Source organism: Amborella trichopoda, chromosome 6 (genome assembly GCF_054954075.1).
Source record: "Amborella trichopoda isolate Santa Cruz 75 chromosome 6, AtrichopodaSantaCruz75HAP2 v2.0, whole genome shotgun sequence".
NCBI classification, from domain to species: domain Eukaryota; kingdom Viridiplantae; phylum Streptophyta; class Magnoliopsida; order Amborellales; family Amborellaceae; genus Amborella; species Amborella trichopoda.
Window position 1 is genome coordinate 13945473 of NC_142341.1, and position 144179 is coordinate 14089651.

A 144179-nucleotide genomic window follows, 5' to 3' on the forward strand; every position below is an offset into this window, starting at 1 on the left:
AGGGTCCAGGTCTATTGCCACCTTTAGTTTTTTAAAAAAATCATAATGCACTACCCCATTTTTTCTCGAAAATCCAAAAAAACATTTATAACAATTGTTAGTATTTTTAAAAGTTTTTTTAAGGTCACTTCGCTAATGATATGGGCAATCCGATTCAATAGATCATTTTTTTTAGGGAAAATATTACCTTACTCCCTATTTTTAACTTCCATGTCTCATAAAACATAAGAGTTGAAAATATTACTTGTAAGCAAAAGGTCTCAATATTTTCTATCTTACAACCCCTTAGACCATAATTTATGACCCAAACAAACACTAAAAAGTCACCCTATCTAAACTTAATCTCTCTCTAAAACTCTATCCCTCTCTCATATCACCATCTCTCTCTCTCAAAACTCCATTTCTCTCTCTAAAACCCTATTGGAGAGAGAGATGAAGTTTGGGGTTTAGAGAGAGAAATGGAGTTTTGAGAGAGAGAGAGATGGTGATATGAGAGAGGGATAGAGTTTTAGAGAGAGATCAAGTTTAGATAGGGCGACTTTTTAGTGTTTGTTTGGGTCATAAATTATGGTCTAAGGGGTTGTAAGATAGAAAAGATGGAGACTTTTTGCTTACAATTAATATTTTTAATTATTAGATCTCATGAAATATGGAAGTTAAAAATAGGAAGTAAAGAAATATTTTCCCCTTTTTTTTAAAAAAATCTTGATAGAAAGTATGCATGGCACTTTCTCCACTATTTTCCATCCCATACATTCGCAATAAAATTGCATGACTACAGCTTTCTCATGTCACCCCATACTCAACTGTGAGGATAAACTATTTCTTCTCTCTTGATATTTTTTTTTGGATAAATATCAATTTATAGTCATGTCAAAATGCAACTTTTGTACACATCCTATTCAAAGTTCAAACAATTATATAACATATTTAGTCGAAAAAGGATACAATGAGACCATTTATCTTTGGCACAAATTGATCACGATTAATTATGACCATTGGATGTGAAATTAGATGGCTGCGTTTATTCTATTTACCACACTCAAACTTCATTGTAAATTTTCTTGAACTTTGTAACACACCCAAGCTAAGTTGTACATAATTGTGACCACTTTATATAAAATGTAAATAGTCTCATTGTATACAAGTCTTTTTTGAAAGACGGACTCGTGTGATCTAGCCAGTAGTATATAATAATTACTTTTCTTTCTTTTTCAATTCTTTTTATATTCTTCATGGCATAGATCACTCACAAGTAGTCCTTTTACAATATAATAACTTCAAATAAAATAAAATAAAACAAAACAATAGGATCTCAAGAACTTGAAGCCATTCAAACCTCATTTTGCATTAACAAAAGAAAAGACAAAACTATGCTAGGAAATAAAAGACACAACAACTATAATACGAAAGAAGTAAAAGAGGGTTCTGGATATTACTTCAGCCGGGCTTCTTACACCCCACACTGAGTCACTACCTTCTGATAGTGTGGGATCTAATAGTTAACCTTTGATCTCAACTTGGAAAGCAAGATTGAACAAGCCACACCAACAGAACATGAACCCCTATTATCACAAAACTCAAACCCTAGATAAATCTCATTAGAAACTTAGTTAGAGAGATGCTTCTTTTTTCTACTACAACCCTATAGTCAAACCCTAATGAGAGATGAGAGATCATAGGAGAGAGACCATGAGAGAGATAACAACTCTCAATAACCTAAACCCCTTAGGTTCTTTCACAATGTAGAAGAGAAAGAGAGATCTCAAGGATGAGAGAGTGGGGCGTGTTCCCTTTGGGCTATCACGAGAGAGCGAAGAGAGAGAAACTTTTTTAAAAGAGAGTGATATTCTATGTGGGGCATACCCATTTTGGTAGGTTAAGAGAGATAGATAGAGAAAAATATAAGGTGTAAAGATTTTGGGTAGAGACAATCCATTTTTAATAATGCTTAATCAAGATTAGAGTTTCTTAGGATTTTCCTTAGCTTGTCGCTCATATAAGATTGAATATGCACCATTAATCTTGGGTGACTTGTGGGGTGAGAGATTTGAGTTCTCAATTCCATAAACGGGCAATCAACATCCTATGAAAGGTGCCAGACCATTATTCCCCATTTCCCAAACCATTTTCCTATCAATTAATTCAAATAAGAAATTAATATATTATAATGTTATTATTTTTTATTTTATGCATAAGCCTTCCTATACATACTAAAATATCATTCAGAATTTCCTCAAGGCTCAAGCTTACTTCAAACAATACAAACTTCTCTCTCAAGCTTAAAACTTGATCTCCACAAAATAGAAAGTTTCTTTAGGTGGACCGAGCTACCTATTGGGGCACGTAATGGGCCCCACCCAATATGAAATGGTGAGCTCAAAAGATCTATTAGGTCTCCCATGCAATTATATTATTTTTATATTTTTAGAAAAACACAAAATCATTATTTAAATATTTAAATCATTATAAAATCAATATATTTGTTTTTATAAATTTAAACTTGATAAAAAATATTCAGCGAATTAGAAAAATTCAAATAGCAATTCTAAAAATAATATATTATTAAAATAAACAAAATAAAAAAACTTTGATGGGAAAATGATCCATATGGTTTATGAATAAATATGCATGGGGTACTCCATGTCTAACTACGAATTAGGAACCACACATGCTTTCTCAAACCAATCCAGTATTGCCCATGATCCACAGTCCATACAGAGGATCATTAGAAGGTCACAAAAGTCTAGCTAATGGGCAAGGAGCCGCAGTCCCAATATATGGATTTCAGGTCTTCCCCTAGAGACAAAACCAAAGTCATCATGACCTGATGCAATCCATAGCTCAATGGTGCACATGATGTATCTTTCGCACATGCACACACTTCACCTTGAAAGGTGGTTTGCTTTCCCGAAAACGGCTATCAATGTGCATGCCATGTGATGGTACAAATGATGAGGCTTTGACCTTTTTTCTGAAGGCCTCCATCACATACAAGGGTCACGCAATCCCTCGGCTCTCATCCGAGCATACTCCGACCTCATCAAGGGCTAACCCACTATATTCTCATCGGTTATATCTTTATGCCCAGGTACCTTAGGTTTTTTCCAGCCAGATTGACCTAGCACATCAAATACAGTCCAGTATTAGCAAACATCATTTGCTTAGTATGGTCTACGTGGGACCACACTTCCACTGAATTCATGTTCCATTATATATTTTCATTTTACAAGCACTCATAATGTTTTTAATGGCCATACTCACCCAACACGTTTTAGTCAATGTATCATAACCACCTCATTTTTCTAACCATTTTTGACAACGGTGGGATTAAAAGAGGGACAGGTAGAGAGAGAATGAGAGAGGGCCGATAAAGAGAAAAAGAGAGAGAGAGAGAGAGAGAGAGAGAGGGTGGGTAGAGAGAGAGAGTGTGAGAGAGGTGAATGACTTTTTAATGTTAAGTTTTTTTATTTTTTGTGGGAGTAAATACAAGAAGAAACAATGTTTGGATCTAGGATGTGATACTTAAAATATTAATAGAATATCTACAAAGATCAATTTGGGGGGAAGGGGGTTGCGGTTCTGTAATTTTCTTAAGAAAAAAGTTTATATAGAGCGAAAACTCTAAACAAACAAATTAGAGCCTACCTCAAAAATTCACTAGAAGTTGTTTGATTTCCAAATATCCTTAATTTGTCATCTCGATATCAATATGCATGGACATAAGAAAAAAAAATAGATTTCAAGTTTTAGAAATAATTCATCTCGTAATGCATTTACGGTCCGTCAATTTTCAAGATTTTCAAGTTTCTATGGATCTGCTCGATCTATGCTATTTTTTAAGCTTTAAATTTTATAATTAAAGATGAAAATACATTTTAATGCTATTACAAAAATTTCAAAGTATTGAAGCCACATTTTTCAACACTATTTGAAGGTGTGCTTTATTTTGATTGTTTACTGCCTCGGCTCTATACAAACTGCGCTATTTTCCTAAATATTTTCTAAACGATATTTTCCTGTGGAGGAACAAAAAAAGATGGCGGATTAGTAATAGTGGATAAACTATGGCCCTTACAAGAAACACAAATAAAAAAGAGCATTTGGGATGAATATTCAACGTTGAGCCCCTGATTTCCCTTGCGTAAGTTTCCAGGTTCTTCATACATTAATAAGTTGTATTATTTCACACTCATACACATTGAGTAAAGTCAAAGACTAGAAATCTGAGAAGATTTCAGCATAATTTGGATTGCTCTTGGAGCAAAACCTTAGTGGGGTTTGTAAGAACCAAAATTTTGGGGATATGAGTACTTAGCTTAGGGACCAACCCAAAGGAAAAAGGCTTCAATCTGCACTCCCCAGCTATTTCTAATTTTTTTTTTTTTTTAAAAAAAAACTTCAAGATACTCTAATTTTTTGTGTAAATACTAGAGAGGCATGTGTTGTGTGCTCCATGTCTCGAATCAACATTTTATGAAGGGAATTAATGGAAATTTTGCTCCGAGAGTATACCCGTACATTACCTTCTGGTGAAAATATTTTTGTGAATTTATTTTCACATGAAAGAACTAACCTACATGATTAGGTGGGAGTGTTCTTTCACACCAATTGGTAATAAATTGACGTGTGAAAATGTGTTGAGATTAATTGGTATAAAAAAGCTCCTATATCTAATCACGTGAGAGAGTTCTTTCACATGAAAATACTTCATGTGAAAATATTTTTACATATACCAAAAGGCCTTAGAATAAAATAAACTTGAAGAGATAATATACTCCTTAAGCAGCAATTATACACTAAGGGAACATACCTCAAATCATATGCATCATTTGATTCCAACACTTTAAAATCATATTTATCAATCTCATGATCAATACAAAAAAAAGAAGAAGATAAAATCATATTTATCAATCTCATGATCAATACAAAAAAAAGAAGATAAAATCATATTTATCAATCTCATGATCAATACAAAAAAGAAGAAGATGTGGAGCCAGAAAATGCCGCAAATGAATGTCCCTGTCGAAATTGACTTCAAGGCACCATTTGATTCTAGCAAATTGCAATTTGGACCTACTGCAAGATTTCTCACCACCAATTAGACCTCAAGAGAGGTTTGAATAGCAAATTTGAATTGACTCTCAACTAGAATTAGGCTCCCAAATTAAATATTATATAAAGGGTGTGGTTTGTAACTTTGTATAAGACTGATGCCTTAAACAATCAAAGTAAGACGCATCGTCAAATAGTGTTGAAATACGTTGTTTCAATGCCGAAAATCTTTGTGACGGCCTCAAAATTTATTTTTATCTCTAATTATAAAATTTAAAGCTTCAAAATTAATGTAGATTGAGTAGATCTATAATCACCACCACCGCTGTCTAGCCTCCACCACCACAATCACCATACCACCGCCACCACCACTTTGCTACTGCCATTGCACCACTACCACCATCGCCTACTTGCCACCAACGCCACCTAGTCACCACCACCACAATGACCATACCACACGCCATTCTGCCACCACCACCATCACCACTCTGCTACCACCCCTACCCACCACCACAACAACCTCTCCTCTACTACCACAACTCCACCATTGTCTACTTGCTAGGCTACCACCACTTCCACTACGCTTCACCGCCCTCACCACCCTGCCACCACTACCAGCACTCTACTGCCATCACTCCACCACTGTCTATTAACCGCCCTGACCTTGCTTCGTCACCAGTCTATCAGCTTCACTACAGCCACCAACACCGTCACATAGCCACAATGACCATTGCCCTACTATATTGATACCATCTCACCATCACTATCCCCGCCACCAACCATACTGTACAATAACAATTTATGGCTCAAATTATAACAATCAAACATCTGTTTAGAGTAAATAACTCTTTACCATATTGTCATTTGGTTAACTACAATTTAGAAAAGAAAAAAAAAATATTATTTGACAAAATTTTGCTATCATATGACCATCCATTGATGGATAATCATACTAGAGTTTTTAAGAGATCAAAAAATCATTATTTCTAAAAGTCATTTGCAAGGTAAGTCAAAGTCCTTTAGCAAAATTTCAAATAAAAAATTCCCCTAACTCGGTGTTTGAGGCTTGGAACTAGTGCTCCATGAAGACGACGCTATAGGGGGGTTCAAATAAGATAAATGCATCAGAGAGAGAGAGTAACAAAGAATCTCACTGAGGAAAAAAATCTTACGGAGTAATAATTGAGACGCATATTTTACTCATTTTACAAAGAGAAGTATCACATCGTTCACAAAACGAGCATGATATTTTAACAATACATAAGAGAGATGCAAGCATCTCTTAAGGAATGAATCATTCCTTCCTCAAAGCAAAACAAAACATCTCTATCAAATATGGGTGTGGTTTGTAACTTGTATAAGTTCACAACTTGAAACAATCCAATTAAGGCGCACCACCAAAAGCTCATCGAAAGATGTCATTTTGTTGTTTGAAATTTTAATGATAACCTGAAAAATGAAAGAAGGATTCGTGTGATTTAGTTGGAGTAGATAATAATTTTTTCCTTTTTTTTTTCAAAATTCTTTTTATTTTTTTCACCGTCTAGATCACTCACAAGTAGTCTTTTTATAATATAATAATTTTAAAAGAAAAAAAAAAAGAATAAAATAGGATCTCAAGAACTTGAAGTCATTCAAAAGCATTTCTTTCAATAACAAAGAAAAGATACAACCTATACTTACGAATAAAAGACATAATAAATAAAGATGTAAGAAATAAAAGAGGGTGCCAAAGATTACCTCAATTGGACTGCTTACACCCCACGCCGAGTCTCTTCCTTCCAATGGTACTCGGGATCTTAGATCTGTTTCTTGATTTCTGCTTCTTATAGTGAAACTCAATCAATGTACATTGATCTCGTTCTAGAACCACCCACCTAAAGCCTCAATACTTTAGAGTTTAGACTAATTCAAGTCCTTTGGCTTGATGCGTATGAGAGATATAAATTAAAGAGAGAAAGAAAAAAGTTATTAGCTACAGGATGATCCCTTAGCTACCCAAATAATCACAAGCCAATCTAGTTTCTTTAGAATCCACAAGCGAGAGAGAGGATAATCTAGTCTAGACGTGCCACCCAATATAGAGAGATAAAGGGTTAGGTTGGGGTGTGGCCCCGAAGGCTAGCTAGGATTTGAGATAGAGAGAGGTAGGCTTTGTGGGGCGTGCCCCTTAGGTTAGTTTGAGAGAGAGATATCTTATCTTAGGGTGGGGCGTGCCCCTTAGAGAGATCTTAATCTTCGATAGATAAAAGGTGTAGAGATTATGGGAGAGAAATGATCATTTTTATAGATTTTCATGCATTAAGGTTTGCTATAAATTGTAGGAGCAAATCTTGACCGTTGATCTAAAGAGACTTGTGGGGTGAGAGACGTGAATCATCCATTCCTTAGATCCACCATCACGATACTAAGGAATGTGCTAAAATCTTATTATCCCCTACCTAAACCTATTCTCATCAAATAAATTAAATAAGAAAAATATTTCTTTACTTTCTCTAATAGTAAAATTCATTCTTTATTTATCAATCAAGCCTTCTTGATTCTCAAGATTTTCTAAAACCACATAATTCATTCCTTTATTTCAACTTCATTTCTCTCCACAAAAAGAAAGCCAACTAGCATGAGTTCCCTCTCACAATATTTTAGCAAGTGGGCTACTCTACATGGGTGGGGCGCGCCACCCATTGTGGCCTCTTGTGGGCCCCACCCAATCCAACAAAGTTATTAAATGTGCCCTCATGTGTAATGGTATGTCCCACATGTTTTTAAAAATAATAAATTTTGAGATTTTAGGATATAAATTGTTTTAATTTATTTAAGACTTTGGAAAATGAATTTCTCTTGATTTATAAATCCAAATGACAAAATTAAAAAATCAAAAAATTCAAATAAACATTCTAAAAATCAAATAAGATAAAATTAATTAAATTAAATTAATTTTGATAGGAATCAGATCCGGTCCACACTAGCTTTCTCAAATTGACCGAGTAATTCCCATGACCTATAGTCCACTGTAGGTGCTCATGATTAGACCGTCAAAGTCAATCAATTGGCTATGGGACATAATCCCAGGTTTCCCTTTAAAACAGATCATGATGCGCTAGACCATGATGCAATCATGACTCTATAATGCATAAGGGTAATATCTCGCACATGTACACGCTCACCCTAAATGATAGATTACTCTATGTACGACTATTTATATACATGCCGTGTGATGATACGATGATGAGGTTTTAGTGCTGTCTCTATAGACTATTCATCACACACAAGGGTCACACAGTCCCTCGGCTCTCATCTAAGCATATGTTAACCTCATCAAGAGCTAACCCACTAAACCCTCATCAATTATATCTCTAAACACCTTGGGTTTTTTCAACTTGGCTGGTCAAGTACGTCGAGTCTAGTCCGAGTATCGACAAATTACATTTGCCAAGTATAGTCGACAAGAGGACTACATTCCCACTGAGTTTATGTTTTACTATATACAATGTTCATACAAGCTCTCATAAGGTATTTAAAGCCTACATAAACCCAACATCTCCTACTTAGCATTTAGAGGCCTTACAATATCTCTTTTTTACATTCTCATCCCCCTAATTATAATCTTTCTCTCAAGCATTTTTCACGTTTTATCTCTTATTGCATTAATCATGGCTTTCGTCATCAATCCCTTCACATAAGAATTTATGGAGGCAGCTCCTCTTTCTTATTGTTGCTTGTATCTCATCCAAAACGTGGTCGTAGTCCATCTTTTATATCGCATCATGAATCATAAACCTGTTGTCGCAGAAGATCATCACGTGCCCTCATCACATAGGGTTGTATCTTCATGGGCTCAAAAGAGTTCTTCAATCAAGATACTCCCTTCTGTAGCCATACAACTAGTGCCACACATTCAGGTTCCATGGGTGAACAACATTATAGTCTATTGTTCCAACTGGCTTGTCAGACATTAGCAAGTGCTCCCAATAAAATATTTAGTTTTTCTCGATCTTTCATGATAAAGTACTTATATATCTGAATATCTAAGCAGCTAAAAAGAATCTTGGGGCTATCCCACTTAATTATTGCACATATAACACATACATTCTTGGCATTCTTATGCATATATCATGTAGTATAACAAGTCTTTATGCAATAAGTATTTAATGCCCGTTGGTTTCATAATATGCAAAACTATTCTGAACAAAGGTTCAACTACACTAGTCTTCTTGGTAGTAAATCCATATAGACCAAGTTATCTAATCAACACAACATGTGCCAACGAATCTTGACAAAATGACTTTCCTACAACATTCCCTAGGGTTCAAGGTATCCGGTAATTGATGATTCTAAATAACTAGAAATATGGGTTAATGCATATGGTATTTAAAAACTAATGTATGAATAAATGACAATTTCCTCTCAAGTTTATAAATACCTTCAAGACTCAATGTTTTTCTCTTTAATAAGAAAAAAAGACTATTTACTTAGTATATCTACATTCACAAGCAATAGTTAGATAATAGTATGGTAGTTTAAAATGATTTTCCATAAAGACTTAGTGGACATTACAAGACTATGGAGTTTTCTCAAAACTATATTCATAGACTTAGGTGTTTCTCAAATCATCCAATTTAATTTTAAGATACATGCTTAGTCGTCAAAAATCATTTTACTGCATTTACCTTTAATTACCTACCTAGACATGTTTACCGCCACATAACAAATCATAAAAATCATGTTATAATTTTATCCAAAATAAAACATGACTAAAGAATGGTTATCAAAACTTGAAAAAATACTTCTTTTTGGCAAATATCCATAATTTATTAAGAGATCATCATCACATGTAGCATCATCATATTACTGGACATTATTGGGAGGATGGTCACTAAGACCGAGTTCCATCAAAATGCTCCCTTCGTGCGTACATATTTGAATGAGCCATACCCATCTTTCATGTTTCATACTTAGGCGTTGATCAAATAACATCTTCATGTGTATCACTATCTTAAGTAATTCATAGTCAAACACAAGGAAGCACAAAAACGCAGGGAATCCACGAACTGACTGTTTCAAATTTTTTAGCACCTATCACCTAGTGTCCATACACTCCATACATGTAAAAAAACAAATAGCCAAAATGTAACCAAAGAAGTATATCAAATATAAAATAAAAGGTTACTGAATCATCTTTCCCTATATAACCTTGCCATATAAACTGAGATAGATTTCATACCTCAAAACTATGTAGTATGGTACCTGGGCTTTCTTGATTCTTTGTTTTTTCTTATTGATCAGCTTTTGTGATTTGGAAGAGCACGCAATTGATGGAGAATTTATTGGTCATCTGTTTCACATGTCACAAAGTATTCATCTCTTTGGTGCTTGGAATCTCTCTTTCTCACACCATAAAGAAATACACTTCTTTAACCTATCATTCCAAATGTCACAAATTCGATTCTCCCATTGATATTTAGAGTTTCTATGCTACCATTAAGTCTCTCTATATATCCTTTCATTTTTAAGAAACTAAGATGCTTTCATAGTTATTGTGCTTCTTCTTTCTACTATTCCCAGATCGAACACTCTTCACATAGAGTGTCACATCTCGTCAACTCTGTATTATATATCTCTCAAGTATTACTATTATAAACCATACTCAGGACACACTATAAAAATTTTAAAAGAACCCTAAAAAGATCTCTATTATGAGGAATCTAAAAATGTATTTTAACATGCCACATCTTTTACTTTACTGCAGAATAGAACATGAATAACCCATGATAAAAATATGATATCTTTCAACTCATAAAGAGTTTATCTCTGAATACTTTTGAGTATTAAAATACACTTAAAAATGTAATATATTTTTTAGTTCCATCCCTAAATTACACCATTTAGTGAGTCTATGATTTAGTGACATTCTCGTCACAATACAATTTTCTAAACAGAAAATCGCACCTGTCAATGAAATATTTGTTTCTCTCAATTAACAAAGGATTTCTTCCTAAAATATTTTATGTTGAAAACTAGACTCAAAACCAAAGCATAAAATAATAGTGTGAATCCCAAATAATACTTTTATTCAGATTAATAAATAAGCGACATTCACATCACAAACTAATCATATTGCAGAATTCCAGGATGAACACTATCTAGTGAAATTATCTTTTCTCTCTACCCTCATGAAGCTTTCTTTTCAAACCAATTTTGTTTGAAAGTCGACACAAAATGGTAACACCTATGTTTTCACAAGCCTTATATCACTATGTTAAGTAGGCTTGATAAATATAGCTATTCATGTCTCAATGAAGAATATACCAAACTGCTGAAAATTCAAGATGATCTCTCTTCAATCAATAATTTTTATTCCTCTCTTCCCATAGAGATTTCTCTCTCAAATAAATTTTATTAAAAACTAGACGCATGATGCAATTCAAAAAACTTAGTGTCAACCATAAAACATTATGTTAAGAATAAAAATAAAATCATGACTTCCAAGTCATTAAGATAACTTTCGTTATAGAAAATAACACTTATGCACCCTTCAATAAATTGACCATATCATTCAAACCACATGATTTTTCTTAATGAAACTATTTTTGTTTGAAAGTGGACTCAATTTTATGGGATATAATCAAATTTCAGCTAAAAATAACTAATTGATGGGAAACGTCACGGAACTTAAGGGATAGTTCCTGGAATTTGCAGGGCCAAAACTAACACCCTTCAATTATGAGTCCATAACTTTCAATTCCCCTAGGATCTTTTACTAAAATTTTGCAAGTAGATCATACTCTAAAAAATAAAAAATATCATTGAAGTATTCAATAGAAAAATACTTTATTATCTTATTCATATTACTGCTCCAAAATGGCGCAGAATACCCATTTTGTAGCGTGCCTTTTCGATGTTCGAATATTCCTATAATTATTCCGGAGGTGTATCACTTGACCACAAAAGGTGCAGACAGCCATATCTTATTTCTATGAAAGATCCTGGCTCAAATTAAGAGAAAAGTCCACTAATAGCAACAAGTATTAATAACTTTGATGCCAATGAAAGAAGGAGTTGTGTGATCTAGCTGGGGTATATAAAGATATTTTTTCTTTTTCAATTCTTTTTATTTTTTTGACGGTCCTAGATCACTCACAAGTAGTCCTTTTATAATATAATAATTTCAAATAAAATAATACAATAGGATCTCAAGGACTTGAAGTTAGTCAAAAACATTTCTTTTAATAACTAAGGAAAGACATAACCTATGCTTGAGAATAAAAGACATAGTAAATAAATATGCAAGAAACAAAATAGGGTGCCGAAGATTACCTCAATTGGGCTTCTTACACCCCACGCCGAGTCTCTTCCTTCTGATGGTGCTCGTGATATTTGATCTATCTTATGATTTCTCATTCTTATGGTAAAACTTAATCAATACACATTGATCTCGATCTAGAGCCACCCACCTAAAGCCTCAATCCTTTAGACTAATTCAAGTCCTTTGGCTTGATGCTTATGAGAGATAGAAATTAAAGAGAGAAGGGAGAAAGCTATTAGCTAAGGGATGATCCTTTTGCTACCCAAATAATCACAAATCAATCTAGCTTCTTTATAATCCACAAGAGAGATAGAGAGAGATTAATCTAGTCTAGACATGCCACCCAATATAGAGAGATATTGGGTTACGTTGGAGTGTAGCCCCTTAGGCTAGCAAGGATTTGAGATAGAGAGAGGTAAGCTAGGTGGGGCGTGCCCCTTAATTTGTGAGACAATCAAAGTCAATCAATTGGCTATGGGACATAATCCCAGTCTGTAGATTTCAGGTTCTCCCCTAGAAACAAATCATGATCCGCTAAACCATGATGCAATCATGACTCTATGGTGCATAGGGGTAATATCTCACACATGTGCACACTTCACCTAAATGGTGGTTTACTATCTCAGTACGACTATCTATGTATATGTCGTGTGATGATACAACGATGACGTTTTAGTGTTGTCTCTATATACTATTCATCACATACAAAGGTCACACAATCCCTCAGCTCTCATCCAGGCATACGCCAACCTCATTAAGGGCTAACCCACTAAACCCTCATCGGTTATATCTCTATGCCCAGGTACCTTGGGCTTTTCTAACTTGGTTGGCCTAGCATGTCATGCCTAGTCCGAGTATTGGTAAATTGCATTTGTCAAGTATGCTTGGTCCACAAGAGGACTACACTCCCACTGAGTTTATGTTTCACCATATACAATGCTCATACAATCTCTCATAATGCCTTTAAAGGCCACATAAACCTAACAAAGAACTAGTTCACATCCAATTATGAAATTTAAAACTTAAACAATAGTACAGTTTGAGCAGATCTAGAAACATATAGAAATCTTGAGAATGGATAATCTAGACAATGTATTACAATATGCACTATTTTTTGTACTTTGAAATCTCTTTTTTTCCCTACATTCATGCATCTCTAGGTCGAGATGATCAAATAGAGGGCTCTTTTCACCATTAAAACAACAATTTTTTGATGGATTTTTTAGGTGTGCTTTTTTTCTACATTTTAAGGTTGCAATCTTATATAAATTTTTTCCATCAAATACTTGTCCACTACATAAGATACCTTATGCATAGGCTCATCACTTATCTCATTCTAAGTGATTTTATCCACTCCTTCTACATAAGATACCTCATGTATAGGCTCGTCGCTTATCTCATTCTAAGTGATTTTATTCACTCCTTGTGGCTTTTGTGCATCATGGCCCTTGAAAAGGTTTTAGAAAAGGAGAAGATTTGAAAGACTAAGGGACTCTTGTAAAACTTGGCTCTGATACCATTTGAAAGTATATAGAAACCACTTCTCTTGACTTGAACTGCAATGTAGTTGAGAACAAGCCAATACAACTTAAATTTTTTATAATTACAACTAAAAAATACAAATTATAGCAAGGTCATTGTTATAACAGTTGTGAGGTATTGACTTCCAAATACACTCAATTGAGAAGATACAACTCAAGTGGGGTCCCTTGCATATCAACAAAACAAGTTACAAAAGGAGATCATCAAACTACACATGTATAGTATGCATTTTCTAAATCAGCACTACTCAAACTTGCATAACACAATTGTATATCAGTGAACTCATAAACTCATTATAACATGATATCCATTATATTAACATGCATACGCTCAAATGTAAAATGCAACATAATCATGGAAAGCCAATTGGAGCTCTTGAATGCCCAGTTTACGGCCTTGGGTCTTAACTATGTGCCAATGAGTGAGATGTGATGGAATATCACAAAATTGGGTTAATTCATCATCTTAATAAAGTATCTACTAAAACACACTTCAAATATAGAAAGATTTGTAGAGATTCAAAGATCCAAAACAAGTGGGAAGTTCATGGGAGAGATTTAGCTCTTTAAACAAAAAGCCAGTTCAATTGAGTTCACAAAAAGAAAAAAAAAAAGGGAAAAAAAAGAGCATAGTCTCTTCTTATAAAATAAACATTTTAAGAGGTCAAAAAGATGATCTACGTGACTATATAAACATGAAAAACTCAGAGAAATATTAGCAACAAATACACAAAAAAATAAAAGAGAAAGCTAATAGAAAAACTATGTCAAAATGTGCATAGATGAAGCCTTAAACTACATTGATCAAGATAGATTAATGATAATTCAAGGAAACAAAGATCTAATCATCAAAAGAGGAAGAAATGTTGTAATTGAGAATTTATAGCAAGGATGAACTAAACAAATCAATAGAAATTGAAAGACGTTACTCAATTCTTGAAGATTTGAAGGCTAGATCATTTATGACTTGAATTTTGAGCTTTGGATCACCATTAATGGAGTGGTATGAGACATTCAATGGAGCTGTTCTCTCACCCCCAACGTGTAAATGCATTTAGAGAGAGAAAGAAAGAAGAGGAAGCACTTGGGCATATGCAACACAAAAGGAGAGAGGAGAGAGAGGGTTGTGTCACTTTTGGAGGGAGTTTTTAAAAATGAACTCATGTAAAGTGAAAAAGAAGCTCAAGGGGGTATTTATAGCTTCTTCACCCTCGAGTGTAGAGATGTTTCTAGATGAATGAATCTTGGCCATCAATGTCATCTACTAAATTCTACAAATAGATGCATGATCCTAGCCTACCATCCACCATCATGCCATCAAGATGTGTTGCATGGATTTAAACACATTTATATACCTTTATAGTAATTTGACAAATGTTCTAGCAAAAAGGAAAACTAAAAAATTCCGCCCATATATGGTAATTTGACTTATGGGTGTGGGACCCCCCAAGTCCATGTGTGGATACTTATTTGCCATTTGGGTGTCTCGTGTGGGTCTTGTGGGTCCTAGGGGATTGTCCTTATTTGTCATTGTATTCAAACAATTTTGGAAAAAAATATTCTTGCCCAGAAAAATCTAAATCTTTTTCATAATTTTAAAAAATCTTTTTAATGATTTTCCATCAAAATAAATTATCTCGAAATTAATTAAAAAATATTTACAAGGAAAATTATGATATATGGAGTCGAATTACAAAACGAAGTACTCCACTCTTCTAAACCCAGAATCTAAAGCCATCTTCATGAATAACTCAACAGACTCATAACCCACATTGTATAATCAGGGGCGCATGATCTTAGCTTATCAAAGTCAAACCGATGTATGACTCTGAATCTCCAAGTATAAGTTGAATTCAACGCACCACCTAGAATATATGCACACGCATTGTCTGGGCATTCATCTCTTGGTACATGTGCATATCCATCCAATGGTTCTCTGGAAGAGTGGCTTCCTATGCAGTGTGACTATATATGCATGCTATGAGAAAATTTTATGAGTCAAGGATTTATGCCAATGTCCTCTATTGACCCTAACTATCTCGTACAAGGCTTTTAGTAATCAAGCTCATACATAAATAGTATAGCACTGCCCCATCACTCAGTCATGAGGCACAAACGTAACAACTTACCCTAACTAAGAGGTAACACCCTCTATCCTTTCGATACTTCCCTTATATAAATGCTCCTAATGACTTAAATCAGGATTCCATGACTCTTGGTCCCAATGTTCTTAGAATTATATATGTTCGCTTGGTTGTAACACATTATTCTCATAGTCTCACATCTTAAAGATGGGTATCTTAGATTGATTAAAGAACTTATTAATCCATGAAGCTTCCTTAACCTCTATGCAACATACAATGAGTTCGGACGCCATAGTTGATAATGCAACTAAAATTTTGTTTCTTAGACAACCATGAGATGGCACCACTACCATACATGAAAAGAGATCTTTAAGATCATCTGGATCTCCTTGGAAATCCACATATATTCTCATGCCTCTCTATCTTTTTGTTCTTATACAAACTTTTATACACATGAACGTGTCTATATGAACAATCATGCTCAGGTTCACAAACCCACTAATTCTCATGTAAACATGCATATGCTCATGACATGCCCATGCCAAATTCTTATATAAATGTTCTCACAAATTCTCATACAGCTATCCATTCTCATAATCGTATTCTCTTATACTCATGCATTGTACTCATACCTTCCTTAGTCATAAACTAGTAGTAAAACAAGACATTGTCGAGACTTAAGATGTAGGATTTATGCTTGGATTTTTCAGCTATGAGACACCGGTTCTTAGAGATGTGCAAGTTACTTATAAATCAATTCCTTTAACTTCTCATTAATAACATACTCGGTTTTGATTGGAAGTAGATATTATCATAGACCGATTATATTAGTCCTACCCCACAATCAAAGAGTTTCAACCAATAGGAAACTGTGCAACCAAGCATATTTAAGGTTTCGAACATCTAGGACAAAACCTCATGAAATGTAGGACTTAATAATATTCAATCGTAAGATGTAGGATTTATGCTTGGATTTTTCACCTATGAGACATTGATTCTTTGCACTGTACAATTTACTTATAATTCAATTCCTTTAATTTCTCATGAATAACATACTCACTTTCCATGAGAAGTAGATGTCATCATATACCGATTATAAGTCTTACCCCATAATCAAAGAAGTTCGCTCAATAGGAAACCAAGAAATCAAGCATATTTAAGGTTTGGAACATCTAGGACAAAAACCTCGTGGAATGTAGTACTTAATAATATTCAATCGATTTTTCTTATATGTCATCTTTGGCAATTCAATTAAAATAACCAATTATATCATTTGCCCAAGGTATATTCTATAGGCTGTCACTACCATTATGACAAGTCCACGATATGAGGAATTCTTATATCACATAGTTATATCATCATCCACACATAAATATGCAGCCCTATATAAGGTCTCTCATCCCAATTTAAACATTCTCAAATAATTCATGAATGCAATCCACTGAAGGGCCTACTAGCTCCCTTTCAAGAGACCGGTAGAGGCTACCTAGTGGATCACCAATGTGGAAGTAAACAATAACAAATCAATAAAGGCACGAGAAATGTATACGTCTGAGGCTTCTATGCATATGTCCCTATTATCAACCATTGAAAATTAAGATTATAACATAGGAGTGCCTAACAACTTTCATAAGGGGCATTTCTTCAAGCGACTCATGTTTTTCAATATGACACAATATCAAAGTCACAAATACTTATAGTGTAGCAGAAAAAAAAAAAGGCTCAAGTGTTTTATGAAAAGTTCAACTTCAAAGAAGAGGCCAAAAACTCCCTTGGTTTCTATCACAAATTCTTATCATATAATGCCTTTTCTAAAACACTCTTATTTGAAATTGGTTGAGATAAATTTTTCTAAATTCAAGACAAAGTTTTCCCTCTTCAAAATAGTTTTACAATTTAACTCATCATAAATGCTCCCACTCAAATAAACAAGATTGTTGCTCTTAAATCTTTTGAAAATAATTTGGAAATACAATATTTTTTAATCCATCTTTGCCAAGGAAGCCTCTTCGAGTATACAACCATAATAACAATGATGTGGAATGTATCTTAACATCGCCCTTGTTGAAAAACAACATAATGAGAGAAATAAATTCATGAGGGCAAAATCGTTTCCTGTGATTTCCCATATTCAATTGTGCTCATACATTTGAGATTAAGAGGGCTTTATTTAGAAAAACAAAATTTTCAAAATACCAATCCTGTTTGCGTTGGTCTCAATTATCTCAAATCCATTTGGTATAATTGTTGACTATTCTTCAAATAGAAAAACCACACAACTTTTATAGACATTTTTTTTTTCATGGATAAAACTCTTTTCATGACCAATGAGCCTTATGTGCCATACATCACCACAATCCCCAAATAAATCTCACGCATATAAATACATAGTGTCAGGACCTTAGCATCACCAAATAACCACAATATGAGAACACAATCTTTGACTTCATTATCTTGGCATCTTGAAAAGCACAAAAGGATAAGACATGAGGCACGAATTGACATGAGGACTAGTCAATCACACGACGCAAACAACACATTATGAATCCATCTCATAAACTCTCATGTCACAAATAGACCATAAAGAATAATCATTCCACATTCCACATAATATTCACATAATTCACATGGCTCACACGTATGTTATTCACTTGAATTTGTCATATTCAATGCTTTAGTACTTGAATCAAAGACCTAGAATCAAGACATGCGTGGCTTGTGTCATCATCTCATACAACGAGTACTACAAAAGTTCTTGAATATCACAGTATGGGTATATTGACTTTTTTAAGTTTATAGCTTATGTGACTAGTCATTGCTTTCCAGGTAATAATCAACATATAGCATGCCAAGATAATCTACCAAGCAATAACCATAAGAAGTCATGAATTCAAGTTTGTTTCCCTTAAAACAATGAATCCTTAAAATAGTAGAGTCATGCATAGTTAAGGTAAGAAAGTATATCTTGCGATCTTTTAAATTATATCTTGCGATCTTTTAGTGATTGAACTGTGGAGTGCCAAGCCTTTGCTCTTGATCCATGATTTCCTTTCAGATTTTCTTTCTTTGTTCATAACTATGTTCATGATCCAATCCATTCTTATGTGTATTTGGCCTTGTTGAGAACGTCATCGAACACTTTCCGGATATAAACCGGATCTTGACCAAAAATCAAATTTCAAGTATCAAGCCTTGCACTCATGATCCAGTGGGGTTTATTCAACCCTCCCACTGATCTAATACATTTTATGAAGCCTTAAAATTTCTAACAACTGATGCTCTGCAGTTGGATTACACTAGAGTGTGTGATACTCATATCTTACTTACACTTAAAATGTTGCTTATGCAGTTTTTGTGGTTTTTCGGGTTGAGCACCATTTAATCTTAGGGCCATAACTTTAAATCTATTAAATATTTACTATGATACTTCTTCTTAATTAAAATATACTCAAAATGGGATAAATTACATTCAAGGTTAAATACAAAATTCTCAATCAAAAGGAGACAAACATCTTGTGTCTCAGAGGATCAAATTTTACATTATGTAGCAAAACATACAAGTTGAGATATATCTGATTAAATGATCATATCTTTTAAAATATGAGGAATTTTACCATGAACCTCTTTTTATATGAAACTAGACACAATTCCACGAAATGATAATTTGGCCCTAACTCAAGATCAGATGTGTTGATAGCTCAAAACCTCCACACACAAAAGTATAAAATTCATATACAAATATTTCACACACCATTAAGTTATCAATAACTCTCAAATTATGTATTATTGAACATGAGACATTTTCCATATGAAGCGACATTCAAAAACATAAAATATCACAGAAGATCATAATATTATATAAAAGAAATAAGCTATTATTACCATGTTAAAAATAGTGACCAAATCTGGCAATTTTCAATCATGATCTTTATGTCATTAGAACTATCATCCCTTAAAACCTTGGCAAATTAACTTTGGCCCCCATGATTAAATAGACACGGAGTCTCTTCAGAGAAACCTGAGACTCTTCACATGGTATCACAGCTAGATTCATCTTAGCCATATCCATTCCTCGTCTCTAAATCATTGTCGCCGATTTTCAAGACAAGTCTGTTGCTCACCCATTCGGTGCAACTTCTGTCGAGTCGTGTTTCAACTCTCGGATCTGTTTTTCTATCGAGTCATTTTCAACTCTTTGATATGTTTTTCTTTCTAGAATTTTTTCAACTCTCTGATATGTTTTTCTTTCTAGAAGTTTTTCAACTCTCTGATGTGTTTTTCTTTCTAGAATTTTTCTTAGTAATTTCTCAGATCCACTGTCTCTCTAGGATTGTCCGACTGAGTTGTAAGAGATAAGTGGCGTATATTCTTTTGTCTCCAACTCAAAGCTCAACATATTATTGAAGATTGCATTGTCCTACTGCCAATTGTGTTACAGAGGCATTGCTATTCTATTTGTTGTTGCGAGGTTCAAGGACATTTTTGTTCTGTTGTTGCGATCAAGGTGCGGTGGCTTTACATGCTTTGATTTAACAGGCAGTTGCTGATTATGTTGTACCATATGCTCAAGTAGTCCCTTGCAACATGCCCTTCTATGGATTTTTCTACCCCTGCTTGTGATTTGTCTTCAGGTCTTCTCTTCATGCGACCACTTGGCCTCCATTGCCATCCCCTCTCTCTGTCTCCATCGAATGCCCGATTGCCATTCCCATAAAACCTATTCTCATTCCTTGGATAACAATTTCCATTTCCAAAACCCTTCTCGTCAACACAACCTTCACCTCCAAAACCCTGATTTTCATCACCAAAACCCTTATTTTAATCAAAAAGTGGGTTTCTTTGAAAAAGGCATATATCTTAAAGGAAAGGTATTGGTGGTCACAATTGTTTCTTGGTGATTCACTATGTTCATTTGGTCTTGCAATTGTTGGTGGTCTCTATTGTTTCTTGCTTGACCCAATGAAAAGTCTGAAGATCAACTTTTTTGCCCTTCTAAAGATCAACCTTTTTGAAAAATCAGCCATTCACTAAGTCCCAATTAGATCTGTTAGAAAACCCCTCTAAAAATTTGTAAAAAAAGAGAGTAGATTTTCTGAGTTCATCTTCGTGTTGTTTGATCGAGTTTATTATCATGTTACTCGATCATATCTATTCTGGTCTGCGAGCTGCTGAATCCATCTCGGATCCACACCGAGTTTTGTTGGCTCTTGCAATTGTCATTTTGTTATCTCAGTTGTCTTGACTATTTTGTTTCTCTCAGTTGTCTCGACTACTTTGTCTGGAATTTCTATCTGATTAATTGAGCCTACTATGATATGGCCCTGAGTTCCTGAGACCATCTATTCATGAGGCTTGTAGATCCACTACTGCTTTCTCTGCTTGTTGATCAAGCAATTTGAGTATGGCAACCATTACATTTAATGGTCATGTTGTACACCCAAAGATCCAACTGTTCGTTTTCAGAATTAATGTTCAACCTCCAGCTGCTCTCTCTCATAGCCTCTTTAGTTTGAGGGGGAGTGTGAAAGGAAAGTATATATCGTTGTTAGGTTACTATGGAAAGTATATATTGTAATCTGTATATATGGTAAGGATAGATACAATATCTTATATTTATGGTAAATCTGGGTATAGTATAGGAAGTTGTGAGTATAGTTTAGGTGCTGTGATTGATTTCTATATTTTCTCATTTGTAACTTGTTTATAAATGACAATTTTGTATATTCATATTATAAATAGACACGGAGTCTCTTCAAAGAAACCTGAGACTCTTTACATTATGCATTTCCTAAATCACAATTTAGGTTAAATTTGAAAGATTAAGGGACTCTCTTAGAGCTTGGATCTGATACCACTTGAAACTGTATAGAAACTAATTTTCTTGACTTGAAGTACAATATAGTAGAAAACAAGCTAATACAACTTGAACATTTTACAATACACTTGCAATTATAACTCGAAAATACAAATTACAGCAAGGACACTATTATAACAATGGGCTACTAATTTCTAAATACACTCAATTGATAGGATACAACTCAAGTGGGGTCCCTTGCATATCAATAAAACAAGTTACAGAAAGAGATCATTAAACTACACATGTATAATATGCATTTTCAAGATCAAGACTACTCAAACTTGCACAAAAAAATTGTGTATCAATGAATATCCATTATATTAACATATATATACTCAAGTGTGAAATGCAACATGACTATGGGAAGCCAATCAGCGCTCTCGGGTGTCTGGTTTACAACATTGGGTCTTAGCTATGTGCCAATAAGTGACATGTGATGACCTATCACAAAATCGAGTTAATTCAACATCTTAAGAAAGTGGAAGCCAAGCATCTATTGATATCAGTGTTTGCAAAATCGAACTAGAACAATAAACCGGACATGGGCTGGAAGCAATTTAAAAGGCCTAACCGGTAAACCTAGCGATTCAACCGCTCTAATCGGCGCGATCAAAAAAGTATTGAAAAGAAATAAAAGAAATACAAGAAAATTTACTAAAATATAAAAAGCATATAAAGAATGATTAAAACAAAACACATTCAAATGAAGTTGAAAATTAATGAAAAAAATGGATTTTAACCCGTTTTATATTTTCCAAGTGCTATTTTACAATAATGCAAAGAATATTAAAAAAATACATTACAAATCAAATTCTTTATTTTTAAAAATTTATATATATTTTTTAATTTTCTTTTTTAAAATACCGGTTGATCACCCTAACCGCCCAAAATCGGAACCGACCAGTGACCGATTTCGATCTAACAGGACAATTAGTGGTTGGATCGGGCGACTTTGTGAATAATGAATAATACACACTTCAAATATGGAAGGATTAAAGATATTCAAAGATCCAAAACAAGTGAGAAATTCGTGGGAGAGATCCAGCTCTTTAAACACAAAACGGTTTAATTGAGTTCACAATTTGGCTCATAAAAAAAGGCATAGTCTCTTCTTATTAAATCAATAATTTAATAGGTCAAGAAGATGATCTAAATGACTGACATGAACATGAATTACTCATAGAAATTTCAACCAAAAAATACTCCAAAAACTCTAAGGTGAAAGCTTATGGAAAAACTATGTCAAAATGTGCATGAATAAAGCCTTAAACTACATGGATCAAGAGAGATTAATGATGATTCAAGGAAGCAAATATCTAATCATCAGAAGGGGAAGAAATATTGATGTAATTGAGAATTTATAGCAAAGATTAACTAAACAAATCAATGGAAATTGAAAGACCTTACTCAATTCTTGAAGGCTAGATTATATATGGCTTGAATTTTGAGCTTTAGATCACCATTAATGGAGTGGTATGAGACCTTCAATAGAGCTCTTCTCTCACCCCAACATATAGGAGCATTTAGAGAGAGAAAGAAAGAAGAAGAAGAGCTTGGTCGTGCATAACACAAAAGGAGAGAGGAGAGAGAGGGGTGTGCCACTTTTGGAGGGAGTTTGTAAAAATAAACTTACGTGAAGTGAAAAAGAGGCTCAATGGGGTACTTATGGCTTCTTAATCCTCAAGTGTAATGATACTTCTAGATGAATGAAACTTGGCTCTTCATATCATCTACAAAGGGCTATAAAGAGAGGCATGATCCATGCCCACCATCATCTATCATGCCATCAAGATGTGTGGTATCAATTTAAAATTTTTTATACTCCTTTAATTCATTCAAATTTCCCTGGTTATTAAAATTCCCATACTTTTTATATTTAATAAAACTAAAACTAAGATGGAGTGCATACTCTTATGGTAATTTGAAAAAAATTCTAGCAAAAGAGGAATATCAAAAGTTCCATCCATTTAATAAGAGCATGTGAGGCTAATGAAATCATGACATATAAGCTAGGTGGTTAATTGCACATTTGCCATTATTCCATTAAGGTTAGGCTTATAATTATAAACCCTATACCCCTTCTAGAGTCATCTACACATGTGCACAAACCACTTGCTTTAGCAATTAAACATGTGCTAACATTAATCTTTTACAAAAAATAATATTTCACAAAATTGGCATAATATAATGCCCTTAAGTATAATGAATAACATTACAAAGGACATGGGGGTCATCATGAGGGGGTGACGTTACCCCCCACGTCATTTCCACATGGGGAGGTAGGACCTCCCAATCCCATGCATGGATAACCATTGGTTATTTGGGTGTCCCGTGTGGGTGGCCGGGGGTTGTCTTTATTTGTTATTTTATTCAAAAAAATTTGAAAAATTGATTTTTTTTCCTAAAAAAATTCTCATAAATCCACAAAAATCATTTTAATTATTTCCCATCAAAATAAATTATTTTATTGTTGATTAAAAATATTTACAAGGAAAATAAGATTTTTGGAGTCAAATTACAAAACAGAGCGATCCACTCAGCTAGACCTGAAATCCAAAGCCACATTCTGATAATGACCCAATAAATTTTGACCAACTGTATATAATCAAGGGCTTATGATCGTAGCCTATCAAAGTCAAACCAATTTACGACTATGAATCCGAACGCATAAGTAGATTTCAAGTGCCCTTAGAAGACATGCACACAAATGTTGGGGGGGTTCCTCTCTAGGAGCTTGTGCATAGCTTTATCCAGTGGATCCTTAGAAGAGCAGTTTCCCATGAATTGCGACTGTATATGCACATGTTATAAGAAAGTTATGTGAATCAGGTATTTAGGCCAATATCCTCTATTGTCCCTAACCATCTTGTATAGGGCTTTTAGTTATCAAGCTCATACATAAATCGTATTTCTATGGCCCATCACTCGGTCATGAGGCACAAGAATTAACTTTATTTAGATTAATATAGTTATTTCTCGTTCTCTTTTGATTTCAATGTGATCCGGAACCAGTGCTACTGATGGTCTATATAAAATTTGATCTGTCTATGAGGTTGGATTATCTTTAGACTGGAATTTGTTAGGACTCCATATCTTGTTAACTTAGTTTATAGCAAATTAGAGTCTGATGTATTATCACATCAACGAAGCTTTAGCTGTAAACAGTTTGGCACCCACTGGGGGCTGTTGAGCTGTCAAACAATAGAATCCTCTCTCAAAAGCCCATGGAGTAGAATCCAAGTTCCAGAGAGCAAGAAGAATCAAGAAGCATCCTGGCGCACTCAGATCTTGCGAACGTTGAAAAGTCATCTGCGATGTGAAGTGTTATTACGAAAGTCTAATGGTCTGTGCTGCAGTCAATAGAGGACCTAAAAACCCTTCCAAGGCCCATCTCTCGCCATTAGTGCTCCCTGTTTTGCATCAGTTCCTCATTAGTTCATGATTTCATGCTTTATTTATTTGATCTCATTTGCCTTGTAATTTAGATTTTTGTTTACGATTCATTTTCCTAACACCTTTCATCTCTTTTTGGGTGCGAAATTTTCTAGCTTTATCCCATTGATTTCTATCCACCGCTGGTCGCTCATTTTCACACCGATTGTACATAACTATTGCTTTGCCCAAAAAAACATTTCAAAATTTTAGAACCCCCAAAACTGAAGTTAAAGTTGCAAGGGGTACTCAGCTCTTAGAAGACAGGGTGGTTGGGACCTGAGCAGCCTTAAGATAAGCACCCTATGTAATCCTCAACCCTAAGAGCACTCCACAATAGTAAGACCGATGCTCTCTCTTAAACAATATGCTTGGATTTACGTGGGTGTTTGTGAACATAACCACATTTCAGACATCAGCTAGATTTAAGCAAATGGCAGCCACAACAGGCTTTAGGACTTCTCTTTTTTTTACATGGGCTAAGCTCTTAAATCATATTTTGAGACACACTAATTGAAAAAAATACCAACACTATGAAGTGGATACAAATACTAGAGCAAAATTCCAAGCCGAAAAATAAGGCAAAATGGACACCTTCAATAAGCTACTAGCTAAAAACCAAGCTAAGTAAATAAGTTACAATCTTTTTACATAACAATTACAACCATTTCTAGCCTTGTATAATCACGGTAAATAAACTCAAATACCAACCTCATATGGGGCAATTACATATAAAGTAAGACTAGCTTATAAATTACACTTTCATAGCACAAATTACATAAACTATGTCTCAAAGCTTAAATACATCATGCAACTATTCTAAACAAAATTCTAAAGAATAAAATAAACAAAACAAGGAATTAGAATTCCAAATTAAAATAGGGAACCCATGTTTCGAACCCCTTGTGTCAGGGCCACGCAGTCGGGCCCTATAAGGACTTAATTTTGTCCCTTCGGATTGTACAAAAGTGGTTCAATCTTACAAGAGTGTCTAATCAAAATACGAAAAAATTACACACCTTATAATCACTTCTTAAAATCTAAACACACTGTCATTATCATCCAAAACAGAATGCAAAAGGTTTGAATCGAATCGGATAAAGAACAATAGAGTTATGGTCAAACAACACACGGTGGTCCCTCAAAACAGTATTGTATGGAAAGATTATGAACCCCCACAGTTAAAACAGTGATGAAAACGTTTTGAAAATGGAGTGACACTTTGAGACTAAATGATTTGATGGGTTTGAGCAAAGTAATTAATGGATACTATGCATGATGATTCTCATGCCTATAGGCTATAACTCATGAAGGACCACACTATGAATAAGCGTGATGAAAAAGATGATCAAATGGGGATTCGAAAATCAATGAAACTTTTCTAAATTCAAAACTCCAGCAACTATAGATGCTAAATATGTGATCTTATGAGAAAAAAAAATTCAATTGAGTTTACCTTGATAAATGCACACTATGAACTTAAGCATAAGAAACGAGGACCACCATCAAGATCGCCATTAATGGAACTCTAAAAGCTCTCTCTCTTCAATTTTCTCTCACAAAACCTTAGAAGAAGGAGGGGAGCAAAAATTTTCCAAAATGATTTAAGAGTTGAGATAGTTAGGGTTTGAGATATCATGATGTGCTTTTATAACATGGGTGTAACTCTGGATTCAATCAACACCCTTGATGCACTAATCCAAAGGCACATGAGAGGCTAATGTACCTAGCCACCCATCCCCGTCCAACCATTAGGATGAAGGGATGGGATTTCACACTATTATCACTCACCCTAACCCTAAGTTATGCCACTTTACCATTTTGTCCTTGGCCCATGTTTTTGTTTCAATTGTATCCAATATGGCCTTATAAAAATACCCTTAGTTTTTTTAATAATGTATTAGAGTAGATAACCACAAAGGCTAAAAGGCAAAGAAGTAATTAACAAGGCTCGCACATGTGGAGATATTCTTCTTTATCAAAGCTAATCGTTTTGTAGATCTAAAATTTCAAACCAATCAATTTAAAGATAATGTCTCATTCACACATGTGTGTGAAGATATTTTTCAACTCAAATTTAAACATACATTTTCTCTTTAATATCAAATAAATAAATTAATTAAAACTCACACATGCCATGCATGACCCATGTGTTAGTTAATTAATACATATGATATAAAGGGGGGCCTTAATTTATAACATTATATAACAATATATAACAAGACACCATAATACGACCCCTTTTAAAACAAGCAACCAAATGCTAATCTAGTCCCCCTCCTAGGGGATCAGTGCCTAGCTGAGCGGCGATCCTAGAGTGAGGTGTGAGGTGCCATGTGACAGCCCTATGGCCACTGGGACTCCACACGATACTATCAGGTCAGGACTAAAGTGAAATTTGAACTAAACAATATGAAAACCCTTATTTTTTTTAGCAAATAAAATTTCCAAAATTCTCTAAAATTCACAATAAATATTTAAATTATTTTTGAGTAATTATTAGATTTTTCTCATCATTATGAAATCAGACAAAAGGTATAGTAAGATCTCAAGCTAATAACTATAAGTATCAGAGTACTTTATAGGGCTAGTCCCAAATGATGTTCTGCCGAGTCTCAGATCGACCCAGTAGACCTCCACAGTCTAAAGCAGTGTCACATAATTGGCCATGTCAAAGTCGTTGAGCCAGAACTTCCGATCATTCGGCTCTCAATGGATTACAGGTGTACCCCTGTGGGACATGATCCAACTCAATTACAAGGGTCCTCTCAAAGCACATGTGCACTTGTTTTTCCAAACTCAGATAATGCATTTGGAAGAGTGGCTTCCTGTACGAAATAAAAATGCACATGCCATGCAATGGTCTCGTGTCAGGATACGGACTTATGTCCCATAAGTCTTGGCCATTCCATACAAGGCGAATACTCAATAAGTACTCGGATTCTATTTTTTTCATTTGGATTCTCCAAGCCCTAGTCGATTGCAGCTAAACATGATACTAACCTATAAAATCCTGAGTAGGAGGTGACCCTCACACCTCCTTGAGAAATTACGTTCTCAACACGTGGACTCTCGATACCTCATACGTACTTTGGGTAAAAGAATCTGGGTTCCATTTTGCAAGACGCCAAGATTTCAATCTCTCAATCGCTCCCACTGAATGAGAGACTACTGGAATTTAGGCCTTGATAGACCATATTTCCAACACAGTAGAACTTGCTTACATGTTTATCAATTTATGTTATAGAAAAATAATAAACCATTTCCCATGCCCAAAATATTCACACAATAAGATATACCACAACAAGATTAACATGCCCATGACATATATCTCAAATTTAGAAGAGCTTGTCTTTCTACAACAAGAACAATAATTGAACTTGAACATAAAAGAAATATGACCCCATTAAGATTACATCAAGCACCCCTACTATATAAAGTTTGTTTTTAGCCAAGTACCCATGTTAAGCCTTTACCATATAGACATATGGGCAAAAAAATTTAAACCGTTCGTGATTATCATTAACTAGGCTACAAATATGTCTCATAGTTGAGTCTCATCTCGTGACGATCTTGACTTCGAGTTCACTGCCTCTTCCAGACCTAGCAATAAGTCAACCACCCCTAGCCACCCAAAAGGGGCATATGCTAGTGTCTCTTGGACCAACCCAAAACTGGTCCAGTTCTAGTGTGGCGGGTTCATAAGGGAACCACTAGCCAAGGTGTATGTGTCGTTAAGACCACCCTCAACAACCATGGCATCAGACCTGGAGTCGTCCTCCAACAACTAGGGATTAACGCTTAGTCTAGGCATAGAAATCATGGTGAGAACGAGGTCCATGGCTAATCAAATAAATAGTCACACAATTCAAACATCCCCAACCCCAAGAACTAAGAGGTTTAGGGGTAGATAAATTATGAACCACAATGGTATAGGTATAGATCTAGTACCCTTAGTCATATTCTTAGCCACCACAGAAGAACGGGAGTGAACCAGCTTATTAGGGGGGGTCAGGTCAAGGTACAACCCAACCCCAAGATAGCCCTTTGCATGCATTAGCTAGTCAAGGGTATAACCTACAGCCTACAGCACAAGGTCATACCTAAACTTAGCCTAGAGATTTAGGTCACCGCACATGACAATCAAACACTGTAGTAAGTCAGCCAACACCTATTGAACAACAATTCCAACTACCCAATTGCATATCCCACCTGTTGAGGCACCCTTACTCTAGTCCATGACCCGACCCACCAATCACAAGCCTAGTCACCCAACCTAACTTCTGCAATAGGTTTTTTAGAATATGGAGATTGTTTGGGGGTATTTTGACACAAATAAAATATCACCAGGCGCAAGAAGTGGCAATGTATTTCCAAATAAATTTCCTGCACAATGACTCTTAGAATAACCAAAGAATCACTGGAAGTGGCCACAATAGGTAAAAAGGAGCATCATGATAAATAAAAATATGAAATTTCCCTTTGATATGATGAAATACAGCTCCTTGCAAAAAACGAGAATGATCTAAATCCAACTGTACCTGAAACAACAATTAGATGGTCCAAGACGAGGCACTGTCCAAATCTAGTCAAACTGGCCCAAAATGATAATCTAACCATTAAATATTTAATCCAAGGCACTCTAAGTCTACTCTCCAAAAACCAGGCCATTCCAAGGCCAAGTGACCAAGAAATTGTCTGGCGAAGGTCAACCGTCCATTTCACAATATTGATCTAAGGCCAATTTACAAAACTTCCTCAAGATATAAAATAATAAATGGCCAAAGAACTTTATGGAAAGAATTTATTAGTATAAAAATTCTATGGACCAGATTTGAGCCCAATTATACATATGATGAAAGAGAAATGGCCTCTCGAACTTCTTAAACCACAGGTAGAGTCCACCTAAATTGTTCCAACTTTACAAAACGAACCCAATAAATAAATAGCCAATGAGCTTCAAATTTTTATGTGATGAAGATCATGAATTGGTAGAAATTTCAACCAAATTGGATATCTAGAAGTGACTTTTTACCACCACTTTTAATGCATCGCAAGGGAAACATGCAAAAAAGAGGAAGAGACCATACTATACCTGTGGTTCATCATCTTCATTGGAATTATAGTAAGCAACATAATTTTTTTAAAAAACTCAGGGAGCATATCTCCCAATTCGTACCACCCAATAAGCTCAAATTTTAGTATATCGTTCCTTGCAACATGAGCTTTTCATTGATATATGGGTCGATAGCTTCCTTCACTCAAATCAAAGTCAAATTGAGTCAAAAAGTTTGAGATTTGCTATAAGTGGTGTGTATAAGTACCCGTGACCTCCACTCATTCTCGGAGACATATCTCACGATCCATATGGCATTTTGAGCAAAAAATTTGCGGAAAGCTTCTTAACTCAGAGATGAACATATCCATATGTGGAAATCCATGATCCAAGTCCGATTAAAGGGGTGAATCCTAGTGAAAAATTGCCTAAATTTATGAGACTGTAATTTCCAAAAATAGAAATAAATAAAAGACCAATATCTCTCCAATCCTTCATCATATTGAGCTAAACTTTTCACTAAACATTGGTCTCGGAATCCTCCATAAGAATCTATTGGTTGATCGTCAAATAACAGTCGAATTCGAGCATAATGACAAGACATAGAAATGAGTATGCAATTTTTATCCGAAATGGACAACCAAACCTCAAAGTTAGCAAAACTTGGCAAATTGAAGACTGTTTTCGCTCAAATTTATTGCAAATTGATCATGATTGGTTGCTCTATAATTTTATAGAAGCAATTTGGGTCAAAATAATAGAAAATGGTCTGATTTGATGGGTTTTGATGGTAGATGAAGTAGAAAGCTTCATCAAGGGCAAATTATGAAAATTTTCGAAGTTTAGATGCCATTTTTGGTAATTTTCTGCCCTAGCTCAAAATTATTTTTAGTAATCCACCCCCTTTGAGCCATATTTTTTATTTTTCACTAATTTTCAATTTTCCACCTATGTTTACCTTGTAGAAACAAAAAACAATCCACGAAAATTAGAAAGAAGAAACAAACACAAAAGAAAGAGACAATCAACCACAACGCAATGATATACATGGTTCGACAATGTGCCTACATCCACGAGATATGAGAACTTCTTTACTGGCAATAGAGAATTAGGGTTACAAAAGCTCTTGTTCTCACGCCTCTTTGATTACAAATCAATCTGCGTTTTTCCCTTAACCTTGATGAACCCCCAATTGTAACAATATATAATGCTTTCTTGTCGGGCTCGGCGTGACGATTTATTTGATACCAACTTCGAGCCGTGGATCGTATTTTTAGTCCATGATCATGCGACTCGAAATTTATATAGATCTTGAAAACTTTTGATCGATAGTGTGCTTGTTCCTTGATGTTCTTCCTTGGTTTCTTCGTTGAATTGCACTAAGCATGCCGCCACGATCACGTTGCAACAAACGCAGCTCGATTTTGTGTTCGGACGAAGATTTCATCGTCTTAGGTTTTTGGACGAAATTTGGAAATCCGTCGACCAGAATCTGCAGCAAATTTGACGCCTTCATGTGCCGAGTCCAACCGTTCATCATACGGGGTTCGAACCAGTCATAGCCTCGGACCTTACTACATAATGCAATTGTTTTCGCGTTGATCGGGTACACGAGCGTCGTGATATGGTCGCTCGAGCGAGGCATGTCGCTGCTGAATTTTTTGCAACTATATTCACGAATCACCAACGTCTCTCTAGTTTTTCTCCTTGCTCGAGTATTGTCACGAGTCATGCCACATATCAAAATGCTCGTCTTGACAAGACGAACATGCCCACCACATTTGAGTACAATCTAACTCCAGACGAGTGAGATACAGGTCTTCAAAGTTGTTTCTCGAGATTGTGCACATCAGTCTCCTTTAATGGAGATTGGTGTAGGGAAGCCGCATGAGGATAGCATACGGTCTACCCCTTTTTAATGTTTTACGTATAACTTTGTCCTGGAACGTCCATTTCAGCCGAAACTTGACCCCTAGGGGTTTTTTATCATGCCGAATCTAATCATGGTAGTCCCACAACTGTTTAATGCATCAAAAATAGAGTTCTAGTTGCGGGGTCAGTTTTAGGGTGCTAGAGACTGATTTTTTTTTGAAATTATTTCTTTGTTTGCGCTGCATTAAACATGTCGGATTGCGATGAAACTTGACAAGTTGTCTTTTGGAGTGCTTAGGAAGATTCTGACTTGTTCTGAGGCAATTCTGAGACTATCAGGAATTCCACTGTATACTGAGGCATTATTGACCGGCTTCTCTTTTGGCGGGCAGGGTACCTCAGTTTATTAAGGTGATTGGCTTTGAATATAACCCCTACCCACTACTAGTAGTTTCAACAAGCAGGATACCTCTCTTCTTTGTCCGAGGCATCCCCTGAGGGCTCAATCCGGTTGTTGCATACTAGGTTCAAGATTTGACTGACTGGCATTCTTGGGGAATCTTCAGCATCTTGAAGTGTGTTAGCGACCTTGTGGGAATATTGCTCTTCTTCATGAGACTTGTCTTGCCTTCTTGGCTAGTTTTTTATCCTTTGAGTCCTTTTTGCGAATGGAATAAAGCTGTCAAAATTTCCATGAAGCTCGTATTTTTTAGTCTTAGTATTATGACACCAGGAATTTTCTCTTTGAATGTGGGTTGAAGCTGCCTATAGAGGCAAACGGTGCAACAACTTGTTTATTATTCCAAACGCCCTTTGCGGGTTTTCACTTGGACTTGGGAAGTGGTGCCATAGAGACAATTTTCACCAACTTCCTTTTATTCGAGGCTCTTTTACTCGTGACTTTCGGCCAAGTCCACCCTTATTTTCCTTTTTTACTCACAGTGCCCTTTGTGGTTTTCACCGTGCCTGGTTTTTTATTTTCACGAAACACTTTTACTTATTGTTTCGTGACCATGTCCGTTCGTCATTTTTACTCGTGGCATTCCCTTATCCAAGTATACATCATGCCCTTTTTTTTTTTTTTTGGTGAAGGCGTTTTTATGGTTATGCCTTCAGGACCTGTGCGAAGCCTTTTATCGTAATGCGACCAGGACGTGCACTATAGTTTTTACGCCATACAGCTGGACCATAGCGGTGATGGATGATAGTCTGTGGTGGCCATGGAGTGAGTATGGTGGTGGTTTGACTCACTTTGGGGAGATGACACGAGGCTACCTATGAAAGATGGATGATGTATGAATGGTGGGTGAAAGTAGTGACCCACTAGCAGATGGCGAGTATGGGTGGCGGGATGGCTCGTCGTTTTGTGAGCATGGGTGAGACTCACTGGGGAATGATGAATAGTAATGAAGGGATTCACCGAGGAATTATGAAGGTGGTGTGCACACGCAGACAGGTCGGTTAGGGAAGACGTGTGTGAAAATGCACGTAGAGGGCATGTGTGGGGGCGTGTTTTAAGAACATGCCTCTTGGACATGTGCGAAGCAGTTTATCGTCATGCGGTCAAGACGTGGACTATGATTTAAGGTAATATAGCTTGGATCGTGGCTATACAGTTTAGAGTCATGCAACTAGGACCCTGCAGTTTTGGGTCGTGCAACTAGGACCCTGCAGTTTTGGGTCGTGCAACTAGACCTCTACTATAGTTTAAGGTCATATAGTTTAGACCATAGTGCTAAGCAGTTTAATGTCATATGACCAGGACGTGCATTATAGTTTACGGTCATATAGCTTGGGCCGTGGCTGTGCAGTTTAAAGTCATGTAGTTGCGATCATGCAATTTAAGGTCGTGTAACTAGACCTCCACTACAGTTTAAAGTCGTATAGTTTGGACAATGGATGTGCAGTTTAGGGTCACACAACACGGATCAGGGCTGTGCAGTTTAAGGTCATGCAGCACGGACCTTTGTGTTGGTCGCAATGTAGGTGAAGCTCCATGGGGAATAGATCTGTAGATTGTAATTTGACTCCCTGGGGATAAAGTAGTGTAGGCCATACACAAGTAGAGGGCTTAGATGGAGATGGTGGCCCTATGAGGAGTGGCTAACAGAAGCGGACTTCGTTGGGGATTAGGGTGTGAATGCGAATCCCAGGGGATGAAAAGTGAGACTCCATGGAGAATAGGTTTATAGAAGGTAATCTGACTCCTTTGGGGATAAGATAGCAACGGAATAAGGACCTGGTGCGAAACAGACCCACTGGGGTTGAAGGGGTAAGAATGTTCCTAACTCCACTGGGGATAATGGGCTGAAATATGGGTGTAACTCCTACGATGATGAGGGACAGTGGCCCTCTCCTGACTCCATTGGGGATGACAACAGCCTGGGTGCAACTCCACTCGAGAGCATGAGGGACAGTGGCCCGCTCGTAACTCCATTGGGGATGACAAGTCACGGCCTGGGTGCAACTTCATTAGGGATAGTGATAGGACACACAGTGGTGACCAAGTTCTAGCACGTGAGGAGCTATAACATGCACGACACTAGCATATGAGGAGCATAACACACACGCTGGTGGACTTGAATGGTAGTAGCATTGACACGTGCAACGCTTAGCACAGATTAAGGTAACATATGTGGCACTAACATTCACAGTAGCAACACACACAGCGGTAGATTTGAGAACACAGTCGGCGCTGGGCATAGACGGTGCTAATTCTTGAGAACACAGTCGGTGCTGGGTCATTGAAAACACAGCAGGTGCTGGGTCATTGAGAACATAGCCGGTGCTGGGCTTTGGAGACCACAGCCGACGCTAGGTCATTGAAAACACAGTCGGTGCTGGGCCATTGAGAACACAGCCGGCGCTGGGCCATTGAGAACACAGCTGGTGCTGGGTCATTGAGAACACAGCTGGCGCTGGGTACGGGTTAGTGTTCGGGCCTTGGGCCCAAGCTCGACTCGGTCTTGGTCTATGTTGCTTGAGTTTTCATGGGTGGTGGTAAACTTTCATTTGGACCTCGGGTCAGAGCCCGACTCGATCCGGCCCATCATCATTTGGTCTTTAAGGACCTAGTTGACATTCCTGGTTTGTGAGGGGTACTTTAGGGAAGCTTTGCCTATATAAATGGGGTATACCCCATTTTTACTGTTTCTACAGAAGATTAAAAATGGTTAAGGCAAATTGTTTAACAGTGAGAGAGAGCTTCCGGCAAGAACTCCGATGAGCACATAGAGCTTTACAAGAAGTTCAGCGAGCAACGAGAAATTTTGGTTGAGAAGAGAAAACACCGGTAGGCAGGCATAAGGGCCTTCACGACGGTCGTCATTGACGGAGTTGAGGGAAACAGGGAGTTCATCGAGGGTTTATAGAGATTCCAATAGTGGTTTTTGAGTACCAAGGAAGGGGAAAAAGGGTGGAAGTTACAGTAGAGGGCTGCCTAGGAACTTTTATCGGTTTCTGGTAGTTTTCCGGCGGTGTACAAGAAGCGGAAAGGTCTCCCAATGGGTTTCCAATGGGAGAGGCGAGTTTTCGGTGGGAATTGATAGGTCGCAGAAGAGTGACCAGTCGCTTGGAGACGAAGGGTCGCTGGGAGGTGAACAGTCGTGGGGAGCTGAAAGGTCATTGGGAGGTGAACAATCGCGGGAAACTGAAAGGTCATCAGGAGGGGAACAGTCGTGGGGAAACGAAAGGTCACCGGCAGCAAAACGGTCACGAGAAGGTGAAGAGTCGCGGGGAAACGAAAGGTTACCAGCAGTGAATGTTCACCAAAAGGTGAAGAGTCATGATGGCGAGGGGTCTTGAGGACACAGCCAGCATTAGCCTTTGCGAAACGCAGCTAGCGTTAGTCTTTAAGAAACGCAGCCAGCGCTGGGTCTCAGAAACACAGCCGACGTTAGCCTTTAGGAAATGCAGCCTCAGCTAATCCGTTGGCTTAAAACATGGTCTCCTCATTTTCTTAAAACATTGCACATGGTCTTATTGAAAGCCTCAGCTAATCCGTTGGCTCGAGGGTGGTACATAGTTTAGTACTTCCACTCGAAACCGAACTAGTTAACCAAGCGATCGATGTGATGACTTTTGAACTGAGGACCGTTGTCAGATATAATCCAGTCAAGCACTCCAAACCGATATATGATGTGATGTCTCACAAAGTTAGCCACCATGATCCCAGGAACTTGCTTAAGGGGGACCGTTTCAGCCCACTTGGAGAAATAATTTGTTGCAGCTAGAATAAAGACATGACCCATTACCAAAGGAGGGCCAATAGGCCCTACATTGTCCATACCTCATTATGAGAAGAGTCATGATGCCATTGTAGGGTGTAGGGGCTATGGAGGCTGATGAACAAGGCTTGAGTGTATTTGGCACACCTAGCACTTCTTAGCGTAGTTTAAGGAAACAACAATCATCGAAGGCCAATAGTACTCCAATCTACGTATTTTTTCATAGAGCTTAGGGCCAGACTGGTCTAGTCCACAGATGCCTGAGTGCACTTCTTCCAGCCCCTTATTTGCTTCTTGTGTGTCCACACATCTAAGAAGAATATCGTCAAAAGACCGTCTGAAGAGAGCCTCTCCTTAAAAAAGGGTGTACTTGGTAGACATTTGATGCACATTGTTGCGCTCTACATGATCTTCAGGAAGTCTACCATGTTTTATAAAATTAATGATGGGCTCTCTCCAATCTTCTACCTGCTCAATTTCTGCACATATTGGGTCGAAGAACTCTGGTTCCTGCTTTTGAATCTTAGCTCCTTGATTCCGTGCCATTTCTTGTTCAGTTTTAATAACTTCTTTAACTGATAAAAGTGCTCTAAATGGATAAGGTGGATACTCAGGGAAGAGATTCCTCTCATCATCCACGTCTACCTCAGCTCTCAGTTCAATATGTCTCCACTCTGCCACCCAGACAGGTGTAGGCCCTGGTGAGGACAATTGAATCGTAACCGTAAGTTTTGCGAGTGCATCAGCCACCTGGGAATGTGACTAAAGGATACATCCTCAAACTGAGCCATATATGATTTTGCAGTATCGTGATAGGGCTTGAGAGTGTCTTTTCTTACGTCATATATCCCATTAAGCTGCCGAATAACCAACTCAGAGTCGTCATAGATCTTGAGCTACTCCAAGTCTAAATCGAAGGCTATTTCTAACCCAATTACGAGGGCCTGATATTCCGCCTTGTTATGGGAATCAGCTTCTGTGAGAGAGAAAGAAAGAGGCAGTACTCTTGCTTTCGGAGTCATGAATATCACTCTGGTGCCTCCACGATCAGATTGGAAGGCTCCGTCAAAGTACATCTCCCATGCATGAGCAAGTTCTACACATAATATTTCTTCATCATGGAGGTCACTTGATAAAGGAGATTCTGCCGGTGCGGTGTGTGCTTCGAGAAAATCAACCAAAGCTTGGCCCTTGATGGCCTTTTGTGGGACATATGTGATGTCGAATTCCATAAGCAATAATGCCCACTTAGCAAGATGTCTCGATAAGCATGGGCGTGTCGTGAGAAACTTTACAGTATATGCTTTTGATATAAGTTTGAGTTCATGACCGAGCAAGTAGTGGCGCAGTTTTTGTGCTGCGAAGATTAAGGCCAAACACATCTTCTCATTAGGGGGATAATTCTCGGCCCCTTGCATCCTGCGGCTGAAATAGTATAGTATGGTCTCTTTCCCTTCATCATTGTTCTGCGCTAATAATGCCCCAAGTGACTCATCTAAAGCGCTCACATACATGATGAGAGGTTTTCCCAACACCGGGGTAGAGAGCACTAGAGGGTTGAGTAAATAATGCTTGATGTCATCAAGGGCTGCCTGACATGCTTCATTCCAGATGAATGACATATCTTTCTTCAATAGGTGAGTGAAAGGCTTACAGTGATCTGAGAGGTTTGAGATGAACCTGCGGATATAGGCCAGCTGCCCTTGGATGGATTGCAGCTCACGTAATGTAGTTGGTGGCAGAATTTCCTGGATCACCTTGATCTTGATTGGCTCAACTTCCAACCCTCGGTGTCTAACAATGAACCCCAAGAACTTTCCTGAACATACGCCAAAAGCGCATTTCAGCGGGTTCATTTTGAGCTAATGAAGGCATAACCTCTCAAACACCTTTTCAAGGCCTCTCATATGAGCATCTTTCTCTTCGGATTTCACGACTAAGTCATCTAATTAACATTCCACCTCTTTGTGCATCATGTCTTTGAAGATGGTCGTCATTGCTCTCTGATATGTAACACCAGCATTCTTCAATCCAAAAGGCATCATTGTATAGCGGAAGACCCCTTTTGGAGTCAAGAATGCGGTGCTTCCTCATCTTTTGGTGCCATCCGTATCTGATTATACCCGGAGTATCCATCCATGAATGAGAAGATCGGGTAGTGAGCTGTGGAATCAATGAGGATCTCCATGAATGGCAACGGGAAGTCATCCTTGGGGCAAGCGGTATTCAGGTCATGGAAGTTGATGCAGACCCTAATTTGGTTGTTTTTCTTCTTGACTAGAGCAACATTTGCCAGCCACTTAGGATACTTAAGTTTGTAAATGAAACCGGCTTGCCTGAGCTTGGTCACTTCAGCATCTATCTGCATTTCGAGATCAAGTCTGAACCTCTTTGATTTCTGCTTGACGGGCTTGACAGAGGTATTGATGCCGAGACGGTGAAGCGCGACTTGATGATTTAAACCAGACATCTCATGGTAATGCCAGGCAAAGACATCTTGGTTTGCTCGCAAGAAGGTAGTAAAGTTCTCTTTCTCTTCTAACGACATATTTGTAGAGATGAAAGTGAGTCTGGGATCGGCTTCATTTCCTATATTTATCTCTTCGAGCTCATCAGCTATAGCTTGACCGCCTACTTCCCATTCTTCTGGGGCTTCTAGCAACTCCTCATCATTGGCTTCAGAGGTCTTCTCATTAACCTCAAGTGCAGAGACCCATGATCCTGACATCTCCGCTTCCAATAGAGCTCCAGTGTAGGTCATGATTTCTGCTCCTTTCTAAAACTGAGGAACATAAAGATCAACCTCAAACATGGACTGCATATCAGGCTGCAAGAGTTTAATTTGAAAGTTATAGGGAAGTTGATATTCTGCGATTGTGGGGCCAGAGGCACCCTCATATGAATCGCACGGTCTTTGCATGGGTGTCTGCAGTTTTTGCCCCATGCTAGCTGATACTTCATAGACCTGTACCACGTGGCAAGCTTCTTGAGAATAGAAGCTTTGCACTCTTGATTCCTTAGCTTCTGCTCAAAGTCGGGCTCAGGAGGCCATTGGGGTTTCTTCGGCTTTGACTTCTTGTGCTTCGTTGTAGGAAAAGATAAATCTGACCTGGCTCGAGCCACCAAGGCGTCAGCAACTATTAAGAATCCATCTGTCTGGGCTAGCGTCTTTTTCAACTGCCTCCGGTGCGTTCTGCTTACATTGGTTCCTTCAAGTTCTCTAGAAGTCTAGACATTTCAAGGTTGTACCAGCAGGATACATTGAAGAGGAGGGGGAAGAATAAGAAGAAGAAGAGGAAAAAAGGTTAGTAGGTGAGGGACTTTTAAGGTCATTCCCCTCATCGGACCAATCTGGGCAGCTTTTTGCATCAGCACCAGAGTTGGACATGTGCAAGGAGTCTTTTAGGTCTTTCCCCTGTTTAGACCGTTGGGGAGTGCATTTAACGTCATCACCCTTATTGGACGCGTTATAAGTAGAAGATGGCTCGAGGACATCCTCTTGATGGGGTGAGGAAGATTTTGTCATTCCTGCAAGGTTGGCAATGGGGGAAGAGGCCGAAGAAATTCCTGCTCTACTGACGATTGAGTAGTCTTGTTTTTCCGGCATGTAGCCCTTGGCGCCCGTCTTCTCCTGGTTTTCATAAGAAGTGCTTGATTCATCTAGCTAGGTTTATGAACAGCCCTAGCTTGACGAACTGCTAGTGATGGTACGGGCACCAATGGTTCTCAGTTCCCTGAGCAAGGCGTCGGGGCCGCCTTGCCGGTTTTAGTGTGATGGTGCCTTCTTGAAGCATCATAACGAACAAGGCACGAAGGAGATCGAACGCCTTGTCTTCCTCTTGGACTGTCACTATGTGGGAAGTTTCTGCTGCCCCCAATGCCTTCTTTAGCTCTTCGAGCTTTATTTGACCCTTTTGGATCAGGGCTTCGATGATGTCTTTTAACGTGTAGCAATCCTCTGTGGGGTGGTTTATCCTCTGATGATAAGCACAGTGATCTACGTAGGTATCGACTCCAACTTGATTAGGGAATTTGGTCTCTGGCAGCTCGATCATGTTCTATTTGAGTAATAATCGGAGTTGCAGGGGCATATTCCCTTTCAAAAGGGTAGACTTTATTCTCATGCTTGGTCCAATAAACATCTCGATTAAGGTTCGCAGGTGGGGGTACCCGGTTGTATGACTATTGTTGTTTACTTGCTTGAAGCGCTTTTGCTATGTTTACCCCTTTGGAGAGGACCAAAGTTTGGGAGGGACATTGACAGTGATGGCTGCATTGATCACTCCTTTCTGTTGGTTGCCCGGGTATTGGTCTAAGAGCTACCATTGCCCCATTTGTTTCCTGAGCTTGCAGATTGTTGTCGTGACCCACCATGGTGGCGTGATAGGCTTTATATGCGAACCGACTTAGAAATCAACTCTAACATGGAGGTTGGATTGGAGGCCTCAACATGTAGAGCAATCTCAGGTCGCATGTTTCGTACATAGGTTTGAACTGCTTCCTTCCCATGCATAGGATTAGGATTAGGATGGCGAGCAGCCATGTCTCTCCTTCTTGCTATGAATTGATCGATGGATTCATCAGGCTCCTGGGTCAAAGTGAGACGCTTGATAGTTTGGACCTCTCTCTCGACTCCATAAAAGCGTTGGTAGAACAATTTCTCCATTTCCTCCCAAGTATGTACTGATTTTGGGGGAAGCCTAGCATACCACTGAAAACCAAGCCATCAAGGGTTTCAACAAACTGACAGAGAAGGAGTCTCCCATCAATCGTTGTCTCTCGACATGCCACTTAGAAATGGGTGATATGCTGGTGTGGGGAGGTTGTACCATCGAACAGGGGAAACTTCCTTTTCTTGTAGTCTGAGGGAAATGGAACCTGATCAATGTAGGAAGGATATGGCTTTTAGTTAAGCGTTGCTCCTTACATACCCGAGATCTGTCTGCTCTTTAAGCTATGGGTCACCATAGCATCAATGTCTGCCTGTGAGACGGGGTGCGGAACAGAATTGTCATGTGAGGCAGGAGGGGGAGGCTGCCTTGGAGGTACATAATCACAGTGATGGGAGTTAACCTCGTGGTTAGTTGAGTGTCGCACGGTTTCCATGCAGTCAATCTTCTCCATCATTGCACGCTCCATGTCGTCGAACCTATTCGTGCACTCTTCCTGAGAGTCACCAGGTTTGTTTACAACCATTATATTGACTGTTTTTCTAGGATGGTCAGCCTGAGGTGCGTTTGAGGGCTTCCGAGCTTGGCGAGTCATACGTGGTAGATCGGTCAGCAAGGGCTGAGAATGCCTCGATTGGACTCGAGTCTTGTATGCCGATCGAGTGAGGACTTGTTCTTGACGATCTTGGGACCGTGGCTGCTAAGTGGTTGGGTCATCTTCTATGACACTAACCATAGTGCAGGATTCACGGACTTCTTCTTTAGGCTTTGTCATCTGAAGAGGGTAGAAGGGGTTCAGGTGAAGAGGGTCGGCAATGCTGGGTGCCCCGACTATCTTGGTCGGTTCCCTGGTTAGAATTCGTAGACCCCTATCGTGTTTAGCTTTGAGGTTTTGATGAACCTCATATCAGAGCTACGATCGGGACTACGGCCGGTCGACCCTTCTTGGGCAAGAAAGAGTCCTTTCCATCAGGTGAAGCAAGACATGTGCGCCAGGAACTGAGGTCATCTTGGGCAGGGGAGGATGAAGGACTTGATCTCCCATCAGGTCTTTGCCCTGAGCTCTCTTATGGGCTCCAGAGGCATGACTGAGATGACGGGGCTGGTTCAAGATGGTACTCTTGGGGAAGGCCTTCGAGTACCAGGGCTAGAGGTGCGTGTCCAAAGGAGGAGGGGTAGGCAGGAGAAGGTTTGATTCATGACGGCGCCTGAGTGGAGAGAGGGGAGGTCTGTGACGATGACGCATGTGCGCCTCTTGAAGAAGGATCACGAGTGACCTTGGGGTCAGCCTGAGCTCGAACAAGTAGTCTGGCCTTAGGAGGCCGAGAACTGCGAGCAGGTGTCTGTAAGAGGACAGGTGGAAACCTGCCCCTTACAGGGTGCGATAGTGTGTGCTGAGTAGGAGGATGAGGGGGTCGTTTTCTGTGTACTCAGGTTGACTCAGCAACGGCATTGCCCCGAGTGGTGGGATACACATGCATACCATGTACAGGACCTGGCCGTAGGAGGTTTGATCCTGGACGCTGACTCGAGGTAACATAAGGGTTGCCCCGAGGTGTGGCTCGAGTGGATGACCCACGAGCCTTAGGGTGTGTGCGAGAGGTGGAGGCCCCAGGGTCTCCACCTCGATGTGTCGAGCCTTTAGGCAAAGTGACTCTTGGTGGTGCAAGAATGTAGGGGGGCAGCCTTGTGACGACCCACAGAAGCAACAACAACTTCCTTGGCTTTTGCAAAAAGGGATTGGGCAGCCTTCCAGTGTACCTCGATAATACAATGAACAAGTGACTTACCGGTGATATGGTGCATGTTGTGAGTGGTAGCAAATGTGCTACCAATGCATGGTGCCTTAGTGGAAGTCCCACCAAAGCTAAGATGGGGAGTAATAGACTTTTAAATCCTTTCTCACGCTTATCCAGGTCAAGACCTGAGAGCTAAACACCAGGTCTTTGCTCAGAAGGAAGGTTGGGAATGAAGTTCAAGGAACTTGTTCATGGGGGAAGCTCACAATGCGGGGATCATAAAATTTGTGATTTGGATAAATGGGTTAGAGAACCTAGAAGCCATGTGGTGTGTGAAAACAAAAAAAAACAAAGGAGAAACTAGCCAAACAAGGCCGATCCTACGAAGGGGTAGTAAGTCCTCAGTGGAGTCGCCAAGCTGGTTAGGTGCTTTGATCTCGCCCTACAAGTCGGGATGACCTAGTGGCACGTGTCTTAGGTTTCAGGGGAACCCGAGACTTGAGATCGCTCTCTCGGGAACTTTGTTAGGAAACAAGGGCAGGTATACCAAATATTGAGAGAGGAATTTAAGGTGGGTCTGGGACTTACTCAGGCTGGCTCGCGTGGGCGCCCTCTTAGATCATGAAGAAAGTCTCCCCAGTCCTTCAACTGGATCAAAATCGCCTCCCTTGGTCTGTACTCTCTTGTTTCTGCAATCACACACATATAGTTAATTTTACAAGACAAGTGGGCCAAAGGGACCCCACCTTGTCTTTGAGCGACACGGGCATGCACATCCAATAAGAAGAAAGGGTAAGAGGATAGATGAAAGAAGAAGAAAGAGATAGAATAGAGGAATGGGGAAGATAGGAATTTGACTAGTGGCTAGACCAACAAGTGATTGACCCAGCGTGGTAGCAAGGCAAGCACAATAACTAGACCGGCTCAACGACAATACTACTAGACGACAGAATGATCACCAGCCAGCCTGCACGATGGCTACCCTATCGTGACAGTAAAGCGGGCACAATAACTAAGATTGACACATCGGTAATACTGCTAAACGACAAGACTCCCATGGCAGTGTTTGACTTAGCCTCTCTTATTTAAATGAGAGGGAAAGAAGAAAGAAGAGAGAGAAAGAGAGGCGTGCACAGTACTACCGATGTCATACATGTGAGAAGAAGAAAGGAAAGAGAGAGAGGAAAAGAATAAAAGAGGAGCAGTAAGAAAGAAGAGAAAAGAGGGAAGATGAAAGAAGGAAGAGAAGGAAGAAGAAGAAAGAAATAGAGAAGAGAGAAGGGGAATATGGACGGTAATGAGGTCCTGCCATCCATGACAGAGGAGCAAGGAGAGAGAGAAAATATGGATGGCGATGAGCTTCTGTCGTCCATGACAGAGGAGAGAGAAAAGAAAAAAAACATGGACATCGATGATCTTCTGCCGTCTATGATTGAGGATTGAGAACAGAGAGAAAACATGGACGACGATGAGCTTTCGACGTCCATGATAGAGGAGAGAGAAATGAAAGAAAACATGGATGTCGATGAGCTTCTGCCGTCCATGATAGAGGAATAAGAAGAGAGAGAAAATATGGACAGCGATGAGCTTCTGTCATTCATGGCAGAGGAACAAGAAGAGAGATAAAACATGGACGACGATGAGCTTTTGCCGTCCATGATAGAGGAGAGAGAAGAGAGAGAAAATATGGACAACGATGAGCTTCTGCTCTCCATGACAGATGAAGGAGAAGAGAGAGAAAATATGGACGACAATGAGCTTCTGTCGTCCATGATATGGGAGAGAGAAGAGAGAGAAAACATGGACAACGATGAGCTTCTATCGTCCATGACAGAGGAGAGAGAAGAGAGAAAAAATATGGAAGACGATGAGCTTCTGCTATCCATAACAGATGAATGAGAAGCGAGAGAAAACATGGACGGCGATGAGCTTCCACCATCCATGACAGAGGAATGAGAAGAGAGAGAAAGTACGGACGACGATGAGCTTCCGCCATCCATGATAGAAGAGTGAGAAGAGAGAGAAAATATAGGCAGTGATGAGCTTCCGCTATCCATGACAGAGGAGTAAGAAGAGGGGAACTTTGACAGAGGCCCGGCCCGCTACTCGGGTTAAGGCCCGGCTCACTGTTTATATTCCAAAGAGAGAACATCATGCCCGACGATAGGCTCTGCCATGCATGAATGGAGAAGAAAGAGAAGAGAACAGGAAGAAAAGAGAAAAAAAGAAGGAAAGTGAATAAAGAAGATCGGGAAAGAGAGAGTAAAAAGGAAGAGATAGATGAGAGGAGAGAGAAAGACAAAGAAGAGAGGAGGAGAGAGAAAGAGATAGATGAGAGAAGAGAGAAAGAGAAGAGAGGAGGAGAGAGATATAGATAAATGAGAGGAGAGAGAAAGAGAGATGAGAGGAGAGAGAAAGAGAGATGAGAGGAGAGAGAAAGAGAGATGAAAGGAGAGAGAAAGTTACCTTCACCAAAGAATACTAGACCTTCTCTTCTCTCTCCTCTCTCTCTCTCCATGATGCACCCACAATCCCAATGTAAAATTCTCAAATCTTATTCATGAAATTGAAGAATAAGGGAAGCCCTTTACAATTAGGTTTTACATGTACTAATAGAATTGGGCCCAAACATAGGCGTACATCAAAAAATATTTAAATTGATGATAATTACAATTTAATTGAAAATAAATTTTAAAAATGGGTGAAAAATGATTGTTTGCCCCTGCCCAACAATGCATGAAATTTCAAAACAATCCTTGTTGCTGCCCTAGAACTTATGTGATCTTCCATGGATGATTCGGGGTTGCTTTGAAGCCCGTTTGGCCGAAAGATGATTGCTTGATGCCCGTTTGGCCGAAAGATGATTGCTTTCTTGTCAAGCTCGGCATGACGATCGATTTGATATCAACTTTGAGCCATGAATAGAGGTTTTAGGCCACGATCATGCGACTCGAAATTTTTATAGATCTTGAAAACTTTTAATCGATAATGTGCTTGTTTCTTGTTTTTTTTCCCTTGGTTTCTTTGTTGAATTGTACTGAGCACGCTGTCACGATCACATTGCAACAAATGCAGCTCAATTTCGTGTCCGAACGAAGATTTCATCGTCTTGGGTTTTTTGCCAGAATCTACAACAACTTTGATGCCTTGTGTGCCGAATCCAACCGTTCATCATACTAGCCTCGGACCTTACGTACATAATGCAGTTAGCTTCGCGTAGATCGTGTATGCGAGCACCGTAATATGACCGCTCAAGCGAGGTGTGTCGCTGCTGAATTTTCTGCAACTATCTTCACGAATCGCCAACTTCTCTCTAGTTTTTCTCCCTGCTCAGGTTTCATCACAAGTCGTGCCACATATCAAACTCTCGTCTTGACAAGACGAACACACTCACAAAATTTCAGCATAATCCGACTCAAGGAGAGTGAGATACAGGTCTTCAAAGTTGCTGCCCAAGACTGTGCACACCAGTCTCCTTTAATGGAGATTTGTGTAGGGAGGCCGCACGGGGATAGCGTGTGGCCTACCCCCTTTTAATGTTTTACCCATAACTTTGTCCTGGAACATTCGTTTAAGCCGAAACTTGACCCATAAAGGTTTTTGACCGTACCAGATCTAATGGCAGTGGTCCTATAGCTATTTGACATACCAAAAATAGAGTTCTAGTTACAGGGTCAGTTTTAGGGTGCTAGAGGCTGATTTTTTTCTGAAACTGTTTCTTTGTCTGCGCTGCCTTAGACATGTCAGATTGCGATGAAACTTGGCAGGTGGCCTTTTAGACTGCTTATGAAGATTCTGACTCATTCTGAGGAAATTCTGAGACTGTCATGAATTCCATTGTATGTCGAAGGTTTATTGACCCGGCTTCTCTTTTTATTCCGCATCGGGGCCTCAAGGTGATGAAAATGTGTTCAAATAGAGCTGAAGGCTCGTTCCAAGTTCATCCTTGATCCAGTCCGGGGCCACACCTAGTCTGATCATTAAAACTCTATAGGTTCAAGTTCTGGCTTATACCTGACCTAACCCATGTCTGAACTAGGTTCACACCCAGATCCAAATCTAGGCCCCCTTTTGGTCCGAGCCAAGGGCTCGTGCCTAGTTCAACCTTGTTACATTTCGGGTCCACTCCCAATCTGATCTTCAAAACCCTCTAGGTCCAAGCCTAGTCGCACCTAGCTCAGTTCAGGTCCGAACCAGGTTCACATCCAGGTCTGAACCTAGACCTACTCTTGGTCCGAGCCGAGACTCGTACCCATTTAGTCTAGATCTTAGTCTAGGTCTTAGCATAGGTCTTAACTTAGAATTACTTCTAAAGCTAGATTAGGCTAACCCTAGTTCAGGGTCCAAACCGAAACCCACCGAGTCTAACAAGTTTCATCCAGTCTAGTCCTAGCTTATGTTTTAGTTAGGGTTTTGCTCCTAGAGTCAGGCTAGGTTTTCCCTAAGTCATCGAGTCTAGCTCTTACCTAAGTCTATATTCTAGAACCCTGTCAGAAGCAATCACCATGTTAGTCACTAAAGGCGACTATGATGATCGCTCCACGACGGACAACCTGCCCAAACCTAGGAACCAGTAGGCCACGATCCCTTGGGATTATCGACAGAACTCAAGTCAATCCATTATCCAATGCCCAGGTCTTCAATTAAAGGCAGAGTCCCAAGGGTCCACTTTTAATCCTGAGACTGTGTGGTCCGAAAAGCTAGTTCAGCCCGAAAGACTCTGAATAGTCAAGGGGTTCTGCTTGGGGTCGTCTTGTTAGGGATCTTAGGCAACCAAAGTAGGAGTCGAGTGAAGGAAGATGTTCATGTAGTATCAAATGCCAATTCCCATAATTCAAACCAAGATAACCCTGAGGCACAATGACCTCAAAACCAAGACCCACCTAGGTCTAAGGGATCCAACCTAACCTCGAGCCACCATAGTAGAGCTCATGATGTCCTGAACACTGTACGAAGCAGAGGTGTCAATCTAGACCGACCCTTAGGCGAGATAGGAGTCCAAGCTGCCGTTAAAAGTCTAATTGACCTAGGTTATACTGTTCATGCCCCAGCTTACGGGTCGATCCCAAACCAACTCAGTGGCATAGGTCAACCTCTAGCACAACCGAGTCAGTCGATTCTTCAACGGTCCCTATACTTTATCCAGTTCAACAAACCGTGCAATTTTTGCAACCGGTGGCGACACCTATGGGTCACTACGTGCCTCAGGCACAGATATATCAAACCACTTTGGTGACTGCGGCTCATCAATCTCATGCTCATGCTGACCAACGTGTACCCCAAGTCTCGATTCATCAGTCTACGCTTAGGAACCCACCGATCGGTGGGCCTACTGTCGTGCCAAATACTCAACACGAAGGCACCATAAAAGTGATGCACGATATGCTTGTAAGAATGGGCATGTATGAAATTCTACCCCTGAAGGCCTATATTCATTAGACCCTTGGAGGCATGGATGACCTTCCCTTGGGATTTGTCACCCAAGAATTTATAAACAAGTTTAATGAGAAGAGCGATCCAGACACTCACGTCAACGCGTACCTCCCCTCCGTTCGAGCTTTGTGAGACAGGTCTAACCAGCTGAAGGCCACATTTTCGCAAACATTGACCTGCGAGGCCTTGAATTGGCATCGAAGAACAATGTCCGCTCGACCACATCACTCCAAACGAAATGTTCAACCTATTCGTCTCTCACTACCGCAGGTCGACACCAAGACCTCTCTCCCTGGGCTTGCTCAGTGCAACGAAACAGAACCTAGGAGAATCCTTCGAGGATTTCATCGATTGATTCCGTAAGGAGGCATTGCGGGTCATAGAATATCCACTTACAAACCCAGCAAAAATCTCCATAGTCTTAGAGAATGCTGCTCCTGAATACAGAACCTTATTAAGCTAAGGTCTTATCCCCCACTCCTTCGACTCCATGATTGAGCGAGTGGCGTGATATGAAAGGGCTAGAGGGACACCCCTCAGCACTAGGCCTGACAATAAACCAATAAGAACTCCCCAAAATAAGAATAAAAATAATAACAAGGGGAATGCTTCAGGTCAAGTTAATGAGATTGTCATTAACGGACCGACTCAAGGTTCAGCTGGTCAACGTAACAATCAAAACCAAAACCTAAGGGGTCTGCCTAGACCCAACGCTCAAAATAATAATCAAAGGCCAAAGGATAATTTCACCCCTCTCAAAGACCCATTAGAAAAAGTGCTGGAATTACTCCTGGCTAGAAACATGGTTTATCTCCCACCACCATCTGAACCACCATTTCAAGTCACGTATAAGAGCAAGTGGTGCAAATGGCATCAAAACCATGCTCATGATACTCACAACTGCTTGTTTATGAAACGGGGATTCAAAGGTTAATCAATAGGAGGATATCACTATCGCACCTATAAATCAACCTGTTGAGGAACCTAATCAAAAGATGGGTATCTTCACAAATCCTCTCCCTAAAAATATGGACACAACGACCAAAAAGCCGGGAGCTCAAGACAACTCAAAAGAAAACGTCATCATTCACATCATTGAGAGTGGAGATGAAGAAGATGATCCCAGCCAATTCATATTTGCTTGTGATCATCACTTTCAACAGTCCGAAGAAGATCTTTTAAGCCTTCTAAGAGGAAACCCTTCATCTCTGAGCCTCGATAACCTTCCCAAATGGGACCAATATGGAGAAGATGATACGCTAGAAATCGATATGGTCAAAATCAATGAAAAAGCGTCATCTCCCAAACAAGGGACCAACACCTCGAAACCTCCCATTACTCTTGATAGGGCTGACCTATCGAGCTTCAGGCTGGCGAGGTTAATTCCTTGACCCGAAGAGGCCAAGTGTTCAAACCATTCAATTGATGGTCGATACTCTTGATAAAAGAATGAGAAACACCTCAAAAGCCAGACAACCAGCAGGGGTCGCAGATCACGAACTGAATAAAGAAATTCAAGGATCCGCAACCACCTACAATCTACCTGCTCATCTCGGGTCAATTCAAGCTCAAATCTTCATTTTGGAGCTGCTTGCAAATTCACCAGCACACAGAGCCCAGATAAAAAAAAGTCCTTGTCAAGGCATACATCTCGAGCAACATACTGCCAGATGAGTTGTGCGGAATGATCAACCAACTGATGGCACCAATGTTGATCGTGTTCACGGACGATGACATCCCAACCAGCTTGAACCGCTTTCATGTCCAACCACTGCACATCACCATTTTCATGCAAGGATATGAGATATGGAGAGTGCTTGTTGATAATGGGGCATCCTTAAACATATGCCCTATGAAAACAGTGAAGCAAATAGGCAAAAGCCCGGATGACTTCGAGCCAAGTCAACGAACTAGCGCTGGATACGATGGGATCAAGAGACAAGCTGAAGGCATACTACCTCTCACACTCAAGATCGGCCCTATCGTCCAAGTGATAAAGTTTATGTCTTGGACTTGAAACCTTCATTCAACATCCTGTTAGGCAGACCATGTGTAACAATCCTAAACTTTTGAAAAAAAAAAAAAAGAAAAAAAAAAAGAAGAAGAAAATAAACTTTTAATACATGATGATTCGTTTGAACATGATGGTCCTTAGGGACCATCTCTACTTTTCAAAGCTTTTCATTTAAAAGCTTCTTTGCTTCTTTGCGCTTGCCACGTCCACTAAAGGACGTGGGCTTTAGTCGTTTAAAGCGTAACCCAACGCTCACACCTGTAACGTATAAAAGAATAAAATAATATATTAGTAGAATTTAAATTCAGAGAGATGAGGACTCCTACCTTAGAAAACTTATGAGATTTTTCTCTCTGGTCGAAACATAGTGAACTCCTCTCTCTAGCCGAATTTTTATCGGAAGCTCCTTCTCAAGTATTTGTGGGTAAGTGACATCGTCTTCTTGAAAAATAGTCTATTTTTAATAAATAGTGATATTTTTGTCTAGGATCTTTATTTTATCAGTTTTATGTGTAAGTGACCTCATTGTCTCGAAAAATAATCCATTCTTTTTAAAAATAAAATGAAATAATTATTTCTGCTTATTATCATGAATTTTAGGTGCGATAAATTTTATACGCACACGACCTCATTATCTTGAAAAATAATCTTTTTAATAAACATTGTGATATTTTATCTATGTTAGAAATTTTGAATGCTGTAAATTAGAAAAATAAATTTATTTATTTTTCTTGTCTATTGTTAGAAATAAATGTGATAATTCTGCTTTTAGTAAAATTGTGATATTTCTTTCTACTGTTTTGAATATTTAGACATTGTAAAATTCATGTGCAAATGACTGCCTTATTATTTAAAAATTGACATTTTTGCAATTGATTATAGTATTGTTGTGAAATGTTTATTTGTGAATTGATATTCCATAAATTGTGATAATTCCGTATTCTTGAATTTTTATAAGAGTTTTTTTTTCTATACATATTAAATTGGCAATTATGCTAGAATGCCTTTACAAATTGCTACCTTTCTAAATTTGAGCCCAAAATATTTGATTGGTTATTTTTGAAATATTATAGAGAGTGACTGTTATTAATGGTTTAAGTGAAATTCATATTAATGGTTTCAGTGATATGTTGAGTACATGATATTGCTGCTTTCGAATGTTTAAAGAGATTTAAAAATAATTTAAGTATGCAAGTGGACTCATCCGGTTCGCCGGTGAGGTATAAGTGGACCTATCCGGGACGCCGGTAGGGATTAAGTGGACTCATCCGGTACGCCGGTGAGGTATAAGTGGACCTGCAGGGATTAAGTGGACCTATCTGGGACGCCGATAGGGATTAAGTGGACCTATCAGGACGCTGATGGGGTATATAGGTGACCTACTTGGGACGCCAGTAGGGTATTTTGTGAAATCATTTATGTTAAATGGTATTTACGCATTTAATCTTTTGGATTATGTTTAATTGTGTATTCCTGAAAGTAAAATTGTTCTCCATAAATGTTCTTTCTCTTATTGTTTTTAATAAGACATCCATTTTTTAAAATATTGATATCTTTCAATCATGATTATTTTTAGGATTATAATGATCACTTACTGAGTAGCCAAACTCATCAAACTATGGTAAACATTTTTTCAGGATAATTGCGGATTCATTTTGAGTGATAGTCAAGATCAACGTTGGAAGATACTGTTGTTGTACTAGCTTTCTTTATTTACTTTGTAAGACCTCGCCACTGTAAATTTGTCCTATCAATAGATGTATATATGTTTTGTCTGTCACATCTCAGGAATAACAGTACTGTAAATTCTTGGGGTGTGACAATTATGGTATCAGAGCAATAGGTTTAAGATTTTTAGGAAATTTAAAAATATTTTTCAATAATCAGGTACACAAATTTAGAGGACTAATTTTCTTTAAGGGGGGAAGAATGTAACAATCCTAAACTTTTGAAAAAAAAAAAAAAAAAAAAGAAAAAAAAAAGAAGAAGAAAATAAACTTTTAATACATGATGATTCGTTTGAACATGATGGTCCTTAGGGACCATCTTTACTTTTCAAAGCTTTTCGTTTAAAAGCTTCTTTGCTTCTTTGCGCTTGCCACGTCCACTAAAGGACGTGGGCTTTAGTCGTTTAAAGCGTAACCTAACGCTCACACCTGTAACGTAATAAAAGAAAGAAGAAGAAAATAAACTTTTAATACATGATGATTCGTTTGAACATGATGGTCCTTAGGGACCATCTCTACTTTTCAAAGCTTTTCGTTTAAAAGCTTCTTTGCTTCTTTGTGCTTGCCACGTCCACTAAAGGAGACGTGGGCTTTAGTCGTTTAAAGCGTAACCTAACGCTCACACCTGTAACGTAATAAAAGAATAAAATAATATATTAGTAGAATTTAAATTCAGAGAGATGAGGACTCCTACCTTAGAAAACTTATGAGATTTTTCTCTCTGGTCGAAACACAGTGAACTCCTCTCTCTAGCCGAATTTTTATCGGAAGCTCCTTCTCAAGTATTTGTGGGTAAGTGACATCGTCTTCCTGAAAAATAGTCTATTTTTAATAAATAGTGATATTTCCGTCCAGGATCTTTGTTTTATAAGTTTTGTGTGTAAGTGACATCGTCTTCCTGAAAAATAGTCTGTTTTTAATATTATTTTATAAGTTTTGTGTGTAAGTGACATCGTCTTCCTGAAAAATAGTCTATTTTTAATAAATAGTGATATTTCCGTCCAGGATCTTTATTTTATAAGTTTGTGTGTAAGTGACATCGTCTTCTTGAAAAATAGTCTGTTTTTAATATTTTTTATAAGTTTTGTGTGTAAATGACATCGTCTTCCTGAAAAATAGTCTATTTTTAATAAATAGTGATATTTCCATCCAGGATCTTTATTTTATAAGTTTTGTGTGTAAGTGACATCGTCTTCCTAAAAAATAGTCTATTTTTAATAAATAATGATATTTCCGTCCAGGATCTTTATTTTATAAGTTTTGTGTGTAAGTGACATCGTCTTCCTGAAAAATAGTCTGTTTTTAATATTATTTTATAAGTTTTCTGTGTAAGTGACCTCGTCTTCCTGAAAAATAGTCTATTTTTAATAAATAGTGATATTTCCGTCCAGGATCTTTATTTTATAAGTTTTGTGTGTAAGTGACATCGTCTTCCTGAAAAATAGTCTATTTTTAATAAATAGTGATATTTCCGTCCAGGATCTTTATTTTATAAGTTTTGTGTGTAAGTGACATCGTCTTCCTGAAAAATAGTTTGTTTTTAATATTATTTTATAAGTTTTGTGTGTAAGTGACATCGTCTTCCTGAAAAATAGTCTATTTTTAATATTATTTTATAAGTTTTGTGTGTAAGTGACCTCATTGTCTCGAAAAATAATCCATTCTTTTTAAAAATAAAATGAAATAATTATTTCTGCTTATTATCATGAATTTTAGGCACGATAAATTTTATGCGCACGTGACCTCATTATCTTGAAAAATAATCTTTTTAATAAAAATTATGATATTTTATCTATGTTAGAAATTTTGAATGCTGTAAATTAGAAAAATAAATTTATTTATTTTTCTTGTCTATTGTTAGAAATGAATGTGATAATTCTGCTTTTAGTAAAATTGTGATATTTCTTTCTACTGTTTTGAATATTTAGACATTGTAAAATTCATGTGCAAATGACTGCCTTATTATTTAAAAATTGACATTTTTGTAATTGATTATATTATTGTTGTGAAATGTTTATTTGTGAATTGATATTCCATAAATTGTGATAATTCCGTATTCTTGAATTTTTATAAGAGTTTTTTTTTCTATACATATTAAATTGGCAATTATGCTAGAATGCCTTTACAAACTGCTACCTTTCTAAATTTGAGCCCAAAATATTTGATTGGTTATTTTTGAAATATTATAGAGAGTGACTGTTATTAATGGTTTAAGTGAAATTCATATTAATGGTTTCAGTGATATGTTGAGTACATGATATTGCTGCTTTCGAATGTTTAAAGAGATTTAAAAATAATTTAAGTATGCAAGTGGACTCATCCGGTTCGCCGGTGAGGTATAAGTGGACCTATCCGGGACGCCGGTAGGGATTAAGTGGACTCATCCGGTACGCCGGTGAGGTATAAGTGGACCTGCAGGGATTAAGTGGACCTATCTGGGACGCCGATAGGGATTAAGTGGACCTATCAGGACGCTGATGGGGTATATAGGTGACCTACTTGGGACGCCAGTAGGGTATTTTGTGAAATCATTTATGTTAAATGGTATTTACGCATTTAATCTTTTGGATTATGTTTAATTGTGTATTCCTGAAAGTAAAATTGTTCTCCATAAATGTTCTTTCTCTTATTGTTTTTAATAAGACATCCATTTTTTAAAATATTGATATCTTTCAATCATGATTATTTTTAGGATTATAATGATCACTTACTGAGTAGCCAAACTCATCAAACTATGGTAAACATTTTTTCAGGATAATTGCGGATTCATTTTGAGTGATAGTCAAGATCAACGTTGGAAGATACTGTTGTTGTACTAGCTTTCTTTATTTACTTTGTAAGACCTCGCCACTGTAAATTTGTCCTATCAATAGATGTATATATGTTTTGTCTGTCACATCTCAGGAATAACAGTACTGTAAATTCTTGGGGTGTGACACCATGGTTGCATGAAAACCTCGTGGTCGCCTCTAGCCTCCATCAATGCCTCAAATTTTTGACTAAAAACTGTGTCGCAAAGGTAAGTGTTGAACCACCTTCTTTGCTCAATCCTAATATACATAACAAGAAGCTAGCCATAGGGGTTGAGCTCAGAGAAATCCCACTCGCTTCCTTCGAGCAAGCCGATTGTGCCACTTTACGCCTAGAGGCCGACGACCCTGTTCCTCAAATCTTGCAAACTTTTGCATCAATAGATGACATTATCCAATGTCAACATCAATACGGCTTCGGGTCCCTCGAGGCTTAGCATATGTTCTTCTCCCAAGGCTTCCAACTAGGCCAAGGCTTGGGCAAGGCGTAATAGAGGCAATCTCTGAATCACCGCAGGCCAAAACTAAAAACGGGGATTGAAGAGAACTCGGGTGTTCTCTCACCTTATTGCAAAGCCGGATGAAGCTTTAATGCCATCCGGGCATTGTATATGGAGGCATTCAAAGCCTCGATCCTCTCAATGCATGTCCTTTAAAACGGCCAAATGTGATCCTTGATTCCCCAACAGTCAAGAATTCTTCTTCCACACCTCAACACACATAAGAACTAGGGATTAAAGACCTTTTTGCTTACCTGGATGTTAAGGTATGCACAATCGGCTTTAACACAACCAAGCGTGCTCATCCACTGATATAAACGCAGGAATGAAATTGATCGATCATTCCTCTATCTCGAGAATTGCTGAAAGCATACCAGTGGCACCTTCCAGTCTCGGTGCCAAAAAACGGATCGACGTCGGGTGGCCATCTAACCACCCTACACGTTCAATCCCCAACATTTCTCTTGCGAGTTTTATAAGGAACACCTCTTGTGTTATTTCAAAATCCATTGAAAATTCAAAACATGATAAAATTGATAATAATGAAAAAGAATTTTCAAAACGGTGAATACTCAAGATAGCCCAATAACGGTGTACAATACCCAAGACGATGAATTGGACGACCACAACGAAGATCAAGAGAGCCAAGAGTCTGAAGAAATCCCTCAACCTGAGTAACTCACTTCCCATGTTGAGCAATTCAATAAGAGGTTCAATGGTGACCCAACGCCTATCATCGAAGAGACGATCGACGTAAACGTAGGAACTAAGAAGGACCCAAGGTTAACCAAGATTGGAACCTCCCTATCTACTGAGGAGCGGGAAAATATGATTTTCTTTCTCAAAGAATATCGCGATGTCTTTGCCTGGTCATACGATGATATATCAGGGTTAGATTCCACATTGGTGGAACATCATCTAATATTCAACGAAGGAGCAAAGCCTGTAAGGCAGAAACTCCAATGTCAAAAGACTCACCTTGAGCTCAGAATTAAGGAAGAAATCAATAAACTGCTCAAGGCAAATTTCATTACCCCCATTGATTACTCAGAATGGTTGGCCAACATAGTGGTCTTACCCAAGAAAGATGGGAAGATTCAAATGTGTGTCAACTACAGAGATCTCAACAAGGCCTATCCAAAAGACAATTTCCCCGTTACCAAATATAGATGCCTTGGTCGACAACACTGCAAAGCACGAGATGTTGTCATTCATGGATGACCTCTTAAATTACAACCCAATCCTCATGGCAGAAGAAGACCAAACCAAGACATCATTCATAACGCAATGGGGAACCTACTGCTACCGTGTCATGCCCTTTGGCAAAAAATGCAGGGGCAACTTATCAACGGGCAATGACTAGCATCTTCCACGACTTAATGCATACCATCATGGAAGACTATGTCGACGACATTTTGGTCAAGTTGAAGGCCAGGTCTGATTATCTCACCAACCTGAGAACCATTTTCGAAAGACTCTGGAAACATCAACTCAAACTCAATTCATAAAAATGTGCCTTTGGGGTTGAATCCGACAAATTACTAGGCTTTATAGTAAGCCAAAGGGGCATTGAGGTGGACCTGTCCAAACTATGAGCCATCACTGAAATGCCCCCTCCCCAGAACATCAGAGAAATCTGTGGGCTTTAAGGTCGCATACAAGTTATAAGGCATTTTATTTCATAACTGGCAGACAAGTGCACGTCGTTCAACATGCTCCTTAAGAAGGATACCCCATTCATATGGGATAATGATTGCTAAGAAGCCTTCGATCAAATTAAGGAGTACCTCACCAAACCTCCCATCCTTAGTCCTCCAAGTCTAGATAAACGCATGTTCATATACATATCTGTGAAAGACAAGACCATGGGGGCAATGTTAAGATAATACGACGACCATGGAAAAGAACAAACAATATACTACATCAGCAAAACTATGATGGACTACGAGACAAGATACATGGATGTGGAGAAACACTACTTGACAGTTGTGTGGGCCATGCAGAAATTAAGACACTAAGTCTTATCTCATACAGTTACGCTCATATAAAAAATAGACCCACTGAAGTACCTATTAGAGAGACCAGTCCTTAACGGACGTTTGGCGAAGTAGAGAATGTTATTGAGCAAGTTTGAGATCGAATATGTCACTCAAAATTTGATCAAAGGACAAGTCATTGCTGACTACTTAGCTGAACACGCATTGCCAGTTAACACTCCCGTCAACACGGATCTCCCTGATGAGAAACTCTTCATAATTGAGGACTCAATTTGAAAGCTATACTTCGACGATGTAAGGAATGAATATGGGTCAGGTGTAGGTATCATACTATGCTCACTCGAGAAGATTTTAATGCAAACAACCATCAGATTGAATTTCCCATGTACCAACAACATTATTGAATATGAAGCCTTGATAGCCCAGTTAGAGAACGCCATGGGAATGAAAATCCAGCAAATACAAGTGATTGGTGATTCCTTGCTCGTCATAAACCAAGTTCAAGGCATTTGGAAGGTGAAAGAAGAAAAGCTCAAGCCCTATCAAGAAAAGGTGGAAAATATGATCCCATATTTCAAGAAAATCACCTTTCAGCACGTAACTAGGGAAAATAATCGGTTCACTGATACCCTTGTGGCCCTTGCTTTAATGGTTGATATTCCTTCAGAAATCACCACACTGCCATTCTACATCAGGAACAAACATGACCCTTCCCCACCATGTATCGAAAAAGAATATAGCAAGAAAATGAGAACGATGGGGAAGTGTCTCTCATAGCTTCCTATGCGCTACTTAAGGCAAAACTATGGTTCCAAGATATTCTATCCCTGTTGAAAGATGAGTTATAGCCGAAGGAGCCACCAAAAAAGATAAAGAAGCCCTTCGAAGGTTTTCTACGATATTCTTAGTAAGAGGTGATCTTCTGTTCAAGAAATCGTTCAATGGCATCATTCTATAGTGTCTCGATCGGCCAGAAATCGACCAAGTACTGACAGAATTATACAATGAAGGAGGTCATTCTTGGGCAACCACCTTAGCTCAAAAAATCAGGCGCCAAGGCTATTACTGGACCACCATGGCCGAAGATTGTTGGAAATTTGTTAAGAGGAGTCCCAAATGTTAACTTTATGAAGACCTCATCCATGCATCGCCCGTGACACTCGACTCAACACCTCCCGTATGGCCCTTTCCCATGTGGGGTCTTGATATCATCAGAATGATATTACCAAAAGCCTCAAATGGCAACCGTTTTATATTAACGGCTACAGAATACTTCACCAAATGGGTAGAGGACATATCATTTGTTAAAATTGAAGGACAACTTGTTGCCCGTTTCATAAAGAACAACATTATATTCATATTCGGTGTTCCTGAGTCAATCATTACTGACAATGGATCAAACTTCAAACATGAAAAGGTCACCAAGGTGTGCAAAAAGTTTGGGATAACATAAAAATTCTCCACACCCTACTACCCTCAAGGAAACGGACAAGCAGAGGCCACGTACAAAGGACTTCTCAGGGTTATAGACAGAATAATAAAAGGTGGCAGTGATTGGCATGAAAAGCTAAATGACGCGCTATGGGCTTACTAGACAACCGAGAAGACTCCTACTTGCATGACCCCATACTCATTGGTGTATGGTATGGAAGTAGTACTACCCATTGAAGTTGAGTTACCGTCTCTCCGAGTGCTTATTCACAAAAATTCAAATGAAGAACAAAAGATCGAAGCACGAATCATTACCCTCGTTACTTTGGATGAAAGACGACTACGAGCAACACAAAATATCGTTGCTTACCAGTGTAGAATCGAGAGGGCATACCAAAGAAAAGTTGTTCCTAGACAATTCAGAGAAGGGGACATGGTACTCAAAAAAATCTTCCACACTCCTACAAATTCACACCCTTTAGGCAAGTTCAAACCTAATTGGGAGGGGCCATTTGTGGTTACTCGAGTACACACAGGCAATTCTTATAAGATAAAAAATAAGGAGGGGAACGAATTCAACAACCTCATTAATGCGATGTGTCTCAGAAAATGCTACCCATAACGGGCTCAAAAGCATAGCAAAGACCTGAAAATGCATCACAAAGAAACACAAAAGAAAAAAAATGGACGTGGTGAAAACTTGAAAAGGTATCACGATTTAAAAAAAAAAAAAGAATAAAAAACCTCCAAGAAAGAGCTTCCGTTTCAAAACTTCAAGTACAGACAAGTACATACGAGTTACAATAGTATTGCACAAGCAAAACACTCAAGTACAAACAAGTATTTGCAAGTTCCAAACCCTGAGGACGAAGACTCCTCCTAAACCCTGCATGTTCCCAACATAACCAATTCAGAAAGATGTAGGAGGGTGATATGAATGGAAAACCGAAATGACTTCGACGAACCCTGAAAGAATGTCGAGACTTCTCCAATGTGGAAGCCCGGTAAGAATCCAGGGAACTCTTCATGGATCCGAGAGGCACAGGATGAAAGCTCCAAAGGTAAAAAGACAACTTCGAGACTTTTGAGTTCTCACAATCCCACAAAAAAATCCTTTCATCATCTTCGAGTAAAACATAATAAAGAAAATGACCATCAAAGGGGCCACAGGTGGCAAAACTGTAAGGCCCATCCCTTTTGAAAATGCTTTTTCAATTTGATCATTAAAACCGTCAATTTTCAAAAACCCGTTTAGAAAGGACTTCCTCCATTGATATGGCGTCGTTCTCGAAGCCAACTTCCTATGCCTGTTATGAAGGCTTGAAACTAGTTAGGCACTCTATGGTTGTATGAATATAATTATCAACTACCATATATCGGAGATGGGTGAACCTCGCCAATAATGATATTGGCTAGTCTGGGAGCATTTTTCTCTCGACTGGATCCCCTGAGGCAAGCTCATCCTTGTATGTGTGTATGATGACCAAATAGCCAAAACTAGGGGCTGAGTTTGTAAAAATTCATTTTGAAAAGTGTGTACAAAGAAAGCGTCCCGCTTTACGTCGACGAATCAATTGCATACGTACAAGTTAAACAAGAACCCATTAATAGGGGCAATAAAAAAGGAAGATTTTCAAACTCCCCATAACAGGGGTAAGTTGAACAAGGACCCCCTAATAGGGGCAATAAAAAAAATCAATAATAAAAAAAAAATTATATATATATATATATATATATATATATATATATATATATATAATAGAGGGGGTTTCACGATCCCATAAGACCAATCAAAATGGGAAACAAAATTTTGGGTATCTCAAAACTCTGATTTTATTCATCCATTGAAATGGGCTTATTACAGGCGTTCACGCCCTCAAACTTGGCCCTATGACCGAAATTTCTATTGTTCCAATAGACTTCAATAAAAAGAAAAAAGTATTGAAAATGAGAATGATCACAAGATAAACTTATTCATGCCAAGAAAAGATAAAGAAAATAAAAACACTTTGGCTATTCAATCTTCGGCTTCGGATCAACATCCTTCTCCTTGGGTTTTGCCACGAAGGCCGCCCATCGAGCCAATTCAACTTCAGCATCTTCCAAACATATCAGACACATTGTCATTGGATTTGACTCGCTTATTTGATGAAGAGGCATCATCTTCTCGAGAAAGCACGGAATCATGTCCAAGAGCAAAAGGTTCGCCACGAAGTCTCGAAGATTTGGAGCATATTGGAAGAGGGCAGGCACGTTCCCATCAAGTATCATAGTTGGAACTGTTCGTGGGCTTGTCTTGCTTGACCTACCCCTCACTAGAAGAAGACTTCTTTCCCTTCCACGACAAACCCACCTTGACCAGAAGGGTTGAAGAGTGTCCTCGAAGCGGAAAGATAGGGTGACGATCGATCGCTTCCCTAGGAGAAGTATAATGTTGAATATGGTGAAACTAGCGAAGTATCCTTTGAGGGAAATACCCCTCCGTGAAGTACTATCCCACCAGAATAAGGCATGAATACCCCATAGCAGGCAGAAACATGGGCACATTCTCAAGACCCCTAATCATCCAATCAAAAGACGACAACTCATCCAAAACCCGGTGATAATAATTGGAGTCCCGAGGTCGGGTCGTATCACTAACATATGCAAAATCCAAAGCAGCAGACACGGCTATTGTGGATCAAGGAGGACGGACAATGGTGACGTGTTCATAAGCCAAAATCTGTAGAAAACAAAAGCCAAAATCACCCCAACAGGTCACAGAAAAGAAGCCCAGGACCTTGGAGCCATCCGGGGCAAATTGACCAGGGCGACACCACTGACACTAGTGGTGTCACCCGACCTGTGTGGGCGACACCACCAGTGTTGCCCAACTCAGACCCTCCCGATTCAGTCCGAGCCCTTTTCAGTAAATTCTCGTGGCAAAAATATGGGATCTATGGGCCAAAACCATAAGGAAAATTGAGTTGCAGGGGCAAAATAAAATAAAATTGAGTTCAAGAATATACCTGCAAAATCAGGACACTACCCTCGATGAATCAGTCGCCTCGCATGACCATATCATGAAGACCCCAATAAATGCTCGCCAACATGGCTGAAACAATGGTATAACACGCTCTTTCCCAGAAGGCATGGGCTAAAGGAACAAGGGAACTACGAACCATCTTACGACAGCTCGAAAAAAGAACGGATCCCAATAGCACAAAAAGGAAAATACGGATCTGTTCGGTGGCCCAAGACCGCTCTCTATTCTGGACCAGCAACTCCATATCGACCCACTAACCGTGTGAAGAGTAGGCAACCCACAGTAGTCGCGCACCCAAGATGGAATGATCGTCGGTGGCAGTAGAAGGTTTATTTGCAATCTCGGTCAAACTCATGCCAGAAACCTTGGCAATTTCCTCCAAAGTTGGTGTTGTCAATAAGATGTTTGTTTGATAGTTGAACCTCTTAGCAAGAGCCTCAAGAAGTGGAAAGTTCACATGGCAAGAGGCCATGTTCAAGACGTCTATCATCGAAATTGAAGCAAAAAAGGCCATGAGCTTGGGTCATCGCCGAGCAGAAAAAAACCAATTCCTAAACCAAGGCTCGATGACAGGAAAGTCATTGACGCGTCGAGGAACTTCACCCGATCAAAGGCCCTACAAGATATAGGAGGGTAGACCTTCAGGGAAGTGCCTAACTCTATGAAAAAGAGGGGAAGCCTCCTCTTCTCCTCCATTATCAGCCTACTCAGAAACCTTACCCTTGCCCTTGGAAATAACATTGTCATTCTTAGGAGCCATAAAAGCCTAAGGGTGAAAGTAAGAAAAACCAATAAGATCAAAGAAAAGATGATGAAGAAGGAAGAAGATGAAGATGAGAAGAAGAAAGAAGAGATTGAAAGATGAGAGAAGAATGGGAAGGAGGTGGATTTTATAGAAAATAAAAAATCCGGCCCAAAACTCACCCTGCAAGCTTCCCACTTCGACCAACAGAATATTTAGATAACCCTAAGACCTTCTAAAATGATAAACTTCAATTTTGGAGGTCGGTGGTCTGAGTGACACACCTGGCCCATCCTATGAGGGCAACACTGCTCGTGTCGCCCAAATCTTTTTGCAAAACGCCTTGTTTTTTACATTCCCCCATCTTTCACATAAAAAAATAAAATAAAAAATATTTTTCAATTCCTCATAGGTGTGTCGCCCAGCTTGTGAGGGCGACACCACACGTGTCGCCCAAATTAGTTTTTACAAAAACTCTTTTTTTCAATCCCTAGCAAAACGTTTCCAAATAAATTTTTTTTTTTTTTTTTGAGGGGGGGGGGGGGGAATCAAGTTTGGTTCTATCATGAGTTTTTATGAATTTTTTTCAAACATTTTAATTAATTTTCAAAACATTTTCAAACGCTTCTTGGTGGCACGAGCCTAAACTACTAACCAATCTTAAAATAAAAAAAAAACTTTTCAAAAAAATTCAAAAAAGAAAACGCTCTCGGTGGCATGAGCCTAAACTGCCAACCAACTTTTCAGAAAAAAAAAATAAAACGCTCTGTGGTGGCATGAGCCTAAACTTCTAACCAAAAAAATGTCAAACTCGTGCTATGTAAAAGAGTCAAGACAAGAAAAACGTCTGACTCGTGCGATGTAAAAGAGCCGATATCCCATATGATGCAAAAGGTTGGGTGTATCAAGTTCAACATCAAACTCGTGCGACGTAAAAGAGTCGAGACTATTATTTCATCTATCCCCATATGACAATAAAGATTGGGTGTATCCAGTTCAACATCAAACTCGTGCGATGTAAAAGAGCTGAGGTAGGTAACGTCTAGCCCCGTATGACATGAAAGGTCGAGTGTATTTCGTCTAACCCTGTATGATGTAAAAGGTCGGGTGTATTCTGTTTATCCCCGTATGACGTAAAAGGGTCGGGTGTATTCTGTCTATCCCCGTAAGACATAAAAGGGTCTCGTGTATTACGTCTAACACAATATGACGTAAAAGGGTCAGGTGTATGGAACTGCTTAGAGGGCTCTATGGTTGCAAGAGTTAAAACTGCTAACCAACCTTGTTTTTTGAAATATCTTTCTCTTTTCAAAATTTTCACTATATGGCTCGTGTTTTCAAAAACTTTAATTTCTTTGTTAAAATCATAACTTGTCCTTGCTTTGGGTTATATTTTAAATTTCCCCCTTGTTTTCAAAATTTCTAAAATACTTTTAAAAACAAAGGAGCTTGGACACCCGTATATGTTGATTACCGCGTTGCCACGATCATCGCGTTGCTGCCTCGTCTCTCTCTTCGGAATCGACCAGACAAGTCTCTTCCTATAGAAAGCCTTTTCCTATAGACAGCCTTAGGAAACCCTAAGAAAATCAAAGAAGATGCCAAGATTAAAAAAATTCAAACTGTGAAACCCCTGAAGTTTAGTGGCATGGCTAGAAAATCCAACTCAAGTTTCAAGCTTGTATAAGTCATCAACATCTCATGCGGAAAACCCTAGAAGAAAAAATGCCCTAGGTAGGTGAGCTCGGTGAGCGCATTCTTAAAGAGATTAGTTGGTATGCCTTCTAACCCTGTGACCTTAGGAAAAAATTTAAAATGTCTGCATTATCTTTGACATTCACTTGCCCCTCGAAGGACAGGGAATGCCAAAGTGTCTACTTCTTTGCCACTCACATGTCCCTCGAAGGACAATGAGTGCCAACGAGGGGACTTTAAATTTGGCAAATTCTATGATTTCTTGAATCCTTAGGACCACATTGACCTAATAAACCCAAAATCCATGGTTCACACAACCTACCATGTGACCTAGAACCAATCTGCCTACTCAGAACCCTGTAGAAACCCTGTTTTTACCTAGAATTCTGCAGATGTCATGTTATACCAAAAAACTCAATAAAAATACTAAAAAAAAAAATTTGTTTTGACCCAAATTTTCTTTGAAAGCTTCACAAGAGGCTGAGAAACACACTTGAAGTGACATTTTAATTTGGACAACATTTGAATTGGGCCAGCCTAGATTGGGTGACATGAGTGGTGTCGCCCAGACTTGGGCGACACCACTGGTGTCGCGCAACCTCTTTTGCCCCAAATTGGAAATTTTACCTAAGGAGTGGATTTCTTACCTTTTTTTGACGATTTTTGCCATTTTTATTTGGGCGATACTAGGCGTGTCGCTTGGGTGACACCATTGATGTCACCCAGATCCAAATCCCCAAAAAGGAATTTTTGGCTGGAGGATCTGTTGTTATGGAAAACTGTCCTTCCCAACAAATCCTTGACCCTTATAAAATCTATTTTTCCTAGCCATTTGAGAGAGGAAGATTGAAACCCAAAAAAAAAGATGTAAACCCTAGAGAGACCTCTTGAGACTTCCTCAGAGAGAAAAACCCTAACCCGAACCCTAAGCCTGAAAACCTTAGATCTCTAGGGCACAACAACCCTAGTCTTAAACCATACTTAGGGCACAATAACCTTTTGAAACCAGAGATCTACTGCTCAACATCCAAATCAAAGAGGCAAAGAGGATGCTGGTTTTGATACGGGCGAGCCCTCGAAGGTTTGGGAGTCCCGGGCCATCCGGCTCGGTTTGGTATTGTTTCCTTCCCTTTTCTTTCTACTTCTTTTACAATTTTGATTTATTTTGATTAGTTTGCTTTGAACTTGTGTTTTCAATATCTTGGATCATGCTGGCTCTACCACAGATCTAAGAGTAGATCTGCTCGTTTTCGGGCAGATCTGGCCTCAGATCTGAATTCAATTTGTCCCACCTTCCAGATCACATTCTTTTTCATCAGTTTAAGGTGTCAAGATCCGAGAGATCTTCATCAGAAGATCTGTCCAATTTTCATCGTAAACATGCATATTGAACTTTAAGTTTTTCTTGTCCTTCTACTGGACAATCCTTCCTAAACAACTTTACTCCCTTTTCAACAAGAGTAGACAACGGCTTATAATTTTCCATTTTAAGTCTTTTGAGAATAGAGTCAAGACATCTCTCTTAGCTCAAGCATAATGTTTTTTATTTTCTATCTCTAGTTTATTTTTATGCCTAGGACATAAGATGCTTCTCCCATATCCTTCTTCTCAAATCGAGAAGAAAGTAATGACTTAGTCTTATCAACCATTTCTAAGTCATTTCCAGTCATTAGGATATAATATATATATAATGAGAGTATTGTTAATTTATTCCCACTTTTCAAGGCATACATATCATGGCCCAATCTATTTACTTCATGTCTCATCTGTAGTTGCATAGGTAGGTCTTTTAAAGTTAGAGATTTTGCATTCAACCTAAATGCAATTGTTACCATCCTCCATGAAGGTGGAAGGCTATTTAAGATTGTGGAAACTGGCATGCGCTCAGGTACTTCATTCCCAACAATGGCCAAGTCCTTAGCCATAACAAGAATTTTGCTTATATGTTCCACTACATTATTACCGTCCTTCATCTTAAATGAGTTATATTCCTCTAATAGCAATTGGATGTGTGTTTTAGAGGTTGAGTCATATTTAGTTTTTATTGCCTCCAGTACACTTTATAATGTTTCATGATGCTCAAAAACCTTAATAAGGTCATCTTCTAAAATTTTTTCTAGCTTTTTATTTTTTTATTCAGTTGGTTTATCACCAACCACTGGTGGATATTCTCTTAGTACATATATTATTCTATCTTGGATGAGGAGATATTCCATCTTTCTCTTCCACATGCCAAAATTGTTTCCATTCAATTTTTCAACTTTAGAAAGTTCAACCATTACAGCTCTACATGCCATTTGCTAAGTTATATGTGAGCAACCTAATACTTTCTAAGTTCTAAAGAAGCTAAATAAACCACCAAAGTATTTGTTATATGGTCAATGCATGTACAGAGAGAGCTGCAAATATTTCATAAATAATATCAATTATTAAGTGATGCCTTAAAATTTTTTCGATGAAATAGGCAAGCTTCCAAATGCTACAATTATCAAAGATAATATAAATTCCCGTTTTATTTTATTTATTTGGGGTGCATGCGCAATATCATTGGTGTGTGAGCCCTTATAATAAAAGAGCAAAGATCAAGTATGTGATTAGACAAATCAATTTCTTTATCACACCAAGACAGTAAGTGCATTTAAATATCAACAATACTAAAAATGAGCAAAATAAATCTTCTATCTTTTTTTTTTTTAATATAAATATCAGCAATATATAAGACAACAAAAAATATATTCAGAGATGCGATATATGCTCAGAGTGATTGTATCTCTATAACAGATAATCCACCAAAAGTTAATTACTTTCGCAAATTGAAAGATACGGCTGCTATTCATCGTTTTATATCTTTCTGTAATTATAAGCAATCTCTTAAATTAAGATATATATGCTATTAATATAATATATATATCCAATATTTTGTTACCAACTAGGCTAGTAGAAACAAAAAAAATATTAACAGACGAAACCAGAGTAACCTGTTAAAAAAAAATGATGGAAACAAGAACCTAAGGGTTTTTTTGGCGCATGAATTATAGACACAGTGCAAAGGTTGGACCAATAGAAACAGTTGTCAATTTTCAAATTGCAACTCTCAAGCCAAGGGGCATGCCCAAGTAAACTTTCTCTCAAATCAAGGGGCACACCCAAGTAAACTCTCTCTCTAACCAAGGAGCACGTCCAAGTAATATCTCTCAAGCCAATGAGCATGCCCAAGTAATCTCTCTCTCAGGCCAAGTAAGCCAAGGGGCACGCCTAAGTAATCTTTCTCTCAAGCCAAGGGGCACACCTAAGTAATCTTTCTTTCAAGCCAAGGGGCACGTGATAGGCACACAATAGACCACTTGGGGATGTTACGAGGCTAGCGTACTGATGATGTAATGTGGTGGACCTACTTTTAGATAAACACACATCAAGGTTAAAAAAAACTTATATAAAAGTTTTTCTCAGAGACTTGATTTGTGGCCTTGATAGGATAAGTTTTAGCAACAAGCAAAGAAAACAAACTATACAAATAAAAACAAGGATATTATCGATCAAGAAAGAAACCTTATCGTGAGCATGGATGGTCATGAATTTTGGATTCATATCTTCCTATTTAATTTTACATTTATTAACTAGAAAATAAAATTAAATATCAAAGGTCAAATAAGGAACCTGATCGCTCTGATACCAGTATTAGTCAAAATAGATGGCGCAAATGGAATCAAACTCGAGATCAGAGAGGAGTCCCGTAAGGCTGGTGATAGCAGAGCTCGAATTTTTTATCCCTTCACTTTTTAGAGAGAGAGAAGAAATATACGCAATTATTGGTCAAAAAAAAAGAAGAAGAATTGTACGCAATTGTACACCTTTTCTTTGTTGTTCACATCCACTCTCTGGCTTTCCATTTTATAGGGAGAAGAAGGGGTAACCATTGTATTTCTCCAACGAGTTTTTGAGAAAAACGAGGGGTTCCCTGATCTTCAACGAGTCTATGAGAAAAACGGGGGTTCCCTGATCTCCAACGGGTCTTTGAGAAAAACGAGGGATTCCCTAATCTCAGGGATATCCAACGTTCATTTGGATGTTGGACCATATGACCGTTGAATATATTGGAATTCCACAAATGTAGGCTTAGACACGTAAGGCCTCATAGCCATATGGGTCAACATTTACTCCATGGGCGAACCAGCCCATTTTATAGGATAGTTTAGGACAAACATATCTTGGTTGTCAAGAATACCTTGTAGCCTTGTTTTTAAACAAGATTTGTTAGACGGCGAGAATGTTCTGACACTTAAAGAGTATCAGACTGGACTCGATTTTAAATTATTTTTACAGGACAAGGCCGGCACGACATTTGAAATGCTAGTCCAACCACCTCGTTTTTTAACTTTTTACAAAGGACATGGCCAATCTGGCACTGCATGTACCAGACCGGTCTCAATTGCAAATAGAAGCCAATTAGACCCTCCATGTGATGGACCTTCTTTTAATGTAAAACTGAAACCGGCCCAATACATGGAGTGCAAGTCCAACTTCAATTATATACCACAAGCCACTTCGCCACTCCATGTGCCAAACCAGCTTCTAAGGTAAAATAGACCATATTTAATTATACCAATGAAGTTATAAGGCATTCTTGATGAATCTAAATTACCCTAAATTCTTTCTCAGCCAACGGCCGCATAAAAATGTAAATTTGTTACTAGTGTGATTTAGAAAAGTGCTGGGTCCTATGCCTAAAACGTATGGCACATTGGGTCTACTTAATTTTCCCTTGTTCTAATTTAAAAAGGCCGAGATGGAAACATCTCGACAACTAAAAGGACATATATAAAGGCAAAAGCATCCAATGCACAAGAAGCATATACACCTAGAGGGGAACTAATAAGATTGACCCTAAACACCTAAGAGAAAAGGGCCCCTATTTGCTTCGGATGAAGAAAAGGAATAATATTTTGAGATTGACCTGAATGCTCATTTAGAGGCCCTCATTTGCTCAATGGGACAAAAAGGGGGGGGGGGGGGGGGGGGCAAAATAACCTGGATCGAGAAATAAAGAGCCACAATATTTGCTTGAAGAAACCCTATAAATGAAGGTAAAAGTGGGGGTGGCAATGGATCTGACCAGGCCCGACAAGAAGACCCGACCTCAGGTATGGGTTCAAATTTTAGACTTGATTACTATTTGGGTTTGGGTCTAGTCGGACCTGACTCATACCAGTAGTCACAGTGGTATATGATGGCAATCATGTGCGCATGTGTTCATATTGTCTCAATATTGACAATATTTATAGTAGGGCTAGACTGCATTTCTACATATACGGTCCAGAAAGTGCAAAGCATCCATCTTAAAGATAGATGCAAGTAGGTGCTCCATCTAAAAACAATAAAAAACTAACAGTCCAAATGTTTTTTTATTAGAATTATTATTTTTAATTTCTAAATTTATTTATTTTTCATATTCAAAATTGGGTCTTTATAGTATTATTGGCAAAAAAAAAATAAAAAGAAAAAAAAGCTCACAAGAGTTATAGTCATAGGGTGACGAACCCGATGGGTAGACCCAAAATCCAAAAGGTGGACCCAAAGCCCAGTGGGTCTAAGTATGGGTCCAAATTTTAGAGTTGAATGTTTTTTGGGCCCGGGTCCGACCAGATTCGACCCTTTGCCACCCCTTGAAAGTTCCACCATTAGACGAAATGGGATAGAATGGGCTTTATCATATGCACATAGGGCAAGGACGCGAGCGGTATTAACCCTTATGCATACGGCAAGGACGGGAGCGGTATTAACCCTACGTGAAACTTGAAACGAATGTTTGCACTTTTCCCAGATAAATAGGGCAAAGCTTTATCGTTGCGTGTAGTTTCATTACGCGGGCTCTCCTCTCTCTCTCTCTGTCTGTCTCCGATTTAGGGCTCTGATAAGGGTAAAAGCCCAATGCAAAAGCTTCATGGATCGAGTAGAATTGGAGTCTAGGGTTTTCTGAACATTGAAAACACACAGGAAAAAACCCTAGCTGTGCCTATTGTTTGAGGAAACCATGGCTCGAAGAAGAAGAAGCTAGGGTTTTGAAGCCCTGGCCATAAGCAAAACCCTAGAGGAGCCAGTCCCTTTAGTTGCAGGTTTCATGGCGCGTCAAGAGAACTCCTTTGCCCTTTTGGGGGATGATGAGGGCGATGATATGATGGCTCTTGTTGCTAATGCAGCTGCTAAGACAGCGGCCATTGATAAGAAGCAGCTGGAGCAGAATCAATCGGCGGTTTCACCTGCTAAGTTTCCTTCGAAGCCCCTTTCTCCTGCTAAACCTGGTAAACTAGATCCTCTCTATCAAGAAATTCATGGATTCTCCAGCAGTCCTGTTTCCAATTGCTTCGTTTCCCTGATTCTTTCTGGTTTGGCATGTACTTTGAGATGTCATGGTTTCTCAATGTCCTAGTTTTGGTTGTGTTGTGAGTTTGCTGAATTTTAAGAAATTGGGTTTCCTGTTAAAGCTTTAGGGTTTTGGATTAGGTGGATGTGCATATTATGCAGTGCTGTCTTTTTTTGAGGAAATATTATGTAGTGCGGTAATTGTTATGGAAACGAAGATTTCATATTGCATTAAGTATTCTTGATGTGGTTTTTACTATTCTCAGTCGTTTTTGTGGGCAGCTAATGTTCTTCATTTCTGTGATTTTTTCTGGATTGGCATGTACTTTAAGATTTCACGGTGTATCAATGCCCTTGTTTTGGTTATGTTGTGGGTGAATTTTGAGAAATAGGGTTTTCTGTGGAAGTTTAGGGCTTTGGATTATCTAGAAGTGCATATTATGCAGTGCTGTTGTTATTATGGAAACAGAGATTTCATATTGCATTAAGTGTTCTTATTGTGGTTCTTACCAGTCTCAGTCATTTTTATGGGCAGATAATGTTGTTCTCGTTGAAGTTTTGGTCAATTTATATTGATCAAAGTGGTTTCCTAGGGTGTTTGGTTGAATAGTATCTTTGGGTAAATTAACAGGTATATTATTGATTAAATTGAAGGTGTCATAATAGTGGAGATTCTCTGTTTCCATAATTGTTTTGGTGTACTTATTGTTATTTTTTGTTGTTTATGTTATTGCTGAAGTGTTGTTTGTTTTATATTGATCAGAAGGGATATATTGTGTTGTACTATTCCATAATTAGGATTTGTTGAATATCTTAATTTTGTTGTTTCCAAGGCAATGTATACCATAGTCTAATGGACAGTATGTAATAATCTGAAGGGGCCCCATCATCAGGTTCAGATAACAGATGGTGGATCTTAACTTTACCTGAGTATGTAGAGTGGCCCTACTACAGGCAATTTCAACTGTCCATCTTTAATAATGTATGCAGATTGCTCTACTGGCATGCTATAGACCAATCTCACTCTTTGGGAATCTAGACACTGTTTTGTTGAATTGTTTTTTTTCTTTACTTCTTATAAATTTAGTCCCTTTGTTCCTGGAAAATGTTTCTCTTGTACTATTTCTTATTTGTTAGTTTCTCTTAATCTTAATTAATTTTTTTAAGAATTGCTATTTGTGTATTTGGTTTTTTTCCTCTTGCCCAAAGTTTTGTTTGGAAAAGTAAATGCATTTGTTTGCTTGTAGTGCTTTCATGTGACCTGCGATAACATGAGCCCCAATGTATTTTTTAATGGTTTGTGTATCTTAATGGTGTTCCTCGTTAATTTTATGTCAGTGAAAACTGATAGAGGAAGAGGGAGAGATGGCTGGGGCCGCGGAAGGGGTGCTCAATTTGGCAATGATGTATCCACCAATGGTTGGGGAGACGATAGTAATAATGATAGCAATAACACAAATGATGATGGGTTTGTGAGCAGAGGGCGAGGGCGAATGAATGGCTTCCAGAAGGGTCCAGGTGTTGATTTTGAAAGGCACACATCTGAGGATGGTGGGCGTGGTCGGGGTCGCGGCCGTGGTCGTGGTCGCGGCCGTGGCCGTGGTCGTGGATTTGGTGAAGATCGGGGTTTTGGTAGTGAGGGCAGTGGTTGTGGAGGTGGTGAAAATAAGGGTTTTGGTGACGAAAATCAGGGTTCTGGAGGTGAAGGTTGGGTTGATGAAAAGGGTTTTGGAAATGGGAATCGTTATCCAAGGAATGAGAATACGTCTCATGGGAATGGCAATCGGGCATTTGGTGTTGGGGAGAGGGGATACAGTGGGGAAAGACGGGGGTTTAGAGGGGGAGACGGTCGTCGTTATGGTGAAGGAGGAGGTGACGGGGGCGAACATGGCAAGGATGAGGGATGGAACTCCAGTGAGCAGAAGGAAGAACAGGCTGATGTCAAAGAACAGCCTCTGATTAGTAACTCAGATGGTGGGGGTTGGTAAGCTCTGTTTGAACTCTTCCATGTATTTTGAATTGAATCTTTACTTGATAATTGGTTTCTTCCATCTTTTGAATTGAACTTTTGTGTGCTTTAATTAATGCATGCTGGTATGAAAATTAAAATATTGATTGTGGTTAAAGTGTATGACGTTAAGTGGATGCTATGATACATTGATTTGTTTGTTTGGCTGTTTACTTCATTGGTGATTCACTTCGTTGGTTTTGGCTGTTTACTTCATTGGTGATTCACTTTGTTGGTTTTGGCTGTTTACATCATTGGTGATTCACTTTGTTGGTTTTGTAAGCTATGTAAATTTATATGTAGATGAACATGACGGATCATATTCTTATGGATTTATTTCTTTATCTGTTGAACTACCTGTGAAAAGATAAGAGATTGCAAGATATTTAGACAAATCCAATCTCGATAAGAAAACTGTTATGTATTTAGGGAACTACTACATTTTAGAATGCATGCATGCCTTCACTCATTTATTATTTGCTATTTCTAGCCAATTATGCTCTATATGACTTTGACATGAATATCGCTATCTTATGTTAATACCTAATAAGTGTAGCTCCTTGATATGTCCATATAGAACATGCATTTGTTGTATAGAATTTTGCATTAATAATTATAAAAATAAAATAAAATAGAGGATTAAAGATAGTACTGAAAAACACAAACTTCAAGAAAAATATGAAGGATTATTTGTGCCAAAATTTGTGATATGTTAGTGATATTGCAAATGCATTTTATGTTAATTTGTTCTTATTGTTTCAAGTGATGGTAAAATAGTTTTCAAGGTGTGAATATCTAGTCCTAGGTTTTCCTATATTCACTCTTTAATATACATGAGGTCGAAAAAGGGAGGGAAAGTTCTTTGGTTTTTGGGAGCTTCATTTTAGAGAATAAAAATTTAATGTCGGATATAAGGTTATTGCTGGAAGGATGATATGCATGTAATAAATAAGTGATGTTAGGTTGGTTTTGTTGGACTTGATCTCTAGATGACTTTAGGGCCCCCATGCATAAGAAGCACCTTGTGGAACATTGGGTCATGCTCGAAATTCTTCAGATTGACAAGTTTCCTAGTAATTTATTATGAGCCGGGATTGAGTATTCCTTGCATCGAGAATTTTTGAGCTGGATGTAAGTTCTTTGGTCGATTTCTTGTTTGTTAATGGCTTTCTATAAGGTCTTAGATAGAAGAGTAGTTGGCACTTGGAGCTTCATCCAGCTATTTGATGTTCTTATTTTGGTTTTTCATTATTTGAAATGAGCAGGATTGGGAGTGTGAAGGGAACCACAATGGATGTAGGGAGCATTGTCATTTATAAGAGTTAAAATGAAAGTGGCTAGGAAATGAGGTTTGGTATGTAACAATGATGATTGATGATGGAAACAGCTTCTAGAAGTCAGCTATTCACCCAATTATCCTTTTGGGATGATTCAATGCTCCCCTCAAAGATTCAATGTTATTCCTCATTGTTAGGGGTTAGACAAATGATATTTTTTTTTTCAAAATTCATCAATTTTTTAATTTCGTGAAACTTTGATGCCTTCCATATGAGGCATTTCATAAAATCCTATTGAAGAACTATAAGAATAGACCATTGCTTCACAAATTGAAGTGAGTGCTTTGAATTTTGTTGTTACCAATCAAGAATGAGAAAAGAAAGATGTAGTGATGAATTGAGCGGGAGTAGGAGTGGGCAGCCAGGTGAACGAAGCAGGTTTAGGATAGTATTTGGAGGATAAGTTAATCAGTGGCTAAGACACATAGTTTGGGATGTCAGAATGATGGCGTTACAGTTATACACACTTAGTTTGAGATGTCAGAATGATGGCTTTATAGTTATACGCACACACTTTATTGGCCTAAGGAATAGTATAAGCCCGATGGCTTAGATGCAAATTCCTTTGTGTGAATTATAGTTTTTATATACATATGTGTGTATGTGTGTTGTGCGAGTGTCTGTTTATAATAGAAAAAAGATGAGGTACACTCACTTGCGTACCTATCTCATCTTATAAGGCCCTAATTGAAAGTTGCGTTGCTGGATGTCCCATATGTATTTTTTATTTTTTTTATTCAAGGATTAAAAAAGTGGCTCCCCTAATGCCTAGACGTTAGCTGCCCAGGCACTGTAGAGGCTATAGACAGCCTCGCCTTGTCCTGAGCAGGCCTTCCTGGGCGCCAACCTAGGTGGGCCCTCAGTCCTAGGCTGGTGCATAGGAATTGCCATAAAAATGGCGGAAGAAAACCTCTTTGTGTGGGGAATTTGGGTCATTTTAACCCATGAAAAGCAGGAAAGGGGCGTTCTAATCCCCCCAAATTAAAAATGCTCTTCAAATGCCCTAGAAACACCCAAGATCCATCGATTTTACATCGTTTTTTCAAATCAAGAAAAATTTGAAAAGTTTTTAGGATCATTCGACACCTTACCATATCTTATTGGATTCATATTTAGGTTTCATGTGTATTAGAAGACTTTTGGGGTGATTTTGAAATGTGAATCATTGATATGAAGAATTGAAGGTCTCCTCTTTCTTTTTCTTTTTTGTTATTGCATCATTTTCTGGTGGTTATTTGGTGTTATTGGAGACTTGGAGTCGATGAGTATGACTATATGAAGTATGGACTCTGGCGTATGGTGTCATCATCATCAAAGCCTTGTCCCAACTATTTGGAGAACTCTGGATTATGTTGTATGGACATTAAATCAGTAATACACTATGGACTTGTTTATGTTTTTCACTATTTCAATTATTCAAAGAGTCAAAATTTTGAGTGATTTGAATGTGATTAAACATTCATGTGCATATATTTATATAAAAAGGTTAATACATTAAATGAGAAAATATACATATTTGACACATGTATTTTCGTATATGTGTGTTTGGACAACACATATATGCATATATGTGTATATTTGACGTCTCAGGATGCTCGAGGTTTTGAGCGGCCACGTTGGTGGGTGCTTTAGACACCCCCCACCCCCCTGTCGGCCGCTTAACCTTATTTTTTTACGAATTGTTTTTGTATGAAATTTGGGGCTGCCCTCAAAGCAAGTTGCACTCGTTAAACAAAAAAATTCAAAAAACAAATGATAAAGATAATACCCTGAAAAATTTCAGGGTATTTTGGTCCCTATTATATGAAACGTTTTTTTTTTTTAAATTTTTCTCGGGTGAATGTTGCTTTTAATGTATCAAAAAGCGCTAGGCAAGTCCTAGGCAGCCTTGGGGGTCTAGGGCACCTAGCGCCTAGGCGCCCGCCCAGTTGAAGTCGAGAAGAGAATTTTGATAATCCATATCGTTAAAACAGTAAACTGTAAAACCATACAAGTGTAGGATATAAAAGTCAACACTCAACACAACATAAATATACAGAAATTGAGAAAATATACAGTCTAACAAAAGTCAACACTTATGACTCAACACAACAGTCAGCAGACTCAATACTCAGCAGTTCTGGGTGGTTGCCCAGTTGAAAAAAAAGTAAAAATCCCAATAAACCATATTCCAAGTTGAAAAAAAGGAAAGAAAAGATAGAAGTCGAGAAGAGAATTTTGATAATCCATATTGTTAAAACAGTAAACTATAAAACTGTACAAGTGTAGGATATAAAAGTCAAAACTCAACGCAACAAAAATATACAGAAATTTAGAAAATATACAGCCTAACAAAAGTCAACACTCATGACTCAACACAATAGTCAACAGACTCAACATTCAACACTCAGCAGTCAGCACCAAGAGGCAAGAGTCTTCAGTCATCTTCGTCATCACCCTCAGAAGGACTATCAATAGGGCAAGCCTTATTACATGCATCAGAGTCGAGGCCATCATCATCCGAGTCATCTCCCTCTTCAATATAATGCTTGTCCTCCTCTGTTTCTTCTGAATCTGCATTTTTCTTCTCCTCATCTTCTACCTTCCTCTTACTAGTATGTGCAGTCTGTGCAAATGAGGCCCTAGGAGTCTTGGCTACTCTACTTTTTTTTTTGCCCTTTTTTGAAATCAAATATTGTATAATTTCCTCCTTGGTAGCCTCAGGAACATTTTTACACGGGGCAACATCCCCCGTCATACCGGCAAGGTGTTTTTTAAATCGGTAAATGCCCCCATTAGTATCCTTTCCACAATAATTATATTTAATACGATTTTTATCACTTGGAATCGGGTTATAACGATACTTCCAATCCGGATCACCACTCCGATAGAAACTAGAGAAGATACTTCTATAGAACAACGCTTATTTTCATCCTTTTTTGGTTCTTCAAAATTCAGAAGATGTCTAATCTCATCTCGAATTGCTTCAGGAACCTTTGTACAAGAAGCAACATTACCTCTAACACTAGCATGGTGTTTTTTGAATCGGCTAATGCCCCCATTGGTATCTTTTTAACAAAATTTACACCTTATGCAATTTTTATCATTTGGTTTTGGGTTGCACTCATACTTCCAATTCGGATCACTTTTTTAGGAGTAGCAGAAATAGATCTATGACAAGGATTTTGTTCTTGTTTTTGTTTTCCACAACTTAAAAATTGCTTAATCTCCTCCTTAACAGCTTCAGGAACATTTTTATAAGGGGCAACATCCCCTTTAATATCGGGAAGATGTTTCTTAAACCGGTTTATGCCTCCTTTTGTATCTTTTTCACAAAAATTGCATCTAATGCGATTTTTGTTATTTGGATTCGGGTGGTATCTATATTTCCAACCCGGATATCCACTCCGACTAACTCCTGAAGAAGACATCTCAAAATAAAACAAACAATCTAAAAAATGCACTTATTTTGGTTGCTTGAACACCAAACTTTGAGAAACACTTCGATGATTCGATCTAATGAAATGTAGTTTCTTGGAGGTTTTTGTTACTCTAAAAGGGGTTCTGGTGGGTTTAGGGTTCAAATGAACCTAAAAGCCATCATTCTTAACTTTTATATCTTTGAAAAGAATGAAAAAAAAAAAGAAAAAAGTTTTCCCCCTTTGGGAGTGCCGCAGGCCCCGCTCAGGGCTAGGCCCTGGGCAGCTGCTTAGGCAGATTCCGTACCGTCTAGGCGGCCACCCAGGGACCATCGCCCAGTTTAGCTGCCTAGGCCTAAGAGATGCGCCTAGGCCTTATGGACAACCTAGGCGTTGGGCGGTCTGCTTTTTAAATCATTGGTTGCTTTGATTTATGTGCGCCCCACATTTCCTTAAAAATAGTTTTTAGAAAAAGGGAAAGTGTATAGTGAGATCATTTATCTTTGATACAAGGTGGTCACAATTGATCTTGAGCATTGGATGTGAAATTGGATAGCTCCATTTATTTCATTGACTTAACTCAAAGTTCAAAAGAAAATTTCTCGAACTCCGTGACACATCCAAGCTATCAGATTTCACATCGGATGGCTATAAGTAATTGTGACATCCTTATACCAAAGGTAAATGGTCTCATTGTATACAATCCCTTATAAAAAGTTACGAGTAACAAACAAAATCATTTTGTGGCCATTCGTTTTGCTAGGATTAAAGCAGGGTTGTGGGCATGTCTTGTTTCGTCAGCCTTTCGATGTATAAGAGTGATCCCCTGAGCTACGAATTAATATAGGCCTGATGGCCTAGATTCAATTTCCAAGATACGGATAATCAACATGTATATGCATTGTTTCATTTTTTTTTTTAATCCTTACGACTTGGAAAAAAAAAAAAACAACCCCCCTTAAAATTTAAAAGTAAAAAATAAAAAATGCCCCTCCACAAGGGGCATTTTTCTTTGTGCGAGTGGCAAGGGACCCCCGCCCAATGGCCTTGCCTAGGTTTGGGTGATGCGCCCAGGCCCTCTGGCCCTCCTAGGTGCTAGGCAGGCCGTTTTTGAATCACTAAATTTATCCATAAACCATTATAGTCTTCTGATGGTGCTCATGAAACCTAGGGACCTATCTTCAATTTATCAACATACATTGATACGCACAAACATGCATCAACTGTAGAATAGTGAGATAGTGGCTATAACCATGTTTATGATTGTGATGTTTGTTTAATCATATATCAATTGAAAAAGGAAAAGTCTATCGTGTGTCGAGGGACTCGCGAGCAGTGTTTTAAAATGCGGCCGCATCATGCGGGATGCGCTCGCATTCCAATAAGAAACAGGCGCATATGCGCTTTTGACAGATGCGGCCGCATATGCGTAGCATCAGGGCGCATCGTAATTGCATCCCGCATAAGCCGCATCGCACCGCATCCCACTGCTACTGTGTCCGCCAAATTTTTTTTCTTTTTTGCCCCTCAGGGAGGGGCAAAATGGTCTTTTTTACCATCCAAATGTTAGGGAAACTGTTTGGGGGGGCATAAGGGGCCCTAAATGAAGATTTTCAGCCACTTTGTAGCTGTTTTGCATCAAATCGAGGTAAAATTTTTTTTTAGCGGAATTGGTTTTTTCATAGAAATCTTCAATTTGGCGGTTGTTTGATACTTGGACGTCAGAGTCGGTAAATTTTTTTACCTTCTTGTACATATTACTATTATACCTATTTTTGGGGCAATGTCTTCTTCCCAATCTTCTAGTAATAAGGATCCGGCTTGGAAATATGCTAAACTAAAAAATCCCAAAGATAGAAATTGTGTGATATGCTTGCTCTGTGGAAATACTTATATGGGTGGATAACTGGATACAAAATCTCCGACAACTAATAGTTTTGAAGTTAAATCATTAAACTAAAATACTTACAATCACATATATCATCTTCAGATTTTTTTTCAATGCATGAACTTATTTTTTTTTAGATTTTTTAGAAATTTTTTACATTTATTGACCGCATCATCGCGATGCACCCTCATCTGGGCCGCATCGAGCCGCATCGGCCCCCCACCGCATTAGGGCCGCATCCCGCATTTTAAAACACTTCTCACGAGTCTGCTTAGGTTGGCCATGGATTTAGGATGTAAACACATTTCAAGTCACCGGAAATATTGTCCCACCATCGATCCATATTTTTGCAACTCCAAAAATGGTGCAAATATAATGATCTGTGAAGTAAAATGATTTGTGCAAAAAATAAAATAAAATAAATAAGAATTTTTAAATTTAAAAGTTTATTATTTTTCCGTATTCATGATCTCCATTGTTGAGATTATGGACCTTGAAATTTTGGATCCAAAATCCATCTCTAAGAAGGATTGTGGAGGGGAGACATTCAATCGGCTACGTCGGCTAAGTCGCTAACACACCAAAACCTTAGCCATTACCCAAAAGAAAAAAAAAACTTTACTCTTACATCTAATAACTATGGATCATAATCCTATGTTAAATGGATCGAGATCCTATGCCAAATGGGATTGAGTTCCCATATAATCAGGAGCAAGCTCCCAAGGAGGTTCAGCTACAGGAATGCATTTGAGCAGGAGCTTTGGGCGCCTTTTGTAACTATGGACTTGTTTCGCAAATGGCGGACTTATTTTCCCCTTTATTTGTGTGAATTCTTTTTATTGCTTAGATGAGATATACGCGCATGATTATTCAAAACAGAAAAAAAGAGATCTGCGCGTGCATGCAAAATTTAATGTCCAAAATACCCGTCTCCCTCCAAGTGGCTTATGCTACTATATAATCATGTGGGCATATGTAGTCATTTCCCTACGTACACATACTCATACATATAGATATGGATATAATGAATTGTTTGAGGACACTAACTTGACTATTAGTGTATAGAGATGTATTCATGCGTGTAGCACTCCAGTCTTAAAAGCCGATTAGGCAGGAGATGTCCGTATGATATGTCTAGACTTCAGTTTTAAAAGTTTGATATGGTTAGACATGTTTTTATGATTATAATAAAATATTATCATCATTATTATTATTTTGAAAATGGTGACGAACATTATGTTTTTAGTTCATATAATATAATGTCGAGCTATGATTTCATGCAACTGATGTATAGTAATATGATACAACCACCTTAAAAACCATCTTTGAAATATACACTCTTTTTATTCTAATGAACAATTACAAAAAAGTAAAAATTGAAAACACAGCCTAGAAAGTATTTTTTATGCCCAATTAGCATAGGCCGTTCATTTTGGTGAGATGCTTAGATCTAGGCCTTATATCTAGGGTTCAAATTGAACTTTGTTTTTTGGGGGGATTGATTATTGAGATGAAGAGAAAGTGTGTGCAAAATTTGCGATCATACAAATACCTCCAACATGGTTTTCGAGAAGTGTCGTTGCATTATACTATGATACAACCGTTGCATTGCATTAGATCATTGGTCTATAATGTCTCTTTCTATTGTACTTAAGAAGGGTGCTGGGAGGTGTTAGAGGATCGTATGCCAAACTAGCTCCAGTTGGAACCTTTCAATATTCCCCTTCCACATTTTTTAGTTGTTTTTGATAGAGCCAAGAGTCCTCAAGTGTCGATATAGATTGTAGTGTCAATATATGTTGATGTGCATTACTAACCAAAAGTTAAAGTGCTGTAGCAACACTCGTCGGTAAATGAATAGAGGATTGTTGTGATTTTGGCTGTCTAATTGTTGTGCTCAAATGCATAACCAGTGTTCGAAAATTCGGCCGCCACATTGCCTAGGTGAAAAATTTCAAAAAAATGCCTAGGCGCTGTCTGGGCGGTGGAATTACGTGGCCTGTCTCCGGCCGCCCTCCTAGGCGCCACGTAGTGATAGTTTATGGAAGGGCGAAAAAACCCTCGACAAAGGTCAAAAAAATGTCATCCCCCACCTTAAAGGGGGGAAAAGGGTTTTGGGGGGTGTTCTAAACCCCCAAAACAAAAGCCGTGGCTTTTAGGGTGAGAAAAACTCCTCAAAAAACTACTCTTTTGTGATTTATCGAAAGATCGAGAAAGTTTTTATACTTGCGATTTCTTCCCAAAACAAATGCAATAGTTCGTTGGTGGATTTAGAGCTTCTTGTAGTTGATTTTGAGGACTTTTGGCTACCTAATAGACGAAGTTTGCACCTACATCGATTTGATTTTGATATTTTTAAAGTATTATCATATTTGAAAGAGGGTTTTGATTTTATTTTGCTACAAGATATTATGTTGTGAATCATGTGTTTTGTCTTTTACTTTTTTTTTTTCTTTTACGATATATTTACGTGTTTGGTTGATGACTTGATGTATTTGTTTTTTGATTTTGCCTTGTTGATTTTGTGTATCGTTTCTAGTCTATACTTCTAGTTTCCTACAATGATATTTGGGATTTCAAGCATTTTAAGGTCTTACAAGTTACAATCTCATTGAGACTTGTATTCGTAAGGCGCCCGAATCCACAGTTTTGAACATTGTGCATAACAACAATATAATCACTCAAAGAAATGGTTGATTTGAAGTTCCTGTTTGTGCTTGGCCTACTGATCAAAAAGAAAAATGTGAAATTGTCAAAGGATAATGTCGTTTCCAATGCAATAAAAACAGCAGTTGGAGAAAATCTGGTTTCATTGCCATATAGGGAACGCTTTAGTGGGTTAACTCCTATCAATGATGTTTTATGCTGCTCTACAAGGGTCGAGACTAAAAACTGGTTGCTCTTAGAAGCTATAATACCGTAGTAGAGCCCAAGGGTGTCATTTGATGAAAAGTCTTAGGTAGAGACCAAAAAAAAGTCATAATGCGGTTCTTGATGGCTATGAATTTTGAGACAGCACTGTAATACTCTACTTTTTCATTAAGTATACAGTCTTTGGGAAAGTAGTGAGTTTCAATGGGATTCCATGTTATCCTCTCATTGAAGATGGATCAGCTGAATCTCCTTTTCGACTTGTCATGAGGTATTAGTTTATGTGACGAGATATTCTTGAGACTTTGGCAGTAGGCTTTCTGCAAGGAAGTTGGTTTGTTGTGAAAGATGTATAATTGTATCAAACATTGGGGTGGCTGTTTCTCCAAGGTAGAGTCTTGAAGTTCAAGGATAAAGTATTAATGGCTGCATGCATCAGCACAAACTGAAGGGGGCTAATGTATTTAATTTATCTGATGCCTCATCTTCTTATGGTCTTTCTATTGTATTTTAAAACTTCTCCAGGCTGTCTTATGAATACATTTAGGTTTCCTTAATCTTGGATTTTATACGCTTTGGGTTTCTTTGAGACTGGAACCCATCTTGTCAAAGAGCATCGTAATATGGGTTTTGGAAAATATTTCAGATGCCTTTTGACCTATATTGGATCTTCATGGATTGCAAATCAAAAGAGATCCATGGACCCTCTCGAAGTATTTCTGTTGAAGGAGTCAAGCTATTTGCTCCAAAATTTTTTTTTCTTGATAATTTAGTTCCTCTGATCTTCACTGAGGAAGACATGTAATATTTACTTGTTTTGCGGACCAGTTAATACCTCCCTTGATATCAAGCTTTTGTTGTTTAAGGAGCCAGAGGGCATGACGGCTTTGTACAACTTCTGAACATCAAATTACTACTTAGCCTTACATGATGCAGTGATTTCATGCATTTGAATGTCAATTAATAAGTAAATGAACTAGATCTTTGGCTTTCTCTAGCTATTGAATTAATTCCTTTGCGTGTGAAGCTAATAGAGCAGCTTTGTTATCTACTAGCATTGTACACATGTTCCGCACGTGACTTGAATTCTTTTAAGGTACATTAGAATATTATTAATAAGATATAGATTTGTATTTTAATTTTAAATAAAGTACTGCTTAGAGTAGTGTAATGCGTTATGTTTGTAGTGGTGTTGTGTTGCCAGCTTACTTGTGTGTTGACTTTATATGTCAATGCTAAGTGGCTATAGAGAAGATACCTAGTGAAAAGCAATACTGAAAATTTTCTAGGGTAAGAACATGTAAGAATAACGCATGTAAAGGTATAAATAATTGATTAAGATTCAAAGTTAACATTCAATTAATATTAATCTGAAGTAAACTACTATTTAGAACAATGTAACACATCTTTTTTGTAGTGGCGCTATGTTGTGCTAGCCGCTCAACTTGTGTTAAATTACTTTAAAGAAGTATTAATCTTAAGTAAACTATTGTCTAGAGCAATTAAATGCGTCATTTTAGTGGTGCTAATATGTTGTACTACTGACGTAGTAGAAAATTACCTGCAGCCACAATTGGCAAATTCAGCTGCGTTTTAGAGAGAAATAAAAACCAAGAGTGAAATTGGCAAGAAGAAGGAACAAATGTGTGGATCCGAGTCCTTCGCTAGGGGCCACAAGCACTTTACAAAAAGCTTTCTTTACTCCATGAAAATTAAAAATCCATCTTACAATATCATATGTCCCCTTTTTAAAATATTTTACTCTACCTAACTTGCTAAAAGATAAAGACTCAATTATGAAAGATAAGTTTACCTTCTGTCTCTTTTGGATACACGTCCCCCTTTATCAATAGCATCTAAGACCTCTTAAAAGTTCTCTTCTAGAGATAATCTTCTAAATCATATTAAAGATAAACATTTACTCCACGTATCTTTGTACAAGATGGGCTTTAACTAATAGACTCCCTATTAATATATTTCTGATGTTAAAAATGCCTTAAATATTTTTTCTCTCAAAAAAAAAAAAACAAATGGACTTCCTATTTCATGAGAATCCTTTCCAAAAACTACCCAACTCAACAAAATATAAAATGGCCTTATCTTTCCTAAAATATTCAAACTCTACTATTTAAAAAAGACATGCTAAAAAGATTAAAGATTTGCTAAATAAATAAATAAAATGATAAATTATTTAAGTAACGATAAATAAAAATTTCTAGATTTATAAAAAAAAGATAACCTAAAGAAACGCAAATGACAAGTTTTCTTATAAAAAATTAAATTGCAACCTTAATTCCTCAAATAAATAATATTCGTAAAATTGACTTCAATAAAAAAAAATAAAAATTCTACCCACATCTCTAAAAATGAAATTACAAAAAACAAAACTAAAATTTTGTAGCAACCAAATATTGATCCGCATCATTCTCCCTTGGTTGGAGATAATTCGATCTCGAGTTTTAAAATGCGCTAAGATGAAATTTTTGTTATTCTCGCATCTTACTTCAAACCTAAATATTGTAAACACGATTTTGAGATTTGTGGGTTACTACACTAATTGAAACATAACGACTGTGTATTGAAAATGATAAGCCCTCGAGGAAAAGGTTGTTGTATGTCGATTTTTCAGCCACATAAACTTATTGAAATTGCTCAAACTTAATCTTACGACACACCATGTATGCATTTTTGAGATGAGCACTAGATTGAATGGTCAAACCAATTTCACTTATCGATGCGCCTTTGATTCCATCTTTTTCTTCGTCAAGTATCTCGATATACTCAATCTCCTCAATTTTCAAGTCAACATCTTGATTCTTCATCTCTTCATTGATGAGAAAATTAGATATCCTTGCTGCCTCAAGGACAACTTATATCCTTTCATCATGCTCTTCATCAAATATAGGATTTTCATCGAAGAAAAGATCACTTTGGAATGATATTTCCAATTGAAGATCCAAACCTATTGATTTTTCATCAAACTTAACTAGATCACTCGACTATGAGGCTCCCGACGTCGAGCGTTCGCTTGGAACGGGTTCTCGACAGCCGCTTCCAACTCACTACCATCATCATAGTGTGTCGGGGGGAATTTATCGCCAAGCGTTGGGTCATCGCCTCTACTTGCATTCTTTATCAAATTTTTGATCTCTATATATTTCGGTGGTCATGCTCTCGCTGGATGGACTCATTCTTGATACCCAGCCATAGACCATATCTACGAGCCATGATACCTATCGACGAACACCACGATCCACAAGAATGGATTGATGCTCTGATACTACCTGATGCAATAGAAAATTATCGGCAGTCGCAACCGGCAAATTCAGCTATGTTTTAGAGGGAGAAATACAAATTGAGAAGGAAATCAACGAGAAGAAGGAACGAATGTGCAGATCTGCGTCTTTCGTTACGGGCCGACAAACACGAGAGAAGAAAAAACACCATAAGAAAGGCCTCTCTTTCTACAAAAAGCTTTATTTATTTCATAAAATTAATCCATCTTAGAATATCAGATGTCTCTTTTTTAAAATGTCCAACTCTACTTAACTTGATAAAAGATAAAGACCCAATTATGAAATATAAGCTTATCTCATATCTCTTTAGGATACACGTCCCCTTTATCAATAGCATCTAAGATCTCAAAGATAAGCATTTACACCTCTTATTTTGTATGAGATAATCTTGAAATAACCTGCTCTCTATTCCAAGAGAAACCTTCCAAACCCTATGAAAGATAATCTTCTATTCTACATATAATCTTCTAAACCCTATTAAAGATAAGCATTTACACCTCTTATCTTTGTATAAGATAATCTTGAAAATCTTCTAAACCCTATGAAAGATAAGTATTTACACCTCTTATCGTTGTATGAGATAATCTTGAACTAATAGGCTCTCTATTCCAAGAGAAACCTTCCAAAAAAAAACCCAACTCGATAAAAATATAAAACAGCCTTATCTTCCCTAAAATTTCAAATTCTATTATCTAAAAAAGACATACTAAAAAGATTAAAGTTATGCTAAAGAAATAAATAAAATGATAAACTATTTAACTAAAGATAACTAATTTTTTTCTAGTTTCTTAAAAAAAATAAAAGATACCCTAAAAAAAACGAAAGACAAGTTTTCCTTAAAAAAAAAATTGCAACCTTACATCTTGAAAGGATCGACTGTGGAAGCTTCGCTGACAATGCCTTGTTTCTTGTAGAGGTGTTTCTAATAGTAGCTTGCCATACACACAACCATAAGTCTTTTATCTTTTTATATAAAAAAAAAACCCTTATATCCTAAAATAAATAATATTCTTAAAATTAACTTCAATAAAAAAATAAAAAGTCTACTTTCATCTCTAAAAATAAAATTGCAAAAAAAAATTTAAAATTTTGTAGCAACCAGATCTTGATCTCCGTCATTTGGTATAGATGGATTAATTTTTATGAAATAAAGAAAGTTTTTTGTAGAGAGAGGCCCCTCTTGTGGTGTTTTTTCTTCTTTTGTGCGTATGGGCTAGTAGCGAGGGGCTCGGATCCGCAAGTATGTCCCTTCTTATTACTGATTTCCTTCTCGATTTTTATTTCTAGCTAAAACATGGTTGAATTTGCCAGTTGTGGCTGCCAGTAGTTTTTACTGTGTCAGGTGGTAATTAGAGTGTCAGTCGATTCTTGTGGAGCGTGGCGTTCGTCGATGGACGTCATGACTCGTAGATATGGTTTATGGCCAAGTACTGGGAATGAGCCGATCCAGCAAGAGCGGTACCTTCTAGATATATAGATATCAAAAATTTGAGAGCGTAAGTAGAGGAGTTGACCCAGTGCTTGGCGCAAAATTCGGTCCTGACACACTATGATGATGGTAGTGAGTCGAAAGCTGCTTTCAAGAACTCGTTCCATGCGCATGCTTTGCGTCGGGAACTTCATGTTTTAGTTAAGTTTGATGAAGAACTAGTAGGTTTGGATCTGCAGTTGGAATTATGATACCAAAGTGATATTTTCTTGGATGAAGGCCTTATGTTTGATGAAGAGCAAGGTGAAAGGAGAGGAGTTGCCCTTGAGGCAGCAAGGATATCTAATTTTCTCATCATTGAAGAGATGGAGAATCAAGATGTTGACTTGAACCTAGAGGCGATCGAGCATATGGACATACTTAACTAAAAAAAAGATGGACTCAAAGGTAAATCGATAAGTGAAATTTGTTCGATCATTGAATATTAGTATTCATCTCAAAGAAGCATATGTGGTGTGTCCTAAGATTAAATTTGTGCAATTTCAACAAGTTTATGTGGCTGAAAAATCGACATACAACGATCTTTTTCTCGAGGGCTTATCTTTTTAAATGTACCATCGTTATGTTTTAATTAATGCAATAACCCACATGTCTCAAGATCATGTTTACGATATTCGGGTTGAAGGATGTGAGACTAATGCAAATTTCATCATAGCGGATTTTAAAACTTGAGGTCGAGTTTTCTCCAACCAGGGGATAATGATGCAGATCAAGATCAGGTTAGAAAATTTTAATTTTGTTTTTTGTAATTTTATTTTTAGAGATGTGAGAAGACTCTTTTTTTTTGTTTTTATTGAGGTTAATTTTAGGAATTTTATTTAAGGTTGCAATTTTGTTTTTTTTTGGGAAGCTTGTCTTTTGTTTTTTTTAATGTAGCTTTTATTGTTTTTAGAAAACTAGAAAATTTGTAGTTATATTTAGTTCAATAGTATTTATTTAGCAAATCTTTAATCTTTTTAGTATGTCTTTTTTAGATAAGAGGCTTTTGATATTTTTAGGAAAAATAAGGCCGTTTTATATTTTTGTTGAGTTAGGTTATTTTTGGAAGGGCTTCTCTTGGAATAGCGAGTCTGTTAGTTCAAGGTTACTTTGTACAAAGATAAGTGGTGTAAATGCTTATCTTTAATAGGGTTTAAAGGGTTGTCTTTAGAACATAACTTTAAGAGATCTTGGATGCTATTGATAAAGGGGGACATGTATCCTCTAGAGACAGGGGGTATGCTTATTTTTCATAATTAAGTCTTTATCTTTTGCAAGTTAGGTAGAGTCGGACATTTTAAAAAGGGGACGTTTGATATTGTAGAATAAAACTTTTTATGGACTGAAGAAACTTTCTATAGAAAGAGAGAGGCCCATGTTATGGGTGTTTTTTCTTCTCTGGTGCTTGTGGGGTTGGATGCGCACGTTCATTCCTTCTTATCGCTGATTTATTTTTCGGTTTTTTTCTCTCTATAATGCAGCTGAATTTGTAATATATGGTGGCCAGTAATTTTCTACTGCGTAAGGAACAAAATTGCAACCTTAAATCCTAAAATAAATAATATCCCTAAACCGCAATAAAAAAATAAAAAGTCTACCCACAACTCTAAAAATAAAATTACAAAAATCAAAATTAAAATTTTGTAGCAACGAGATTTTGATATGTGTCATCTACCCACTCAACTTTTTTACGAAATTAACGTAAATGTAGAGCTTATTTAAGTTGGACATATTGATTTATTATAAAAGTCTATTGAGCTTTTATATGATTCATATTTTGTTTTTAATTAATTTTATAGGAATGAAATGTGTCATTTTTGTGTTGGCACTATGTTGTGCTGTCCGTTTAACTTATGTCAAATTTATTTCAAAGAATTCAGCATGAATGTAGAATTTATTCAAAAATAGATATACTGTTTCATTATAGATTTTAAAGGGGTATGTGCATTACACCCTAACGTAGGGGCCTTATGCTTTAATTGCGTAGAAGATTAGAAGTTTTTAATTGTGGTCTTGGTTTTGTTTTTTAAGTCATTTTGATTTATTAATCAACTTTTTAAGAGTTTGTTCTAATTATAACTTCTAAAAGCAAATTTTAAAGAAATATACATTCTATTGTTTTAAAGAAATTTTGTTTTAAGTAATTTGGCTGCTCATCCAAAGATTGTTGGTGAGTTTTTTAGTAATCTTGAGTGAACTTCTGCTTAGAACAATGCAATGCATCGCTTTTGTGGCGGCACTATGTTGTGTTACATACTCTACTTATGTAAAATTGATTTTAAAGAAGTTAAAATAAATGTAAAATTGATTTTAAAGAAGTTAAAATAAATGTAAAATTGATTTGAAGTTTTTGATAATGTAGAATTTATTTAAAGTTTTTGAGAATGAGAATTTATTGGAAGTTGATATATTTTTTTACTACAGAGTTTCATTGAGCATGTGTTTGAATTGCCTAGAAGTTAAATAATGGAAGTTCTTTATTGTGGTTATGCTGGATTAAATTGTAGGTTTGACTTCAATTAATTTTACATTAGTGCAATGTATCATTTATGTGGAAGCACTATGTTGTGCTACCCCCCTCGACCTGTGCCAATTTATTTTAAAAAAGTTAACATGAATGTAGAAATCTGCTTTAAAAAATCATGATTTTAATCTTCTAATTTAAGAAATATTTTTTCCCTACTTAATAGCATTTCATAGTTCTCAAATTTAAGGATCTATCAATCGATAGGTATCTTAAAGAAAGAAGTTGAAATTTTAGTTTTATAAAGTTATGCAGAGGATTTTTAGTTGAGGGATCATGTACACGAGGAGATACATAACCTACTGACATTTGTAATGACGTTATTATTATTTTTTTGAGAAAAGTTAACTGTATTCCATTAAAAGAGTTTATACAAAAGTATTAAAATCGAGGTCCCTTTTCAGTGGGACTCCTCATAAAAAGGTTGTCCGTCAACCCTATGCAAAATTGGTTAAAAGGACAGCCCTTGATGCTACAAGATATACAATGATATTACAAAAGAATAGGCTTATAAAATTGCCCCTTTGTACAAAAACCTCTATGATATACGTCAAAGTTAGGTGGCCGAGAATTGCTGTTCCTTTATCCCTCTGTGATTTGGATCAAAGGTGACCCATAAAATCTTCAGTGTGAGCTCTGGCCCCGTCCTTTGCTAGAAGATCAGCCAAGTCGTTTGACGTCCTCAATTTATGCGTCCAAGAGACATCCATATCCCTGCAAATATCAGCAATCTCATAAAAAATGGGAGCAAGATACCAAGGAGGGTAGGAACCCCCCTGATGCCCAGGAAATGATGTTACTAGTGTACCCTTATACATGGGCTTACATATGGGCTTATGATATTATTATTATTTAAGTTATATATCTTATAAAGTCTTCTACATATATATTGTAAACTTAGGTGATATATACACCTATTTATTTGATCACCAAAGTGCCAAGTCAATAAAAGAAAAGTGAGTGATCTTATGTATACAATTACAAAGTTTATTTTATATTTATCATTTGAAATTTGGTTATTAATTAAATTTGAAATCATTTTCATAAGAAATTTTTAGTTTTTAAAAGAAATATTTAAAATTTATATAAAAGTATAATTTACTTAGTATAGATTAAAATTTATTATAAAACCCATGTTTATTTTAGAGAAGTTCACTTAAGAAAGTTAGTAGTTGGTAAAATATGTTTTCAAAATTATAATAACTTCTTGTATTTTGAAATAAATATTGGCAATTAAAAAGAAGCAACCAGCTGTGTGCTAGCAACCCTAATTCATCATATTGCATAATTATACATTTAAATTCACTTTGTTTATTAATGAAGATTTTAAGTTTTGATATTCCAAAATTGCTCATAAAGTGAAATTATTTTATATTTTAAATATTTAAAATTTAACCTATATTACGGAAATAATATGCAAAGTAAAGTTACAACATGTTTGTTTTATATAAAAATGAATTTTATTGTAGTGAATTTTCATTGAAGAAATTATAAATCAGTGGAATACTTTGTTTCAAATAATTAAACATTTTATTGGCTTTCCTTGTAAATAAGGATAATTAAGAAATTTTACCTTTTGTATATATTTGTAACTTTTTAAACAAATATTAGGAAACATTATAAATGTAAACTTACTAAATTGGATATGATTTTTTATTTTATAAGACGAACTATTTTTTATTAGATACTCAAGGACTCAATTGTCTTTTTCTTTAATGCTGGCCATTTTGTCAAAATTTAAAGTAATTATTGTTTCTTTTGCCATGTCACATGGCAATAAATGCTATACTCTTTTGGTTTTGGGAAATTTATATAACATGCTATTGTGGAAGCGTACTATACAACTACTTGATCAAAATCGTTAAATATTTTTGAAAAATGAAATTTTGTTATTATCTGAAAATTCTATATCTTTTTTTTCAATCGAAACATAATATACCTGAGGGAACACAAATAGTTGTATGTGGACTTTGATTATGTAATAGATACCATCATGTGAAATTTATGTAAGTAGTGTCCCTTACACAAGTGAGGATTGGAAGTGTGAGGCTCCACAATGACTCTGAAACTTAAGAGATTTAGATCACTGACCAGATGCTGAAATGGCTTCAGTGATTGTTTGTCCGATGGAATATCTGATATGTCATGTTTACTCTATTTATGTACGCTCTCAATGTCTTATTTTTTTTATTATTGTTTTGAATCCTTTGATATTGCGCTCCATATCTTGTTTGCCTTCTGGAGCCTGGAGGTTGTTTTTGGTCAAAACCATTATCTAGAATGTATGTTGTGTTTCTTGCAGGGATGTTCCTGAGAACACTGAAGAACCTAAGGATGGGGAGCCTCAGCAGATGAAGCCTGAGGAAGACGTTACAAAAGAAGCTGTTGCCAGGAATGTGGCAAAAGAAGAGGATAAAGTAAGCGAGATTTGTAGATTTTATAAAATGAGAGACTTGTTTTTTGGTGTATTAAATCTACTTAACTGATAGTAGAGGAGTTCTTTATAATTGATTCTTGCTTGTTTGATTTTGATGTGTTAAATCCACAAACTTTTATTGGAAAAGTTCTTTATAATTGACCTTACTTGTTTGATAATGCTTGTAGGAGATGACCCTTGAAGAGTATGAGAAGCTACGCACTGAAAAGAGGAAAGCCCTAGAAGCTCTGAAAAATGAAGAGAGAAAAGTTACTATCGATAAGGATTTCGAGCAGATGCAACTTGTGGAAAAAAAAAAGGACGAGAGCATCAACAAGACGGTTGGTAAACAGTTTCATGATTCGAACTCCCCCACTCCTTCTATCTCTCCCACTCTGTCACCAGCGCTGCTGTCTAGTTGACCTTTAACTCCCTTCTATTCTCTGATTATTTTCAGAAATCTGAAAAGGACAAGCTCAAGAAGAAGGATAGCTTTGACAAGGAAGACAAAGTTCGTAAGGTAGAGTTGATTACTTGTTAGCTGTTTTAATTTTTTTCAGATGCAAGTTAAGCACCTTACACTGAGAAGAATAAGTTTTAATTATGATTTGGGAATTCATTGCAATTATATTGCTTTTCAGTTTTCACAATGACCAGCACTACCTGTACGCTTATATTAATTGCAAGGAGGCTCACCATCTATTAGAGTCCAACAGAAATCAATTTCAAAACGAAAAATTGAACTTAATATTAACCAGAATATTACTGTAGTGAATTAAACCAAAACCCAATTGCAACTTTAAATTGCTTGCTAATGTCAGAATCGAGATATGTTGAGGGAAGTCTTGGCAATGTCGTTAACCTGGTTATGGAGAACTCTTTTCTTTTGGTTGCTGTTGGTGGAAAATGCTTACATCCATCTCAATTGTGAATTCCTATAATACCGATTAGGAAGAGCGACCAGCATAATAGGTGAATGGAGGATGTCTTGGTTTGTTTTCTCTATTTTCGTAAACAATGTGTCAGTAGGTTTCTTCAATAGTTCGGAGGGCCTGATGCAAGGTGATCCATGTACACTTTTTGTTTGACATTGTTTCTGGTATTCTCGAGTCATTTAATTGGTTAGTTGGTTTGATGGGAACTATGTGGGCTATGGTGATCTCTTAGTGGATTCTGTGATCTGAACTTGGGTCAGGTTTCACAATTTAGGATGATCTTGAGTAGTGTTTCAAAAAGCGCTAGGTAGGTCTTGGACGGCTTGGGGGTTCAGGCCGCCAAGCGCCTAGGCGGTCACCCAGAACCTGGGTGGCCCAGTTGAATCCAAAAAGGATTCTACAATTTAAACGGTTTTATATATTGTATAAAAAATAAAAATTAGGTATTTGGAGCACATCATAATTCAAATTATACTACACATTAGCATTTATCGCACAGTCCATAAGCATAACCATAAGTTGCTAACTCCATATCCAATTAAAATTTAAAATTTACCAACTAACCAAATTACCTAACCAAACTATTAAACTAGTGGAACTACAAATCCACTATCCACAATACGCCAGTATAAAACATCAAAAATTAAATCTCATATCAATGGGTGATGTTTCAATCAATTTTTTTTAATTTTGAGAAACCTTTCGATACTAAAGAATTCATCAAAAACTAGTTTTTTTGGGGTCTTTCTCTCTCTAAAATGGGCTCCAATAAGTTTTAGGTTTCAAATAAACCTAAACCCCCTAGTTTTGGGTCCAGTTTGGCCACCTAGACTTGGGTGATGCGCCCAGGCCTTCTGGCGCCTAGGCGTTGGGCGGTCCGCTTTTTGAATCACTGATCTTGAGAATTTAGATTGATCTTGAGGTGATGCTGTGTAAGTGGGCTAATAATTAATTTTTCAAGTGTGTTGCTCTTGGCATTGGCTGTGGAGACTTTAGAGTCACTGTGCTTGCAAGTAGGATTAATTGAGCTTTGGACTCCATTGTGCATTGGCAAACCTAGTAAGTCTTTGGAGCCTGGTGGTCGAGAAGTTTCATGTGGGTTAGCATTGTTAAAAAAATTATTTTAGACTCCGATGTGGCTGGGGACTCAGCCTGGTGGCTGTATCCGGAGCTAATTCATATTGAGTCCCTAGTTGAGTATCAGTAAGACCTAGTCAAGTGATAGAGGTAGAGCTGACTTGACTCATGTGAGTTCCGAATTGCCTCAGCAAGTTATAAGCACTGTGCAAGGCCAATGCCTCTACCAGTTGGGAGGACCACTCACCAGTCCTACTCTTTTTAATGTTTTCGTGTATTATATGTTCCTCTTCATATTCCGATAAGTTCACCTATGAAATTGATAGATGGACCCATGTGGAGAGATGGTGCTGTAATTATGGATTCGACTTGGTCATATGGGAAGATTTTGGCAAGCTCAAGGAGTACGGTTGTTTGGGCATGAGGTGATTAGGGTTGATGAAAATGGTCTTGCACAGAGAAGAGCCCATACCCCTTTGATTAGAGTCTTATGGGGGTGAAGAGATGAATACATGGGGTATCAAGTGCCACAAAGGCACCATGGGACACTGAGACCTAGAGAGAGATTTGCTTTTGTAGGAGTAGATTTGAAGAGACAGATTCTGTTGTGGAGAGGAGATGGCAGTAGAGTTAGTATCTGAACAGATGTTCGATGTGGGAAGAGGTTATATATTGTTGACCTCCTTATTTGACATTGTTTGCATATGTCCAAAATATAGGAATTCTTTATAAAATTGTTTCTAAGGCATTTTATCTCATCCTAATCAGTGGCGGATCTATTAGGTCATTTATATTCGGATTGATTGCCTGTAAGAGATTATTTTCTTCTAGCTTTGCTCGCAGACCATTTTCTTGAGCATTTTATTGAAGGAACAAAATGTTTTAGGTGATTCTGTTGCTTGCTTGAGATTGAGAGAATTGCATTGGGGATGTCTTGATTATACGGTCGTCAAATGCGAGGAGCTCTTCGACTTTGAAGTGGAGGTTGACCTGGTTAATGAGTGTAAACTGGTGGCTTCTAGCCCTTGAGGCTTTTCTAAGATCAACTTTAGTAATTCTGGCCCTGGGTGTTGCAACGGACAGCGCGTTGTCTGTAGTGGGTTTCGTGTGTTTTTTGATCGCCACGGACATGCTAAGTCTGTGGAGGTCTTTAATCTCCGCTGTCCAAAAAAAAGGGATGGCACCGAGCCTATGAGCAAAAACACTGTTCTCTCGTAGGTAGGTGTTGCGTAGTGGCTTCCATAGATATACATATGTATGTATGTATGTATGTATGTATGTATGTATGTCTACTACACACACATTTCTCCTAGGAAATCAGAAAACCAAAAGTTCACCTGTAAGTAAATAGCCTTTATCTGCCCCTTGGAATCCTTTTGTTTTTGTTTGTTTTTTGGTTGTGGGTTGGGGAGAAGTGGGGAGTTTTGGTTGGGTTTGCTGTTCACTCCTTTCTAGGAGCCATCATACAGTCCATATGAATGGTGGATGCCTTATGAAGGATGTGTTTATGTAATATGTGCACGCATGGTTCCTATTTAAATGCCGAATTGGAAGTAAATAATATCTAATTGAAACCCTACAGTACCCAAACTAATAATCGTCTTTTCGATAGATAGGTAATTTATTAGTTGGATTAAATGAACACGTTCTTTCTAAAAGCCAATAGTAGTAACAAGAATTAACAGTAGAACACTTGGTTTGTGCAGTCCGTGAGTATCAACGAGTTTTTGAAGCCAGCTGATGGGGAGACATTCAACACCTTTCGAGGGCGTGGGCGAGGGCGAGGGCGTGGTCGTGGGCGTGGCCGAGGTGGAGCTGATCGTGGGGGATACGGTGGAGGCGATCGTGGGGGATACGGTGGAGGCGATCGTGGGGGATACAGTGGAGGCGATCGTGGGGGATACGGTGGAGGCTCTGCGAGGTACTCAGATGAAGTTGTTGCCCCCCGCATTGAAGACCCTGGTGAGTTCCCAGTCTTGGGTGGCCAGTGAGAGATTATTTAACTTGAACCTTACAGGTTCTCTTACTGGAGTCTCGTTTTCTATTTTTGGTGGGATTTTGAAGGGTATCTTCGCTAGGTTTTGTAATGTCTTTAAGATGTACTTGACCTGCATTAGAAGTTCCGTTTCTTATATGATTGTAGTTGCCTTTAGAGGTGGTAGCACTGAGAAGTGGTGTCAGACTCAGATTTCTTCCCTTTTTTTGTTGATATTTTGGTAGTTTTCGTTTTTGTGTCCAACAGAGTTGGTGCAAGATATATCCGTTGCTTGTTCTGTCTTTGTCATTATTTTTGGGAGTGGTTTGTAGTTTCACATATATGTTAGTGTCGTACTTTGTAGAGCTGATATATTTGATAAGCGGATGAGCTTTGAAGCTATGGCCTGTAATGTTTGTGTGTGAGATTATTTTGCTTTCTGGTAGGGATAGGGAGATGGTTATTGTGTGTGTGTGAGAGAGAGAGGTGCTTGTTTTTATCGAGAATCTATGTTAAATATGCCTGAATCCTAAACACTATGGTTTTCGGGTGCCATGGCATTTAAATGGAGAAAATCATTCTTCTGCCTGCATCGAACCGCCTTCCCCTACTGTGGGGAGGCTTTTGTTTGCTTTCCCCTACCATGGGAGGCTTTTATTTGCTTTCCCCTGCTATAGAGGCTTTTGTTTGCTTTCCCCTAATATGGCCCATAGCCTAAAAAAGCTCATGAAAATATTTACAGCTTTGGACAACGGTTTTCAGGCCTTCTAGAGGCTTTTGTTTCGCCATCTAATCCTTAGCTCATGAAAATATTTACAGCTTTGGACAACGGTTTTCTTTGGAGAGAGAGGGCAGTCTTTTTTGGGAACTCAAATTTTAAAAATCTGGTGATAACGAAGTTTGGACTTCGCTATTTTGGGAGTGCAAGATGTAACTAATGAAGAACTAAAATTTTAATTTTATTTTCTTAAACTAATCATCTAGTGATTCTCTAGTGTACATCGGAGAAAACAATTCCTTACTAGCTCTTTTAGCCAGAGAAAGTTAATTTGCAATGTGTGCTTGGACGTAATTTTCGTAATAATTTATTTGAATGGCACAAGGAAAGTTTTCTGTATAAGCAGGTGCATGAGTCTATGTTATTTTTCAATAGGATTAATAGTTGAAATGGGTGGAGGTTTGTATAAGTTTGACGCCATAATCAATCAAAATAAGGTGCACTTCTGAGAGATATTTCAGTGCTGGAGATCCATGTGATGGTATGAAAATCTCTCTAATCATGAAATTTAAAGCTTCGAAAATAGTCGAGCCAGATTTACTGTTACTCGAAAATCTTAAAAATGGACATTTTAGATAATATGTTACAATTATGTTTTTGAAATCTACATATCTCGTGATCAAGATGATCAAATGGACGTTTATGGTTATCAGAACATACCTTTCCAGTGCGTTTGAGGTGCGCCACACCTCTATATTATAGCACCTTAAAAACTTTTCCTTGAAAGTATCTTCAACCACCATAATGTATTATTCCTTAGATTCATGAATTTGCTACTCTATAATTAAAGTTCATATGGACCAAGGATAAAAATAGATGATCCAATTTAAAGAAATTCTAAATAAATTATTTATAGGGTTAAAAATTAGTTGTTTTGGTTGAAAATATAAGTGTGAAATTAGGATAAAATGTTCATTTCCAAGATAGAATTTAGAAGGGGACACAATACAATAAATGTACTCGAGTCTGACGGATCAAAACCCTATCCTTTTAAATATGGGTGCGGTTTGTATGAGGTTGAGGCTCTAAACAATCAATGTAAGGCAAAATCTTTGTGATGGCCGTAAATTTTTATTTTCATATCTAATATAATATTTAAAGCCTAAAAAATAGTGTTGATCAAGTTGATTTATAAATATTTGAAAATATTAAAAATTGACGGCCCAGATAATGCATTCCAAGATGCAGTATTTCCCAAAATTGAAATATATATTTTTCACATCTAAACATCTCGAGGTCGAGATGATTGATTTGAGATTTTTCCGACATCGAAACAAATAATACATTGCTAAGTCCCAATCCTAAGTCCTTGGGCTGGGATGAGACTATCTAAGAGCTTCACCGCCTTAGCAATGTATTATTTGTTTCGATGTCTAGGCTTTAGGGAAAAAGTAATACTCCCAATCCTAAGTCCCTGGGCTGGGTTGGTATAGATAATGTGATATAAAATACACAATGTCTATTTTCAAGCATGATCCACAACATCTATGTCAGTAGAACTTCAAGGCCTAAACCTAGTTTCCCAAAGTATTTCCTTTATTTGTCATTGAGAACTACCATGATTTCTCTTAATAGAAATCTTCAATTCTAAATTAGTATAATATTAATAGTGATCATATAAATATTGCTAAAAATAATAATTATAATATTGCAATGAATATTATAATAATTTACAAAATAATTAGAATCATAATTCAATATTTTGGAAGCTGACACTCAAATAAGTAATTCAGGGATTATATATTACAATAACAAAACTATAATCAAAATTTTCTAATACAATAGTTATTTTTATGTGCACATTATGGCAATAATATGAATTATGTATTATTAATATATTTATCTTACTGTTACTAAATATACTTATAATTATATATGGGAAAAGTTTATATAGAGCCGAGGGTCTAAACAATCAAATTGGAGCCTACCACAAAAATTTCGCTAAAAGAGGTTGTTTTGATGCCCAAATATCCTCAAATTGATTATCTTGACATCAAGATGTATGGATATAGAAAAAAATGGATTTCAAAATTTGAAAATAATGTATTTTGTAATGTATTTTTGGAACGTCAAGTTTTAATATTTTCAAGTTTTCATAGATCTGTCGATCTACACTATTTTTGAAGCTTTAAACTTTATAAATAAAGATGAAAATATGTTTTAAGGCTATCATAAAAATTTTCAATATTGAAACCACATTTCTCGACATGATTTAAAAGCAGGCTCTAATTTGATTGTTTAGAGCCTAGGCTCTATACAAACTGTACCTTTTATATATTCTTGATTTTGTTATATAAATAAAGGAGAGATATACTTCTATTTGTCTGATTTTGATTGAGCACAACAGCATGCATCTGGGCTTAGCACCTACCTTTTTCTATTTTGAGATATATCACAGCGCAATCCTTAAATATTTCCATTATTTATGATTTATGAAATTTAAGAAAAAATCTTACTTTACTATCAAAATCAAGAAATGATTCGGTATATAGAAATTCTATGCTTGAGTCCCTCTTTTTTACAAAGTATAATGTATTTTAATTTAATTTAATTTTTTAGACATTGGATGAAGCTTGAGTTTGGGGAATTTGATACTTCTCAGCATCTCACATATGTAAAAAATATCAAAAAAAATTTTAAAATAAATAAAATGACCAAAATAGTTCTAATTTTTAAAATTTTAATTTAATTTGTACTTTTTAATATTTTTACCAGATTGTTACAAGAATAATTACGAATGCCCAAAATTTGAATGTATTATACGGAAAAGAAAAAAATCAAATACAAGATTCACTATAAAAAATAAGACTTCAGTGTAAATATAAGACCATTTAACATATATATATATATATATATATATATATATATATATATATATATATATATATATATATATATATATATATATATATATATATATATATATATGTATATTTATTCATTTATTTCGCTTACCTCATGACCCATAAATCAAAATCTGATGATATCCAATAATGTGAAGTGTTTTAGGTGCTTTTATCGACCTCCTTAAACTCGTTCAAAAGGTCAAAGGTGTTTTAACCATAGTTAGCAAGTCGAGAAATAATAATATATCGGCGACTCAAAACATTAATAATAAATCTGTTTTATTAAAAGTCGAAGAATACAATCGGGCAAAAAATACGGATCGCTAAAAAATAAAGTAAGGTATAGAATCATGAATATTTCGGATTTTGGTTTAAAAAAAAGAGTGAAAAAGTCGGATATGTAAAGATCACATTATATAGAGTAATGATTTGCAGTTTTTTTTATAGATATATTAAAGTCATTGAACAATAATTTTATTGTCTTACCTAGTGTCATTAGAGTAATAATTGACAATTTATTGTCTATCCTTTTGATAAATCTAGTGACAATACTTATTCTATTTTCATAACACAAATCATACTATATATTTATTAGGAGCATAAAATAAAATAACAACAATAATATTAAATATAAAAACTATATTGGTAAATAACAAGAACTGTAAACCAACATGTAGATTAATGTTCAAAGAAAAAACCAAGAAATACCCTATTTATAGGATTGCATTTAATTAAAACTAAAAACAAAAACTCAAATATGTAAAAATAGTGATCCATCCACGTTGTATACACCAATGAAATGGAAAAATAAAAATATGCAATAAAACTTTTCTATGCATAAAAAAATCAACAAAATATTTAAGTAATTTCAAATCTCACACAAAATTCCTATCTACATGAATCTTCAGGATCATTGAAGATCTCTCTTGCTCATTATAAGGATGCTCTACATTTAAAGAAAAAAAAAGATATTTCATTGAATTACTTTTATTCTAACTCTACCAAGTATTTTGATCTATATGATTGTTTTGATATCATATTTTTTAGAGAATATATTGCGTACACTTTTTAAAAGGAAGTTATTGGTGAAATGTGTTATAATTTTTTTGTTAAATTAAGATTTTTAATGTAATTCCATTGCTAATGTGCTTATCTTTCAATCAAATTCAATAATATTAAGTTAATGAAGAAATAAAGTTACATGAGAGAGGTATTTTTTTAAATTTTTTTTTGAAAAAAGATAAAATATAGATTTATATCGATTCCATTAAAAAAATGTTGTGGTTTGCATACAAAAAAATCCAATTAAAGCTCATCTCTAGATTTTACCATAAATACAATTTCGATATAAAAAATTCTTAGGATAGTTTGAGAATCTATTTTCATCTCTAATTATAAAATTTAAACTCTAAAAAATGGATGGTCCGGATAATATGTTGCACGATACACTATTGCGCGGACTTCGAAGTCTTGTTTTTCTTTTTATATCCATACATCTCGAAGTCGAGATGATCAATTAGATATTTTTCTAACATTCAAACAACTATGATGAATTCTTGAGATCCCTTATATAAACATTTTAAGGAAAAATGTTTATATACAACGAGGCTCTTAACAATCAAATTAGAGCCTACCTCAAACATTTGAGTAGAAGATATTATTTTGATGCTCAAATATCCTCAAATTGATCATCTCGACATGAAGATGCATGGATATGAGAAAAAGAAAATGGATTTCAAGTTTTAGAAATAATGTATTTTATAACGTATTTTTGGGCCTAATTTTTAAGATTTTCAAGTTTTGATAAATATGTCGATCTACACTGTTTTTCAAACTTTAAACTCTATAAATAAAAATGAAAATATGTTTCAAGCCTATCATAAAGATTTCCTATATTGAAATCACATTTGACGGCACTGTTGAAAGGCGGGCTCTAATTTGATTATTTAGAGCCTAGGCTCTACACAAACAGCACCCTTAAAAAAATGGGAAAGTTACGAAAATCCCCCTAAAATGAATTTTCTATTAATTTATCCCCACCCCAATTTTTCTTCACACTTTTTTCCCCCAGAAAACCTTTCCTCGCAAAAACCCCCCCATGGTAAAAAGTTCAGAATGTTTGGATAGAAATACCCTTCCCGTACAAACCAAATCAATACGCGAAACCTAAGTAACGTAGTGCAGGAGCGTAGTATAACAATGCCGGAGTAAAATGTCAAGCCACACTGCAGGAGCGCGGTGCCATACTACCGGAGCACTACGGCACTAGAAACTCCATTACCGGAGTCGAATGCTGAAGCATTCAGTAATATTGTCGGAGCGATGTTCAAACATTGCCAGAACCCTTGGTGTCCTAAACTATTGTCGGAATGAACATAATGAATGTCGGAGAGAGTAAATGTACTGTCGGTGTCACACCCCAAGAATTTACAATACTGATATTTCTAAGATGTGACAGTCAAAACATATATACATCTCTTGATAGGACAAATTTACACTGACGAATTCTTACAAAGTAACAAAAAAAAAAAAAGTTTAGACACAACTACAATATCTTCCAAAGTTGCCCTTGACGAGTACTCAAAATGAATCCGTAGTTATCCTGAAAAAATGTTTACCATAGTTTGATGAGTTTGGCTACTCAGTAAGTGATCATCATAATCCTAAAAATAATCACGATTGAAAGATATCAATATTTTCCAAAATGAGATCTATTAACAGAAATGCATCAACAGTTTCACTTTCAATAAATGTATAATTAAGTATAATCCGTGTAATTGAAATGCTTATAACACTTTTAACGGCAGTACATAATTCAAAGGATTTCACAAAATACCCTACTGGCGTCCCAAGTAGGTCACCTATATACCCCATCAGGCTCCTGATGGGTCCACTTAATCCCTATCGGCGTCCCAGATAGGTCCACTTAATCCCTGCAGGTCCACTTATACCTCACCGGCGTACCGGATGAGTCCACTTAAACCCTACCGGCGTCCCAGATAGGTCCACTTATACCTCACCGGCAAACCGGATGAGTCCACTTGCATACTTAAATTATTTCTAAATCTCTTTAAACATTCGAAAGCAGCAATATCATGTACTCAACATATCACTGAAACCATTAATATGAATTTCACTTAAACCATTAATAACAGTCACTCTCTATAATATTTCAAAAATAACCAATCAAATATTTTGGGCTCAAATTTAGAAAGGTAGCAGTTTGTAAAGGCATTCTACCATAATTGCCAATTTAATATGTATAGAAAAACTCTTATAAAAATTCAAGAATACGGAATTATCACAATTTATGGAATATCAATTCACAATTAAACATTTCACAACAATACTATAATCAATTGCAAAAATGTCAATTTTTAAATAATAAGGCAGTCATTTGCACATGAATTTTACAATGTCTAAATATTCAAAACAGTAGAAAGAAATGTCACAATTTTACTAAAAGCAGAATTATCACATTTATTTCTAACAATAGACAAGAAAAATAAATAAATTTATTTTTCTAATTTACAGCATTCAAAATTTCTAACATAGATAAAATATCACAATTTTTATTAAAAAGATTATTTTTCAAGATAATGAGGTCACGTGCGCATAAAATTTATCGCGCCTAAAATTCATGATAATAAGCAGATATAATTATTTCATTTTATTTTTAAAAAGAATGGATTATTTTTCGAGACAATGAGGTCACTTACACATAAAACTGATAAAATGAAGATCCTAGACGGAAATACCACTATTTATTAAAAATAGACTATTTTTCAGAAAGACGATGTCACTTACCCACAATTATTTGAGAGGGAGCTTCCGATAAAAAAATTCGGTTCGAGAGAGAAGTTCACTGTGCTTCGACCAGGGAGTGAGATCTCAAAATTTTGTTTTAGGGTGGGAGTGCTCACATCCCCTATTTAAATTCTTATAACGTATTATTATATTGTTTTATTACGCTCTACCTCATACCTGAGGTGTCGCGTTAAAAGCAGACTTTTATCGTACGAAAACCACGTCCGCTAAAGGACGTTGCCAGCTGCAAGCAGCAGGAGGCAAAAGCAGGCAAAAGAAAAAAAAGTAAAGGCAAAGGCAAATCTTTTGAAAATAGTGATGGTCCTCAAGGACCATCATATTCAAACAGAACATCACCTATTTAAAAGCATATTTTCTCCTTTTTTTTTTTTTTTTTTTTGAAATTTTAGGATTGTTACAGTCGGAGTGCAGTCATCCGTCGTCGGAGTGCTGTGGCTCCATAAGCATCATTGCCGAAGGGTGGTCCACCATAGCCGGAGCGCTGTGGCTCCAGAAGCTCCATAGCCGAAGCATGGTCCACCATAGCCGGAGCGCTGTGGCTCCAGAAGCTCCATTGCCGGAGCGTAGTCCACCATCGCTGGAGTGCTGTGGCTCCAGAATGTTCATTGTCGGAGGTCTTATGTTGGAGCTTTGTCAAGCATCACTGAAGCGTTGTGGCTCCAGAAGCTCCATTGCCAGAGCGTGGTCCTTCAACTCCAGAGCGCCAAAAGCCTAGAAGGTTAGCTGTCGGAGCACGTACACCAAGAGAAGAAGCACGTACACCATTTGCTGGAGCGTTTGTTATATCAAGGCGTTGTCGGTGCGCTTGGCGACGCTGTCGGAGGGCGTGGTGGCGTTGCCGGAGCATGTGGGATGCTGCCGGAGCCAATTTACATGCTGTCGGAACCAATGTTGATGCTGCCGGAGCCAATGTTGACGTTGCCGGAGCGTATAGTGATGCTGTTGGAGCCTATGGTGGTGTTGTTGGAGTGTGTGGTGGCACTGCTGGAGCGCACTTTACAGACCAAATTTTTTTTTGCAAATTCCACAATTGTAAAGTACCATAAATTATTAAGTTATTGCAAATAACTGTTATTTTCTAATATGGTCCTTCTGTCTTGCCACAGTTACCGAACTAAAGATACATCCTGTAAATACACCAAAACTTTGAACTCGAGTCTCATACTTAAGCTTCAACTCCCAAGCAATATATTTTAAAATCTCAAGCAATATAATAAGAGCTTCCAAAACATAGCTTAAGGTCACAATATATTTGCATTCCTTACAAGATAAACACATCAAACTCGGAGTACAGTAATTGACACTAATTTTAAGTCAATATCCTTTAAGATAAAATAACATAACTGTGAATAGAGAAGAAGCCAGACACATTGCTTCATGGGCAAGTACAGTAACTCACACATCAAACTCGGAGTACAGTATCTAGGCACATTGCTTCATGGGCTTGGCCCATAAATGAGATTCACTAACTTAACAAAAATATGGGTAACAAACGCATAGGTTCACTTTATTAGAATGATGTATAAAATCCATGAATATATGAAATCACGGAGCTCAATGTCTATAAACCATAGAACACAAAAGTTACCCATTGCATGATGCCTTAATCAAGATAATCAACAAAAATGAACAAGAAGAGTAAACTTTGAGGGGAAAAAAGAACTTAAAGAAGAAAATAAGATCAGAGTAGAAGAGATCAAATCGAAAAGAACTCGCATCATATAACAAATTTACATCGTAAAAAAAAAACACAAACTCGAACATGAAGACTTCCTCATAATTGAAAAGGCAAGTATAACATTTGTCTCAAATACACATATCCAAGAAAAAAAAAAGAGAGAGAGGTCATTTTCTCCGCCTCAATGCTTTTATTGGCCAACTAAGAACACTCTTTCCCCTCACATCAGGTTCCTTGTAGGCATTCCCATGTCTTCGCGACCGAAAATTCCACCTTGATTCCTCTTTCAACGCCGACGCTTGAAAGTGATCAAATTTTTTCTTTGTTCTTCTCTCGTCATCCTCTTCTCCATCATCATCCTGTTCTGCCTCATCATCCTCTTCTCCATCATCATCCCCTTCTCCATCATCATCATCTTCTTCGTCATCATCATCTACTTCTCCATCATCATCCTCTTCTTTTCTTTCACTTTCACTTCGCACATCTCCACCCATAGTCCGTGCTGTTCCTCAGCACCTGTCTCTACAGTAGTGCTATTCAATAGCAGATCATGAGCCGCTTGTATGTAACACTTGGATTTCCTGACTAATACTTCATTATTAAATGCAGCTTGTAACAACTCTATACAGGTATGTCACTGCAAGTATAGAATGAAAAACAACAAAAATGACCATTAGACATATTTTTCATAATTTTAAGGTGTAGTAAGACGATAAAATAAAAATAAATATATAATAAATAGTATACCAATTGGCCTGTTGAGGGTTGTATATGGGATTGGCCTGCAAAAATTTGTACATGAGATTGCGACTACAACAAGGGGCGAAATTGGGTTTTTTTTCCTTGCGTAAACATGTTGTACCAGGCCATGTACTCTGCTATAGGTACTTCACCAGATTTATCTATGACTGCCTTAACAACATGACGTTCTCGTGCTTACCAATCTTTTATCTACCTACCTAATTCTACAGTCCAATCTGTGGGGTGCATACCGACCTTTTCTCTCCTATTCCACTTGGGTGGCATAACATGAATACCTTGCAACTTTTTAAATTGTCGCATCACGCGATTTGGCATATAATACTCTACAATATTGAAACTGATGAGGTATGATCGACATATGTAGTACTCTGCAATTTCATGCGACTCCTCAGATGGTTGCCAAGTCACCTAAACAAATAAGCATGAGACGTTATCAAATATCTAACCACAGATTGGTTATCTACTAGATTATAAGCACATAAGCAAATAACTAACCATATCAAACGAGATGTTATCAAATGAGACGTTTTTGTGGCATGTTTGTTTCTTCCACATACAAGCCTTAGGCATTCCTGAGCTTATGACCAATGTAGGCTTGGTGGCTAGAGCTCGAAAATGCTCATAGATCCAACACTGTAAAAGAAGTAAAAAGTAAGAAGCCAAAGAGAGTGGAAATTGTAATATTCTAAAATTAAATAATAAAGAGAGTGAGAAATATCTGTAGTAAGGTCGCTGACCAACTAAAATGATTATTTTCCCCACCGGCGACTTTAGACAATGAATATAAAAAAGCAAGTGCTATGCATACTTCCTTGCCTTATCAAAATTTCGAAACAATTGCAAGTATATTGATAGCGTCGATCCTTTAGATGAGTTGTCAAATATAGTTGTGTCGCCTAAATAAAGGAGATATGCTTGTGAGTGTTGCGTGAGTTGTAATTTGGTCTGCTTTTTTGGTAGTTGGGCGAATCGATTCCTCAACCATATATATTTAAGACGCATCAGTTACAGGCTCACCTGTCACGGGTATCCTTAATATCTGCCATACATCGTATAAGGTTGGAGCCATTTCACCAATGCTTAGAAATGCAGTATTCGTGTCCTTGCACCATTTCCCTATAAATGCCCTCCTTAGATTGCGATCGATACGCGATACCCCAATATCCATCAATGGGCTCAACCTTGTCTTTTGAATTAGAGGTATCTGTCGTTGATCGATCTTCCATTTTACTAGGGCTTGAGTTGATTCGTCAATACGAAGTACATTTCTCTCCTAAAATGAATAATAACAAGAAATTGCAATAGTCAATAACAAGAGAAATACTTAATCAATGTAAATCATTAACTAAAACAAATAAACCATCATACCTCTTGCCTTTGAGCTGATGAAGAGGATGGCTCCCATGTGCCTCTTAGTTGTTCTGGGTCTTGCATTGCTAATTCTATTTTCATAATTGACATAAAAAATAACCACAAGTAGCATATCCAATAAAAAAAGAGATAAAACAGTTGCATATCTAATAAATGAATCTCAAATATATGTGCAATGAGACAGATTTGTATATAGAAAACTTAAGAAAGAAAATGGGTTAGCAATGTACAAATGGAAAAGAAAGAAATAATCAAAAGTAATTGAGCTAAAACCTAACATAAGAGTGGTAAGATGAGTATAGCAATGTACAAATCAAAACATAGCTATAATGTTAATATGCATGCAAATGGTAGGCTTCAAACCCATTAAAACAATCTTACAATAGAGTTACAAATTAGGCAACGGGAAACACTTGAGAAAGAGATGAGTCATACTCATGAGAAAAGAGAAAACACAAATCAGCAGCATATCCAATAATAAAAAGAGAGAAAAGTTGCACATCGAATATATGTATTGGCAAAAATATATGCATTGACAAAATTTTCCACAAGTGGGTGCTACAATTTAAAAAGACAAAACAAAAAACATAACTAAAACAAATGCTTTCAAGTGGGTGCTTTACAAGTTGCCCTGCTGTGACCAGTTCTTTTGCACTTACTACATTGAATAGGTCCCACAGGTAGTTCCTATGACTCGATGCACTTCTTTTTAGGTCAGCCAAGGGGCCGTCTTTAGTGAGGTAGAAGTACTCTTATTCTATCTGGAGGAAGTTGTCCATGCATACAGCCATATAGATCGATCAAGGTAACTGGCATGATAGGAGATGAATATGTTTCATGAAACTTTTCAACCGTGGAATAGTCTTCACAATATTCAACGGGATTCATATTCATCCATTGAAGGCATTTACAAGATTGTTTGCAGGGCAAGCCCATTATTTGCCAACTCCAGCATTCACATTCTCGTGCAATTATATCTACCTTATAAATCATGCGATCACCCTTTGTTTCAAACGCTGCTCCACTTGATACAGTGACGCTAACAGAAAGGGATTGCTTTATGATCTTTTTGAGTTCATTTTACGTGTGAGGGGTAAGTGTTGTACTCCATGTTTTAGTTTCCAAGCTTCGGGTGGCAATTAGTTTCATGATTTGTCTTCTAATAAAGTCAACACACTGAAGAATTGACATATCTCGTGCTTCTAGAATCCACTTGTTATAAGACTTAGCCACATTAGTAGTTTCTTGATTATATCGTTAACCCCTGAAGAGTGATGTGGCCCAACGGTCTGGCGATGCTTCCATGAACCACTTGAATTGCGTCCTAGAAATTGACCTAATTTCATTCATCTTCTCAAAATACTCTTGTGACCTGTATGCTCTACATGCTCCTACAAAATATTTAACAACTGCCTTCTTAATATCATTATGTATGTCTTTTGCTTCTTTCTTGAAATTCTCCACTAAATGAAGTTCACAGAAGGCATGATGGACATTATAAAAAACTTAACAAACAATATCGACTAGGCCAAGGTGTCTATCGGACAAAAAAGTAATTTCACGATCTATCCTAATAGCAATCTTTAGAGATTCCATAAACCATACCCATTTGTCGGTACTTTCGGCATCCACAATAGCGAATGCAACAGGAAGCATTTGTTCTTCCCCATCGAGTGAGTTGGCAACAAGTAAAGTTCCAAGGTATCATGCTTTCAGTGATGTCCCATCGAGAAATATAAGTGGACGACATCCACTTTTGAAGCCATGTATTGCGCCATAAAAGCTTATAACCATTCGACGTAATCTGCTATCTTGTCATACTTTTCATGTCGCATAACTACTAGGATTCGTCTCAATTACATGATTTATATATACAGGTAACTGGTTGTATGCCTCTTCTTGTGAAGCGTATATGTCTTTGATGGCCGTTTCTTTCCCTCACCAAGCCCTGCAATAGGGTATTTGTAGCCCATAATCTCGAGACAAATCATTCATGATTTCTTTAGCTTCATAATGTGCAGTGTCACTTAATTTATCATTGATTAAAGATGCAATAAATTTTTGTGACGCTCTTCTCTGTACATCATTGCTTGTCCCAATATTACATGAGTGTTCTCTTTTTCATGTTTTGATGCTAAAAACATTCGTCTTGCCTAATTTCGAAGCATATATTTTCCATTTGTATCCATCACCCTTGCATTTTGCTCTTATGAGGTACCTCTCATTTTTAACAAGACAGTATGTGAAATGGTGGGCTATAACAAACTTGCTAAGGACTTCTCAGAAGTCATCTAGAGATTCAAATTGTTGCCCTATATCGGTAAGTGCATCCTCCCATGAATTAAGCAACCTTGGTGCATTGCTTTGTTTAGAACTAGATAGCAACAAATTAGATCTAAGAGGGGGCATGACCTCTTCGAATGTCCTATTATTAGGTGAAGTACTTCCACCCCTTTGTTCACTCTCATCAAATACATAAACGAAGAGATTATTCTCTCTTTTATGTGTATTCAACATCCTCTCAATATCATCGTCAATGAATACATTTACAAAAAATCTTCTACTTCCTAAGACAAAATACCTCAATGATACCAACTGAATATCTAGCGCGAAACGCTCTGCTATGTATTTTCACAGGTCATCTAACCTAGTTCTACTTTCAATCATAAATGTACATGCATCACCACCAATGTAATCCAAAGTCCCATCAACATTTGATTGAACTTCTCCACAAAAAATACAATAAATCAATCTGCTATCACTCATTTTATTTTGTCTTGCACAATATTTATAATAATTTACACCCCACAGTTAAACAAATCCAATGATTATCTGAATACAAAACTAATGACTTTATGGATATAAACATAAAAACGGTCATAAGTATCTTGTCATTTAGAGGGCAATTCCTAGATTATGTAGTTGAAAATACAAGTTCACATACCTCTGATAAAATAACTATAACTTTCAAAATATAAAGAATTGTATCATGAGATTTGGTTCTTTGAAAGCTAGACTCATGGTCTTATTTTGTACTTCCTCTTTTCAAATAGTTATCATTTGCAAGTATCTTCAATCACAAATAAGAGTGGCATCAACAACAATCAAATTAATGAAAAAGGTTATTAGGTATAAATGATGAAGATGTGAGTGAAAATGTCAATGACAAGGTCAAATATTTTCTCAAAAGAAAAAATATTATTGGGGAGGATTGTCAGCTACATATTAAGGGGTAGCATAGAGCCTTTAGTACAAATTACCATCTCAAAATGTAACTTTAATTGGGGTGAGGAGTTTTTTAGGGTGGGTCAAGTGTTACTTCAAAGTAGGACAATTCTAGTTCATATTGTTTCGTTTCAAGGTAATTTTACTCATAAACTGATAGGAACCACAAGTTGTTTGATAAATCCTCCAAATTTGATACTAGTGCACCTACCCAAATAGCACATATTCGTGCAAATTGTCAATGACAAATCAAATGCAACAAAAACAATGACCCAACAACACATTTGTTGGAATTTATTAAACAAATCTGCTCTAATTTATATGAAATTAAAATAAATAAAGATTTACCTTAGATACCGTTGATTTGGGGTAAAAATTGAGCTCGGACTATCCGGTAGGGTGGATTTGGGGTCAAAATCGAGCTCGGGCTATCGGGTGGGGCTGATTTAGGGTAAAAATGAGGCTATCGAGTAGGGTAAAAATGAGGCTATCGGGTGTGGTTGATTTAGGCTAAAAATTGGGCTATTGGGTGGGGCTGATTTGAGGTAAATGGGGGTTATTGGATGGAGCTGATTTAGGGTAAAAATGGGTGGGGCTGATTTGGGGTAAATGGGGGCTATTGGGTGGAGCTGATTTAGGGTAAAAATGGGTGGAGCTGATTTAGGTAAAAATGGTGAGGTGGGGTTATGCCGTGAAAGAGTGCGTTGGGAGAGAGCTCGGTCGTGAGAGAGGGCATGGGAGGGACTCGCGCCAGTGAGAGCGTGAGAGAATGTGTGGAGGAGGGAGCTCGCATGTCACGCTCCAAGAATTTACAATACTGATATTCCTAAGATGTGACAGTCACAATATATATACATCTCTTGATAGGACAAATTTACAATGGCGAATTCTTACAAAGTAACAAAAGAAAGTTTAAGCACAACTATAATATCTTCCAGAGTTGATCCTGACGAGCACTCAAAATGAAACCGCAGTTATCCTGAAAAAATGTTTACCATAATTTGATGAGTTTGGCTACTCAGTAAGTGATAATCATAATCCTAAAAATAATCATGGTTGAAAGATATCAATATTTTCATAAAGGAGATCTATTAACAGAAACTCATCAACAGTTTCACTTTAAAAAATGCATAATTAAGTATATTTCGAATAATTGAAATGCGTATAACATTTTTAACGTCAATGCATAATTCAAAAGATTTCACAAAATACCCTACTGGCGTCCCAAGTAGGTCACCTATATACCCCATCAGCGTCCTGATGGGTCCACTTAATCCCTATCGGCGTCCCAGATAGGTCCACTTAATCCCTATCGGCATCCCAGATAGGTCAACTTATACCTCACCGGCGTACCGGATGAGTCTATTTAATCCCTACCGACGTACCGGATAGGTCCACTTATACCTCATCGGAGAACCGGATGAGTCCACTTGCATACTTAAAGTATTTCTAAATCTCTTTAAACATTCGAAAGCAGCAATATCATGTACTCAACATATCACTGAAATTATTAATATGAATTTCACTGAAACCATTAATAATAGTCACTTTCAATAACATTTTAAAAATAACCAGTCAAATATTTTGGGCTCAAATTTAGAAAGGTAGCAGTTCGTAAAGACATTTTAGCATAATTGTCAATCTAATATGTATAGAAAGATTCTTCTAGAAATTCAAGAATACGGAATTATCACAATTTATGTGATCTTAATTCGCAAATAAACATTTCACAGACAATGCTATAATCAATTGCAAAATATCAGTTTTCAAATAATAAGGTAGTCATTTGTACATGAAATTTATAATGTCTAAATATTAAAAAATAGTAGAAAGAAATCTCACAATTTTACTAAAAGCAGGAATATCACATTTATTTTTAATAATTTCACAGTATCTAAAATTTTCTAACAATAGACAAGAAAAATAAATAAATTTATTTTTCTAAGAATTTATAGCATTTAAGATTTCGAACATATATAAAATATCACAATTTTATTAAAAAGATTATTTTTCAAAATAATGAGGTCGCTTGCGCATAAAATTTATCACGCCTAAAATTCTTGATAATAAGCAGAAGTAATTATTTCATTTCATTTTTAAAAGGAATGGATTATTTTTCAAGATAATGAAGTCACTTACCTAAAATATTTGAGAAGGAGCTTCCGATAAAAATTCTGTTAGAGGGAGGAGCTCAATGTGTTTCGACTAGAGAGAGAAAGATCTGAAAAATTTTCTAGGGTGGGAGTCATCGCCTCTCCTATTTAAATTCCTAAGATACCTTATTATATTATTTTATTAAGTTACACATCATACATGAGGTGTAACAATTATATTACACATCAAATGTTTAAAGCCCATGTCCACCAAAGGACGTGGTAAAGGAAAGGAAAAGTTAACAAAAGTGGTGATGGTCCCTAAGGACCATAATACTTATATGGACCATCACTTGTTAAAAATTTCTTTCCTTTTTTTTTTTTTGAAAGTTTTGGATTGTTACATTCTTCCCCTTAAAGAAATTTAGTCATCTAAATTTGTGTACCTGATTACTTAAAAAGATATGGATATTTTTCTCTGATATCGTCTTCTCGTTCTCAAGTCGACTTTTCTCTTGAATGTTACTGCCATAATATACGGATCAAAGGAATCTCCTTGTTACGCAACACTTGTACCCTTCTATCCAGTATCAAAATTGGCTGCTCAATGAATGATAGGTCCTTCCTGATCGATAAAGGTTCATATTTCACGATATGGGATGGGTCGGGCTGATATTTTCCTAGTGATGATACATGGAAGACATTATGGACGTTTGCCAATTCGAGTGGTAAGGTAAGTCTATAAGCGACACCGCCGATTCTTTTTAGGATTTCAAATGGTCCAATGTAACGTGGGCTCAACTTTCTTTTCTTGTCGAATCTCATAATGCCTTTTATTGGTGAGATCTTTAGGAAAACTCGATCACCTTCCTTAAATTCAAGATCTTTCCTTCGGTTATCAGCATAACTCTATTGCCGACTCTGAGCTGTCTTGAGCCTTTCTCGAATTAATGTTATCTTATCTGTGGTTACCTGGACAATTTCTGGCCCCAAAAGCTTTCTTTCACCAACCTCGTCCCAATAGATGGGTGACCTGCATTTTCTTCCATACATGGCTTCTTTATATGGTGCCATCTGAATACTGGCTTGGAAGCTATTATTATAAGCAAACTCAATCAGGGGTAAATGGTCATCCCAGCTTCCTGTAAAGTCAATGACACAGGCCACAATGACCCAAATGCTATCATGTCCTGAATTTTCTCTAGACAAGCCAGAGACAAAATCCATAGAGATGTGCTCCCACTTCCACTCTGGCCCGGGTAAAGGTTGCGACAACCCAGCGGGCCTTTGATGCTCAGCTTTTACTTGCTGGCATGTTAGGCACTTAGACATAAATAGTGCTACCTCTTTTTTCATATTATTCCACCAAAAGGTTTTCTTCAGGTCCTGATACATTTTAATACTTCCGGGATGTATCGTATAACGAGAGTGATAGCTTTCTTCACACTCTCATCATTTGGGACACAAACCCGACCTTTGAATCTAGCAAATCCTCACTACATATAGAGAATTCTTCTCTCATTCCTAGCTTTACCTCTTTCAGAATTGTTATAAGCTGATGGTCTTTCTTTTGTACTGGAATCTGTTGGATTAATTGTGGTTCTGCCTTAATGTTGGCAATCATACTTATCACACCATTAATGGACTGAGTCGGATGCCAATCCACTATTTCCTCTAACAATCTCATTTCTTGGATCATTAGATGAGCTAAGACTCCCGTAGATTTTCTACTTAGAGTGTCGGCCACAACGTTAGCTTTTCCTGAATGATAATGGAGTGTACAATCATAATAAGAAATCCATCCATCTTATCTGCTGCATATTTAAATCCTTCTGAGAGAAGAAGTATTTCAAGCTCTTATGATCCGTGTATATTTCGAATTGCTTACCATATAGATAATGCCTCCACATTTTCAAAGCGAATACTATTGCAGTCAGCTCCAAGTCATGAATTGAATATTTTTTCTCATATTCTTTCAACTGTCTGGATGCATATGCCATAACCTTCCCATATTGCATTAATACACAGCCCAAGCCTTTATGTGAAGCATCACTATAAGTCACAAATCCCCCACTCCTCTCAGGAATAGTTAAAATAGGTGTTGAAGTTAATCGAACTTTTAGTTCTTGAAAACTCTCCTCACATTCACTTGTCTACTCAAATTTGACATTTTTCTGTGTCAATCGAGTCAATGGGGTTGCGATTCGAGAAAATCTTTCTACAAATTTTCTGCAATATCCTGCCAATCTCAAAAAGCTTCGAACTTCAGCCACATTACTTGGTTGTTTCTAATTAACAATGGTTTCAACCTTTGAATGATCAGCTGACAGACCTTCCTTTGATATGACATGTCCTAAAAATGTCACTTGTTCAAGCCAAAATTCACATTTACTAAGTTTGACATACAATTTCTTTTCTCTTAATATTTGCAATACCATTCTTACATGCTGCTCAAGTTCCTTTTGATTCTTGGAATAAATTAAAATATCATCGATGAATACCACAATAAATTTATCCAAAAAGGGCTTAAAGACCCGATTCATCAAATCCATAAATGCAACCGGTGCATTGGCTAATCCAAAATGCATGACTAAAAATTCATAATGGCCATACCTTGTTCTGAAAGCTGTCTTGGGAACATCTTCACTTTTAATCTAAAGCTGATGGTATCTAGATCTAAGATCAATTTTTAAAAACACTTGTGATCTTTGTAATTGATCAAATAAATCATCAATTTTAGGTAATGGATACTTATTTTTCACTGTCACTTGGTTCAACTGTCTATAATCTATACACAATCTCATGGTCCCATCTTTCTTTTTAACAGACAATACCGGAGTACCCCAACATGACACACTGGGCCTGATAAAACCTTTATCTAATAATTCTTCCAATTGTTGTTTAAGTTCTTTAAGTTCTGCAGGTGCCATTATGTAAGGTGCCTGAAAAATTGAGGCTACCCCTGGCAATAATTCAATAGAGAATTCAATTTCCCTGTCAGGCGTTAATCCTGGCAATTCTTCAGGAAAATTCTCGGATAATCGGAGTGGTATCCATATTTATCTCTTCCTTCCTATCTTCTTTGGTATAGGCAAGAAAGCCATGACACCCTTTTTGAAGGAGACGATTAGCTCGAATACAAGAGATTAAATGTGATGGGGAGTCTTCTTTGATACAATTGAAGTAAAATACTGGTTGACTCGGAATACTACAGGTAACCATTTTCTTGTAACAATAAATACTTGCATGATATGTAGAAAGCCAATTCATGCCTAAGATTACATCAAAATCTTGAATTTCTAGGAGTATTAAATCAACCAACAATTCCTTTTCTTCTATCCTTATTATACATGATTTGTACACTATATTGGTGTTACTTGAATTTTCCATCGGTGTGGCTACCTTTAGAATGTATTCTAATTGTTCTGGTTCTACCTTTAAGTGGCATACAAAGTGTGGTGACACAAATGAATGAGTAGATCCAAGATCAATTAAAACATGAGCTACTTTTTGGAAGATAATAAGAGTACTTTGGATCACTGATTTTGAGGTCTGAGCGTTTTGCTGGGTGATCGTAAATACTCTTCCCTTCATTTGAGGCTTTTGAGCTATCTCTCCCTGCTTTGAAAGCTGTTGCATCTGTAAGCTTGGACATTCTCTAATCTGATATCCCAATTTTCTACATTTAAAACAGGCTCCAGTATTCCAATAACAAGGGTTCAATCCATGATTTTTCCCATATTTCTTACATGGTTCTATTGGGCTTTGAAGTGGCAAGAGCCTTGGCTTCTTGTTTGTCCTTTCAAGCTGTTGTTGATTAGATGGTGTGGGTCTAACCTGACTTTTCTGATTTTTTATCTTTTGGTAATCTTTGAAATATTTTTCGAGAATTTGGGCTCGATCCACTATTTCAACATAAGTTCTCAATTTTAAGACTGATATTCTGCTTCTAATAGCTGGTCTGAGACCCCTTTCAATTTTTTTCACCTTTCTTGCCTCATTGTTAATCATATGAGGTGCAAACCTGGTCAATTCAGTAAACTTGGCCTCATACTGTGCTACAACCCTGTTTCCTTGGATTAATTCTAGAAATTCCATTTATTTTTGGTCTCGAATAAAATCTGGGAAATACTTTTCATTAAATGCCTCTAGAAATACTTCACAAGTCAAAGGTTTATTTTGTTTGACCAATACTCCTTTTGCCATTCGTCACCAATGTTGTGCTTCACCTTCTAACATAAAAACTGCCAAGGCTACCTTCCTATCATCAGGACATTCCATTACCTCGAATATTTTCTCCAATGGTATAATCCATCCCTCGGCTTCCAGTGGGTTTACAACACCCTTAAAAGAAGGTGGGTTCAATTTCTTAAATTGTTCGATATTACTCCCACCATTTCCCGTAACTGACTACCTGGGTGGATTGTTGTTTTCCATCTGATGTTGCATTAGGGCAACCATATTTTCAAGGCTTTGTGAATTCCTTCCATATTAGCTTCAGCTATTCTGGATCTTGACTTCGTCCCGGTCTGTACACATAATAAATTTGATTTTAAGTACATTCGTTTCAAATTTCCTAAGAATCTTAAACCTATTGCTTTGATACCATAAATGTTAGGCCTCAAGAATTTACAATAATGATATTCTTAAGATGTGACAGTTAAAACATATAAACATCTCTTGATAGGACAAATTTACAGTGACGAATTCTTACAAAATAACAAAAGAAAGTTTAAGCACAACTACAATATCTTCCAGAGTTGATTTTGACGAGCACTCAAAATGAAACCATAGTTATCCTGAAAATATGTTTACCATAATTTGATGAGTTTGGCTACTCAGTAAGTGATCATCTTAATCTTAAAAATAATCATGGTTGAAAGATATCAATATTTTCAAAAAGGAGATCTATTAACTGAAATGCATCAACAGTTTCACTTTAAAAAATGCATAATTAAGTATAATTCGAATAATTGAAATGCGTATAACATTTTAACGTCAGTGTATAATTCAAAAGATTTCACAAAATACCCTACTGACGTTCCAAGTAGGTCACCTATATACCCCATTAGCATCCTGATGGGTCCACTTAATCCCTATCAACGTCCCAGATAAGTTCACTTAATCCCTGCATGCCCACTTATACCTCACCGACGTACCGGATGAGTCCACTTAATCCCTATCGGCGTACCGGATAGGTCCACTTATACCTCACCGGCGAACCGGATGAATCCACTTACATACTTAAAGTATTTCTAAATCTCTTTAAACATTCGAAAACAGCAATATTATGTACTCAATATATCACTGAAACGATTAATATGAATTTCACTGAAACCATTAATAACAGTCACTTTCAATAACATTTTAAAAATAACCAGTCAAATATTTTGGGCTCAAATTTAGAAAGGTAGCAGTTCGTAAAGATATTTTAGCATAATTGCCAATCTAATATGTATAGAAAAATTCTTATAGAAATTCAAGAATACAGAATTATTAAATTTATGGGATGTTAATTCGCAAATAAATATTTCACAGACAATGCTATAATTAATTGTAAAATATTAGTTTTCAAATAATAAGGCAGTCATTTGTACATGAAATTTACAAATGTCTATATATTAAAAAACAGTAGAAAGAAATCTCACAATTTTACTAAAAGCAGGAATATCATATTTATTTTTAATAATTTTACAGTATCTAAAATTTTCTAACAATAGACAAAAAAAATAAATAAATTTATTTTTCTAAGATATTACAGCATTTAAGATTTCTAACATAGATAAAATATCACAATTTTATTAAAAAATATTTTTTTTCAAAATAATGAGGTCATTTGCGCATAAAATTTATTGCGCCTAAAATTTATGGTAATAAGCAGAAGTAATTATTTCATTTCATTTTTAAAAAGAACATATTATTTTTCAAGATAATGAAGTCACTTACTTCAAATATTTGAGAAGGAGCTTCCGATAAAAATTCGGTTAGAGGGAAGTGCTCACTGTGTTTCGACTAGAGAGAGAAAGATCTAAAAAATTTTCTAAGGTGGGAGTCCTCGCCGCTCCTATTTAAATTCTTAAGATAACTTTTTATATTATTTTATTAAGTTACACTTTATACATGAGGTGTAACAATTATATTACACATCAAATGTTTAAAGCTCACCTCGGACATAGTAAAGGAAAGGAAAAGTTAATAAAAATGGTGATGGTCTTTAAGGACTATAATACTTATATGGACCATCACTTATTAAAAAAAAAAATTTTTTTTAAAAAAGTTTAAGATTGTTATATCTCACATAGAAAAAGTGGGGGAGGGAGCATGTGAGAGAGAGAGAGAGAAAGGAAAGCCGAGGTAAAAAATAAAAATAAAAATAAAAATAAAAAAGTATGAAAGAGAACGATAAAAACTTGGGAGGGCAGTACGAACTTTGTTTTTTTTTTTTAGGTTGGGTGGGTTTTGGGAAGGAAATAGATTACTAGGAAAAATACGAGAGAATCAAATTTGATGGGGGTAAGTTGAGGAGATTTAATAAATTTTTTTAAAAAAATAATATATTTTTTTGAAAAAATCTTGGTTTGATCATATCTCTAGCTCACAACCATTTGTCAGTCGAAGTGGAAAAGAAAGGAAGAAAAGAATAATTTATCTCAGCAACCTTCGATTCATGCAAACATGCATCAAATTCTACCTCCATCCTCTTCTTTATCCCTAATATCTGCAAAATTCAGTAACCACTCTCTGTGTTTTTCTCACCCAACTCATGGGTCTGGTTCTCAAAAGAGGGGGATTAAAAAAGTGGCATTTAATTCACATTGGTGTCTCAGATTTCAGGTTTTCGATGGAAATTCGGCTATGAAACAGAAAAAGGGGAGATGTTTTTCTCTGGTTTGTTGTTCTTCTAAAGAAGAAATGCGAAGCCACGGCCTTTCGAAAGATATTGAGCAGGGTAAGGAAGTGGGTGATGGGGCTTTCTCTGAAAGCGAGGGGCTTAGTGATGATAGTAAATTGAGTGTTGGGGTTAGTGAGCCTAATGTTCATGTTCATCTGGGTTTTTCACGAATGGGCCTTGGAGATCAGGCCTTCTTTCTATTGACTTTTATAGCATGCACGGTATGCCTTTCAATTCGAATTTTATTTGCTCTCTCTCTAGCAATATAGCTGCTCTTTCCAGGGCATAGTTTTTTCTGTGATAGTTGTGAAGTCTGTGACCTGTACGGCTACATATTTGCACTTCATTCTTTTCTTCTTTTTTTAGTTATTATTTTTTGATTGGAAGGCGCTTTCTCTTCTTGTTGGGAAATGATACGGAAATCAATCAGTTGGTAATTCTGGAGAATGTGTGTGGGATGAGGCTTTTGTCTATTTAAAAGGGAATTATGATTTCCGCTTTCGTTCTTCTGTGGAATTTTGTCTGTAAACAAGTGATAAGCAAATAATTAACAAATAACGAGGGTAGAATATCAAACAGGATTTGCTTGGGATCTCTCTAAAGCTTCATACTTGTCATATCGTTCTTCTATACTTTGTTGAACTACCATTTTTCCTGCTCAATTTGAGAAATTCGCTAGGACTCTAAACATGGGTGAGATAACCCCTTCAACAATGCGCAGGCCGAACAAAAAACTAAGAAGAAAGGACTAGGAAACACAGCTATTTGTTCGAAATTCAAGACGGACTTCTGTGGAAAAATCTTGTGCAACTGATACAATGTTTATGATGGAGCAGCAGTTGCTACTTTAAAAAGATGCTATCAGGCTTTCTCTCAGTTGTTCGTGCTTCCAGATGTAGGCAACTAAAGACATAACGAGCTTTGTTTAGAAGATAAAAGTTAGCCACTATGCTAGATTTGAATTATAACCAAATCGAGAAGACACCTTGCTCCTCTGGCTAAGTTTAGAAAGTGCATTATCTTTTGTCTTTCTATTTCAGAATTGATTGGTTGCCCATTTGTCTAATTTTAGCTGACAATCTAACTCTTTGGCCCATTAGCAAGTAGTGTAGTCAGGAGTGTCTCTAGAGGCTGCCATTCAAAGAATGGTAACTGACTAAATCCATGAGGCTTGGGTGTCTTTACTACAGCAAATAGGAGGTGTAATATTGAAGTACAGTCCTCTACTCTTTTTCTTTTGCGGGTAGCCCAGGCAGATTATGTCAAGTTGCTTGGATCAAACAAGGACATAGCCTTTAAAGATAAGGACATGGGGAAAGACAAGAAACAAAGTGATATGGAGAGATGGAAAGTGGTAAAGAGAATTCAAATGCTAGCAAGATATTCTTGGATTGGGAATGAGGCCAACCTCATCTCTTTCCTTGGTGAGTCAAGCTGCTTAAACTTCTCTTAGACATCATGATTCTTGAATATCAGCATGCCATCTTTTCTCTTGTGTCACATCCAGTGTTTTAAAATGCAGGATGCGGTCCTGATGCGGCGGGGGGAAGGGGGGGGGGGGGCAATGCGGTCGAGATGCGAGTGCAGCACCCCGATGTGGTCAATAAATATAAAAAAATTATAAAAAATATCAAAGGTGGAAACTAGAAACTTGAAACTAACTTTATAGAAGACAATAGAACTTAGATGGCATCATATTATTATAATTAATAAACATTCACATACCATATCACAAAATCGCAACTGCAAACTTTAAAGTCACAAACTAAAGGTCTATTAAGATTGAAAAGTTCAAAAGTCAAGACATCATCATCATTTCTCAAGTCTCAAGTCTAGATCTCAAATCTTTATTGGACGAGTTATCTAGAGAGTCTTCATGTGCATCATCATCAACAATATCATCCTCGGCGGCCTCCACATATTCTTCTTCCTCGATCTCCTCAAATTCGGCCTCATCCTCCTCCTCGACCTTTGGAACTGACATCGACTGGACCGATCTTTTACTCTTTTGTGTTCTAGTGTTAGGCCATATTTCTTTATTTTCCCCTATGGTTAGCTCAACATCAAAACATTTCTGCCATTTTTTTTAATCAATTTGATGAGAAAAAAAAAGGCCATGAAAGTGGCTGTTTTTGCTGTTTATGGGGTTTTAATAATCCCCCAAACCCTTGAAACCCCCTGTTTTTTTTTTTTTTTTTGTTTGGGAGGGGGGGAAGTGGGGGAGATTACCTAAATACCCCTTTTTGAGGATTTTTTTGTTTTTCATCACATTGATGCAGTGCATATGCGATGCGATGCGCTATGCGGCCGCATATGCGGTGGGATGCGTTGCATCCCACCAAAGCGCATATGCGCTTTTTTGCGATGTGCCTTCTGACGCATACCGCATGATGCGGCCGTATATGCGGCACGTATGCGGCGATTCGGCCACATTTTAAAACAATGGTTATATGTTGACACTTCGAAACTTCTAGAGATGGGCGTGAATAAAATAATATAAATTGTTAACCTTGAAATGTGAACTCAGGAATTCCTTAAGAGGACCAGTATTCGCTACCAATTTACAATTCACACATGTATATAATATCAAGAAACTTTATTAGAAATGCTATATAAAAAATAAAATAATATAAATAGTTCATGCTGTCAGTTTTTCTGAGGAAAATACTGGGCACTATAGACACATGTTGGACACTGACTTTTGTTGGTGTCCTTGTAGCATTGCTTATGAGTAAGACCCTGGCTTTTGCCTTCATAGGGCTACAAGTGAATGTTTGCCTGCAAAGGATTTAGAGTCTCAGGGTTATCCCAAAAACTTTTATCAAAATTGTGATTTTGATGACCTTAGTGGTTTGGCCATCTGAACCTGCGCCAAATTCTTAGATTGGTCATACAACCATATACTGTAATTCTCTCCAAGAATTTCCATCAAATTTCATTTTAGGTGACCTTAGATGAGGCCTAGGTCTAAACTTTAGATTGGTCATGCGACTGTCTACTGTAGTCCTTTACTATAATCAATCCTGGCTTCTATAAAAAATTAACTAGTATCTATTTTGGTTTAGGAATTGTGAACAATTAGGTGATTGAATCCGACTTGTTTTACTTGACCCCAAACAAACTATAAGTTGTTATTCCGTTTCTTCGAGCATATAAGAGAGCAAGCATCAGCAGTTTATAAAACTTCCATAATACATTTGTTGATGTGTTTATTATATAGCTTAATCTGTTTCTTATTCAAGACAGTCCAATATTATTTTATACAGACACCTTCAGACAACTAGAATAGGCTACAAACATTCATGCAACTTATGTTAGAAAAAGATTTCCTCCATTAAGTGATTTAGGGCGCTCATAAATATAGACATCCAAGATTGCAGACCTTTTCTTTGGGGGGGTCAATTTTGCAATATTTATTTATTTATAAGTGGCTAGAAAGCGGAAGCATAAGAATTATGTGGAATTTCACTGAGCAGCTGCGCATAATGGACATCTTTCTGTATTTTAGTCCTTTCCACAAGTTAAAAGTTTTCTTATATATGTTGAATTTTCAAAAATAAGTAGATATTTTGTTGGCAGAGAAGCATTAAAGTTTAACTTCTCTTGTTAGTTCTGTAGAGAAAAAGGCACTCTTGGATTCTATAACTAAAAAGGGGACATTGGCCAAAGAACTTTCTACTGTCATGTTTAACTTTGATGTTGAAAACTAGTCAATATACCTTTAGTTGATGTGCTTGGGAAGTTTTGAGGAAAATAGTGGTTTATATGTCGAAATATCTCTTTATGGCTTATGATGCATTGGAAACTTGTATAGAATGAGCAGTTTTATGTTATATTAAGTATGGCATTTCTAAGATATGAAGTGGAGTTGCATTGATTTTGTAAAGTCTTATTTGATTTGTATTAAAAACTCATAACTGGTTTTGTCCACTATGATTTGGTATTAACATAAAATTTTTTCTACTTGCAGACTTCGATAGCATTCACCAGCTTTGTTATTGCAGCCATTCCAACTCTCTATGTAAGAATCACGGTCTTTATTTTGATTTTCTTGAGAGAACATTTTATCTAAATGAAAAATGGAAATAGGTTATTATATCAATGCCATGGATTCCAGATGATAAATCATTAAAGAGTACCTCAAATTAACATATCTATATATTCTTACTCCCCAAAATATGATTGAATATTTGAAATGATATTTAATCTGTGTTTGTAGTTAGAAACAGTGGATACATGAGGACAAGTTTTGCTATTTCGATCATTTCATAAGTAACCAGAGCCATTGACATCAATAACTCATGATCAGAAAATTGAAATCCAATAGCGGCTACAGATATTTTGCAAATCAGAAGTTAATTTCTGTACCACCAAATGAGTGTTTCTCATCAATTCTTTGGAATAGCTTGTGATGATTTGATTTTCCTGTTCTTTTTAACCTTTTTTTCCTGTCCTTTTTAATCTTATTTTCCGGTCAAATGATTGGGATTTGATGGTATGTTTGTTGTGGAATTCTCTGGAAAGGCTTCTTTGAATTGTTTCAAGCGTTTGTTGGCCAGTTCATTGGATAGTTGGTGGTGTCTTAGATTTTAGTGATGTTGGGCAATTAATGATAAATGCATTGATTGTGGAGTGAGCATGTTCTCCTGCATTTAAATTATTGGTTGGTAAACATTTTTAAGAATTCTCCATTGATTTACATTATAGTAGTTTTCTTTGGTGTGGAGAAATCCACCTTCCTGGGTGTGAAGGTGGGGTGGATAGCATTTTCCCTCATGGCCTTTAATGTTTATGCTTGTAGTTTTCAAGAAATAGCCATAGATATCAGTATTGCGTATGTGTCTATGTATGTAAGTGAGTATAGTTTACATAATACGTACATATCAATATCAGGGTTATGTTTTATTTTAGGGAAATTTATAAACTACCCACAAGAGATGGACAATTTAACACTTCACCATATCAATATCAGGGTTATGTTTTATTTTAGGCAAATTTATAAACTACCCGCAAGAGATGGACAATTTAACACTTCACCCATATCTTATGTTTTAATTTCAAAACACCCCTAAAAAAACACATGGCCTTGAGTTTTAATAATTCCAATTGGGTAAAATGTTGAATAATTATTTTTGATAAATTTCCCATTATTTTGTTTATGCCCATATCGTATAGCTGACCCCAAATAGTTGGGATAAGATTCGGATGATGATGATCTACTAGCTACCACCCTTAAGGGGCATTTTACTTTTTCTTTACAAATTCACTTCTGTAAGGATGTATTCCTTCTCATAGAGATGGGCAACATTGGATCATCCGAACACCTGTCTTTCCACCATGTCTTGAGGAAAGGGAATGTTGAGACTGATATACTTGCTAATCTGGGTGTAGCTAGGACTGCTCTCTGTGTATTGCCTGATTTTATGGACAATTGGGATACTGCCTTGAAATCTCTTGATACCTTGCATTCATTGCGAAACCTTTTGAATCTAATAAAATTTTTGTTATCAATCAAAAATGAATTTCAATAAAAAAATGAATTTGCTCTGTGTATTGTTTCAGTTTAGCATGCTAGCGAAGTGGGTTATGATGTGTTTCCTGTCTAGGAATGGTAGATTTACTGCTTGCACCTTTAAGTTAATTAGGAAATGATGCTAAGATGGAAAAACAATCAGGGATGTGACAAGAGATATATGTTACTACCTAAGGTGCATGACTTGGACCAGTAAAGGCAGAGAACTGGTTAAGTTGCCAGAGACGAACCAGATGATTTGATAATTGTCGTGTTTTCTGCTAGTTCATTGACTTTTAAAGAAATACATTCACCAAATGTTTGTTAGTTTACATGCCATTTTTTGGATCCATGAATTTTCAAATTATTGAAATTAGAGTTGATGAATATTTACTCCCTAGACCTTAAAGAAATATTAAAGGGAATTGATGGTAGAATGATTTTAAACAGTGGTTTAAAAATCGCCGAGTCAGCACGGACTCGAGCGATTTGACACGGGAATCGGTCACCCTATGTCGATTCTAGTGAAAACGCAGTATCGCCCGGTTCTAGACAAGAACCGGTGATTCTCTACAGTGAACCGCCCGAGTCACTGTTCAAGACCCAATGAACAGTGTAAAGCAGTAAAAATCATCACATTTTGGATTGTTTTGATCAATTATTGGAACAAAATCGAATCTTGATTGAGCATTATAATCGAACTCAAATAAGGGATTTGAAGTCACGGTTTCAAAAGAACAGGTAAGAGCTTCTTTTTTTCCGCCATTTAATCGATTCCAATTGATTTTTAGCAAATATTTTCTTCATATCATAGGGTTTTGGTTCTTTATAATGTTATTGACCATAAATTGTAGCCAATTTTCTCTTTTTTGGTCGATTTGTGGTGGAGTTTTTATTTTGAGTCACGTTTTTCTCAAGAGCAGTTGGGGTTTTTTTCTTTTTATGCCAAACTATAAATTTTAGATGAATTAAAGCACCATTATGAATTATTTCAGAGGTTTTTTTAAGGTAATGTTGTTCTTCATACGATTTTGGGTGTAATTTGTGGGATTAACCAATTTTTATTGCTCAATTTTTGAAGAAATGAAGTTGTCGCTGCGTTTTTAGAAAAAGATTTAACAAATCCGCCAAAATGAAAATTTCAGTCGAATTAGGGCATAATTTTGAATGATTTTAGAGGGGTTTTGAGGATAACAATGTTATTCAAATGATCATTGGTGTTATTTGTGTGATTAACTAAATTTTGATGATCAATTTTTTGAAAAATCTTGACTGTTGGTATTTTTCAATTTTTTTTGAAAAATCGTGACCAAGTTTTGATTATCATGAAAAATTAACTTGTATTTTTCAATTTTATTGTTAAATTTTTAATGCAATAAAATGTATGTTGATACATAAAATGTATGTATGTTCTTGATACATATTTTATAATTATATTATCTTGATACATGTAGTGGCATTGTGAATGACTATATCATTGTAAATTTTTTTTTTAGTGATACTATATCATTGTAAATTTTTTTTCTTGATTCTAAGTTTGGCTTATACATACTATTTTTATCTATAATGTAGCATAAATAAATTTTTTTTTGGCAGTAGGAACGAATTCATGCTTGTCAAAATGAAGATTTGTGGCGAGTCTACATGTAGTGGCATTGTGAATGACTATATCATTATAAATTTTTTTTTATTCATACTATATCATTATAAATATTTTTTTTCTTGATTCTAAGTTTGGCTTATACATACTCTTTTTATCTATAATGTTGCATAAATAACGTTTTCTTGCCAATAGGAACTAATTCATGCTTGTCAAAATGAAGATTTGTGACGAGTCTACATGTAGTGGCATTGTGAATGACTATATCATTGTAAATATTTTTTTTGATTGATACCAATGTAGTGGCATTGTGGATGATTTGGATTAGGAGTGCAACAAAACATTAACACTCAGGGATTTTGGTGTAATCAGGTGCCCACTAATTTGGATGATTCGTTCCTAGATCGAGTCAATGAATTGTCATGCGAACTCAATCAATGGCACCAGTGTGACCAAAATGAAGAACGACATCGTCATTCATTTTGATATTAGGTCGTATTTTATAAATTGTATGCTTTATTGTAGTCCATGTATGATGATGTACTTCATCCATGATAATTCTATGCTTCTCCTTTTGTGTGATATAAATTTAATGGTGAACAGTAGTTCATATAGGGAAAGAACATCTCAATATTCGCATATTGATGCAAAAAAATTAAAGTTCTTAATGGAGTACCTCTATTTCTTATTGGATTCCTAAAAAACAACATTTATAATGAATTTTAATAATTTCTTTGGATTTTTTTTAAGGCTGAAACCGATTGATTCAGCCGATTCCCCATCCGAATCGTCGATTCACCGATCCGGATGGGTTTTTGGGGTGCCCGATCCGGGGTACCGATCCCTTTTTAAACCACTGATTTTAAATAACAAGATAAATCATATTATTGTGTTAAAATTGTTCTTATCAAAGGCCATTTAGTGGTGTTATGTAGCTTTTCTCAATTGTTATGCTGCTAAAGCACTATCTAAAGGTCAGATTTGCTGTCTAAATCATGTGGAGTTATTAGAGTTGCAAAATTTGTTGAGAGGATGATAGTCAGAAGGCTTGACGATTCTAGGCATCTTTATTAACTACTTGCAGTGGCATTTTACCTGTTATTTTTTACAACTCTTATTCTTTCCATGCTTAGAACGAATAGACATCAATGTCACCTTTGGTATAGGATAATGTGGGTTTTCTATGATACATGATGTCAGGGCCTGCATTTGTAGATAGCAGGAGACAAATCCTCCACACAATAGAAGTTTCTATGGGGAGTTGTATCACCCTGTAGGTTATCTTTTGACTCTCATACTTTCTAGGTTCACATTCATGCATGAACAATTCCTAATGTTAGTTGATTAGTGATCAATTGCATTTGGGAAGCTAAAAGTGGAAAATCTTCATATGATATTACTCGTATTATGTCCTTATTTTAGGGCTTTGTGTCAATCATGATGGAAAAGGTAAAGAATTTCTTGATTTGTTGTAACTATTGGCTTTGGCTGTCTGGAATTTTATCCTCCCTACGTAATTACATAGCGTAGAAGCTTGTTTGGGACAATGATTTTATTAGTTATATGAATTGATGAGTTACTAGGCCCAAAAGGACATGGATTGAAGTAGTGAGAAGAGATATGATGACTTATAGTCGGACTAAGGGTATGGCCGTTAATAGAGTGGAATGGTGGAATAGGATTTATATAGCCAACCCCAAATAGTTGGGATAAGGCTTGGATGATGATGATGATGATATGAATTTGACTTGTGCAAGTTTGAAAACTAAAGAAAAATGTAGCTTTGGTATTTACGTATTTTCTATTTTTCCTTGCTTTTTTATTATTAGTGGTTTCTTTCTATGTGCCTATATGTATAAACACATTGTTTCTTTGTACTATATATTAATTGATTTGCTTTTGCCTATTTGTTTAAAGTTTGTGAAAGTCTCACCTCTTGGGGATTAGCAGATCAGTATGGGAATTTAATATGATGTTCTGCATTTTTTTTAGATGAATTGTTTATTAATTTAGTGTCTCACAAATGGACCAGGCAATGGGTAGAGCTGCAATGTCTCTTTCAAAGCTGGCCGATACAGCTCGCGAGGAGCTTCCTAGTACAATGGCTGCAATTAGGCTTTCTGGCATGGAAATTAGCGATCTTACTTTGGAACTAAGCGATTTGAGGTGATAAATGACAAAATCTATAATTAAAATTTTTGTTGTCTACAATACATGGCTGCTTTTTTTTTTTTTGGGCAAAACTACATGCCAATCATTGGTGTGCCTTTTACAGTGTGCTTTGCAATAGCTTTCAGTTTCATTCAAATGGTGCTTTATTTATTGGGAAAGTATGCGATGATCGATATGATGATTTTCTCAATATGGGGTCACAAGGGTCATCACCATCCGAACAATGGGTTTGATGGTGACAGAATGTGGGCCATGCAATTGAATTAACGACATATTTGTTGGAACGAACTCTCCCTCTTATCACTGGCTCACCTAATTATGGGATGATGATGTCACATGTTCATGTGGAAAATAATACATGCTTCCTTATGTCTATATTTGATGTCAATTGTGAATTTCCAACTGAGATATCTAAGGGCCCACTTAGTCCCTGGAACTGGGTCTCTGTGAGACTCATTTCCATGGATAATGGGCATTTCTGCAGTTCGGATTCGGTTTGGAGATATTTCAATCTCCACATGGATAGTTGTATCCTCGTTTGAGGCTAAAACATGGAGATATGTATTCCACCAAAATAATAATAAAACTATTGTTATTATTACTTTTCTTATTGTTATTATTACTAATTGTAATTTATATAATTATTATTAATATAATTGTTCAAAAAATAATAATTATTAGTATTTGTTACTATTATGCGTGTCGTTATACTATTATGATGTTTATTATTAATATATTCTATTATTATTTTATGGGTGCAGTTGGCACACGGATGCATCCGTAGCTGTAGAGGTAAGGTGCACCTTCAAATTTTATCATGGTATATAATTTTGATGTAAAATGTTCTTAGGATTATCTCAAAATCTATTTTTATATCTAATTATAAAATTTTAAATTTCAAACATGGTTAAAATCAATTAGATCTATAAACATATGAAAATCTTGAAATGGATGGTGTAGATAAAATGTTGTAAAATGCACTATTTCTGAGACTTAAAGTCTTTTTATGTCATACATCTCGATGTCGAGATGATCAATCAAACAGTTTTTCAACATTAAAACTACCTTTTTCGATCGATTTTTGAGGTGCATCTGTAGTTCTATATTATAAGGTTGCATCATTATATAAACTTTTTCCTTATTTTATACTAGTATTATCAATGCTTTGTTATTATGAATACAATATGGGTGTGGTTTCTATAAGGTTGCAACCTTAAACAATCCAATTAAACCTCCAAATTTTATTATAACATCTAATTTTAGTGTCAAACATTCTTAGGATTGTCTGAAAATCTATTGTCATATCTAATTATAAAATTTTGAACTCCAAAAATGGTTAAAATCAAGTAGATCGATAAACATATGAAAATCTTGAAAATGGACTGCTAGATAATGTGTTGCAAGACACTGTTTCTGGGACTCAAAATCTTATTGTTTTTTCTATATTCGTACATCTAGATGTTGAGATGATCAATTAAAGGGTTTTTCAACATTAAAACAACCTTTTCTGATCGATTTTTGAGGTGCAACTTTAATTTTACATTTTAAGGTTACAACCTGATATAAACTTTTTCCAAACAGTACTACAATGTTATTATATTATATTATATTAATAATACAATAATATTAATGCAATCCAAACAGTGGACAAGTATCTTCCAGGTCTCTTTTGAGATGTTATCTAAACAGCAGACACCCATATTCCCCAGTTCCGGGATATACCAATTCCAAGGGAGGCATCTCTCTAGGACATGCATCTCCAGGAGCCAAACGTGGCCTACAAGTTCTATTAGATGTTACGATGGATTTTCCTTTTCATGCATAAGGTGCATAAATATCTCACTTGTACTTATGAGTGCAACAGAAAAAAGAAACATTGACTTGATCTTTGATACTTATGAATAATTTTTATGCACTTTCATATTTTGCAATTTGCAGAATGTAATCTCGATTCCCAGAGGGCACATTCCCTTTTATGGGGACCTTCTTGGGGAAGTACATGTTTCCATTACAATGAAGACTAATCATTCTTCTTCCTAATGTCCCTTACTCTTCAATCAAGGTGGAAGGGTTCATCTCCGCTACTTTATATGGAATGTGGAAATATTTGTAAAGTACATTCACTATAGTTATATCAACATATAATTGATACTAGTTATGATTAAATGTGATTTGCCCAAATGGACCAGTAAGAGAAATCAAATATATGGAAACACATCCAATATTTGTGGGGTAATCTTTTGTATCAAATATTGTAAAGTTGGTTTAGAAATTTTGTTCTAAATTGTCTTTGTTCTGCACAGCCAGGAGATTGCTGATGGAGTGACCAGGTCAACTCGGGTTGTGAAAGCTGCAGAAGCAGGGATTAGAAAAATTGGTGCTTTAGCTCGGGATCAGACAATGTGTATGTTTCTTGGACTGGCCTTAAACCTCCTACTTTCCTAGAGTTATGGTTGCATGTCTCCATGTTTTTTGGTCGTCTCAAGATAATACTGCTAGATTTCAAAAGAAGCTATTTTTCATGATATCATGAGAAACTTCTCCATTTTTGTTCTCTGATTGAAATTCCTGATTAAATGTTTGGTTTACCATAAAATAGAGGCTTTTATTTTTATATAAGAAAAACATAAGTTATTAGTTTACCATAAAAATAGAGACTTTTGTTTTTATATGAGAAAACTATAAGTTATTAGTTTATGAAAGTCACATGAAAATACAAAATATAGAAGGTTATAGAAACTCAAATTTTAAAAACATGATGAAAAATAATTCTGTAGTTTCTATTTTTGGAGCTTCATTTCTTCTTAAAAAAAATTAATTTCTTTTAATTTCTTCTATATTTTCTCAAGAAAAATAATAAATATTGAGATTCCCCAGAGAAATTCCCTTGCCAAGAAATTACCAAGAGCAAGATTTGTCTCTATGGTTGGATAGTTTGGTGCAAGCTGCTTGCACATGTTTTTAATTGAACAAACACACTCGTGCATACACCAGGAAGTAGAAGGGATTCAAATAAGAGTAAGCCACATAAATATAGCCATCATATTACCATCATGGGATTCACTGACCAATATCTAGAATTTAGAGTTTCTTTGGCCATTTCCTTAAATAAAATTTAGGGTTCACTGATCCATGTCCAAAACTTGGGAACTTTTTGCCATCTCTTTGGGATCTGACTTCCATAAAATCATGCCTCAAATTATAACTGTTAGTTGTGTGCTTCGTATACTTGGACAGCTATGATTCAAGAGCGTGCGAGTTTGCCAAAAGTTTCTTTGCAGCCCATGGTCGCAGGTGCTGCGAAGAAGACGTCGCGTGCTATGGGACAAGCAAAAAAGACATTCATGAACATCATTTCTCGGGGATCTGACTATGAAGAGACTGTACCTGAAAGTTTGGATGTATGACCCATTGATCAGTTATTAAGGTGAGTGATTTTGTAACTACATAATGATTTATTGTTTTAGATTCCAGATAATTATTTCAATTATATTTTGGGTTTACAAACGTGAGGGAGGGAGACCATTTTTAAGAAAGAAGATTCTATGCTCATGCATGAGCATTTCCTCTTGTCACTCCCGGTGTTACCCATATCTTGGAGTATTTTAGGCTCCAAAACTTTTGGTGATGTAATGTTTTCAACCTAGAGACCAACTTCAAAAACCATGAAACACATTAACATATCTAAATGTGCCCACAAAAGATAAGGCTGTAAAATAGGTGGGAGGCCATCCAATATTTGGACAGCTAAATCTAAGTATTTGAGAACTTAAAATCCAGTTTGTTAATTTATTGAAAACAGTTATTTGATGATCCTTAGTTGGGGGCCATCCAATATTTGAACAGCTAAATGTAAGTATTTGAGAACTCAAAATCCAATTTGTTAATTTATTTAAAACAGTTATTTGATGATCCTTAGTTGTATCTCAAAACTTTAGATCGAAAAAATAGTCCCAAGTAGCTCTCTCATGCTCTTTCATGCCAGGCAACAATATTTTACCAAAAGGAAGCGAATGTACAGGGCGTTCTTATGGGGCAAATTCTTTTTTGAATAGTACCTCTCTCATGCTCTTTCGTGCCGGGCAACAATATTTTACCAAAAAGAAGCGAATGTACAGGGTGTTCTTATGGGGCAAATTCTTTTCTGAATGTTAACAGTTACTTTCATTAATAAAAACTCAAAACATTTCTTGCAGTGTATTCGTGTACTGCAAACATTTGAAAAGATTATGAAGTCCTATGCACAATATAACATACTGTATAACCCAGCGATGGGTCAGTTGTGTGAACTGATACCCCACGATTAACACAGGTCAGCTGCTGCTTTTCCTTGCTCGACTAAGGGCCCACATTTCCTGGTAGCTGGAAGTTCTAGAAGTCGGAAGCTCGAACTTATTGCAGGAGTAGTATTCTGGGATGCCACATAGGTGTTGGGCGAACTCCGGATCATCCGATCAAAGTCAGATAGCTGGGTATCTTTGGAGACATATGAAAGATATATTACCACATTTTAGTTGGGCCAATTTGCAGCCATCTTATCAAAACTGATGTTTGTGTCTCTAGACACATTTGAAAGATGTGTCTAGAGATACATATGTCATTCCTTATATTGTTTGCTTAAATGATCTCTCTCTATATAGATAGATAGAAAAAGTTTATATATGGTTGCAAGCATTCTGACTCATTATAAGATCGTTGACTTATTATGTAGGTCACATTTCCCATTTTTTGGGGTAGAGACAGATGTATTTATAAGGAAAAGAGACTTGGCGAGGAAATTGATTGAGAGAATTGGAGAGGAAATTGAGAACAAGAGATGGAGAGAAAATCAAGGAGATAGATTGACTTTCATTTTCATTCTCCATTTTTAGGAAGGGCGAGAGAACCCTTTTGTAGGGAATTTATATGTTTAAGAAAGAAAAGTGAGAGAAGGGAAAGAGAGAACCCTTTTGTAGGAAATTTATATGTTTAAGAAAGAAAAGTGAGAGAAGGGAGAGAGAGACGTAGATAGATATAGCTACAAAGAAAGCCAAAGTTTTTGGGAAATACAATAAATTAAAATCTAAATAAATATCTTATAGTAGGTGGGGTGGAGAGTACATGATATATAAAAAGGTTTTAGTTGAGAGGTGTGAGAAAAATTGGTTGAAAGAGAGAACCTCCTATGCATTGTTTATTATTATTTTTATTTATTTGTGCATTGTTTATTATTATTTTTATTTATTTGTGTTTGATTCTGCATAGATATCTTTTAGAGATTTTTTAGAGATTTCTTTGTTGATTTATCTATTCTTATAAATATTTTTATTTGTTTATTTATTGTGGATGTATTTGTATTGAATTCGTTATGCTTAATAATACTATATACATATTTAATGGTACAACAATATTTATATTATTTATTTTTATGTAACTTTAACATCATGCATATTATTATATAATTTACTGAGAATTAATCTCGCAGTATTTATATTTGACTTTTACTTTCTCGTGCTTTTAATGTCCATAACTTATCTCTCTTTGTTAATACATTTTAAAATATGAAATTGAAAATTTTGGCCAAAGTTCTATGCCTAAAAAATAGATTAATAGATTATGACCAATTTTCATATTTATTATTATGAATTTTTAGATACATAAAAAATCTATTGATATGAAGAGATGAAAGAGGTATCCATCTTTTGTCATTCATTTTTGCTTAAATACATTTCTAGATTTAATAGTTTCTATGTCGATCCCTTTCCTATTACCTTTTAGGATTATTTAAAAGGAAAAGTTTATATAGAGCTGAGGCTCTAAACAATCAAATTTGAACCTACTTCGAAAATTTCACTCGAAGAGGTTGTTTTGATGTCCAAATGTCTTCAAATCGATCATTTCGACATCAAGATGCATAATCGTAGAAAAAAATGGGTTTTAAGTTTTGGAAATGGTGTATTTTGTAACGCATTTTTAGACCATCAACTTTCAAGATTTTTCAGCTTTCATAGATTTGTCGGTTTACACTATTTTTTAAGCTTTAAACTTTATAAATAAATATAAAAATATATTTTAAGGGTATAAAAAAGATTTTCAGTATTGAAAGCACATTTCTCGACAGTATTTGAAGGAAGGCTCTAATTTGATTGTTTAGAGCCTAAGTTCTATTTAAACCGCACCCTTATTTAAATTACTCCAGCTATTTTATTTCTAATCATAAATCCCTACACTTAAAAAAGTTATTCCAAAAATTGCTTAAGAAATTTTATATTTCAATGACAAACTTTCATGCTCTTAAAATTTATTTTAACTTTATGAGGGGAGGCCCTACACAATCAAATTAAGGCGCACCTCAAAATTGGGAGGTTGTTTCGATGCCTATAAATCCTGAACTTGATCATCTTGACCTCAATATGTATGGACATGAGAAGAAATAAATATAAAGTGTTGGAAATAGTGAATCGTGTAATGAATCATCTAGACCTTCAATCTTCAAGTGATCTACACTATTTTTTAGTCTTGAAATTTCATAATTAGATATGAAAACAATTTTTCAAGCCATCATAAAGATTTCTGATACTGAAACAATATGTTTCGATACTATTTGAAGGTGCGCCGTACTTTGATTGTTTGAGAGGTAGTATACAATATGCTCCCACCAAGCGCATGGGATACATACTTTAGAATTTTCACATGTCAAGGATTCAAGCTACAATGGGCCCTATTAATTTTAGGGATTGTCTATGAAGATACTATTTATCTTTTGTACATGGAGGTCACAATCATTCTTGTCCCCTAAATTTCAAAATGGGTGGTTGTAAGAGTGTCATTGAATAGACACAAAGTTCAGACTTCGTGACTTACCCCAAGCCATTCAATTTGACATCTAATAAGTGAGAATTCTTGTGACCTCCATGTATAAAAGATAAAGGGGAAAATTATATAAATATCCATTATATTTGTTGTTATTACGAAAATACTTGAAACTTTCCGCTATGATACTGATGCTCATTTTTTCAATTTCATAACACTATTTTAAATAAAAGACAAAATTTCTCATTTTCGATTTTTAAAAATTGAATTTTTTAAATATCAATATTATATATGATCAACTATTTAAATGTGGTGGGAATTGGCTTTTAGGTTATCATGTATGCCTCTGCACTTTCGCGTCAAGCATTCAAATCACCCCATATGCAATCTATTTTTTTTAATAAAAAATGGAAGTTTTTATTTTATTAAAAACCCAAAAAACAAAAAAAGGCCATCATTGAATATGTATGGATTTTCAATTATCATGCATGCTTCTACACTTTCACGTCAAGGGTTCAAGCCCCTCCATCTGCAATCTAAATTTTCTTAATAAAACAAGGAATTTTTTATTTGATTAAAAAGCAAAAAAAAAAAAAAAACCCATCATGGAATGGGCATGATTTGACACCAAAACTTCTTTGAAAAAATCATATGCTTTTTACCGATATGCTATTTGAGTAATAGTATTTAAAAGTTGGTATCATATTATATATACCTTATTATTATTATTACTTTATTTTACATGCCAGATTTGCCAACTATAAATGCTACAGTGAAAAGAAGTTTATCATTTCTTAAAAATGAGAAATGTGGACTTCTAGCATTCCACATGGAAGAAGAGTAAATTAACCAAAATACGGGAAATGCACATTTCTTTTTTTGGACTGTTTTTTTATTTTAAAAATATTTAAAACTTCCAAATTGTTTATTTTTATTTTTTTGAAATCAGATCAAGGTGAAATTTAAATATCATTCAGTAATTTTAATAAAAATATATAAAAAAAATTATATAAAATAAAATGATTAAAATATCGAACATAGTTTTTCAAAATCCCCATATTTCGAGGGTGCTTGACCAAACTTAAACATTTTCAATTATCATGTCCTCAATTTTCTGCATTCCAGATTTTAGAATTGGTAACCTCCGATATTGATTCCAAACAGCAGTTGCCAAACGATCATTAAAGACTAATAAATGCCTATAAATTATTAAGGGGGTTTTATACATATTGACCGTAAAAAATCAAACAAAAACATGATTTCACTTCAAATATTTGTAGGGTTTTGCTATTTTATTACGACGGAAGTTTGAAGACCATACTTGTTCCTTATTGTATATCCTTATTGTTTTAAGAAAGGGTCGACTTTCCATCCGTAGGTCTAGGTGCACCTTCAAATTTGTCATGGTATATAATTTTTATGTAAAATGTTTTTAGGAGTATCTCAAAATCTATTTTTATATCTAATTATAAAATTTTAAATTTAAAAAATGGTTAAAATCAAATAGATCTATAAACATATAAAAATCTTGAAAATTGACGGTGTAGATAATATGTTGTAAAATGCACTATTTTTTAGACTTAAAATCTTTTTATTTTTCATAGTCATACATCTCAATGTGGAGATCATCAATCATTTCGACATTAAAACTACCTTCTCCGATGGATTTTTTAGGGGCATCCGTAGTTCTACATTATAAGGTAGCATTCTTATATGAACTTTTTCCTTTAAGAAATGGCAATTCTCCAAAATTTTGAAGAAAATATTCCTTGGGGACATCTATATATTCCTCTTGCGCCTGCAACATAGGATCACTGAATTCATGTTGTAGATCTCAGCTTTTTCCTTCATGATTGCCTTTTCAAGAGAGTTTACTGAATCTTTATGAGTTTACCAAGAATAACAGCTTGGTGGCAACTATCTTCAACATATATATATATATATATATATATATATATATATATATATATATATATATATATATATATATATATGGCAATGATTTCATGCCCCCGTTGTATAGTAATATGATGCAATAATTTTTAAAAACTATCTTATGGCCATTTGTTTGATCCAAATTTTGAAATATACATTCCTTTCATTCTAATGAACTATCACGAAAAAGAAAAATTTGAAAACACAATCTAAAAAGTATTTATTTAACTCAATTAACATAGGCTGTTCATTTTAGTAAGATGCTTAGATCTAGGTCTTAGAAAGATTTTTTTATTTCCAATTTTTTTGGATGGCTTTATTATCATTAGATGAATAATGTTAAAAAAGAAAAAAATGATTTTGACTTTATAAAGGCTAAGATCTTGAACTTCACAAAATGAATGGTCTAGATTCGTTTTTGGATGTGACTCATTTTGACCATATCTAAGGTTCAAATTGAACTTTTTTTTTTTAGGATTGATTATTGAGATAAAGAGAGTGTATGTGCAAAATTTGGGGTCATACAAATACCACAAACATGGTTTTATATAATTGTCGTTGCAATATACCACAAATATGTGTTTCAAAAAAGGAAAATTTGAAAACACAACTTAGAAAGTTTTTTTTAACTCAATTAATATAGGCCATTCATTTTAGTGAGATGCTTAGATCTTGAAATTCACAAAATGAATAGTCTAGATTCGTTTTTGGACGGGACTCATTTTGACCATATCTAAGGTTCAAATTGAATTTTTTTTTTTGGGATTGATTATTGAGATGAAAAGAGAGTGTGTGCAAAATTTGGGGTCATACAAATACCAAAAACATGACTTTCTAGTAATGTCGTTGTATTATACTATGATACAACCGTTGTATTAGATCATTGCTATAGGGTAATGATTTTATGCAACCGTTGTATAGCAATATGATGTAACAACCTTAAAAAACTATCTTATGACTATTTGTTTGATTCAAATTTTGAAATATTCATTTTTTTTATTCTAATGAACAATCACAAAAAAGAAAATTTGAAAACACAACTTAAAAAGTATTTTTTTAGCTCAATTTCATTCATTTTGAACAATAATATCATGCAACCGCTGTATTTCGTTAAAAGGGAACATACCCGAAAGTGATAAGGCATAGATGGAGCCCTTGATGTCTGAGCATAGTCTTATTAACTTTTTAAAATATAATAATTGAGTATTGAGTATAGTTGTCTTTGGCAGGTGTGACAAAACCGTAATTTTCTTTTACGAAGCACAAGACACCAACCATGCATTATTCTTTCAAATAATGAAAGTCCATCCTTAATTATTCTTTTATTGTTCACTATTTCTTTCATAATTACCTTTCTTATAATGCTTTTGTCAACCCTTATTTTTCGTAAGCATGTTGGGTTGAATTAACCTCCTGAAGCCACTTGTTCTTCAAGAGATTATTATAAATTATAAAAGATCATAATAGAAAAAGTTTATGTAAGGTTGCAGCATTATACTGTTGAAGTAAGATACACCTCAAAAACCCTACCGTGGAGAGTGTTCTGACATAAGAGAACCCTCTAACTGATCATCTCTATCTTGAGATGAAAGGACATAAAAAAATAAAAAAAAAAATATTCTAAGTTCAAGAACAATGCATCTTGTAACAAGTTATTTGGACCGTAGTTTTTTAAGATTTTTAATTGTTTCTTGATCTGCTCGATCTGTGCTATTTTTGAAATTTTACATTTTATAACTGAGATTTTGAAGCCATCATAAGATTTTTAACACCGAAACGACAACTGTAAGTAAATTTTATAGGTGCATCTTACTTCTACAATTTAAGGAGGCAGCCTTATACAAACCTCACTTCGAAGAAATAGATAAATGACTAAGACTAAATATTTTATACTTCAAGGTTTGATATGCTAAATAGGTCAAATTTCGTATATAAAGACTCGTATTTTACCAAGGGAAATTGTTTCATGCGGGCTGGACGGCGTTTCTACATCCATCTTAAAGATGGATGCAAATAGGTGGTCCATTTATAAACAAGTGTAACTAACTGTTCAAATGTTTTTTAATATAATTATTATTTTAAGCTCTCAAATTCTTTTTTTCTTTTCATATTCATGATCTCCATATTATAGATTATATATTCTCTAAAAATTAGAATCAAATTATATTGTTAGATATATATGTATTTCCAAGCCCTCATTTATATATAATGCGGGCTGGCCTCATAGAAACAGTGCCTTTTTACCGATTAGTCGTTTTACTTTTTGCAGTATAAGAAATAGCTTTGTTTTTATTCTATTTTTGTATTAAGGAATAAAAATTACTTTCTGTGGAAATTGGGCATAAACAAAATTTGGATTTTATTTGAAATTTTTAATATACATCCGTGGTTTCATTTTGAGCATAAAAGTAAATTCCAGAATATTTTAGTCTCTGTTCAATAAAAAAAAAAAAAGAGAGAACTAAAAATAGTATGCTCTCTGGGCAACATATCATCCATTTGCTCCCTCATGTTAAACTATGCTTAGTGAGCAGTTTTAAGACATAATTATGGACGTAATCTCCTCAAGGTAGCTGCCAGTCTCAAATATTACAAGGGAAAAAGAAGAAAGAATAAAAGGAATCATATGCATATTATCTGACTGAACAAAGACGGTCTAATTTTTTAAGGTGAAGTGCGAGTGTTTTGGAACTTATTCCAATGTCTTTTTAGATACATAGTGATTCTGAAGCGGATCCAAAATTTCAGGTGAAAAACATCCTGTGAAGTAGCTCTTTAGCCTGAGGGTGAAAATATACAATGTGCACCTATGCGGCTCATGAGAATAGGCCCAGATTATATAGCACGAGTTTTTCTTTTCTCCTCTTCTTTTTCGTGCGATAACTTTTACAGTATATTTCTTTTTCTTGTAAGTATCAACTTAGTCCATAGCACGAGGAGTACATAATCTGCAAAAGTAGGAACTAGGACAAAATGGAGCCGTGTTTGAAGACTCAGCCGAGTCGACTCAGACTTGGCCAAGGTACTTGACCTTGACTATAGGTCAAGGCGCGTATGCACTATCCTAAGGGTAAACGGTTAGGGTGGATAGTATTCGGGCAAGTATAGGTTATATCCTTGCTCGAGTATTGTACAATACAGTATTCAGGCAAGTATAGTTTATCTTTGCTCGAGTATTGTACAATACGGACGAGCAAGACAGAATGCCAGTGCATACTCGCCCGAGCACTATTATATAATAAATGGGCGGCATTGCCCCTTTATTATATCATTCTCTTCTCTCTAAAATAGGGAGCATTGCCCCCCTTTCGTGACCAAGTGCTCTATCTCTATCTCTACCTCTACCTCTAGTAGACCTCTCTCTGTCACACACGCACAAAGGGGGTGGATTTTTGCACTTTTTTTTGGCCTCTCGCTCGTTTTCCCTCTCTCCTTTCTCTCTCTCTCTCAAAGGGCTGTGGATTTATGTCGCTTTTCATCTCTTTGTCTCTCACACGCACAAAGGACACAGAAATCTTTGTCTTTTTAATCGCTCTATCCAAAAGGAGTACAAATAAACCTTCTTTTCATCTTATCTCTCTATTTGCAAGGGGGTAGAGATCCACCCACCATTTCCATTTCTCTATCCTCTAAGAGATAAAGAGAGCCTGAGAGAGATCCCTGAAAGAGAGAGACGTGACTGAACCTCTCTCCCCGTTGGCTAGATGCCTAGAGGCTTCCTTTTCTCTTGGGCATGTGGCCAAATCCCGCTTTACTTCTACTTTTTCTTTTTTGTCTTTTTTTTAATTAATTAATTTATTTTTTTTCAAGTAACTCAACTAGGGCCAAGACCGAGTTCATGGCCGGAGCACTTTTTAAAGCACTGAAATGGATCAAAATGGGAAGGGCTACGAGAGTGCTTGTGAACATGTGTATACAAGGGATTTGGCTAATAGGAAGCACTGAAATGAACATTGTAAGACATTGCTTGTAGGGACACTTATGACAAGCAATGGTTTTGCTGTACTTTTGTTGCAAAAAAAAATATTATGTATTTCAAAAGTTAGTTTTTGAAATTTTAGAGAGAGAACTAGTGGGTTTGTTGTTCTATCTTGAACAATCGAGAAGAAAAAATCATGCTTATAAATGGGAACACCTCATTCATTTGTATTCTAAGAACCAAGAGGAGAGAGTGCTTATTTAGAGCACAAAATACGTGATATGCACAAGGGCATGCAGGAACACAAGGGTATTTGAAGCACACTTTGCACTTCGGTTCACTACTTGCAATATTTTTGCACCTCTTAACACCTACCATGCCTGTGGCCAAGTCAAGATAGGCGAAATTTTTTGAAATCTCTGCTGTAGGAGTTCCCTTCGGATCGTTTCGATTTGCAGATAAGTGCTACACCACATACATGACTGCTCCCATTGATATGAATATTTTCGATGCAACGATTAACTTTTTGGAACTCGAAATAGCCACCATGAAACAGTGTAACTGATGGGTATTCTAGTTGAGTCCCAAAGATAAATTGGGTTGTAAGTCATAAGACATTTATGGAAGTTGTAACATTGTAAGACTGTATGTAAGTTGTAACAGATGGGTTGAGTCCCAATGATTGTGTTACAACTAAATGTTGAGTATTCTAGTTGTATGTAAGTTGTAACTGATGGGTGGGTTGAATGACTTTTAGAGTCAAGACAGAGTCACAATTCATCATCTTTCAAGTGCATTGAATGGTTACATTTGGTGAAATTGAAAGGGCATTTTCTCTCTCAAACTTGTATTTTGAAATAGGATTTTGCACCCAACCATATCTCATTTTGAGATCCTCTATCTTTTTGTGGGAACTATCTCTATCTCCAGTACAGTTTCAATTCTGGTGCACCAGAACCTGGTGTAATTGCACATATATATAATCAAAATAGTGTTCATTTTTTGTTTACTTATATCCCAAAGATAAATTTGCCCTAAGAATACAGATACACACTAATTTTTTGTTTCCTCATATCCCAAAGATAAATTTGCCCTAAAAATACAGATACACAATAATTTTGATCAATAAGGAGCAAATGCTGTATTGTAATAGCAAAGCTTTTGTCATGTTGCCCATTTCTTAATAGGTGAGGTTTACATAAGGTGCCCTGAACTATTTTTAGGATTTAAAATTCATTTTTTTCCTTTTATATCCATGCATCTCGAGGTTGAGATGATCAATTGGAAGGTTTTCTAACTTTAGGCCAGAGCATCAGCTTTCCAAAAGATTCCAAAATGTATTGGTCAGCTTTGAAGATAATCATTTAAGATCATTTGTGAAGTAAATATTTCCTGAACTTGTGTTTTTGCTATGTGCACTCAACCTTAGGAATCAAGAGTTCAAAGAGTGCCTCCTCACACTTGAACCAATGATATTTTACTCTAACTAGAATAAGCTATATATACAGTTTAGTACCAACTTTACCACTGCCATTTTAACTATATTTAAGATTAGTTGATTCCCATACATTGAATGAGGATGGACTTAAGTAGGGTACATTTTAGAGATGGGTATCCTTCTTTTTACTTGTTTAAGTTATGGTTAAAGTAAGATATTGCGAAGGTGAGTTGGCTAATTATGGTGTGTGGGCTGGGTTATGTCCAGTGAGGCTAGGCTGAAAAGCTCAATAGGCTGACCATGATCAAGCTAAATGTTACTGTTAATGTATCAGCAATCCCAAGAAAAAGTGGCCTACTATACTATCAATGTCGCACTAGTTGTGCCCATTTTAGTAAAGAGAGAGCATGTTGTTTGTTAAATAACCCAATATTTTTCGAAGTATTCCCCACCTTCCTCTTTCTATAAGTAATGTTTTGCATGGTTAGTTTGAATGTGACCACCATCTATATAAGAAGAGACTACAAAACGCTTATGGGAGAAAATGAATAGTATTTTTCCTAATAGGCTCGGTGCCGTTCAATTTGTCGAACGGTGTGGATTAAAGACCATCATGAACTTAGCATGTCCGTGGCGATCAGTCATGGACATAGCATATCCGTGGCGGTCCGTCATGGACAGAGCATTCTTTTCACACAATTTTGAAGCAAAAAATATGGGAGGACCGCCACGGCTCTCGTAGGTCCATGGCAGTTTTTAGGCCAAACTGTCACGGACATAGTATGTCCATGACATGGGCGAAACACTGTAGCACTTCACCTATATATATATATATATATATATATATATATATATAAAAGTAATCCCCACAAAAAAATTATATTTAAAAAATCATATAATTCAAAAAATTATTATCTCTATCTTACATCTGGATATAATGTATTTTGCAATAAATTATCTATACAGTCCATATTCAAGTGTTTAATCCCCACGAAAAAATGTATTTCAGACATCATATAATTCAAAAAATTATTATCTCAATCTCAGTATGTACCAATCTGGATATAATGTATCTTGGCATAGATTATCTACACAGTCCATATTCAAGGGTTTAGAAATGCATCATATCTGTATTTTTTAAGCTTCAAATTTCTGGGGCAAATAGGCTAGAGAAATTTTTGGGGCATTATACATTTTCTACCAATAGAACTACATTTATGCCTAGGCCTTACATTCACCACAACCTTTACTTAATGGGAAATTTGCTGAAAAGTTCCTTTTCCTTTGAAAATTTTAAAAAATGATTGCTTTATTTTATATTTTACACGAACATTTTCATTTTTTTGTCCTGAGTTCTTTATAGATATCCAACCCAATTCTTTTTAGCAAAATATCGATTTGGAAATCGGATATCTAATATGTCATTTCACTCAAAAAATAACAAGCACTTGGGTTAGTACCATTGTTCGTAAAATCGCTCAATCTAACCGCTACCCGCCCGGTTAGATCAGAACCGGCCAGTGGCCGGTTTTGGATAGTTAGGGTGATCAACCGGTAGTTTTTAAGAAAAATA

General features: G+C 36.4%; 2 protein-coding genes and 1 long non-coding RNA gene across 11 annotated transcripts; 2 read left to right on the forward strand and 1 right to left on the reverse strand.

Moving 5' to 3' along the window:
- Window positions 1-6306: 6306 nt before the first annotated feature.
- On the reverse strand, window positions 6307-68075 carry LOC148781616 (uncharacterized). Its single transcript, XR_016057500.1, has 3 exons — window positions 67870-68075; window positions 6796-6932; window positions 6307-6504 (listed from the first exon to the last, which is right to left on the reverse strand). It is a non-coding gene; the product is annotated as an uncharacterized LOC148781616 (long non-coding RNA).
- Window positions 68076-69927: 1852 nt separating this feature from the next.
- LOC18438194 (uncharacterized) lies at window positions 69928-96165 on the forward strand. The gene is made up of 6 exons (XM_006848383.4): window positions 69928-70511; window positions 71911-72556; window positions 91665-91779; window positions 91967-92119; window positions 92236-92298; window positions 95497-96165. The coding sequence occupies exons 1-6, from the start codon at window positions 70331-70333 to the stop codon at window positions 95779-95781; spliced, it is 1443 nt and encodes a 480-aa protein (XP_006848446.2). The 5' UTR covers window positions 69928-70330; the 3' UTR covers window positions 95782-96165.
- A 22798-nt stretch (window positions 96166-118963) lies between these two features.
- On the forward strand, window positions 118964-133300 carry LOC18438197 (uncharacterized). Of its 9 annotated transcripts, none has more exons than XR_016057778.1 (7): window positions 118964-119459; window positions 123209-123259; window positions 128383-128516; window positions 129284-129314; window positions 130826-130926; window positions 131760-131949; window positions 132835-133300. XR_016057778.1 is itself a non-coding variant. In XM_088869768.1 (7 exons), exons 1-6 carry the CDS (start codon window positions 120636-120638, stop codon window positions 131927-131929), a joined length of 519 nt encoding a protein of 172 aa, XP_088725894.1. In that variant the 5' UTR covers window positions 118964-120635; the 3' UTR covers window positions 131930-131949; window positions 132835-133300. The 9 variants fall into 9 exon arrangements, 8 of the variants coding, with proteins under 8 accessions (XP_088725894.1, XP_088725891.1, XP_020525539.1 ...); XM_088869768.1 differs by having other exon boundaries at window positions 118964-120662; window positions 129284-129319; XM_088869765.1 differs by having other exon boundaries at window positions 129284-129319.
- The last annotated feature ends 10879 nt before the right edge of the window (window positions 133301-144179 follow it).

What these genes read in the sequence shown, in the direction of transcription:
- LOC18438194 (XM_006848383.4), top strand. Translation starts at nt 70,331, where the DNA reads ATGGCGCGTCAAGAGAACTCCTTTGCCCTTTTGGGGGATGATGAGGGC. An exon ending in CCTTTCTCCTGCTAAACCTG is followed by an intron (nt 70,512 to 71,910) that starts GTAAACTAGATC and finishes ATTTTATGTCAG; the next exon opens with TGAAAACTGATAGAGGAAGA. An exon ending in TGGCAAAAGAAGAGGATAAA is followed by an intron (nt 91,780 to 91,966) that starts GTAAGCGAGATT and finishes TAATGCTTGTAG; the next exon opens with GAGATGACCCTTGAAGAGTA.
- LOC18438197 (XM_088869765.1), top strand. Translation starts at nt 119,022, where the DNA reads ATGCATCAAATTCTACCTCCATCCTCTTCTTTATCCCTAATATCTGCA. An exon ending in TCCGTAGCTGTAGAGGTAAG is followed by an intron (nt 129,320 to 130,825) that starts GTGCACCTTCAA and finishes TGTTCTGCACAG; the next exon opens with CCAGGAGATTGCTGATGGAG. An exon ending in AGCTCGGGATCAGACAATGT is followed by an intron (nt 130,927 to 131,759) that starts GTATGTTTCTTG and finishes ATACTTGGACAG; the next exon opens with CTATGATTCAAGAGCGTGCG.